The sequence below is a fragment of the Magnolia sinica genome, chromosome 18 (genome assembly GCF_029962835.1).
Source record: "Magnolia sinica isolate HGM2019 chromosome 18, MsV1, whole genome shotgun sequence".
Taxonomy (NCBI): Eukaryota; Viridiplantae; Streptophyta; class Magnoliopsida; order Magnoliales; family Magnoliaceae; genus Magnolia; species Magnolia sinica.
In genome coordinates, this window is record NC_080590.1 from 55,110,443 (window position 1) to 55,254,621 (window position 144,179).

The following is a 144,179-nucleotide window of genomic DNA, read 5'->3' on the forward strand; positions in this document are numbered from 1 at the left end:
ACCAACACCAAATCACCAACAAAGACCAAGACACCAACAAAAGATCAACCAACAAACAAAAGCCACACTAAGAGAAGGAGAGTGAGAGAGAGAGAAAGAAAGTAAGCAAGTGAGAGTGAGGAGTGCTTGAACCTTCAAGCTCTTATCCTTCTAGCTTCTTCACCCATCCCTTAGCTTCATACACCCACTCGAGCTAAACCTAGTCATAGTGCCCCAAAACATCCAAGTCTTTTCAAGCGCAAGCCAAAGATCATACAATCATCACTAGCATTCATATTTCATCAATCACATCACTATTTCCCTTCTTAACCCCCCTGCTCCTTTGGATCACCATTGAATGTATGCTCTGTGACTTACCAGGACCGTGGATCCTGTCACATCAGAAATTCATGTTAGTTTAGTCCATATTCTAGCATCATAATCTGTTTAAAACTCCTCTAGACATTTTCGAACGTATGCTCTATGACTTGCCAGATTTTCAGACCCTGTCATATCAGAAATCCGAGTTTGCCTAGCCACATCTAATCTTGTCATTTGATCCCTTAAGAATATTTTACCACACGAAGGAGAGACCGTACATTCGTATGAACAGAGAGGGTGCTTAACACCTTCCTCTTTGTAATCGAGGTCCCTTACTTAGAATCTCAAACAACATATCAGGAGTTAATTTAAAGCAAGATGATCTTTGGATTCTTCATCTTTGCATATTCTGTAAGTTCTAGCCAACCATAAGATTTTGAGTTAAGCGGATAGTGGCGACTCCAAGTCTATTGCATCATCAATCCAAATTAGCCTAATCACCCTTATCATAAAACCACAAATCAGCATAGGCGCCGATTTTTCATCGTTCACAGCTCCCAATTTCTGGCAACGCTCACAATCTTTGCAAAACTCATTAGTGTCCTTGAACATGGTGGGCCAGTAAAAGCCACACTGTAAAATTTTGGCAGTGGTCTTTTTAGCGAAAAAGTGACCACCATAGGCCTAAGAGTGACAGAAGGAGATGACACTTTGGTGTTCATTTTCTGGCATACATCTCCTTAGAATTTGGTCCGAGCAATACCTAAATAAATATGGATCATCCCAGAAAAACTTGCATACCTCGACGAAGAATATCTTTTTATCTTACACAATCTAATGTGTTGGTGTGAAACCTGTGGCAAGATAATTAGTAATGTCAGCAAACCAAGGTAAGTGGGAAACTTTAAACAATTGTTCATTAGGGAACATGCCATTTATAAGTGTCATCTCAAGGGAATCAGGAAGATCAAGTCGTGAAAGATGGTCAGCCACTATGTTCTCTACTCCCTTTTTATCTTTTATTTCTAAATCAAATTCTCGGAGTAGGAGGGTCCATGTTTTCAAGTGGGGCTTAGCATCATCCTTAAAAAGAAGGTACTTGAGTGCCGCATGATCAGTGTAGATGATGATCTTAGATTTAATCAAGTAGGATCTAAATTTGTCCAAAGCAAATACTATGGCTAAGTGTTTTTTCTCCATAGTAGAATAATTCACTTGGGCAAGATTTAGAGTTCTAGTTGTATAATAAATAACATAGGGCTTCTTTTCTTTTCCCTGACCTAACATAGCCCCAATAGCATGGTCAAACGCACTACACATAATTTCAAAAGGAAAGTTCTAGTCAGGTGGCTGCATGATAGGTATGGTGGTTAACATGCCCTTGAGCTTAGAAAAAGCTTCTTGGCATTGCTTAGTCCACTCATATGGAACATCCTTTTGAAGTAGATTGTATAAAGGATGAGAAAGGTGATTAAAGTCCTTTATAAATCATCTGTAAAATCTAGCGTGTCCTAAAAAGGATTGCATGTCTTGTATGCTCTTGGGTGGAGGTAGGTTAGAGATAAGATCAATTTTTATTTTATCTACCTCGATTCCCTTGGACAAGATGATATGTTTAAGGACAATTCCATTATGAACTATGAAGTGGCACTTCTCCCAATTTAGTACCAAATTCTTTTCTTCACATTGCTTCAGTACATTTTTCAGATTTTCAAAATACTCACTGAAGGATGGACCAAAGACAGAGAAATCGTCCACGAAGACCTCTAAATATTGCCCCACCATGTGAAAAAAAATACTTAACATACATCACTGAAAAGTGGCGGGAGCATTACATAGCCCAAATGGCATCCTTTGGTAAGCAAAGGTGCCTAAGGGGCATGTAAATGTGGTCTTTTCTTGATCTTCAAGGGCTATCTCTATCTGATTGTAGTCCGAATATCCATTAAGGAAGCAATAGTAAGAGTGACTAGCTAGCCTTTCCAAGATTTGATCAATGAAAGGCAAAGGAAAGTGGTCCTTCCTTGTGACGGTATTCAACTTCCTGTAGTCAATGCACATTCTCCAATTGGTAGTGACTCTAGTTGGCACGAGTTCATTATTGGCATTGGCTACGATGGTAATTTCAGACTTTTTAGGAACCACCTGAGTTGGACTCACCCATTAGCTATCGGATATGGGGTATATAATACCCACATCGAACAATTTAAGTACATCAGCCTTAACCACTTCCTTCATCTCTGGATTTAATCTACGTTGTAGTTGTCGGGAGGTCTTCGCATTATCCTTAAGATGAATGCAGTGAGTACAAATCAAAGGGTCAATTCCCTCGAGGTCCATAATCAACCATCTAAGGGCTCCTTTGTGATAAATGAGAGTAGAGATAAGTATACTCTCATGTTCTTGCTCAAGGTGGAAAGAAATCACCACCGGGTATGTCTCATCTTGACCTAAATAAACATATTTTAAATCAAAGGGTAAAGGTTTTAAGTCAAGCTTCGGCGCTTCGAGGTTAGACGGCAGAGGCACTACATTAGTTTCGGATAATTCTTTAAATTGTGACCTCCACCAATTAACTTCAAGTACCGGCGTGGCATCAAGCATGTCATCCATCTCCCTAATCGTGTCATCATCCAAATCAGGGGAGTGGCCCAAGCATGTCTCTAAGGGGTCAGAGGATAAGGTCATTAGAGCTCTATCTTCCACGAAAGAGTACCATATTAATGTCGTGGGCCTCGTCATCATCCTCTACCTATTTGCTCATGTTAAAAAAGATATTGAGCTCCAATGTCATATTTCTAAAAGACAAATTCATAACCTCATTCCTACAATTGATGATAGCATTGGATGTAGCAAGGAACGGGCGACTAAGTATGACAGGAATTTGAATGCTCATATCTACAATGGGCTGAGTGTCCAAGACAATAAAGTCTACTGTATAGTAGAATTTATTGACTTAGACCAATACATCCTCAATCATCCCTCTCAGTACACGAATTGAGCGATCGGCAAGTTGTAATATGGTCCAAGTGGGTTTTAACTCACCTAGACCCAATTGTTCATATACCGAATAAGGGATCGGATTAACACTCACCCCCGAGTCAAGGAGCACATTCTCAATTTGGTGATTCCCAATTATATAAGTGATAGTTGGGCTACCGGAGTTTTTATACTTTTGTGGCACATCTTGCTTGAGGATAGCACTCACTTTTTCTATCAGAAAAATTTTCTGTTTAATACTTTTCCGCCTCTTTGTTGTGCATAGGTCTTTCAAAAATTTGGCATATGAAGGATTTTATTTCACAGCATCCAGAAGAAGGATGTTGACCTTCACTTGTTTCAATACCTCTAGAATATCCTAAGAGTTAACTAGAGATTTTAGTGCAACCAACCGTTGGGAAAATGACGCAACTGGTTTGCTTTGAAGTTCTAGTTTTAACTCATATGGAGTATTACTAGGTCTATCAGTTTCATCTACTTCTGGGTCCTTAGACTTTTCAAACCTTACCGGAATAGATTTGTCAATTGTTTTCCCACTCCTAAGAGTGATGATAGACTTGGCTTGCTCCATTTGATTTGAAGAGCTTGGGATACTAATCTCATATTGTGGTTGTGGATTGGGGAGAGGTTGGGTTGGAAGCACCCCTTTCTCCCCAATTGCTAAGTGTGACTCCATCTTTTGAATGGACGATGCAAGCATTCCCAATGAAGATTTGATATCCTGGAATGCTTGTACCATATTCTGATTGAGTAGCTCTTGGTCTTGAATATGTTTTAGAACTGAGTCCTCTTGAGGTTTCCTTTAATCCAAAAATTGGTTAAGGATCCCTTAAGGTGTAGCAGATTGTCCATTCCTCTAACTAAAATTTGGATGATTTCTCCAAGTGGAGTTGTACGTATTTGAAGTGGTTCCTTTGAAAGGCCTCTGATAGTTTTTTACGGCATTTGATTGCTTATTCAGTATTTCTTGAAAGGCAGGTATTGTTGGACAATTTTCAGTTGTATGAAGATTACAAGCACAAATACCGCAAACAACTTCCTTATCCTTATCCTTCTTAAGTTCCATGGCCTCGAGCTTCCTTGTGAGACTGCCACTTTAGCATTTATATTGTCTTCCTCTTTCAAAAGATATATTCCCCCCTTCTCCTTTGATTGAGTAAGCTTAGACGTGGTGCTAGGTCTTGGGGAGATGTCCCATGATTGTGCGATTTTAGCGAGTTTGTCAAAGTAATCTCACACATCATTAACATCTTTGTTCAAGAATTCCCCATTACACATCGTCTCGATGAATTGGCACATGGAAGATGTCAGTCCTTCATAGAAGAAATTTGTTATGCGCCATATTTCAAAACCGTGTTGTGGGCATGAATTGACAGGATCCTTGAACCACTCCCAACATTAGAAGAATGTTTCATCTTCCCTTTGGGCGAAGTTCATGATCGACTTTCGGATGGTATTCGTCTTATGATATGGGAAGAATTTCTTTATAAAGTCTCTTGTCATGTCATTTTATCTACCAATAGATCGTGGACATAGTGAATGCAACCACGTCTTAGCTTTTTCTTTTAAGGAGAAATGAAAGAGTTTCAGCTTGATCGTGTCCTTAGACACATTAGGAAAATATAAAGTAGCTATTATCTTGTCAAACTCTTTCAAGTGTAGGTATGGACTTTTAGATTCAAGTCTAAGGAACTTTGGAAGGAGTTGGATCACTCCGGGCTTGATGCCTATATTTCCTGTATTTTCTGAAAAGACCATACAGGAAGGTGTGCTCACCCCCGCCAGTTGTAAAAAGTCTCATAAAGTACGAGGCGGGGGTGCATGATGCACCTCATTATCATCCTGGGCTTCCTCAACTGGAGGTTGAGGTTGATTTGCAAATTGATTATAAGTCATCACTTCTATTGACTCAGAGGATCTTAAGTGGTGTATAGTCATGTGATGGATAGGCAACCCTTCGAACAATCTTCCTTTACTCAGGAGACGTAGAGTGTTATCTCGAACCCACTTGGGCATGAAACACTCTCAACCTTCAAGTTCGGAATCTAACCCTAAATCTAAGAATTGAAAACTACAGCAAATAAGGAGTAAGGGAGAGAGGGAGTTAGAACGAAGTTACCAGATAGGAGATGCTAGGTCAGGATCATACAAAACAGAAAACAAAGTTAGTTTCTAAAAATAAGTTCAGAAAAATTTCTAACCTAAAAACATGATATAAAGTTAATCATAATCTTAACCTAATTCTAAAGCTAATTAAATTTAGAAAAATGCAACCATTAGTCCCCAGCAATGGCGCTAAAAACTTGTTCACAACCCCAAGTGTAGGGTCGCGATGTAGTAATAATCTCAGTAAGACTGAGGTCGAATCCACAGGGACTAAACTTGTAAGTTTCTGAAAATAACTAGAACTAGAATTAGAAGAAGATCTAAATTAAAAATCTAGAATAAATGAGTAATTGTGAATATTATTTAAATTATCAATTAAAGGTGAGATCTAGGGTGTCAAGGATCCACTTGTAGCAATTGAGATGCTACCTTGCTTGATTCAGGAATCCCAACTGGATTTAGAGTCCTATCTAATCCAGTTGGAGAGAGATAATCAAATCTTTGAATCTCTCATTGATCTAGCTTCAATGAAGGAAAATTGTGAAGATATGGAAGGGATTCCATCACCCAACCATGCCCAAGAGACAATAACAAACAATAGGATTTACTAATCCTACAATCTCAATTAGGAAAAGAAGATACTCAAAGCTATTGCAGATCTACTGTAATTTGAGTCACAATAAACCATTAAAAACTGAAAGTATTCCTTACAATCAACTAGAAATCAAAGAGGTTCAACATGAACAAGAATAAAAATAAGAAAAACATCTCAAAAATGCTACAAGCTTCACCTCTTAGCCCTAGCCAAGAGGTTTAACCAACCATAGACATGATTGGATCTACAATCATCGAAGAAAGCATTAAAAACTAGGAAAGAAAGGAAGAAAAACTCTTGGGAGACGGCTCCACCCTTTTTCTCTACTTTTTAAAACCCTAAATATCTCTAAAAGTGTTTAGGAAACCCATATTTATAGCCTTGTTTGTATAAAATTGGAAAATCGCATCAAATTTACGCAGTTCGTGTAACTCTGCGTAACGCCTTCGATGACATCGAAGCGGTTTGAATCCAGAAGTCACACCTTTTCGCCTTTCGCACTACGTAACTCTTCTTATTATCAAACATACCTTCAATGTCATCGAACGATCTTCGATGCCATTAAGAATCTATCTAGAGAGTTCCAGGGAGTAGCTCCAAAAATCCACAAAAAGATCGATGTCATCGAGAAATGTCTCCAATTTGTCCAGCGAGTTGCTCTGAAAATCCACAAAAAGATCGATGTCATCGAATTGTCTTTGATGTCATCAAGCAGATCTTCAAGTCATCGAACAGGTCCTCGAGCCATCGAGAAATGTCTTCAATTTATCCAGCGACCAACTTGATTTTCATGTAATTATTCGATGTCATCGACCTGTGTTCGATGTCATCGAACATTGGCTTCGATCTCATCGAACTGTGGTCGATGACACAAACAATGAAGTGAATTTCAGCACTTTTTTCTTTCGACTTCCTTCCTTCTCCAGTTGGTTTTCTTGAATCTTGGGGTCTTGAAATCTTCAATCTTTGTCTCCTAACATCCATTCTTTGCCTTGGTGATTCTTAAGCATCAAATCCATGCTTTTAACATTCTTTTCAATTCAAGCTCTTAAATTCACCTTGTAACACAAACATGTATAAAACAGAACATTAAGCATTATCATGTTCATAAAACCAAGATATAAATAGAGGAGAATATGAAATATTTGACACTTAACACAGGATCAGGTTAAGTAAGTGTAAAAAAAAAGAGAGAAAATGTCCTACCGCAGGCCGTAAAATAAGAAAAAATAATTTTTATTGCAGGAAGAGAGCTTTGATACATTGGCCATTTAATTACATGTACAAAAAAAAAAAGAAGAATGAAACAAAAAGAAAGGGGGGGGGGGGGGGGGTATAGTTGGCCGATTGGCTAGTTTATTCATAAGCAGCTTTGAGCTCTTTGAATTCTTTGAGAGTCGACTCCTTTGCCTTTCGAGCCTGCGCCTTCTTACTTCTACATGATGGACGCTTAACTATGGTCTGGTGAAGAAAGCCTATCACCACGTCAAGGCGGTGGCCGACTGTATCGACCCCGTGTTTGGCCTTATACTCTCTAGACTTACTTATTTCGACACGAGCCTGATAGAGTTCTATCTAGGAATCGATTAAAGCTAGTGCTCTTAGGAGTTTGGTTGATCCTGTTCGGGATACAGACGCATAGTTTCCAAGCGATCGACGGCCAGATCATTGCACTGGGCTTTCAACGAGTACAACATCGCATTGTTGAAGCAGTGCCAATGAGCCTGGTGTAGTTGACTCTTCCATGTGGCGGTATAGCGGGTCGAGAGAGTCTTAAACTCAGCTCGGATAGCTGCTTGCTTTCTCAGTGGCCCAACACAACATTGTAGTTTCAAGTTAGCCTTGGAATAGGTGTCCCGAAGACACTATAATGTGGAAAGACTCTCCAGGATTTCCCATAGAGGTTCATTTATTTTGGCCACTTCAACAACATCCCTAATAAAGGGATAGATGTTGTGAAAGAGAGGAGAATAAGAGAAGTATTGGATCCCTTTATCAAAGATCTCCTTCAGAATGGTCAGGGACTGTGAGTAAAAAATTTTGGAAGGCATGGAGTTTGAAGTTTATGGTTGGACAAAAACCGAAGGGGTAATGCAAATCCAGGGAGAGGTGATGTTTTGTAAGCATCTCTATGAGTAATCAATGATCGCATTGGGTAAGGTGCGATGGTTGGGATACCCGATTCAAGCGGTGCCTCATTGGTTCAGTTCCTAGAAGGTTGGGATGCACAATTGAAATAACAAGAATTTCTCAGAAAGTGGTGCACCAACCCCTATTCAAATCGGTCCAGTCAGTAAACAATTATATAAAAAAAAAACTAAGTATTGGGTGATCGAGCTCTGAAGAAGAAGGCTTATCGATAAGGATCATCAATAGTTTGGTCGACATCACTGCTTTATATTATATCAGCCATGGAGGTAATCACCTAATGAGTCCTTTAGTCTAGTTCAGTCGATGAAAGGCTAGTGGAAATTTTTAGTCAGTGGATCATCCTGAATATCTTAAGCAATGACCAATTGAAGTGGTAAGGTTGTTACTTGATATTTTGGAATAATTATGTTTTAATGGGGAATAAACCATTTTACATTAAGGAAGAAAATATACCTTTGCAGATATCCGAAAAACATGATAATAGATAAAAGAAAAGTTTATTCATAAGTAAGCTTGCCATCGGCCACATTATAAGAGTGGACAAAAGCAAAAAAAAAAAAAGTAAAAGGAAAAACTAAAACGGCCGAACTCCTCGAGGAGTTGTTGTTTCTCAACCTCAATATGCTCCTATTGTAGTTTTCAATTAGCTCCTTCTATGAAGAGAGGTAGGAAACGCAGGAGTTGATCGATGCGGTTGCCATGCAAGGAGACTCGATCATCAGCCTCCCTCTTCCTAGGTAGGCTGACCTTCAACCAAGGCTGGTAATAGATGATTTGCGGATCGATGAAGGAGAGGAGATCCTCTGGGATGAAGGGGTCCTTAGGGGCATAAGAACATTCCTTCTCCATGATGTCCTTTAGCAGTTTGGTGCGCTGTGATTGCAGCATACTGAGTAATGTACGGTTGAACTGGTGAATCCGGTTCCACTGTAATTGGTCATTATATGCCAGTTCGTAAGCTTCGTTTACTGGCAAGAAATCCTCTCAAGTCATGGTTTGCTGCCTCAAGTGTTCAGCAAGTCGCTCAAACTCAAAGATGAGCTGGAAGTAGAGATTTTCGAGGAAATACAAGTGCTTCAGTACTTTTAGGAGCTCTCCCAGTGCGACATCTGATTTGGTGGCCTCTGAGGCCTCCCTTATGAAGCAATTAGCATAAAAAAGCAATGGGGATTGGCTGAAGTCGATTAGACCCCAGTCAAGGATCTCCTTCAGATAACTCTTTGTGCCAGTAAGGAAAGTGGGGAGCTTGGGTTAGAAGTCATGACTATAAAAGTTAGGGAGTTGAAGAGTTTACTTGGATTTCAGTGTGAGTTCAGAACGGGGTCCAATGTGGTTTAAATAGATGATTACGGAACCCACGTTAGATGCATTTATGGCGATCAAAGATGCCTCATGTTCTAGGAAACTATGGACATGCATTTGTCATGGCTATAATTTTAGAGGAGCATGCACGACTCATCGTATTCTAAACACCATGTCATTAGTTAGTTATTTAAAAAATAGAAAAAGAAGGAGAATGCTAAGTAGCGCGATTAATGATGAATGGCGGCTTGATGGCTGATTTTATTGATAAACTTTTACAGTATGAAGGAAGGAAAAGTTAGAATTCAAAAGAAGAAAGTTACTGAATTGTTACTTCAACTTTCTCCAGATGACCTCTCGCCTTGCACAAAATGACTTCATGTTTGACGACTGATTGATAAACCTGGCCGATACCTCTGGTTGAACTTTAATAGACGCGGCCAAGTCGTTGACCGTTTTCCTGTTTCGACCCCGTCCAATGCTCCTCTCTTCAAAATCTCTCTTCAATGTCATTAACTCTACCTCTAGAGAAACAATTTGCATACTCATTGTTGAGTCATAAAAAAGAGAAGAAAGAATTGAAGATTAGGAAAATAAACATTAAAAAGAAAGAAAGAAACAAAAGATGAAAAAGAAAGAATATCTTTAAGGGGTTTGTGCGAGTTCGCATAAACCATAATGGTTGCACGGGTTCGCGCAAACAGTGACACCAGTGTGTGGGTTCGCGCAACATATTTCAGGACATATTGTCCATCAATGGTCAAGATTGATGAAAGGTGGGTTCCATGGCACGAAGATCGAGGGTTCGCACGTGTGGAGGTCTATAAATACCCTACTCCCCCTCTCATTAGGGAGGATTGAAGATTTTAGAAGGAGTGCAGAGCTGTAAAGAAGACTGAAGGTAGGACCAAAGAGAAGTTTAGGGTTTGCGTGGACCTGCGCAAACCATATCAGTTGCACGGGTCCGCGCAACCAGACTGCCTTGTAGTCAATAATGATGGAAGCTGAAATGCTGTCTAAATGACCAAGCTCCAGTTCTCCTTTTGTACAAGCTTCAAAAAGAGAAATCAGACGATCTAATCTACACAATATTCTGCTTAAAGATATGATCAAATCAGAAGTTGAAGTGCTGCCGGATTTGATATTCAGATTCACTATTCAAACTCTGTCAATTTATTGTATTTCAAACAATCTATCTCAGAATCAAGGGATATTCGAGATGTAAATGAACTCAATATTAATAATACGATGATTGTTCTTGATGTACTCTCTCTGTTATATTTGAACAAGATAATCTCCCAAATTGAATGCATTTGTTTCTTATTCGAAACAAAATAGCGACTTTGCTAGGGAATTATCTTCTTTCATGATTAACATTGAGAAAGTTATAAGGACTTTTATTGTAGTTTGGCATCTTTCTAACGCCAAAATGGCGACTCTCGGTGGGAACAGCCTCCCCTTCATCTCTCAGATAGAATTGCTATTTAAATAATAATTATAATTTCATGTTTTATTTTGAAGGTAAAGAGATAGAATTGTGAACTAAGATCAAATGGCAAACTTGATGAGAAAGGTGAACTTTTATTTCACTACGACTGGATTCGCAGTGGAATATGCACAGGATCAGCCTCCAAGGTGTGAAACCCAGTCTCCCATAAGCAAAAATGACTTAACCCGAACAACGGTTGGAGTCGTGTCTGCTTCACCTCGAGCACTGGAAGGTGATGAGAACTGGACTGTCGTGACATCTCGAAGGACGAGAGCTCGAAATGCAAGGAGCTTCATAACAAGTCTACCTTCCCCAAGAGCCAGGGGCCCAATAACACGGAACACTGCTAAAAAGAATCCCGAATTAGTCCCTCCTACAATATATCCTGGACAAACAGTTCCGCAATCAGCATCACGTGACTTCCCGGCTTTGATTGCTCCAAGAGTCCGATGGACAAAAGAGAAAAAAGGAAAGGCGTTAATCATAGGATCACCTACTTCTGTATCACCTCGATCAATCAGTTGCAGTGGAGGTACATGAAAATTGAACGGGACTCCCCTCTTTGTATGCCCTATCACATCAACATATTCTTATCCTACTCCGACTATAGCTTCATCAGGAAGTGGGGAAGCTATAATATACATGGCCAGAACAAATTAGGGAACTATGTCGACCACGGAGGACCGTATGAATGAAATGGCACAAGCATAGAGAATATTGATGGAAGAATATAGAAATCTCAGGGAGGCTCTGGCAACTCTCGCACACAACGTGGCCCAGATAGCAGCTCCTCTAATGATGGGCACAATGAATGGATAAGAACATCAACCTAAAGATTTTCAGCCACCGGGGGCAGGATCACTCAGATCTGCTCCGGTAGTGAGAACCATAACTCAAGAGGAAGTACGACAAGTTGTTGAGGAAGTCATTAGAATAGAAAGGGAGCGTGAGAATGTCGGTCGATTCAGATATAGAACACTGTATCTAAGGGAAGTAGAAGATGTTCCTTTTCCAGTTAACTTCAAGCATCTAGACTTTCAGAAGTTTAATGGGAATGGATCACCAGAAGAACATTTGATGCACTTCATCACCAGCATGGGAAATTTCTCCACAATACCACAATATTGCCTACGATTGTTCAGATCTTCTCTGACAAGTAAGGCATTTCAATGGTATTCTAGTCTGGCTCCAGGATCAATACACACTTGGGAACAAATGCAAGATGCTTTTATGTCGAACTTCTCATCAAAACGTGACATTAGCATTACGGAGTTAGCTTCTATATGATAGAGAGAAGGGGAACTTGCAGTGGAGAAATTCATAGACAGATGGAAGACATTAGGAGCCTCTTGCAGACAGTTACTGGAAGAAAAAAAGCAAGTCAAGATGTGCTTAAACTCTATGGAGAAGGGAATCGCATTTGGGCTTACCAGTGCTTATATTAAGACTTTCCGTGATCTGGCCACCAAAACCCGTGCCTTAGAACTGATGACCCGAAAAATGCCAGCATTTCACTATGAAATAGCTAGAAGAGAACCCAGTAGGTTAATCACAAATACTGTGGACCATGAGAAAAGAAGTCAAGAAACAAGAGATTTAGGAGAAAAAAGGATAGAGTGAAAGGAAGAATCAAGCCGTCCTAGAAGCAGGTTCAGTGGAAAAAGACCCAGATCGCTTAATTCTCATGAAGGGTTTGCATTCAATAAAGAAGATATTGTTCCTATGATGAACCAGTTGTTGAAAGCTGGTATGATAGAATTACCTGCATATAAGAGCCCTGAAAATGCAAGAAGAGCAAGAGAAAGAGATTTCTACTGCTCTCATTGTCTGGTAGGGCATCCGACAGAAAATTGCTACATGTTAAAATGCATAATACAAATAATGATAAACAGAGGCGAAATAGTGATTGGAAAAGAAAAAGAAAGGGACGCAAAGGTGACGGTGAATGTACTGACGGTTCGGGAAAGTGCTCATGAAGGAGCAAAGAAAGATCGTAAGATGACAGGGAAGGCCGGGATAATTACACTACGGTCAGGGAAAAGAATGGCAAGTCCCCCAAGGTAGAAAGTCGGAACTACAAGAACGGAGATCATCAGGGATCAGCGCGACAGTGATAAGAGAGAAGAAAAGAATGAAACAGCAAAGGTGACTTATGACGTCGTAAGTCACTTGAAAGGTATACCGGCTCGGTTAAGCGTTTATGACACGTTAAAGTTATATGAGGATTTTAGGCAGAGAATGTCAAAAAAATGTTGCTAGTGGAGATGAAAAATGAAGAACGCAAAGAACGAGAGGACTGTATGATAGTAGTTTCCTTCTCTGATGATGATCTAGCTTGTGATATAGGGCATAATAGGCCACTGATGATAGTAGGTCACATTTGCGGTAAGGAAGTAAAAAGGATTATGCTCGACAACGGATCTACTGTAAACCTATTACCACTAACGATGTTGAATAAATTGGGTTACCGTCGTTCTGATCTGCGCCCTAGTGGAATGATGATACAGGGCTTTAATTAAGATGAGCAGCGTGCGCTCGGCAAAATTAAGATGACATTGAAAATATGAGAATTAACTAGTAATGCTATTTGTCATGTGATTAATGTAGTCATGACGTATAATCTTCTCTTAGGAAGACCATGGATACATCAGTACGGTATTATACCTTCTACACTTCATCAATGTTTCAAGTACTACAAGGATGGAATATAGTATAAAGTGATGGCCGAAGCAAGGCCATACACAGTAGCCGAAGCCTTCTTTGCAGACGCTAGTTATTATGACGGATTTGCCAGAGGAGAAGGGAAAAAGAATGATGAAAACAAAGCCCTGAAAAATGCTCGTGTGAAAGTGATAAAAGGGAATCCGAAAAGACAGGGTCGTTTGGAATTTCAGAAGCAAAGAAGAAATTCTATTTTATGCCAAAACATCTAAGACAGCCAGGACTGCCGCCATTGATGTTACTATTGCCTGAACAGTTGAAAATCCTGTAGTTAAATTATATAGTACCATTGCCATATGGTGAAAGAAACAAGCCATTCCCGGCTGTTCCAGAAAAGTTTCATGTTGAAGACAATGCGAAATATCTGGAGCCGATTGAATTTTACGCCTCTTCGAAAGTAAAGATAGAAGCAGAGGCTAAGAATAATGTGTATCACGGAAAGCTAACATCTCGCGATCTCAAGAAATACAGTCCGGTAAGCAGAAGAATGATGAAAAGGATGAGTTTTGATGATGAAGAACCGACTGGTTTAAATCATGGAAAAGGAATTCAAGTCCCCATCAGGGTCAGTCAGAAGAGACAAGAAAAATTTCAAGGATTGGGGGCAGAATCCTCTGTGAATATGGTCACAGTCGATCAGCTATTAGAGACAAATGCTAAAATAGTCAAACATCTTAAGACAGCTACGAATCAGATGGAAGACGGGGGGCAGCCGACAATCAATAGTTTGCGAGAAGTAAATTTGGGCACAGAAGAAGAGCCGAGAAATACATTCATAAGTGCTGGTCTTCTTGAGTAAGAAGCCGAAGAATATGTCCAACTGTTGAAAGAAAATAAAGATATTTTTGCCTAGACATATGCAAAAATACCAGGTTTAAAACCCTTAGTGGCAGTGCATCAATTAAATATTTCCAAGGACAAAAGACCGATTAAACAAGTGTAAAGGCGATTTCATCCAGATTTGGTCCCTCTAATAGAAGAAGAAGTGAACAAGCTTATCAAAGTCAGATTTATCAGAGAGGTCAAATATCCCAAGTGGATATTGAATATTGTCCCAGTAAAGAAGAAAAATGGACAAATCAGGGTGTGCGTAGATTTTAGGGACCTGAATGAGGCTTACCCAAAGGATGACTTTCCCCTTCCGATAACGGAACTGTTGATTGACAGTACGACACAATATGTTCTCATGTCTTTCATGGATGGTTATGCTAGTTACAATCAAATTAGGATGGCTCTTGAAGATGAAGAAGCAACAACGTTCAAAACCTCGTTAGGAATTTACTGCTACAAGGTTATGTCGTTCGGTCTCAAGAATGCTGGGGCAACATACCAAAGGGCGATGCAAAGTTTCTTTCAAGATATGATGCACAAATATGTTGAATGTTATGTAGATGACCTGGTGGTTAGGTTGGGTAATCATCAGGAACATCGCGAGCATTTAGCATCGGTCTTCCATCGACTCAGAAAGAAGCAGCTAAAACTGAACCCAGCTAAATGTGCTTTTAGAGTATCGTCAGGAAAATTTCTTGGCTTTGTTATCAGACATAGGGGTATCGAAATTGATCCAAGGAAAGTCAAGGCCATCCAAGATATGCCACCTCCGAAAACATTGAAGGAATTAAAGAGCTTGCAAGGAAAAATGGAGTATATTCGTCGTTTTATTTCAAATCCGGCAGGGAGATGTCATCCGTTTTCTCATTTGATGAAAAAAGGAACAGAGTTCGTATGGGATAAAGCCTATTAGAATGCATTCGATTCAATAAAAGAACTGATGAGACAGCCTCCGGTATGGACAGCTCCTATAAAGAGTAAACCAGTTATTTTGTACATATCTGCAGCCGAGAATTCGTTAGGAGCCTTGTTAGCACAAGTAAATGGAGATGGATAAGAAACAACTCTTTATTATCTGAGTCAAAATCTAATGGGTGCAAAATGCAATTACTCCCCGATCTAGAAAGAATGTTTGGCGCTGATATTTACAGTATAGAAATTGAGACATTATTGCCTCTCTCATGATATAATTTTAATTTCAAGGGCAGATCCAATAAAAAATTTAATGACGAGGCCGATGTTAACAGGAAGATTGGCCAAATGGATGCTGTTGCTTTCAGAATATACAATAATTTATGAGTCGGCAAAAGCAGTAAAGGGACCAGCAGTGGCAGATTTTTTAGCAGCACATCCCGTAGTAGAAAGTGAGACCATTAGCGATGATTTTCTTGATGAGCAGGTTATGATGGCTGAATTGCAAAACCCATGGAAGATGTATTTTGATTGTGCTTCTTAAGCATCAGGAGCGGGGGCAGGAGTAATATTCGTCACTCCTCAGGGTGATCTATTCCCCTACTCTTTCACATTGGGTAACGGTGCATGAACAATGAAGCCGAATATCGAGCTCTCATCATCGGAATGGAAATCGCCCAAGAAATGAAGATAAAGACACTGCAGATTTTCAGAGATTTCAAGTTGATTATAAATCAACTAATGACCGAGTTTGAAATAAGAAAGAAATAACTCTTACCGTATTGTCGAAAAGCACAGCAGTTACTGGAGCAATTCTGTCATGTCGAAATCAAGCACATACCTCGATCTGAAAATGTAAAGGCAGACGCTTTGGCTAGTCTAGCAACAGCCCTGTCCTGCCCGAACCATAGTCCACTCCAAGTAACTATAGAGGAAAGAATATTCTTGCCTTCTTCCAAAGTTATCAATGAAGTCATCGAGGCGTTCCCTATATCATGTTTAGAAGTGACAGCAGATGATTGGCGATAGCCGTTCATAGATTACCTCAAATATGATATCTTGTCGAAAGATCCAGCACAAAGGCAACAAATCTGGCAGAGATCGAGCAGGTTCATCATTTGTAGTGAAGTGCTCTACAGAAAATCTTACAATGGGATGTTATTACATTGTCTTGATGAACAAAAAGTAGGTTAGATGTTACAAGAAGCTCATTCTGGGGAATTGGAGCACATCAGGCTGGCTGAAATTTATTTCATCGGATACATTGAATGGGGTATTACTGGCCTACAATCTTCAAAGATGCAATTAATAACACGAAAAGGTGCCATGAGTGTCAGATCCACGAAGATGTCATGCATATTCCCCCTGAAGATCTCCATCAGATGGTTGCTTCTTGGCCTTTTGCCACTTGGGGACTCAAGTTATTGGGCCCATAAATCTGCCTTCATTCAAAAGAAAACAATATATTCTGGCAGCAACGGACTACTTCTCCAAGTAGATAGAAGCGATCGCGTTGTGCAATGTAAAAAAGAAAGATGTAGTCAATTTAATTTGATACGCGATAATATATCGCCACGGCATCCTAAAGAAAATTGTTACTAATAATGGTACCCCTTTTAAAAATAGAGGCATAGAAAAACTGTGTCAAAAGTTCGGTATCCACCATTCGTTTTCAACACCTTACTATCCATTGGTAAATGGATTAGCAGAGGCATTTAACAAATTGATTGTGAAAATACTGAAGAAGACGGTGACTGGAAACAAGCGTGACTGGGACAAAAGGTTGTAAGAAGCATTATGGGCATACAGGACTACCCACCGAACAGTAAAAAGCACAACACCGTATTTATTGGTTTACAGCTTAGAGGCAATCGCTCCGATTGAAACACATGTCACGTCGCTCAGAATAGCAGTGCATCAGTCAATTATAAATGATGAAAATGCAAAGATAAGGTTGAAAGAACTGGACTTACTCGACGAGAAGCGCCTGGTAGCCCAGCAGCGATTACAGTTATATCAGGCAAGAATATCGGCCGCCTTTGATAAACGAGTTAAATATCGCTCTTTCAAGAAAGGGGACATGGTATTAATGTTGAAAAGACCAATAGTGGTGACCCGCAGAATAGGGGGCAAATTTGAACCTAAATGGGATGGACCATACATCATAAAAGAAGTATATTCTAATGGAGCATACAGAGTGGTCGATCAAGATGGATAGGGTATCAGTATACCAATCAACGCACGCTTCATCAACAAGTATCGTCCCTGAAGATAGTTACAATTTTGATCTAAAAGATTATCGGCATAATGCTTCTATATCAAAAGGGGGCAAGGACAAGTGAAGTCATGTTCATATATTCTTTTTTAGATAATTGAATAAAGGAGGAATTCCAAGTATATCGTTAAAGTTACATATCAGGGATTTCTTAAAAGAGAGTAACCATCGTTGTTGTCATCAAACAAGCTTTGCTGAAATTCATCAAAATTGGTATCATCACCAAGTCAATATATTATCATGAGCATAATGCGAATATTGTCAAAGACATAATCAGCAATGGTGATATATCAATCAAGACGCCTATCACTACCATGACAACGATGACAACTTATCATCATTTAAGGCTGCCTAGCGAAGCCTATATGGCCAACTACGCATAAGGCCTATCACCATCGCCATTCGGGCAGCAGTGAGAAGCCAGTGGCCGTAAAAAGCCCGTGTAGGCCAACATAGGCATACCCATGCAGGCAGTGGATGGAGGCAATGACTGAAAGCCCTAAAAGGCAAAAAGTCCTCAAAAGCCAGTCACGCATAACACCCATGCCGTCTATATGGCTTTCCAACAGCGTCATGGGGAATGGATGAAATTGCCCTCCCGTGAATGGGTTCGACCTTGCAGACGAAGAAAACACGGGCTGCAGTGTGTGCTCTTTGGCCATTGTCCATAGATAGGCCAACCATGCATAAGACCCCCTATATTCTTAGCCTGATTTCAGTAGTAACTCATGAGAAAGGGCGTAAACCTACTCATTGATAGACTGACGGCCCTGGATTTGGTACCCCAAAGGTCACCTTGTGCGCCCCGTGAATTCTAGAGAGTTATGGCAGCCAACCTTGTGCATAAATCCAACCGAGTTCACGGCCCTGGCAGCTTCACTGGGCCCCTCTAATGGATCGCAGTTTGTGAACTCACCAGGCTATGAGAAGTTCAGTGAACTCATAAGAGTTGTAGAGACTATCACATGAGACCCGACTCCACTACTCAAAAGTCTAAAAAACTGCGTTGCTTCACTACTCAAGAGCTTAAATTGTGTGTGATCATCTAATTAAATTGAAATCTAGTGCCACTTATCAAAACAAAAATCATATAGGAAATCCCATACTGACAATCATAATATGTTGATATCTTTAGCTCAATTGTTCATTAAAATATCGTGTCGAGACTATTACATAAATGAATATGCTTGAAATGATCCATGATTTAGAAATTTATGAAGGAGAAAAATATCTCAAAGATATCATTATGTCTTCATTGATATATGCTGAAAATTAAAAGAAATTGCATGTTCTAAAAAAATTTAAAAAAAAATAATTAAAAAAAAGAGCATACATGAATGAAACAAATTCTTTATAGCTCATCGTAATTCTGAATATTCCCATATACTTTTGCAAATCTTCCTTTAACTGAATTTAAGCTATGACATGCTTTGACTTTTCTTCGAGAATGATCTTTGCCTGATCAGGAATTCCAGCTAGCTTGTTCTCCAAGGATGCAATTATCTCTTCATTTCTGAATAATTCAGATTTCTCAGCATTAGCAAATTGAATACTAATTCACATCTTCTCTTTGATCTCCTTCATAGTTGATTCCTTTGTATGGTCTTTCAACTCCAGCTACAAGATTTCCTCTTAGGATAGTTATGCGGTTCTGAATGATCGTCCTGTCGTGAGCATAAACCTTCAACTGTTCCTGAAGAGCTGATTGTTCTTTATTAAACTTAGAAATAGTAGAAGTGATTAGAGAAGCCTTCTCCTTGGAAAGAGCTAGTTGTTTCCCATATTCCAATATCTCAGGAGCAATGGTGACATTTTCTGCTGATGCTAGAGAGATTATTGAATCACGAAATCTGAAAAGAGAGTCACATGGGGTGGAAATATTAATCTTCGCTATCCTTGCAGTACTTTCCAAGATTTCGATAGCGATGTCCAAATCCGACCACTGCTCCGGATCCTTGAAAATATGAACTATCGCTGACATAGAATTCCTCATCAAAAGCATTTTATGTGTACGAATCTTCTCAAAAGACAATAATTCAGGCACAGTGGCTACAGATTCAAAGCTTACCGCACTGCTACAAGGAAGAGTTCCTGTAATATAAAGAAGAAAAGAAGTTAGGATAATGATAACAAGGCTAGAGGATATGGAAATTTTGATATAAAGTAACCAATATATATATATACCTGCTGTAGAAGTGCGGCTGACAGGAGGTTGAACTTCCTGAATAGAAGAAGGACCAGCTACTAACATATCAGCAAAAGAAGATGCTCGGGCCTCCATGCTTGAATCTCTGGTAGTCGAAGTTGGTAGATCAGTGGTCTCCACTTGAAAAACAATTTCACGAGTTACCACTTTTGGTGCCACCAAAGGAACAAGAGGAACCCTCGGTGAAATCATTGGTGCAGTCGAAGGAAGATCCGCGGGAGGAGTATCACCCGTCCTAGCATTGACGATATGAACATCTAAAATAAAATATAATAATAATGAGATAACTATCGCAAGATATATATATATAATTGTAAAGAGAGAGAGAGAGAGAGAGAGAGAGAGAGAGAGAAAATTCCTTACTTGGTGAATATCCATATTCTCCGTAATCTAGAGGCTCATCTTCTTCCTCCTCTATTACTGCAAGGGTCTTTATAGGAATATTGGTACTAGGAAGAGTCTTAGAGGTCGGTGGGAGATTTTCTTTGTCAGTATCCTCTGCAATGACATCTTCCTCGCCATCAATGTCAACTTCTCCTTCTTCGAAATCATCATCATCATTTTCATCGTCTTCATCATCTTCATATTTAGCAAAAGTAGTACCTTCAGATGAGGAGGCTGAATTTTCATCCCCTAAGTCTGCTTTGTTGACTTCTTCAATCATAACATGTTTCCCTTTAGAGTGAGAAGCTCGACTACCTCCTAGTTGAGAGTCTTTATTAACTGGAATCGAAGAAGATGGAGAAGCCTGGCTACCCCCTTCTTGACGAATGGACGGTGAAGCTTGCAAGTGCGTCTAAGACCTAGTCATAGGAGAAGATGAGCTAGGAGGAGTAGGCTGTGAAGAAGGAGCCGGTTCATCTCGAGCTGCAGTAGTGTCTTCCAGAATGGGAGATGTTCCTTCAACATCATTTGCAACCCGGTTAGTGAAGTTGCGAGGGACTTGTTCAAATTCCACAAAAACCTCATGTGCAATCTATCCTTCCAAGGTATTGATAGCCTTCTTTTCACGAATTAGATCTTCTAAAGATATTCATCTATAAATCTGGCTGTGAAAAGGTGCACAACTCTTCTCCGATATATAATCAATTCTGTCTTCGAGCTTCCTACCTCTTAGCCTAGGTGGCGGACGCCAGATGGGTTCGTCTACTGGCAAATGATTGTTGACCAAATATGATTGGTGATCCCACCATCGCATCTAGCTATAAGAAGCATGGACTATACGATCACAGCCTGGGATTACGAAAGTGGAATCGACACGACCGCCTAGTAGTTGTTTCCATACCATAGCCCAATTATAAGGACCAGTTCCATAACAACACATTCTCCTGGTAACTAATCCACTGTCCTCTGGAATAGCCTGGTCAAAACCGAATTAACGAGCAAAATGATTGGGATTGTCCAGCTCTCTCCAAAACTCTGTTCTTTCCCGCAGTGGCAAACTAAAAGAGCATATTGAGAGGAAGAATGCCCTTTCCCCGGCAGTGAGTGCCACGGTATCTACCATATCAGTATCCTCGATATAGCGATAAAGGCGAAATTGAAAGAAATCAATCTGATCAGTGTCCCGAATCTTGTTGGTTACCAAGTTGTATGATCTTTTTGTCATAGCCCTTTGTTGAAAGAACCAGAGTGGAAGATGCAAAGGATGAACCTATGCCTTCTCTGGGGCTTCAAAAGTCCAAGGAAAGTAGACCCCCATCCAGCCAGTAATATAATGTCATGGAGCATACGTCGAAGAAGCTCCAATGGTAGGGTTCTTGACATGTGTGGCTATAAATAGATTATAAAACTAGAGGTGCAGGTGAATCTTTGTGGCCTTCTAACAAGGCGCCAGCAACGATAAAGACCGTGGGGCGAATAACATCTACCCATTTCGAACTGGGAAGTACCACGATGCTTAGGCAATAAGCCAAGAAGGTCACAAGCTCCCCATATTGACTGTACTCCGCCCTCTCTTTGATGTTGGCATGAAGCTCCGTTAATTTTGGAGAATGACAATCGCGGAATCTGCAAAAGAAGTAAAAAGTAAGTGAGAAAAGGTGCAATTAAAGAAAACAATCGATTTAAGGACTTAAAATTACATAAGGGCCCTGGAAAAGTATGCAAGCCATTGCAAAGGAGAGATCTTGTGAATATTCAAAAATTTTGACATTTTCTTGAAAAGTTTGATAGTGGTTTCTAAGATGGAAGGCTTCCGGTTAGGTGAAGAAACGAATGCTAACACCTTATTAGTTGGGACAAACTCATCATAGAATTTCCCTGTTAATGGGAGGCCCACAATTCGGTGGAGATCCTAGAGCGTGATGCTCATCTCACCCGCAGGCAAATGAAATGAATTGGTGGTAGGAGACTAGTAGTCGAGAAAACCTTTTATCACGGTTGACTTTCTGTAGAAGTGCTGGGACATAACTTCTATGGCATTATACAAACCTATTTTGATCAACATCTTTGAGTGTTTGGTCAAGATAGCTTCCGCCCAATCTGAGTAATAACGGCGCGAAGTTAAGAGACCCCTTGTTCAAAATTCTTTCGGCCCCCAAAGTGGCTCACGGTCTCAGAAATGTTATTGGACCATCTCATAAAAGTATGTGGGGAATAGGCTGTGGGGATTATGAGAAGGGATGAGAAAATTCATTAGGTAAAACATCGCTGATTCGTTGTCACGGTTTGTGCGCTAATAAGATCCCCTCAAGGATGCACGGTTCTTTCAGCATCCAGGAAGAAGTATACATTAGTCTTTCGCCATCCATATGATTTGTTGGCTTGCAGTCAAGCATAGATTGATGACAATGAAGACTGAGAGGATTCACGGTCATACCCTATGAATGCAGGTTGTTAAATTTCATGATGCCTTCAATCACTCTGATCATTTCCCACGAGTTATGGAGCTTCTTTTTATTATATTCTTTTATCTTCTCTTGAACTTCTTCAGCCTTATTACAGTGAGTTTTCTTCGAACGAGATGCGGGAGGCGTATCTTCTCGGGCAGGAGGTCTTTGGCTGTCAGTATGTATATGGGCAGTTGATTTTAGCTATTCATCTCAGTCGTACTCGCAACCGTGTTTTGGAGGTCGTTCTACATCTCCCATTGAAATCGCCCGATGAATGGGAGACGATAATGAGGAGATACGATCAGAAAAATCAAAGGTCAGGAGCACAAGCTCCTTGAAATAAGTGGGATGTCAAGTGGTGGTCTTCGTGCGCTTTTATTATGACTGGTCAAGGGATGGAGAAGGATTGGAAGTATGAAAAGAAGACAGATTTGGCAGATCTTAGTGAGAAGGTTGTGCAGTAAGAGGGTCAACAGCATGAAATGTTTGCTTAATGCGGGCCATGGTGAAAAAGGTTTAAGTCTTGAGGATATTTGAAAAAGAAAAAGTTAAAGTCTAAAAAAATTTCTCTAAGTGTTGGTTGCGCGGACTCGCGCAATCAAAGTTCTTTGTGCGGAGCAGCGCAACGGTTAGAAGCCTTGCGCGAATAGGAAACCTGTTGCGCAGATTCACGCAAACGAAGTTGATCAAGGGGGAATCTGTTGAGGCGTAAAAAAGAGAAGAAAGAATTGAGATTAGGAAAGTAAACATTAAAAAGAAAGAAAGAAACAGAAGATGAAAAAGAAAGAATATCTTTTAAGGGGTTTGCGTGGGTCCGCGCAAACCATATTGGTTGCGAGGGTTCACGCAAACAGTGACACCAGTTGCGTGGGTTGGTGCAACTAATTTTAGGACATATTATCCATCAATAGTCAAGATTGATGAAAAGTGGGTCCCATGGCACGAAGATCGAGGGTTCGCACGTGTGGAGGTTTATAAATACCTCACTCCTCCTCTCATTAGGGAGGATTGAAGATTTTGGAAGGAGTGCAGAGCTGCAGAGAAGACTGAAGGTAGGATCGAAGAGAAGTTCCGCACAAACCATATCAGTTGCGCGGGTCTGCGCAGCCAGACTACCCTGCAATCAATAATGATGGAAGCTGAAATATTGTCGAAATAACTAAGCTCCAGTTCTCCTTTTGTATAAGCTTCAAAAAAAGAAATCATATGATCTAATCGGCATAATATTCCTCTTAAAGAGATGATCAAATTAAAAGTCGAAGCGCTGCCGGATTTGATATTCAGATTCACTATTCAAACTCTGTCAATTTATTGTATTTTAAACAATCAATCTCAGAATCAAGGGATATTCGAGGATGTAAATGAACCCAATATTAATAATATAATGATTGTTCTTGATGTACTCTCTCTCTGTTATATTTGAATAAGATAATCTCCTAAATCGAATGCATTTGTTTCTTGTTCGAAACACTCATTTCCTCTAACTCGGCATCTAATGTCTTCAGTTATGTGTTGCGGGTTGATAGCTTATCAACAATATCATTGGCCATAGCCACTTGGGATTCTATTGTTACACGCTCACCCTCGAAACGTCTAATTATGGTAGAGAGCTTGTATTTTTCTATAATGTATTCCAACAAATCCCTAAGGGTTGGTAGTTTGGGTGAGAGATTCTCATCTCAACAAGAAAGGATCCGATAATGATTGATTAGCTTGGTAAGCCTATCGATCATATTGACCAATACAGTTCCCTACAAGCCTGAATGCACAAGGGTTTGAAGCTCTTGCTTGAGACACTATAATTGGGGGAAAAGAGCAAGGGACTCGGCCACGTTACATCGTTGATAAGAGCTTGTCGGAGGGAGGAGATGAGTCTTCAACCGAAAGTGAACATTCGATCGTTGTAGTAAAGGCTGAGGCATCATCGGTTATCATTAGCGTCGATGTTAGAATTGGGGCCGAGTAAGGCAGAGAGATATTGGTCGTGGGGACTCCTCCATTACATGATCAAAGATGATTGCCTCATGTACTATACTCAGTTAAAGAGGCTCTTAATCTCTGAAGGAAGAGATTCTACTGTTGAAGGAAGTTGGTGAATGGATGAAGGAATGGATCAAGGAGATGATCCTCTTTTAGAGCTTTAAGGCGTGACGCTCAGGGGACGCTCATCTTCTCGGTCGACAATAATGGTCGGTGTCTGAAGGAAATTGACCATGTATTTAGACTCTGTGATGACGGTTGTAGCTTCATGAGAAGTATGACAAGGAAGATCTTCATTGCTGATGGTTCCTTCAGAGTCAATAGTTTGTACTCAGCTATCTCAGGGACATCAGTCGTTGGATGATGCCGTTGTATTGGTTGCGCCATGACTATTTGCTTTTCTACGGCCAACATTTCTTAAGTAACTATAAAAAAGATATAATTAGAAAAAAGATAATGTAAAATACCTAGAGCAATTATACAAGTGAAAATAGTCTCGACCTACATCAGAACATACAACAAGGGTGAAGAATCGTCTATACACATGTTGAGGGTTTTTGTTATAATCATCATTGCTCGAGTAGAAGTGGAGAATGGTGGCAAATTAGGGTGATAGGGAGTAAGATATTCCTCATCAAACGGAAGATCATGGTTATTTAATCTTTCCCTATTATGCCATCATTTATTCCAGTATTTATTATAAAGAGCCTCTTGGTGATGTTACAGACATTCCTTAATTTCTTTGGAATAGTATTCAATGGAGAGCCTTGGCCAATATTTGGTTTTGAAGTATTTTTCAAACGAAAACACAACTTTGGCCGAGGAAGTACCTAATTGTCATCGTCCTTTAGTTGAGGTCAGCAGCGGCTGATTTCCTATGGTTAGCTGAGGAGGTGGATCGGTGCACGTGAAGACTAAAGTAGGAGGTTGTAGGGTTGGGCCGAGAGGAGCTCCTAAATTAAGGATCCTCTTTGGGGTTGATGGAGATGGTCGAGTCGGTGGAGATTTCGGAGGGACATGTGCCTTCACCATAGCTTTTTGACGCTTTGATTGAGGAACTATCTTGGTTGGTGATGCACGCGGAATGAGAGCAGCGGCCGATTTGATCTTTAACTTCTTCGATTTTCGACTAGGAGTTGTGGCTGATTGAGGTGATGCTCTTTTCTTCCCTCGAAGCTCTATAGAAGAGAAGCGTTGAGCTATGATAACTTGAGGAGACTTATTAATCAACATTTTGTAGTGACTATCCCACCAATAAAAAAAGGTATCCATCATCTGAGGCTGATTCAGATAGATGGGAAGATTAAGGGTCCAACTGATCAACCGAAAAGTAGAATTAAGAGAATGGTAGAGATCAATTCGATTGATGATTGGCCAAGTAAAGGGAGGTTGGTTGTAGGATTTCTGAATGAATGGATAAGGAATGCACTGGACGAGGCCGAACTGACGGGCAAGCAGATTTGGACAGTATTGCTTAATTCCAACCTTGACATTCTTGCCAGTGTCTATTGTGTTGCCATAGGGGAGATCCCTGCAAATGAGATAGCTCTCCTAAGCAAGATATATCTAGTATGGTTCATGCCTATCTTTATTCTTGTATTAGCTAGTAAACCAAGCGGGACAAAACTCTCTATCATGAAAAGGGGCGAACGACTAACTCCACTTACTTTTTTTCAGATAAAAGAATAAGGAGTCCATATAAACAGAAAATGTATGGATCTCCTGGGGAAAATGGATGATGTGTTGAGCATATGAAGAATAAACAATATTAAAATGAATGAGGGGCATGTACAAGGGAAGGATGGAAATATTCATAGATCCACATCTGAAGAAGCCACAACGGTCATCTTTCAAGATATAGACCTTTGGTGGTGATTTCAAAAATACCTATGTACAGGTGGTCAAGTACAAAAGGTATTAGAGCAAGTTTTTGATCATGTGTAAACACCTCGACTAGTTGAACATACTCATTCGTGATCTAAAGAGCATTCACATTTGCCGTACACTTGCATGAAGTGTGAATAGGCCTTGCCGACCTTAATTGCAAAGCATCTTGTTTCCTTATGAGCGGAGCTTGGGAAGACTGCCATGCCAAAAGGAAGAAGTTGAGTTAGAGCTGTAATGTCCAAAATTGTTGGACCCATAGGGCTGCATCTGAAGAAGAAGGTGTTGGTGGATGGGCTCTAAAATGTCAACACTGCTAGAAGAAAGGTAGGGTCCGATGGATAATCATATATGAAGAGTTTGACGCACTCGTAAATGCTAGAGTTTCTCCAAGTTATCTCATATTGAGAAGGAACGCTAGTGAAACAACATTCAATTTTGGTAGTGGTTTCAGCCAGGATCGATGATTCTTTAAGGTTGGTTCTGGGATGAATTTGGATTAAATCAGTGAAGTTTCACCCAGGCAAATAGGAAACAAAAGATCCATCATACTAAATTCATCAACATCAATCCTAGGAAAGAATACTAGTCCCATACAATAATAGTCTCCAATCGGTGATTTAAAGACTATTTCATTGGAGCATTTCTCGAAAAGGGCATCCATCACAATGACTAAGTTGTCTTGATGGAAAGATGGAGGAAAGAACGATGGGGCAACAGTTGTTAAGGTTTTTGGGGAAGAATGATGAAGAAAGAAGCATGGAGTGTAAAGAATATGGAGATGATGTTTATATCGACTAAGTAGATGGAGCATTTATTAGGGCATCATTAAAAATTTTCTTGGTATATTATGAGTACATGCGTCGCAATGGGATTAGCCCTTATTTCGAAAAAGGTGGTTAGAGCTGACGTGTAGGGATGTATCGATCAGAGACAGTTACTATGATGTTACCACAAGTACTAAAAGACTGATGTGTTAATGAGGGGTCACACGTCGCTTTCACCCTTTTCCAAAGGCAAAGCAACATGAGGGGCAATGTTTATTCCCATTGTTGCATATTCCTGTGAAAGCTAATCAGAGTGAGTTACGTGTGATCAGATGGATTTGCGTGGTGTATATGGAGATATGTGGGGATATGTGAAGATGATTCTACAATAGTACAGTTGGACCGTGTTGAGCAATGACACATCATCCATTAAGTGGTTGATTGAAGAATGATCGTATAAAAACAGTTACATGACAGATGATAGGATTATAGGTAAGAAGAGTCGAAACGTGTGATATAGTTATAGCAACTGTTAGGACGTGGGAAGCTTTCGGATGACATGGTTAAGGCTATAAATAACAAATGAATTCAGCAAGAAGGTTTGTCTCATACCAACTCAATTAAACTTAATATAATTTTCAATTATCCTTTCAATTACCATCATTTATATTCCTTAATGTAATCACTCTATATTTATGCAAGTTAATTACATTTCTTACTTTGTGTAATCCTTTACTTTTTGCCCGATGTTTACATTTCATAGTGTAATTCATTGTATTAATCTTAGCAGTAATCTTTTATCTGTACTAAAAAGTCATTTTGTATAAGGTATAATCTATCATGAAAGGACGAACCCTACTATGATTCGATTAACATCCGAGAGATTGATTGGATATGCACGGCGCCAATCATATCCTTAGGGCTGTACATTAAGCCGACTCAAGTCAAAGTGGGCCAAGCCTGACTCACTCGTCCATTTTATACTTGAGTTTGAGCTCGAGCTCGCCCTCGAGCTCAACATTGAAGCTTGGCTTGTTTGCCAAAGTTGTCGAGTCGAGCTAGTGGTTCGAGTCTAGTCAAGTTTACCTTGAGTCGAGCTTGAGCTTGTTCATATGTTAACTTATTATATTTTTGGCTAAAAAATACAAATTAAATGTCAATCATGTTAAGTCTAAAATGTCTCATATGCCACATTACTAAGACAAAAAAAAAAAGAGTGTCACATAAACCTCTAAATACTATCATACCACAAAACCACATTTTGTCCTCAACAATCAACATCAATTCCAAAGAGTTAAAATATATAAAAAATTATAAAACGCTAATGAAAATTTTTAAAGCTTTTCTTCCTTCAAGCATTCTAGTCCATGACTTCAATTCCACTCTCCTCTTCATACTCTTCAACATTAAAACTGCTATAACCCTAAACTAGATGCAACCAATCTTACGTACATGTCAATGCTTCAACTGTATTCGAGGCGAGTGAGCTTCAATACTTGCTAACTACCCTGTTCCCGGTGCTAAAACTGATTCTGATGCCACGGTTGAAATTGGAATTGATAAAATGTCCCGTGCCATCACCGAAAGTCTAGGGTATTCATGAGCTCGAGACTTCCACCACTGCAAAACATCGAAATCATCTTCTTGTAGCCTTATGACCGGCTCCTTTCAATACTTCTCTACTTCGGATTCAATTTTTTGCGTCTCCGTTTCTTCTTCATCTAAAAAAGACATAAAGTCACGAAGTCGCTTGCCCATAGTAGAAGAACTACCCGCAGTTTGAGAAGTACCTATTCCATTTGATGTTTCGGTCAAATTATCGATATATGAAGTGAACAGCTCTTCAATTGCAACATTAATAATGGCGGTCTCCGCTGAAACTCTTTCCAAACTAGAATAAAGCGATCTAAAAATAAATCTAAACATTGTCATCTTGTATCGTGCATCCAGGACAACTACATTGGCATTAACAAGTGGCATTCAGCACAATACTTATCAAATTTCAACTGCATTCCTACAGCCATCGCTTTTAAAAATTTCAGACTATCAGTGTCACACTTTTTTAGCGCGTCCATAATGAAAATAATTTCAGGAAGAAATTAATTTGCCGTGGGACACTTATTTCCTGAAAAAATATTCGTGCAGTCATAAAAAACTTTAAAAAACTGATGAACATCTTCAACTTTCTGCCAATCTTCATCACTTGGCACGTATGTGTATATTTTATCGCGCGTCGCAAGTTCTGGGAATGCAACTTTAAATTCTAAAGCCGTATCCAATATTTCATAAGTGAAATTCCACCGAGTGTAGACATCCAAATTCAACTGCTATTTAAATTTCAAATCCAAATGTTGGATTATATCATTCCACGTACTCAGTCTTAAAGGTGACCCCCTTATATATTTAATGTTATCTTGTATATTAGCAATCGTTGAATTAATTGCTTTCAGCCCTTCTTACACAATCAAGTTGAGTATGTGAGCACAACATCTAACTTGAAATATTTTATCTTCGAAGAATAAATTTCTGACAGCCTTGAACTGAGTATGTAAGAAAGAAACCAAAGTATCGTTGGACGATACATTATTTAAAGTAATTGAAGAAATTTTCTTTTCAATGCCCCACTCAATAAGACAGTTGTAAATGCAGTTGGACAGTACTACACCAGTATGAGGAGGAGGAATGTGGTGGAAGTTTAAAATCTTCTTTTGTAGTTTTCAATTCGGATCAACGAAGTGTGCGGTCAATGACATATATCTCTCTTTGATTCGAGGTCGTCTACATATCCGAAGTCAAATTTATTCTGGATACGGATGCCAGGAGAGCTTTCAAGTTAGCTTTCTCAACAGTATACATCTTCATGTACTCTCTTTTCACAATAATACGAGAGGCCTTCTCATATCTGAAATTTAGAAATTTACAAAATCCTATGAAAACCTTGTCTTCTACCATGCTAAATAGCTTCTTATTGACTATCACCAACCTCGCAAACCACTCTTTCAGTTTATTCGGATCATACTTATACGTTGAGAGTGCAGCTTGAGTGTCGTCGTCTCCAGAAATGGTAAATGAAAGCAGTTGCTAGACTCCACCCTTCAATGTTCTTGGTCTCTTCACACATTTATCAAGATGCCTCTGATAGTGAGTTATAGAAGAACCAGCATGCTTGCTATAAAAAGTTTTACAAAACTTACATCTAATCTTGACTTAACCATCTAGTTGTGTGATCTTATCAAAAGATTCACATATCACCAATCTTTTTTTCCCTTTCACCGAACCTGAAGCTGTTTTAACCTTATTTTCTAATTTTTCTTTATCCACGATAAAAGGAGATGTGATTGACCCACCAGGGCCAAGAGTACTTAGGTTTTCTTCAGTAGTCATCTAAAAATCAAAAGATAACAATGGTAGGTTAAGATCAGGGCTTTTATAGGTTGAAGTAATCAGTCAATTACATTTATACGTATATATAAATATATAATACAAATAATATCGAGCCCCTCCGTAAACTGCAAGACACAATTGTCTCAAATAGTCCCCTAATAAATAAATCCACCAGGATACATACATATACATAACTATAAATTGTCTATAATTATTTTAAATTTTGTTTACTAATTGTCTCTAAATATCTTATTCCTACTTGTCTCCATTTAGAGGTACTAATTGTTTCTATCCTATTCGGTAACATACCATGTATGTCCCCATACAATTTACATGCGAACCAAAATTTTGGCAGCACCTCCTTATATTCTCCAGATACGTGTAAAATTTAATACTAATTAGTTGTCACACCCACATATAATCCATTACACATGTAATGAAAACCAACTAGTAAAGAACCACATATCTGGAGAAAATATAGAGAAACACTACCGAAATTCCAACTACATGTAAATTGAATGATGACAACCCAAGTATATGATATGGTACCGAACTGTCCAAAATGGGATAATTTAGGAATCCATAAAGAACAAGTATTTTCAGTAGAATGATTGTACTTGTTTAATATAAATTCCCAAATGGGAGGTATATTGCTAAACCACTAGGTGACCTAAATATTAATTAACAACACCAGATGACAAATAATCATAAGCATCAATATTTAAAGAACAATTACCAAAATATATAAGAAACAGTTTATCCATACACTTACAAGTCTATAAGAAATTTTTTTAAAAAACAAATAAGAAGATAATGTATATTATGGTAGGTAAGTTAAGTTACAACATTTTAATAGGAAAGTTAAGTCCATACAAGTACAACTACAACTACAAGTCTACAAGATTACAACTAAAAAACTTAATACACCAAAGTTAATTTTTAATATTCTCCTTATCCTACTCTAGATCAGAACCATAATTTTCGTCATCCAAGCTCGGGCTGGTGGTAGTATCCTCTCCAATATAATCATTAACCTCCCCTGAATCAGAAGGTGGGGAGACTGTTTCACTATGCTCTTATATAGATTTAGCTAATTTTTTAAAACTATTTTTATGAGCTGATGTAGACGGAATACCTAAGTTCTTGTAGAATGAGGCGAGTTTGGAAATAAACTTCGATGGCTTCTTACTTATCGAGCTTGATCCTACTTCTGTGTCATGTTGTCGAGGAGCACATCATTGATATCTTGATGCATCTGCCTCTTCCTTGTTTAACTTGAAGGCTAATTGTAATTGCTCTTCTTCTAGTCTTCTTAATTTAGCTTCATTCTCCTCTTCCTCTTCCCTACTTATTCTCTTCACCCTCTCTATTTCAGAATCTTTGTTAATTAGATCGGGTCTTTTATTGTATATCCTATGACTAGTTGTATTTGTTCTGGGGGTGGGGGTAAAAAAGGCTTCTTGTTAGAGTCTACATGAGCCTGGTATAAAAATTGTATCTCCTCTGATGCTTTGAGACATGATTTTGCATCTCTCCCCTGACCTGATAAGTGTAGTTTAAGCCAATTTGTTTTGTTAACAAATCTGGCCCCACACAACTTACATTGGATTTTCATTCTTCTAGAGTTTGGGGAGTACACTTGGGATCCATAATCCCAAATATCGGTGGATGGATCATCTGAAGACATTACTGCACACCATTTAGAAATAAAGTATATTTAGCTTCCAATTCTGTAAGGCCCGTATCCTAGACCGTACCATTCCGTTGGCTTCCGTGGTCCTTTTGGTCGAATTCCGGCAATCCTCGACCCGTATCCGACTTTTGCGCACGATCCTAAGCCAGGTCCCGCATACCGAGGTCAGCTCGAACCATAACTAGTATCATAGCGACCACGCCGTCACCGCAGTTCCAACGACACGACTTGCACACCGAACCGATACTCAGGCCAGAAGATGAGGGTCCATGTTCATTTCGAGAAAAACGTTGCGCATTGCAAAGTTTGAGGGAATTTCTACAATGTGTCCCATCAACCAATCAATCACCCAAGTCAAGTACACACCTTACCCCAAGTACAATCAACCTATCCCTCCTTTTCCCTTAAGTCAACCCTCTCTCCCCTCACCATCTCTCTTTTACAAAAAAATCAAACAAACCCATACCTCTTCATTACAACCACCACATCACCCATCCCTTTAGTATTTTTTTCTCCCTTTCCCTCATTCTATCTCTACTCTCCCAAGCTCCATACGTCCAAGCCTTCCCAAGCAATTCCAAGAGCAACAAGTGTGACCCATTTTCTCACCTCTCATCCTTCATCCCCACCATCAAAATCCCATCATCCACCGTCAAAGGTTAAGCATAGGAGCTAAGGAGGCTAGGGGAGCAAGAAGGAGGCCTAGAGGTGGGTGATCCACAGTTAAATTCTTATTTTTAGGGCCCACTTGTTAGTGGGACCCATTTTGATGTATGAGTTGTATCATGGGGGCCCATAGTGGCGGGGCCCCTCCATCATCGTATCTCTCTCTCTCTCTCTCTCTCTCTCTCTCTCTCTCTCTCTCTCTTTTCTTTTTCCCTAGAATGTTGTGGGCCCCATCGAATTGTGTTAGATCTACTCCATCCATCAGACGGAGCGGCCCACCACATATCAGGGAAATCTCACCCACTAGATCTAAATATATGTAATATATTTATATTATATATTTTATATATATAATATATATATATATACATCCATGGTGGGCCACGTCCATGTGGGACCCACCATGAAGCTTGTGTCATTCCACACCATCCAGCATCCAGAGATGTTGGACGTAGCTCAACAGAGAAGTGTGAACTGGCTAGGGACGTGGTTAGCAGTGAAGTGTAATTGACGTTAGGGTATACTAGGCTTGGGGTGGGCCACGCATGCAGGCCCCACCTTGATGTATGTATATAATCCAAGCCGTCCATTCCGTTCCCTAGCTCATTTTAGGTGTTGAGCCGAAAAATGAAGCTGATCCCATTTTTTTGGCGGGCCATACCATAGGAAATAGTGGTGTTCACCGTTGAAAACCACCTGGATCTTTTTACTCACCAAAAACAGGCCACATATTGGACTCATTTGGTCGGTCTTGGACCGTGGAATCCAATGGCTGGAGTGGATTCATCTGATGCGGGCCCCACATGGGAAAAACCGTAGAATTTCTAATTTTTTTAAAAAAAAAACATTAGGCAGCAGCACCTGCTGCGGCCGCTGACACACCTGAGACGGGCAGGCAGCGCCTCCGGGGTTTAGGTGGACAAACAGCAGGGACCATTGGGTCCCCGCCATGGGCCCCACCATGATGTGTACCTGTAACGCCCTGAAAATCAGGGGTCGAGTAAAAGTCCAACTCCCGAGTTTCAACGCATCACTTATGCAACATATTTAATGATGATTAAATGTTGTCTGTATTAGTGCATAAACATGAATAAGATTAAGCCAAATCAGCGCAGCATAATCCAGGGACAGTTATAATGCGCAAGTGGAAGACTGAAACGAATTTGTATCATTATGCAATCAGTATATGTCACCAAAATATGAGTGCTCTACCGGGTCAATAATTACATGTATTATTTCAAAATACAAAATGTCAAAAGTGTAATGGTCCACTACAAATATAACCCTGAAGCCCCGACGATTCAGAACAGTCTACGAGAACCCGCCTGAATACTCCATGTATGAGAATGCTTCCTCATCATCCTCAAAGTCCGGCTCCGCCTCGCAGGCTACGCGATCATCTAAACCTACAATAGGGTCTGGTTGGTGTTCAAGACACCATCCTGTAACGTGGGAGTGAGTGATCAACTCAGTGGAACAATAAAGTAAAGGTTAACATGTTATCAATTCAGTCAAGCAGTAATGATAAATCAATACAATTGAACATCCTTAAGTACTCTGATTAATGCAGGAATGGTATGAATAAATGATGCATGCCCTCGCCTGCACTCCCTCAGCGATCTTCATCTAACGGTCGCGCATGTCAGTCACTTCCTCGTGCTCTCTACACATCGCCAAACGGCACATGCAATGTGGTGCATGAATATGATTACCAAGTTCTTATTAGTCCTTTTCATATAGTAGGATTGGGAAGCTAAGGTACCTCCCTTATATCAATTCCCAAACAATGATCCATTCTAGGGTCGTCAGTCCTAGCAATTCTCATACGATATTGCGGTTTTAGGTCGCTGCAAAGGGCTCGTCACCTTATCAGTCCAGGCCTAGTGTACTCTTGTTGCTACGTAAGGGCTCGTCGCCTCTACGCGGTCTTAGAGTACGCTCGAGGTCACTACAAAGGGCTCGTCACCTTATCAGTGTAGGCCGACAGCTCGAATACAGTATCCTATACCACCGTATTCGGCTCATGAGGCCGTGTTGCTCACTGGTCACTACGGGGAGGCTCGTCACCCCAGCATAGGCCGACAGCTTGACCACGGTGTCCCATACCACCATGCCCGGCTCATGAGTCTTAGCGGATCGAGGTACCAAGGTTAAAAGGGTTTCACTGGTGAGTTTGGTACCTTAAATTCAAGCAGTAGCGTCCATACATGGTGAACATACATCGGGTTAATCGGGTTACTTGACGAGCTCGACTAGTACGAGCGCACGTGGAGTTGATCAACATGAAGTGCGTAAGCACTCCGTGTGACCTAACCACTGCCGACATCCCAAGTATGGCTCGGATTCATCGATCACGTCCCATGTGGCGAAACAACCTCAGCCACCTATTCAGTGCCTGCTACCGATTGCCTGGACTATTCCGTAGTCCCAAACATATCCAATTCCAACAAGTATTCATATGAGGCAGTCAAAGCAGTAACAAACCAGTAATTCAAATCCTACAACCATTTGAGCAATTTATGAAATACACATAACATGAATTCACACATGCATTTCGTAAGTAAAACAGACAATGTAGTGTAAGTGCATGGAGGGATATATACACATAACTAAGGTAGTTGAGAATCTTATCTCAACACCCATATAAATTACATTTCACCAAATACTAACTCATACAGACATTTTATCAAACACTTATACTACACATATCATATACATAACATGAGTTGATTATAACATATATTTGGATAGATCCTTCTAGAGAGGAGTTGTCACATACACAACCATCATGTAATAGCATTCCCTAGACATAGCAGGCATAAACCATAGTCCCATATTCATTCAGCCATCTCTACAAACACTTAGGCTACACGTTACAACATACATGACGTATGTTGGCGTAACATGTATTAAGGTAAATCCTTTTGCCAAGGAGTTGCCATAATTACATCAATCCTATATCCTCGACAGATAACCATGTCAAGCACGAATCCCAATTCCAAACTCATTCAAACATTTCAACAAACACATGGAATACACTAAACTCAACATAGTTCATATATATGTGTAAAGTGCGGGAAATAATATGCCTAAGCATGTGATAGCAATTCAAGTCAGGCATAAATCATTAACTTACATTGAAAGCCTTAAAAACCATAACCTAGAAAATTTATAGTCCGCACCTTTCACCGGTAGACTCGTAGCAAACTCAGTTTTAAAAGTTGAGTCTTGTCTACGGCACCACAATAACCTATACCAGGGAATAGGTCAGCTATTTCATCTATTACAATAGTTGGAAACCCTAAGATAAGTTAAGGTTAGGTTTTCTTACCTAAGTACGGAGTCGAAATTGCCTATATAACGATACAGGAATAGCGGTTGAGTGCGTGGAGTAGCGGGATCAAATCCTAGGAAGAATTCCAACTCTCACTCTCACTTTCTCTCTTTTCCTTTCTCTTTTCTCTCTCCTACAGTTTCTCAAATTCATATGGGGTGAGAGAGAGAGAGGGTTTAAGGTCCTTATATAGGCCCAGGTTTGATGGGAATGGCCCCAGGGCAAAGGTATACTTAGGTTATATCCAAATACGAACTTTTCCGGTCCAACGGAGCACTTCTGGTGGCCCCTTTTCCACTTGCGGTCGGACTTAAGCTCCCTGACTATGGATCTAGGTCAGGCTGAGTTTTTGTTCCGATCGGATTTACAGATAGACCGTGGCGGACCAGTTTTAGTTCAACGGTCACGGTCACTCGATCAGGGTCACAAGTACACCGACATGTGTGGGACATTTCTCCTGATCCGAGGGTGTATTTGGGTCAGATTCTTACGGTCTGAATCCTTATATTTGACCCGCAAGTGACACGACTCAGATTACTTAAATTCGGATTTTATTTCTAAATATTTTCATGTTTCTCATACACTTTGCTCCAGGCTCAAGTTGTGCATTTCTGGACACAATTAGGACTTGATTTCCGAGGGGGTTGTCAAGTCCAGTAATGTGGTCATAACTGTATAGTTTTGCGGTTATCGGACTTTCGACATGCGGTCCAGGTCCGATACAAAGTTTCAAGATGCTCCCGAGAGCAACTGGGTTTTGAGATGGATTCTATATTTCAGGGTAATGTAGCGTCAATGATACTTCACGGTTTGGGTCTTGCAGATCATATTTAAAATGATTAGTGCTAATTTCATAAGCACTCTAGTTTAGCACTTGCTAACATTAACCTAATTTCTAAAGGTTTTGGTCCTGGGTGATTTCTGCCTGAGGTGGTACTCAGGTCCTTATATGAATTTTTTCGAGACGTTACAATCTACCCCCCTTAAAGAAAAATTTCATCCTCAAAATTAGTACATTTTCGTACTCCTCGAGAATCTGAGGGTAGTTCTTTCGAACCTCGGCTTCTGTCTCCCAAGTAGCCTCTTCTTCCGTGTGATGTGTCCACGGCACTTTCACAAGTGAAATAACTTTGCTACGCAGCACTTGCTTCTTCTTGTCTAGGATACCCGTTGGTCGCAGTATATAAGTAACGTCCTTGCTCAACTGTACCTGCTCCCATTTGATAATGTGGGAAGGATCGGGAACGTATTTCTTCAGCATAGATACATGAAATATGTTATGCACACCCGCAAGTGGTGTGGGCAACGCAAGGCGGTATGCCACCGCCCCCACTCGATTAAGTATCTGGAATGGGTGAATGAATCGAAGCGTAAGCTTTCCCTTCTTGCCAAACCAAAGGACTCCCTTCATAGGGAAAACTCTAAGGAACACATGGTCTCCAACCTCAAACTCTAGCGGTCGCCGCCTCGTATCGGTGTAGCTCTTCTGTCTACTCTGGGCTGTCAGAAGTCGGCGCCTGATGATGTCGACTTTCTCTGAAGTCGCCTGAACTAACTCCGGACCAATCAAGCTCTTTTCACCAACCTCTGCCCAGCAATGTTGTGCTCTACACGGGCGCCCATGCAGTGCCTTGTAAGGAGTCATGCCAATACTCACCTGGAAGCTGTTGTTATAGGCGAACTCTGCATAAGGAAGACAGTCATCCCAACTGTCCTTGAAATCCAGAACACAGGCCCGCAACATATCTTCCAGAATCTGATTCACCCGTTCCATCTGCCCGTCAGTCTGTGGGTGGAACGCGGTACTGAACTTCAACTTCACACCCATTGCTTCCTAGATGTGAGTCCAGAAAATGGATGTAAATCGTGTGTCTCGGTCCGACACGATCTCCAAGGGAACTCTATGCAGATGTACAATCTCCTTGATGTACAACCTAGCCAACTCATCTACAGAGTTCGAAACTCTGATAGGGAGGAAATGAGCCGATTTCGTTAACCGGTCCATGATCACCCAAATAAAGTCATAACCCTTCCTCGTCTTCGGTAGCCCGGAGATGAAATCCATAGAGATGAAGTCTCACTTCCATTCAGCTATGGGCATGGGCTGAAGTAAACCAGGAGGTCGGCAATGCTCTGCCTTGACCTGCTGGCACGTGAGACAACGGGATGCGTAATCTGCTATGTGAGCCTTCATATTGTCCCACCAGTACGACCTCTTCATGTCACAATACATCTTCGTACTGCCTGGATGCATAGTCATCCGAGAATCGTGAGCGACCTCAAGAACTTCTTTCCTCAAGTCAGGGAGGTTCAGGACGCATAGGCGGCCACGGTAACATAAGCCCCCATCTATACCAACGCTCCACTCTGAATCCTCATCTGCACTAACCTGCCCTCTCATCTTTGCCAATAGCTCATCGTCTGCCTGAGCCGCGATGATCCTGTCATCAATGAGGGGCTGTACTCGAATATGTGTGATGCCCTCATATGGCTCCTCCACCGTGAGTTTCTGCTCAAAGTCTCGCACAAATTCTACCATGTCCCACTCTGCTACCATTAACGGAGCCGCAAATGCCAATGCCTTCTTGCGGCTCACTGCGTCTGCCACAAGGTTGGCCTTGCCAGGATGGTAAGAGACTTCGAACTTGAAGTCCAAGGTTTCCATCCATCGACGCTGCCTCATATTTAGGTCCCGCTGAGTGAATATGTATTTGAGGCTCTTGTGGTCGCAAAAGAGCTCGAACTCCTCTCCGTAGAGGTAATGCCTCCAGATCTTCAAGGTAAAAATGACGGCAGCCAACTCCAAGTCATGCGTAAGGTAGTTTTCCTCGTGTTTCCTCAGCTGTCGCGATAGGTAGGAAATAACCCTGTCCTTCTACATCAAAACACCGCCTAAACCGACGCAAGACGCGTCCGTGTATATCGTATACTTGACCCCTTGCTCTGGCAATACTAGCACAGGGGCGGACGTCAACTTGTCCTTCAGCTCCTGAAAAGCTGTTTCCGCCTTTTCATTCCAGGTGAACTTCAGATCCTTCCGTGTCAACTGAGACAAAGGTCTACCTATCTTCGAGAAATCCCGAATAAATCGTCAATAGTAACCTGCTAAACCAGGAAAACTCCTCACCTCAGTAACCGAACCGGGCTGCTTCCAGTCCTGAACTGCGGCTACCTTGGCAAGGTCCATAGCTATCCCTTCTCTGAACACCACGTGTCCCAGAAACTTGACTTCCTCTTTCCAGAAGTCGCACTTCTTGTACTGGGCGAACAACTGGTTCTTCCTCAGAGTATCCAGGACTGCTCGCAGGTGTTCCTCGTGCTCTTCTCGACTTTTAGAGTATATCAGGATATCATCAATAAACATGATGACAAATCGGAATAGAAATGGCCGAAATGCCCTGTTCATCAGGTCCATGAACACGGCTGGTGCGTTCATAAGGCCGAACGACATTATGAGAAACTCATAGTGTCCAAAATTGGTCCTGAAGGCCGTCTTCTGCACATCCTCATCCCTGACATACAACTGGTGATACCCCGACTACAAGTCGATCTTCGAGAAATACCTTGCCCCCTTCAACTGATCAAACAGGTCATCTATCCTGGGCAAAGGATACTTGTTCTTTACCGTCACTTGGTTTAATCTCCGATAATCAATACATAATCGCAGAGATCCATCCTTCTTTTTTACAAACAACACGGGCGCTCCCCATGGAGACACGCTGGGTCTTATAAAGCCCGCATCCAACAGATCATCGATCTGTTTCCTCAGCTCCTCCATCTCGCACGGAGCCATGCGATAGGTCAGAAGAGATACATGTGTCGTATCAGGCACTAGGTCGATCGTAAAATCAATTTCGCACTGAGGGGGTAGTCCAGGTATCTTCCTGAACACGTCTGGGAACTCTTGGACCACAGGAGTACCCTCAAGCGCTGGACCATGAGCGTCCTCCAGCATGGAAGCATAACAATCAATGAGATAGGGCCAATTGACCTGCACCGGGAAAGTAAAGGTCGTGCCCTCTGGTTCGTAAGCTGTCACCACCCTACAATCGTAGTCAATCTCTGCCTTCATCTCTGTGAGCCAATTCATACCGAGAATGACATCGTAATGATGTAATGGGGTGACAATTAAGTCGAGGAGCGTTGTCCCGCTCCCTACATCTATCGAACACCCCTACAGATCTTGGTAGCGTCCGAGAAAGTTCCTGTGGCGGTAAGGATTCTCACCCCAACCATAGGACTAGTTTTCAACCCTAGCCGCTTAACTGCTGCACATGATATGATAGAGACAGTGGACCCGGTGTCCACTAATAAGAAGACTAGAGTACCTTGGATATGTGTCATAACATCAAAAGCCATAGGTGGCGTAGGTGCTGCCTCTGATGCTTCAGCTGTAAGTGAGTGCACTCGAGCCTGCTGAAAACGGTTAGGTTGAGGTACCATAGGCCATTGAGGCAGCCTAGATCGAGGTACAGGTGGCCAAAAGGATGGATGAGCTGGTGCCGAGCGTAGAGGTGGGGGTGATATAGTCTGGGGAAGCTGGCGGTTGATCCTCTAGGGCGGTGAGAAGCCGCTATCCCTCATCTTGGTGAAGCAAGTCACCTCCGTGTGGCCTGGTCTCTTGCAGTAGGCACACCACACATCAGGTCACCTCACAGGGGCAGGTGGAGCCATCAGCCTCGGTGGTAAATCTGCCCGTGGCCTCTTCCCAAGGAATGGTCTGCTCTGAATCTCTGGTCGCAGCCTAGGAGCTAGTGGTGCTCACATTCGGGACTGCCTGTCCCCGTCCTGCTCAGCCCTCATGGACATGCTCACTAGCTCAGAATAGCCATCTTCGAGCAGATATCTGGTCGCAAGCCCTCAGAAAAACGCCGCATACGCATCGGCTCATCTGCCAGAATCAACGGGGTGTACCTGCCCAACTCTGTAAACCTGTTCTCATACTCTGTCACTGACATCCCTCCCTGTCGAAGGCGAAGGAACTCACTCTCCTTCTCGTGGCGATAGGTGATGGGATAGTATTTCTCGTGGAAGTGGGTCTCAAAATCTGCTCACGTCCATACGTGTCCGACTGCAACAATACGGAGGACACTATCCCACCATAAGCTGGCCTCCTTCTCGAACATGAAGGTGACCAACTCCACCTGCTCGGGCTCTGTGCAGTGCAGCGGCTTTAGCATCTTAGAGATGAGGTCAAGCCAATACTCGGCCTCCTCGGGTCTGTGAGTACCCGCAAAGGTAGGGGGCCATAAGCGTTGGAATCGCTCAAAGTGGCCGCTGGCACCTGTATTCCCAGCAAGGGGTGTAAATGGAGCAGGCGAAGCCACACCCATGCTCTGGGCGAAAATCCCCACCATGGTGGCCAAAAACTGCTGCTGCTGTTGTGTCTGCTGCTGCTGCATCAACAACATCATCTGCTCCAACCTATCAGTAGGGGGAGCCGACTGAGGCACAGATGGCGTCGAGGAAGATACGCGGTTCTACTCTGGAACCGGTGGTACGACAGGTGTAGGCCCATTTGTAGGGCCATTGCCGGCTGAGAGTCCGGCATGGTGTCAGTGGAAGACGGGCCCGAACTGGGGTCCGTATGGCTATCGCTTAGGGGAGGTGCCCCTTCAAACGAATCACCAAGAGTGAGACGTGTCGTACTCCGTGTGGCCTTAGGCGACATTCCCTATATACAACATAGGGTGCAACCCAGGTCAGATTCAGCATGCCCACAACCTTAACCACATAGTATTTACACACAGTTTAAAGAAACTTCATGCATTTCACTTACCAAAATTGTCACAATTACATGAGATACTACATTACATGAATCATGACAGGAAACACATATGAGCTATTACAAGTAAAGCTGCAAACATTAAGACAACTAACAAACACAACACACTATTTACCTATGATACTACTAAGCTCTTAAACATTGAAACACAGACATCTAAGACAGTAACAAAACAAACTACTAGGCAACGGCATGGATGACTAGACATCTGAGTCTGGCGACGGAGGAGGGGCGCTCTTATCCTGCAGGCAACACAGGATAACTTTCAAGGTACGAGTCACCTTCTTAAATTTGTGCTTCACGAGGGCCCGGGTATCAATGATCTCCTGTCGCAGGGCAGCCTGGCCCTCCTCAAGTCGAACTAAACGGGCTTCTCTAGCAGCCCAATCAGGGTCATGCCCCGCTGCCGTCAGAGGGGAGCTCTCATCTGTGTCCTGAGCCTCCACTTCTTCCTCCTGTTCTTCTTCTATCTCCTCTCTACTTTCCTCCTCGCTTTCATACTCTTCACTAGCCATCTCGTCCTCACTCTCATTGAGTCGGTATTGCCGCTGTCGTGGCCCAATTTTCATCTGATTGAGAGTAGTCTCATTGATGTAATGGGTCGGCACCGACACTTTCGCCCCAAGTCTATAGCCAAACTCACGTGCAATCTTGCATATGAGTCGGCCGAATGGGAGCGAATCAGACACTCTGGTGGAGCGTGCGGCAAGGACTATCTGCCACAGAACGTGCGTAGGCACGCACAACTTCTCTCCCTGCCCTACTTGGTATAGGAAATCCACCATCAGACGGGTGCACTCGCTGCAGTTGCTCCACCTAGGGTACACGTTATACATGAAGATGTGGTGGAGCAGGCAGAAGTCATCAGTCATATTAGTTGCTAAGAGACTATTGTTTGAATTCCAGCGAGCTAGTTGTCCACAAAGGAATTGCATGCGGTGATCCCTTTCACGTACACTCTTCAAATTCTTCTCACTTACATGCACTTCGCCAAGCAGCATCTTCATAAGCCAAGCTATCAACCCAACATCAATTGTGGCCTCCCGGTCTCTACCAACGGGGATCTTAAACTGCAAGGGCTCCAACGTAGGCTCTCGAATGTGGGCGTAGAAGGCTCGGACTGTGCCCACATTTGCGCGATACTCACCCTCGAACACAGGACCCCACCCGGCTTCGACCAGGCGGTCCATCACTAGATATTGCCCGAAGAGCTTCTCATCCACATGAGCTTCAAAGAGGACCCTGCGACCCTGAAATCTCCTATGAGAAATATCCGTCAAGAGGATCCTTTCGAGGGGAGCCTGAGGATCAAGCTCCCGCTTGGTCCATATCTCCCGATCAACATTAGCACTTGTAGCGGCGCCTCTAGGCCTCCTTGAACGAGTAGGTCGACTAGGCCCGGCCTCATCCGTAGGAGTCCTCTTCTTCCCCATGAGAGAAAGAAGCGCAGAAATCAAGAAGATGGCCGTAACAAGCTCGAATAAGGCCATGGAAAAGGGAAGATAGGTGGAAAAGGGAGGGTTATTGAACTTGAAGGTACGTGGGAAATAAATGAGAGATTTGTGCTCTCAAATCAAATGAAAAGAGAGAGATAGGAGAGGGTTTTGATGGGAAATGGTGGGAGGATGTATGTGTTGAAGAAAAATGATGAAATGGGTGAATGGAGGAGAGATTTGAGAGAGATACAAAGGTTTTTGAAGAAAAAGGAAAGCTTGGAGGGGTAAATTATGAAGGGAAGGTATGTTTGGAGGGTTTAAAACCAACCCTACATGCATTAGTGGGCCACACAACACCTAAGGGGCGTCGGCCCGAACCGGCCCGAACCGGCCAGGTACGCTAGCCGGCGAGGCCTCGCGGAACCAGCGAGGCCCTCGTCGACCTCTGGACAGTCCGGTGATGGCTCGCCGATGGGGTGAGGTCCTCCTGCCCCTGGACTTTAAAAATATGTGGGGCTCACCCTGGGTCCCCCTGGAAGTGTTTCATTTGGCCCCTGACTCCGTTTTGAGTCGTTTCGGGTCATTTCAAGTAATTTCTGATATAATCACGTATTTCCTCGAGTGTTGAAGGCTGGGATTGGGTAAATTATGGTCTAAACCCATTGATTGATGGTCTAGAAGTGGTCCAGGGTCGTCTCAAGCGATCACAGATGTGTACGAACCCGATCTCGGCAATCGTTTTCGGTAACTTTCGCTAATCAGCGAAACTGAAAATCCTAAGCTTGTCTCTACATTTTCCTTGCACCCACCTAGGTATAAATGCGTCAGCACATGTCGTGTGACCATAACCCAGGTCTGGTTTAAGCCAAATCACGCTCTGATACCAACTTGTAACGCCCTGAAAATCGGGGGTCGAGTAAAAGTCTGCAACATATTTAATGATGATTAAATGTTGTCTGTATTAGTGCATAAACATGAATAAGATTAAGCCAAATCAGTGCAGCATAATCCAGGGACAGTTGTAATGCGCAAGCAGAAGACTGAAACGAATATGTATCATTATACAATCAGTATATGTCCCCAAAATATAAGTGCTCTACCAGGTCAATAATTACATGTATTGTTTCAAAATACAAAAGTGTAATAGTCCACTACAAATATAACCCTGAAGCCCTGGCGATTTAGAACGGTCTACGAGAACCCGCCTGAATACTGCATGTATGAGAATGCCTCCTCATCATCTTCAAAGTCCAGCTCCGCCTCGCAGTATACACCATCATTTGAACATACAACAGGGTCTGGTTGGTGTTCAAGACACCGTCCCGTAACGTGGGAGTGAGTGATCAACTCAGTGGAACAATAAAGCAAAGTTTGACATGTTATCAATTCAGTCAAGAAGTAATGATAAAACAATACAATTGAACATCCCTAGATACTCTGATTAATGCAGGAATGGTATGAATAAATGATGTATGCCCTCGCCTGCACTCCCTCAGCGATCTTCATCTAACGGTCGCGCATGTCAGTCACTTCCATGTGCTCTCTACACATCGCCAAACGGCACATGCAATATGGTGCATGAATATGATTACCAGGTTCTTATTAGTCCTTTTCATACAGCAGGATTGGGAAGCTAAGGTACCTCCCTTATATCAATTCCCAAACAATGATCCATTCTAGGGTCGTCAGTCCAAGCAATTCTCATACGATATTGTAGTTCTAGGTCGCTGCAAAGGGCTCGTCACCTTATTAGTGCAGGCCAAGTGTACTCTTGTTGCTACGTAAGGGCTCGTCGCCTCTACGCGGTCTTAGAGTACGCTCGAGGTCACTATAAAGGGCTCGTCACCTTATCAGTGTAGGCCGACAGCTCGAATACAGTATCCTATACCACCGTATTCGACTCACGAGGCTGTGTTGCTCACTGGTCACTACGGGGAGGCTCGTCACTCCAGCATAGGCCGACAGCTCGACCACGGTGTCCCATACCACTATGCCCGGCTCATGAGTCTTAGCGGATCGAGGTACCAAAGTTAAAAGGGTTTCACTGGTGAGTTTGGTACCTTAGATTCAAGCAGTAACGTCCATACATGGTGAACATATATCGGGTCAATCGGGTTACTTAACGAGCTCGACTAGTACGAGCGCACATGGAGTTGATCGACATGAAGTGCGTAAGCACTCCGTGTGGCCTAACCACTGCCGACATCCCAAGTATGGCTCAGATTCATCGATCACATCCCATGTGGCGAAACAACCTTAGCCACCTATTTAGTGCCTGTTACCGATTGCCTGGACTATTCCGTAGTCCCAAACATATCCAATTCTAACAAGTATTCATATGAGGTAGTCAAAGCAGTAACGAACAAGTAATTCAAATCCTACAACCATTTGAGCAATTTATGAAATACACATAATATGAATTCACACATGCATTTCGTAAGTAAAACAGACAACGTAGTGTAGGTGTATGGAGGGATATATACACATAACTAAGGTAGTTGAGAATCTTATCTCAACACCCATATAAATTACATTTCACCAAATACTAACTCATACAGACATTTTATCAAACACTTATACTACACATATCACATACATAACATGAGTTGATTATAACATATATTTGGACAGATCCTTCTAGCGAGGAGTTGTCACATACACAACCATCATGTAATAGCATTCCCTAAACATAGCAGGCATAAACCATAGTCCCATATTCATTCAGCCATTTCTACAAACACTTAGGCTACACGTTACAACATACATGACATATGTTGGTGTAACATGTATTAAGGTAAATCCTTTCGCTAAGGAGTTGCCATAATTACATCAATCCTATATCCTCGACGGATAACCATGTCAAGCACGAATCCCAATTCCAACATTCAAACATTTCAACAAACACATGGAATACACTAAACTCAACATAGTTCATATATATGTATAAAGTGCGGGAAACAACGTGCCTAAGCATGTGATAGCAATTCAAGTCAGGCATAAATCATTAACTGACATTGAAAGCCTTGAAAACCATAACCTAAACATTTATAGTCCGCACCTTTCACCGGTAGACTCGTAGCGAACTCAGTTTTAAAAGTTGAGTCTTGTCTACGGCACCACAATAACCTATACCAGGGAATAGGGCAGCTATTTCATCTATTACAATAGTTGAAAACCCTAAGACAAGTTAGGGTTAGGTTTTCTTACCTAAGTAAGGAGTCGGAATCGCCTGTATAGCGATACAGGAATGGCGGTTGAGTGCGTGGAGTAGCGGGATCGAATCCTAGGAAGAATCTCCAACTCTCACTCTCACTTTCTCTCTTTTCCTTTCTCTTTTCTCTTCTCTCTCTCCTGGGGTTTCTCAAATTCGTATGGGGTGAGAGAGAGAGGGTTTAAGGTCCTTATATAGGCCCAGGTTTGATGAGAATGGCCCCAGGGCCAAGGTATACTTAAGTTATATCCAAATATGGACTGTTTTGGTCCAACGGAGCACTTCTGGTGGCCCCTTTTCCATGTGCGGTCGGACTTAAGCTCCCTGACCATGGATCTAGGTCAGGCTGAGTTTTCGTTCCGATCGGATTTACAGATCGACCGTGGCAGACCAGTTTCAGTTCAACGGTCACGGTCACTCGATCAGGGTCCCAAGTACACCGACATGTGTGGGACATTTCTCCTGATCCGAGGGTATATTTAGGTCAGACTTTGACAGTCTGAATCCTTATATTTGACCCGCAAGCGACACGACTCAGATTACTTAAATTCGGATTTTATTTCTAAATATTTTCACGTTTCTCACACACTTTGCTCCAGGCTCAAGTTGTGCATTTCTGGACACAATTAGGACTTGATTTTCGAGGGGGTTGTCAAGTCCAGTAATGTGGTCATAACTGTATAGTTTTACGGTTATTGGACTTTCGACGTGCGGTCCAGGTCCGATACGAAGTTTCAAGATGCTCCCGAGAGCAACTGGGTTTTGAGATGGATTCTATATTTCAGGGTAATGTAGCGTCAATGATACTTCACGGTTTGGGTCTTGCAGATCATATTTAAAGTGATTAGTGCTAATTTCATAAGCACTCTAGTTTAACACTTGCTAACATTAACCTAATTTCTAAAAGTTTTGGTCCTGGGTGATTTCTGCCTGAGGTGGTACTCGGGTCCTTGTACGGATTTTTTCGAGACGTTACAGTACCACACATCCACACCGTGCATTTTGATGGGGCCCCTTAGGGCTGTGATCCCTCCAAAAATCACCCGTATACCACGCTCAGGTGGCCCACATCACAGGAAATAGTAGATTGAACATCTGCCATTGAAACCCTTCTGGGTGTCACAGAAGTTTTGGATTATTTTGAAATTTGTTTTCCCACTTCATCTAGTCCGTGTGACCTCGTCAACGGTTTGGATGACATATAAACATTATGGTGGGCCCCACATGGGACCCACTGCTGTATGCATTATACTCCCACACCGTCCCAGGGTGGGACGGCTGTTGTACTTCACTCCAGCTACTGGAGTAGCGTTACCAAGTTCTGTGGGTCTCACCAGTGACATCCACGCCATTCATCTATGGGACCCACCGTGATGCATGTATTGCATCCAAACCGTCCAACCATTTTGAAATAAAATTGTAAGGCTTGAGACAAATATAAGATAGATTTATTTATCAAGTGGACCACACTGCACGGTGAGGACTGAACGGCTACCATTGATATCCTTTGAGACCTTATGATCAAATTAGATGGGAAATAAATGTTATGGCGGGCCTTGGGAATTTTAATAGTGGTGATTATTATCACCACTTACGTTTGGGGTGTGGCCCATTTGTTATACACGGGCCCATTGACGTAGCCCATTAATATACACATGGCCCATGTGGTGTGGCCCACTTACCATACTTATGGCCCATTGTTGAGGCCCACCTTGATTTGTATAAAGGCCTGTTGTTGGGGCCCACCTTAATAAATATGGGGCCCATGTTATGAGGCCCATTGTGATGTATGCGAGGCCTATGTGATTAGGCCCACTTTGATATATATGAGACCCATGGTATGAGGCCCATTTAACGTATTGGAGGCCCATGGGTCGAGGCCCAATGGGATGTACATAAGGCCCATCATAATGTGTTTTCACCGTGGTTTATGTGATGATCTCGATGGCGGGCTATGCCTTGGGAGCAATGATGGTTTGACGTCCACATTGTATGGATGACGTTGGTTAAATGTCCGCATTGTCATTCTCCCTAAGGCCCATTGATAGGCCCATACTTGTAGTGTGTAGGTAGTCTAGGTCCATCTTCGTTATGATCAGAGCCCATCACCATATAACATGTTTAGTATAAGTCCATGATTCATGATCATACGCATCATATGTATGCTTGATATGAGGAGTGAATGATCATAGCATATGCCTTCGGGCAGATTGTTTATGGGCTCCCTGATAGGCGGAGTTACCCTTCACGAGCGCGCAGTACGCGCAAGATTGGTGCATGACTGGTAATGTGATTCATGCACTTTGCATTTGTATGGCATGATTTCTATACGCCCTAGCGACATCAGGGTTATGACCTCCACGGACACATCGTGAATGGCAGGATCGGATACCGAAAATATTGTTACTAAGCATCAGGCTGCCATAGATGTCCCTGGGTGAAAATTCTTAAACCCGATGGTACCAAAGGATGACTCCAACGTCAAGACCGAGTGAATATATGAGCACACGAGGGCCGAATACCAGGAAGCCACGTCTCCCACTGTGTTGTGGTCTGTTGGAAAGGGGTGTAGCTTTACTCGCCCGAGGGTAGGGGGCAATACTAGGCTGAGTTTGACCAGCTCGTGAATGGGTCCGCTATCAATGTGCCAGATAGGTATTGGCAGACTATTGGCCAGGCGGATAGTGAGGTTTCTTACGCTCACTTAGACTGTGCGGCTGAGAGAGCGGCAGTGCCATTTGGAGTGTACTAAACCCCGGTGATTATCCAAAATGAGAATTGTACTGTTATATGATGAGGATTGACATGGTTGAGTTGCATCTCGCATCGCATGGCCGTGTTATGGCCGATAGCATTCATATCTTGCACCGCATAGCCTTGGTACGACTAATTGCATTCATGTATTCATCACCATGATTCAGCATTACTCTGACCTTGCATTCTGAGCACGCTTATATTGCGCGCACACTTACACCATCCTCTAAGATTTCTATAAACTTATGCATGATTGATGCATGCAGGTGACGCCAGGACGCAGTCGTAGCATAGTAGCAGCAGGAGCGTGCAGTCGAGCTTTTGGAGTTTCTGTTATTTGCACTACCTTGTATTTCCCTTTCATATGCCTTGTACTTAAAGTTTTGATCATAGTGGATTTTGTGATGGTGTTTTTGTGGTTATTGTTCATGGGTTATGCTTATGGTTATGCTCATTACAAATCAAATTGATGATTAGAAACCCTCCTTGTAGCATCCCAGGATCGGAATCTGGCGTATGGTTGCCGGAAGTCGAGAATGGGGTACTACGGAGGTTGTCGGCGCCGGATTCAGCGATCAAGAATTTTGTGAGCCCGGTTTCCGAGTTCGGGGCGTGACAAATTCTCTAAGGCTTCTTTTAGTTAAGGAAATGACTAGAATTCCCAGAGCACTATAAGTTAGAGTGCTCCCTAGTTTCTTAAACATAAATGGATAGTGCAATTAATCAAAATGTGGACTATCCATTACTCTACAACACACCCTACGGGCCACCTTAACAAAATATACGAACATGATGATTCCATCCATTCAAAATCATAAGTTACCCATGATGTGGCCCCAACAAAAAGATGGTTCAAATTGTTGCATGAAGCTTTATTCCATAATCAATCTTTATATGGCATTTCAAAGGCTATTGATTGGTTGACTAGAACGGCCAACCTTTGCTAGTTTTTTCATCATGATCAATGAAGTGTGAGCTAGACATAAAGGACAGTTCAGATAAATTGATTGGGCTATCCACACGACCCAACCTGACCCAACCCAGCCAACCCAACCCGACCCAACCCAGCCCCCCCAACCCGTCCTAAACCCTAACCCGACCTAACCCAACCCCCCAACCCGACCTAACACCCAACTCGACCCCAACCCAGCCACCCCAACCTGTCCCAAACCCCAACCCGACCCAACCTAGCCCCCCCAACCGATCCCAACCCAACCCCCAATCTACAATAAATCTGTAATTATATAAATCTAAAATAAATCTATAAGTTAAATAAATAAAAAATAAGTTAAACACCTACCTTGAAGAGATTGGGAGAGAGAGAGAGAGAGAGAGAGAGAGAGAGAGAGATCGGGCTGAGTCGGGATTAGGCGCAGGTTTGCTTGGAGAGATCAGGAGAGTGTGAGAGAGAGATAAAGACTGGTGGTCCGGTGGAGTGCTGAAAGCCTAGAGGCCTAGATTGGAGGTCCGGTGGAGTGCTGGCCGGCGGGCGTGTGGGTAGCGACTAAGTGGGTTAGTAGAGAGAAAGAGAAGAAAGGGAAAGGTAGGGCCGGTCGGGTAGCTAGGGTTTATTTTAATTTTTTTTAAAGCTTAAACTTTAGTATATATATTATATATAATATATTTATTATAAATATAATATATATAATATTAAAATTTTTATATTCATTAATAGAGTCGAGTCAAGCTCAAGTTCAAGCTTCAAGTCGAGTCGAGTCGAGTTGAGTTGAAATGCCTCATGCTTGAACTCAACTCGATCCCAACTCGAGCTTCACAAAAATAGCTTGACTAAACCCGAATCGGTCATTCAAACTGAGTCAATCGGAGTTGACTCGAGCTAAGTCAAGCGAGTTTTTCGAGCTAGCTTGACCCAGTGAAAAGCCCTACATATCCTAGGTATATATGCCTATATGGCGCTTGGGTAAAAGTTGCTTGGTAGCGGCAAATTCAATTTCTAGCATGCGCACTTATTACGTTACTGAATTTAAAAAGCAACAGCACTACTTTACTTTCGTGGCCATACGTATGCCTAAAAAGTGGTCACTAATTTTATTATGTTTCCTTACGCGGGGGATGATTTTTGATCTAATGTACTGGGAGTGATATACGAAAAAACAGCTGGATGGGGTGGATTTTTCAGAAACACCGCGGTGCCCCCATGTAGCATCCCAGTGCAGTAACTTTGCCAGAGTCTTTGGCAGGAATCCGCGTCCATTTTTACCATCCAGTTCCATTGGTGTTGCAAAATTGGAATTCGGATTGCATAACGAGTTACTCATGTACGTTTTTATCGCACTGAGTAAACTCAACTGGGCTCATCGGGAATGTATGTAGTGTATCCATGCCAGGTTGAGCCCAAAATTGGAGCATATCCAGAGATCAAGCGGATCATACCACATGAAACAGTGAGAATAATGATTTCCATAGTTGAACCTTTGTAAGCCCCACAGCGATGTTTATTTGTCATCCAACCTGTTCATAAGATCATATAGATATGGATTAAGGGAAAACATAAAAATAAGCTTGATCCAAGACTTCTGTGCCCCCGAGAGTTTTTCAACTGTGGATGTTCAATTCACACTGTTTCCAGTAGTGTGGTCCATTTGAGCGTTTGGATATACTTCAATTCTAATGTGAAGAACTAAAATTATCCAATAAAATGGATGGACGGAGTGGATAAAATACATAAATCATGGTCAACATCACATAGTTTACTCAGTACGGTTACCGTACTGAGTTACTCAGTACCCATCCGCTTCCTGCAAAACTGATGGACGGAGTGTATTTATCGCGGGCATCTCTATGGCCCGACACAGCTCTCGACAACAGGGGCACAGGAATATCACCCGCTTCCCAACCCATCGTATTCCCATCGGCTTCGTAGCTCTCTCTCTCCCGCAGCCCTCTGAAAAAAAAAAAAGCAGGAAAAGAAATCCGTTACGCATACCTGAAGCGGGAGCTTGCCGGAAGGGACAACGATCACCGGAAAGGGGGGCCGGAACTGACAGATCGCTGGACGCTCGCCGGAGAGAGAGAGAGAGAGAGAGAGAGAGAGAGAGAGAGAGAGAGAGAGAGAGAGAGAGAGAGAGATGACCTCTCACTCATCCGGAGTAGTTACCAACAAGGATTTGGATTCTCCTTACAAAAGCGCCGTTGGATCAGATGAGATTCAAGCAAAATCGACGGTGGATGATGAGTCTGATGGGAACTATAAGAAGGAGAAGAAGATGAAGAAGAAGAAGAAGAAGATAGATGGGAAGAAATGCGTCAGAGGCAGCGACCGTGAAAATGAAAAGGATGATCTGAAAATGGAACACGTGAATGAAGTTGAATTCCAACCTACAGAAGATGACAGTAAAAAGAGAAAGGAAAAGAAGAAGAAGAAGAAGAAGACGGCAGTCGACGAGGAAAGGAATACGGGCTCATGCTCTGCAGAAATCCCCATTAGAGGATTGGAAAAAACGGATATAACTGATGATGTATCCAATCACAGAAAGAAAAAGATTGAGAAAGATGGACAAGTGAAGGAACAAAAGAAAGTGAAAAAGATGGGTGGGGATGGCAAGGGAAATAGGAAGTCCAAAGGCATGGAATCAGTTCATGAAGAAAGTCCGGACAACGGATTGGATAGTGGTGGAAAATCAATTGGAGAATATAGAGTGGCTGCAAATGATAATGCTGGTGATGGAGCGCCGGGTAAGAAAAAGAAGAAGGGAATTGCGAAACATGATGCTGATGATGGAGCTGCGAGTAAGAAAAAGAGGAAGAGAGATGTGGAAGATAATGTTGGTGATGGAGTGTCGAGCAAGAAAAAAAGGAAGAGAGATGCGGAAGCTAATGCTGATCATGGAGTTTCGAGTAAGAAAAAGAGGAAGAAAAATGCTGATGATTCCACAAAATCTCGAACAGGTAAACAATCAAGGAGAGTAAGCTTTTCGGATAAAGTGGAGGTATTTCCACTGCCCAAGGACGCGAGACGTGGGGAGGAAACTAGTGAAGAAGGTTTGGTGCAAGGTAAACGGTTCACACCAGAGGAAGATGAAATGGTCAGAGAAGCTGTTTTGAACTACGTAAAGGTCAGTTCTGTGAAAGCTTGTTTGGCTTTCAAAGTTGTTTGTCTTCACTTAAGCTCTAGCATTTGGATGGATATCCTTGTGAGTATCGTAATTTCTAACAACCAATTTCTAGTTTCTTGGTAAGGATTGTGCTGCAGATGTTGGTTCTGCAAGAACTGTAGAAATAAGCAAAGGTTCCTTGCAGTGTTCGAAATATCGGTATCGCATTACGTATCGCACCTTTGGGATACAAATACGTATCGGTTATCGCATGGGATATATCGGTTGTATTGCGTAATGTATCGTTGTTGTTGGAAACATGGGGAAATTGGTTGATTTTTTCAATGAAACTTCAGTGATTGTTAAAAAACACATCAACACATGGTTATAAATCAAAACATTACAAAAAAAAGAAAAAGAAAAGTGCATATGGTAGGTTTTCTTTGTATGGGGTCTTAATCTATGCGTTGTCTAACTGAATTGATGCAAGTATATTCAAAGTTCATTCATATAATTTATAAATATAAGAAGACGTGTGGAAACACAAGCAATACATTCAAAAGCAAAAGAAGAATCACTAGATTAGGTTACATGTTTGATTTTATGTTTGGACACAAGGATTGCAACCGATTTGCGAGCAAGTGGGAAGTTTAGATTTTTCAACTTTCCACAACTCGGCCCATCTCCTCAAAATCTCAAAATTGAAGCTCCAAATCCATGATTTTTCATGCAAAACATGAAAAACCATGTATTTGTAACAATTTGACGCTGATTTAACATGATTTACAGAAAAAAAGAGGATCGAAAATCGAAAATGCTCTCCGAATCGAACATGTGAGATATATCGCACTACTTGCGAGTGATGCAGGACATGAAATTAAATATGACATGTAAGATTTCAAGCTTTAGATCATACCAATTTTAAACAATCACAAAATTTCACGTCCCATATACGATCAAACATTCAACAAGGGGAATCTACGAGGGTCCAAGCCTACACAAGTTTAGGGCTGGATCAAATAAAATTATAAACCAAACAATACCCAAAAGAGTGTAAGATTCATCCATTCTTGCAAATGATTGTTCCCCAATTCAAGAGATTCACCATGTTTCAATTCGGGGGAAAATCTAGGGTTTGCAAATTTGGGAATACTTGGGATTTAGGATTATCTGGGTTAAGGCCTTGGATTTAAGGCGAGAGAGGAGAGAAATTGAGGAAAGATGAGACCTGAGGTGATCCACGCGTGTGGACAGCAACCAGGCCTGGGCGCACGTGCATGATTCCTTGTCCGCATGTGTGTGGGGCCCACGAAATCGGAAAACGATTCCTAGGGTAGGATTGGCTAGGGGAGGCCCACTTCCATACCAAATTTTGTGTCGATCCACTGCCTGGTTTGTGCGTGGTGCTCCGCCGAAGTTTCAGCCCCTCTGATGGGCCAGAATATGAAAATCTGCTGTGGAGGAGAACTTGGGTATAAGAAAAGGTGAATTTGAAGATGGGAGGGTTGTGGAAGATGATGGATGTGGGGTATAGGAAGTGAGGTTGATTTGGGATGGTTGTGGCTTCACACCATGGTAGTTAGCCCTTCGAGGAAGGGAGGGTTTCACACCCAATTCGATTCTTCAACTCAGAGAGATAGAGAAGGAAAAAAAAAACGCAGAATTTTTATTCATAAAACTTCATTGAAAAATACCTACATGGGATTGCCTATTTATAAGAAAACCTTAAACTTCAAAAGCCAATTTTATCTTTGCGCCATGTGCGCATACTAATAATACTTAGAGATGAAGTAACTAAAATAATAACTAATCTGTGCAATCAAAACCGTTCATAATGTTTCTAATAACGATAATAGCCAAAACTCAAAATCCTAGATAATCTAGGGTAGTGGGCCACGATCATGAGATCCAATGGTAGAATCCATATGATGATCGGGTCCATTCTAATGTTCCATAGCACAACTCCCTAACTAAGAGGTCTTCTATAGATGTCGTCGTCGATCCAGATCGATAGTGGGGCCCTCCTTCTTGAGTACGTGCGTAGGGTGGGGGGCGTTCGCGTGTGCATGATGTTCCCATCAACTCTCCCTGGCTGCGAAGGTTTCGCCACTGACGAAGCAAAACTCCAGAACCGTTCCAAGATGTCAGGATCAAGTCTCTGAAGTTCCTCCACAGTGAGCCACATACTGTCTGAAACTGGGCGTGACTTCCACTTGACCAGGAACTTTTGAAAGCCGCCGTCTGACGTCGATACTATCTGATGGTCCATAATATCCTCTATCTTCTCTCTGGGTGTGGGAATGGTAGGTATGAGAGGTAGAGGCTGGGAAGATGGGTCGGGAAGAGGCCATGGATTAAGGGAAAAGTCTCGGGAATCAGGATAGTTCGGTGAAAGGCTGGACAATGTATCAGTGGTCCCCTGAAATGCAACTAGATCCTCCACATTGAATGTGAAACTAATTCCCATGGAAGGTGGATCTACCACATACGAATTGAGACTGTTTTGTTTTATAATTTTGAATGGTCCAATGCTATGCGCGTATAATTTATGAATGGATCCCTGAGGGTACCGCTCTGGCCTGATGCGGACCAGCACAGAGTCCCTTACATTGAATTCCTTGAATCTTTTATGTTGGTCTGCAGAAATTTTGTAATGTTCATTACTAGTATTGATCTTTCGCTTGATTTCTTGATGCAATGAATGAATGTGATGTGTAAAGGACTCTGCAGACTCTGATGGCCTATGGGACAGGGACATAGGGACATGATCAATAGGCTTCCTAAGTTTATAACCAGTAACGACTTCTAAAGGACTTAAACTTTTGGATCTATTGACAGAACTATTAAATGCAAACTTGGCGATAGGTAGTGTAGTGTCCCACGTCCTAGTGTGCTCCCCCACTAAACACCTGAGCAAATTTCCTAGGCTCTTATTGACCACCTCAGTCTGACCATCGGTTTGAGAGTGGTAGGCAGAAGAAAATTGAAGCCTAGTACTCATCATATGCCACAGTGTCTTCTAAAAATAACTCATGAATTGCATGTCACGGTCAGACACTATGGTTTTGGGTAACCTATGAAGTTTGACAACCTCACTAAAGAACAACTTGACAACATGAGATGCGTCAGAGGTCTTCGAACAAGGAATGAAGTGGACCATTTTAGAAAAACGATCCACGACAACAAATATAGAATCGTGTTTTCGAATAGTCTTGGGGAGCTCAAGCACGAAGTCCATACTGATGTCTTGCCAATGGGTGAATGAAACTGGCAAAGGTATGTATGGCCCTGTATTCTGTTTTTTCTGCTTTGCCAATTGATAAGTATGACGTTGCCTTATAATTTCGGCCACGACTCGCTTGAGGTCTGGCCAATAGAATCTATCCTCCACTAGGGCAATGGTCTTGTCTCGACCAAAATGACCCGCGACCCCTCCTGAATGTAACTCCCAGACAAGAAAATCGCGGAGGGAGGTATGAGGTATTTACAAGCGGTCACTCCTAAACAAATATCCGTCTAATATCAAATAATCACTGCTAGCCCTTGACGGACTCTCTAACAACGATGCGTACACAATTTCAAAATCTGGGCACTCAGAATAATCCTCTCTAACACGCTCTAGCCCTATGACTTCGACACTCATGGAATTAAGTAACACGACTCGATGACTTAACGCGTCGGCAGGCTTATTCTCTACACCGATCTTGTGCTTAAGCACAAAAGTATACTCTTGAAGGAACCGGATCCACTTGGCCTGCCTAGGGTTTAATTTCTTCTGAGAGTTCAGATATCTTAAGGCCTCGTGATCTGAGAACAAGATGAATTTTTGTGGTAATAGATAATGACGCTAGTGGCGCAACGATTGCACTACCGCATAAAGCTCTTTGTCATAAGTGGAGTATTTCTGTTTCGTGTCATTCAGTTTCTCACTAAAGAAGGCGATGGGGTGCCCTTCCTGACTAAGTACTCCTATGCTGACTCTTGACTCCTCGCAAGCGACTTCAAAAACTTTCTAAAAATTCGAGAGTCGCGTGACTGGAGCTTCGGACATCTTGACCTTTATCTCTTTAAAGGCCTTCGAGGCTACCTTCGTCCATTGAAACTCTCATTTTTTTTATGCAATCCGTGATGGGAGCCATAATGGAATCGAAACCTCGAATGAACGGTCTATAGAAGGTGACCAAGCCGTGAAAGCTGCGCACCTTGTAAATACTGTGTGGTTCAGGCCAATTGATGATGGCCTTGACCTTTTCGGGATCCGCCGATATACCCTCAGCTGACACAACAAAACCTAAGAAGATAACACTGCTAGACATAAACGCACACTTCTTTAGGTTGGCGTATAATTTTTAGGCTTTAAGGATCCCACAAACCTGCCTTAAATGGTTGAGGTGTTGTTCCTTTGTCATGCTATAAATCAGGACATCATCAAAGTAGACGACCAGGAACTTCCCCATCAACACTTGGGTCATCACACACATGAAGGTACTTGGGGCATTAGTCAACCCAAAAGGCATGACTAGCCACTCGTATAGCCCATCCTTCGTCTTGAAGGCCATCTTTCACTCATCACTAGGGTGTATTCGGATTTGGTGATAACCACTTTTGAGGTCAATTTTCGAGAATATAGTAACGTTGGCCATCATATCAAACATGTCATCAAGACGCGGTATGGGAAACCGATACTTGACTATGATTTTGTTGATGACCTTAATATCAACACATATCCTCCATGTGCCATCCTTCTTAGGTGTAAGAAGGGCGGGCACGACACACAGGCTCATGCTCTCTTGAATGAAACCCTTTTCTGGGAGCTCATCAATCTGTCTCTTCAACTTTGCATGCTCCTTTGGGTTTATTCTATAATGAGAGAGGTTTGGTAAAGTCGCCCTAGGGACTAAATCAATGGCGTGCTGTATATCCCTCATCGGGGGAAGTTCATCTGGTAGATCATCAGGAAAGACATCGCGAAACTCATCCACTACCGGAATGGCCTCAGTAAGTAACTCTACACTAGCCTTTGGTGTACTCTCCTTAACTATAAGGGCGTACACCATCGAGTCCGACTCAATCTCTTGCTCTAAGTCTTTGACATTTATAATATGGAGATGCTTAGACTTGGACTTCGATTCCTTCAATTCTTTTGAGCCGCTCACACCACTCTTTGTGGTGGACTCCTTTCTAGTCGTGTTCTTGGGTGGAAGTGGATTTAACTTGACTTCTTGCCCTCAAACTAGAATGAACACACATTCGAACGACCAAATATGGTGACATCCCTGTCATAGAGTCAGGGCTTACCCAAAATGATATGGCCAACATCCGTGGAAACAACATCACACCAAAGTGTGTCTTTATATGATCCAAACTGAATAGGAACAAGACAACGGTGCGAGACTGGAATAGAAGTTTCATCAACCCAAGACACTATAGGGTTAAGGATGGGCTTTAAGCCCAAACGGCTCACAGTGCCAGTTGATACCACGTTGGCACAACTACCACTATCAATGATCATCTTGTAGCTTTTATTACCACATTTTGCGTAAGTATAAAAGATCGTGTTGCGGCGCCAATCGTCGGTATTCTTTGCTTGTGCAAAGGTGCAACTGCAAGGGTCGCAGACTCTTGCCCTCCCTCTTCCTCATCACTAGGGGTTTCTGCTGGCTCATATTCTTCCTCCTCACCGTTACTTTCTGGGGGCACTATTTCTACTTGCCCATCAATAAGGAATACCTTGGTGCCCTCTTTCGTGCCACATTGGTAGGTAAAGTGACCAAACCCCTGACATCTAAAACACCTAGTTGCATCATTTTTTGCGCGAGCTAGACCCAACAACTCCTTTACTCTTATCATCCTTGGGCCTAGACTGAGAATTACCGAAAGGCTTGTATTGATATCCAGTGTCAGGCTTAGCCCCAGAAAGGTTGGCCTTAGCGCCAGAATCATGAAACTCAAACTGTCTTCCCACAGATGCTTTGAGATATTGCTCGACCTCCAACACTATTTGATACATCTATTCAAGAGTGTCCATGTCCTTGGCGAGCAACTCTCTCCTAATGTCAGAATGGAGGCCCATCTTAAATCGAGCAAGAGTGAGTACGGGATCCTCTTCAACTTCACACCGGGTCAAGTACTCTTCGAACTTCTCAATGTATTCAGCCACACTCATGGAACTTTGTCGAAGAGACTGCTAATATTCAACCAATCTCAAGTGATAAGAGAAAGGGAGGTACTTCTCCTTTAGAGTTTCTTTCATTTCTCCCCAATGGACTATTGGGGGCTCCCTCAACCTTTCTTTCTTTCGCTCCACAGTAGCCCAAAACCTCTTTGCTTGGCCCCACAAGTTTCATCTTGGCAAATCGGACTCGACGAGCATTCGACATGTCGTACCACTCAAAATAGTGGTTCATATCCGCCAACCAATGTAGAAAAGCTCTAGGGTCCAAGTGGCCATCAAACGTAGGGGCCTCTACTCTAACTCCCTTGAGGAGTTGTGCATCTGGGTCATAATGATCATGATGCCCCTTGCGAGGTGGGTGCACGGGTACACGCCCATGACCATTCCTCTGGTCACCCCATTCCCTTGTCTATCCTCCTGACCACCTGCCTGAGATTGAGCATCTTCCCCAATGGCGGGGTTTGCCCGGGTGGAGGTCTCTAGTTGGGTGACGCGCACATTAAGCTGATCCAAGCGTTGATCAATACGTTGTTCCAAGTGCCTACCTAAAGACTCAAACTGCGGGGTTATGTTGTTCATTGACTCTTGCAATTGCTCCATGTTTAGTATAGGGTGCAAACCAAAACCACGACCAGTACGTGTGGGCATACAACCACTTACTCAACTCAAAGACCTTCTAATACAACTATATGCGTCTAAATGAAACTAAATGATCCTATAGGACTCTATATGAGGGAAACTACATAACGTTACTAAAATTCCAGCAATATAACTGCTCAAATAATTTGTTAATAGAAAATTTAGCAATGAAATTTGGGGATTTTCTGACAACAAAAAATTCAGCAGCCCATATTGTGAATTATGGGTCCTAGACAGCCCTATATGAGGAGACTTGATGCATAATGGACATAATTAAACTGAACCCTACACATGCAATGCATTCTCCTAAAAAAAACCCTAAGCTCTAATACCAAATTTGATGCAGGACATAAAATTAAATATGACATGTAAGTTTCAAGCTTTAGATCATACCAATTTTAAACAATCACAAAATTCCACGTCCTACATACGATCAAACATTCAACAAGGGGAATCTATGGGGGTCCAAGCCTACACAAGTTTAGGATTGAATCAAATAAAATTATAAACCAAATAATGCCTAAAGGAGTGTAAGATTCATCCATTCTTGCAAGGGATTGTTCCCCAATTCAAGAGATTCACCATGTTTCAATTCGGGAGAAAATCTAGGGTTTGCAAATTTGGGAATACTTGAGATTTGGGATTAGCTAGGGTTAAGGCCTTAGATTTAAGGTGAGAGAGGAGAGAAGTTGAGGAAAGATGGGACCTGAGGTGATCCACGCCTGTGGACAGCAACCAGGCCTGGATGCATGTGCGTGATTCCTTGTCCACACGTGTGTGGGGCTCGCGAAATCGGAAAATGATTCCTAGGGTAGGATTGGCCAGGGGAGGCCCACTTCGATACCAAATTTTGTGTCGATCTGCTGCCAGTTTGTGCGTGGTGCTCCGCCGAAGTTTCAGCCCCTCTGATGGGCCAAAATCTGAAAATCTGCTGTGGAAGAGAACTTGTACAAGAAAGGGTGAATCTGAAGATGGGAGGGTTGTGGAAGATGATGGATGTGGGGTGTAGGAAGTGAGGATGTTTTGGGATGGTTGTGGCTTCGCACCACGGTTGTTAGCCCTTCGAGGAAGGGAGAGTTTCGCACCCAATTTGATTCTTCAACTCAGAGAGAGAGAGAGAAGAAGAAAAAAAAAACGCAGAATTTTTATTCATAAAACTTCATTGAAAAATACCTACATGGGGTTGCCTATTTATAAGAAAACCCTAAACCTCAAAAGCCAATTTTATCCTTGCGCTATGTGCGCACACTAATACTTAGAGATGAAGTAACTAAAATAATAACTAATCTACGCAATCAAAACCGTTCATGATGTTTCTAATAATGATAATAGCCAAAACTCAAAATCCTAGATCATCTAGGGTAGTGGGCCAAGATCATGAGATCCAATGGTAGAATTCATATGATGATCGGGTCCACTCCAATGCTCCATAGCACAATCCCCTAACTAAGAGGTCCTTCATAGATGCCGTCGTCGATCCAGATCGATAGTGAGGCCCTCCTCCTTCTTGAGTATGTGCGTTGGGTGGGGGGCGTGTGCATGACGTCCCCATCAACGAGTTTCGTATTGCATAGGTGGGATACAAGATATATCGTGGGATATATCAGCCAATATCATCGATATTTAAAACACTGGTTCCTTGTCACTGTTATTTATAGTGTTTCCAATTATTCATTGGCATTTTCAAATTCTCTCACTCGAACTTGCATTTCCTGCTTAAGAGTGTTGATCTTGTCTGTTATACATGCATGCTTTACGTGTCGCAACCTAAAAATCATCATCTGCGTGATGACATCTTGAGGTTTTTTCCCTACAAAATATCGATGAAATGTCCTATTCGATGGTGGCTTTGGATAACCAGAACACTGTATCTTCGTGAATCATACTTTTTGCGAGTGGCTTTGGTGGTCACAAATTGTGGAAGAATTAACGAATGGTCAACACTTTGACCATCTCAGTTGTTTGTTGAAAAGTAGAGTTCATAAAAAAAGCAAAGAAGAGTACAAAGATGAAGGGAATCTCCTACCTAAAGGCTCTGGATATTAGAACCCTTCTTTACCAATTATCTGCTACATCTTACATAATGAAGGATACCATTGTACCTATTCTAATTTGTTCATAATCATAGAGATGAAGTGGGGAGGAATGCTACATGAAGAAGAAGTGTAGAACAAATTTGAAATATATACTTCTTTAGAAAATAGACCCATGTTAGGTTCGAGCACAAGAAATGGAGCTAAGAAGCAAACCAACAAGTACAAATGTCTGATCTGGGATTCGAAAACCTCTTTTACTCATGATCATCATCTGATGAGAGATTGCAGATTATGAGATATTGAGAAAAAAAAATGGTAACAAGTAAACAACCACAAAATAAATGCAAAAAGGTGTTTTGGTGCTATGCTATTTCAAGCAAACCACTCACCCATGTCAAATCATTAATTGCGTACATTGATATGTCTGTTTGGATTTGAGATTTCCACGATAATGCAATTGAAAAGGGCAATGATTACAAATTCCTTTTCTTGCCTCTTGAAACATCTATATTTGACCGACGATTGCCATGTTTGGTTTTGCAGGGGTAAAATTGTAATGATGTCACTTTTCTATTACATTACCATTGTAATTCCCAATGCAAACAGGCCCGTATGGTAATGTTACAGGTTGGTGCATTTCAGTTGAAAGACCTGAAGTGGCAAAGCCTTGGGTAAAAAATAGCGTGGCATGGTTATTGCGCTTAAATCATTTTTATGGATCCATCTTTTAGGAACCATATGAATAACGAAGAAACTTCATGAGAGGAACATGAATGTTTCGTATAAATCACTTAATGGGAGATGTCTCAAATAAATCCAACGAGTAACTAATAATCTTGTCATATAGACAAAAATAGTTATCATGCATTTTTTTTAATGTTGAATCACATATACCTACGATATCACGGACTGATGAAGTCATCAAATGAATCGTAATGACAATCGGAATCGAAAAAAGAGATGTGACTTTATGTTTTAAAGTCGCAAATAGCATAAAAAATCATTAAAAAAAAGAGGGGTCCCTTAATTACAGAAGGGAAATTCTGAATTGAATTCTTATAGGATCTGTTGTTTCCTTTTTAGAGGATGCTGTCTGTTGATAGATGTCTTAAATCTGTAATTCAACAGTCTGTCGGTGACATTGAGCAGGCTTCGATGCCATCAAAGTCGGCTGTCCCCCAACATTGCTGCTCGGACTTGAACTATGATGCTTGATCACTACTTCCTAAGAGCAACATGTCTACCGATTTCACCATAGCTGCTTGATGGAAATAATAATAGCTCATACGATATTCAATTGTCGAGATTGAAGGATTCAATGCGCTGGATTGAATCCTTCCTTCCCCCTGTCCGGAGCAATATCCACTTGTTCTTTTCCTTTGACAGTAGGGAAGGCTGGCCATTAGCTTCAATTAGTTCAGTTTGAGTATTTCTCAGGAGTAGTTGCATTGCTAGTGTGCAGAAAATCAGTAGTGCGTTAGCTTATCAATTCATTTTCAAACAGCCCTTGTGCTCCTTTATCTTTATATGCCACTCTCGCTAGTAGGGAATCTAGTTCAGCAAGGACAACTCTATAGGGGGAGTTCGCGTGAAGCTGGGTCTGCTTGGTATGGTCTTGGACTGAAGTAGGCATTCTTACAATACCCTTATAGAGAGCTATAGTACTAGGATAGGATAGGTCTTCGCCTGACTCATTCGCATGTACCTATTTCTAGCTTGTGTGTACAATGTTTGTGTGTGTGTGTGTGTGTGTGTGTGTGTGTGTGTGTGTATATATATATATATATATATATTTGAAAGATGAATTTTATTAGGCCTCAGCCAAAAAAGAGAAAGACAACAACGGACACAAAAAGAAAACCAAAAAAACAGAAAAAGAAGAGAAAACCTGGGAAAAGACTAAGAAGAAAGATAAGAGTACAAACAACAGGCAGCTCCACAGCTGCACAAACCCCACAAAAACCCATGAAAATAACTCTCAAGGAGCCCAATCCTGAAACAGAATGAGAGCCCTGTTGAAAACCCCAGCCGCTGGTAAACTTCTATTGCGGAAGCAGTGATTGTTCCTCTCACCCCAAACAGCCCAAAAGACTGCAAGAAGAATCAACCTCAACTTCTTTCTACCAAGATTTCCTCTATCCGCCGCATGTCATACTGAAAGAAGACTGTCAATAGAAGAGGGCATGGCCCAACAGACTTTGGCTAAGTCGAAGACCCCATACCAGATTTCAGCTGAGATGGAGCAATGCAGGAATAGGTGATCTACAGATTCAGCATCTTGATTTCCCCCCCCACTTTTTTTTTCCTGAAGGTTATCTATAGCAAGCATACGGTTCTTTCTGACCAACCACACAAAAAACTATAATCTTTGGAGGGGCCCTGTAGGATCAGACCACACTCCAGACTCATCAAGCTTGCTGTATCAGTTAGGGATCCGTAGGGAGAACGAATGCAGAAAGCTCCCGAATCACTCCTCTTCCAAACCAAGGGCCCTGTAGGATCAGACCACACTCCAGACTCATCAAGCTTGCTGTATCAGTTAGGGATCCGTAGGGAGAACGAATGCAGAAAGCTCCCGAATCACTCCTCTTCCAAACCAACGAGTCTTCGGCTTCTGGGGAGATCGAAATTCCCTGCAGGCTGGACAATAGATCAGCAAAGCTGTTAATCTCGCTGTCCTGTAGGTTCCTCCTAAACAGAGGCAGCCACAATCCTTGAGTGCCACTGATAGAACAGCACAAGGCTACAAACACATGGATATCAATTGAAAAGGCAAGAATTGGAATGGATCGGTATCTTTCCCAAAACTTTAGTCAAACTCATCGAAAGCTGGAAGCTTGTTTTAATCAATATTAGACTGTCCAAGGTTATTGACAAACAATATTTGTCTAAATCACTTCCCTTTTTGTCCAAATCCTTTTCTTTTTTCTGAGTATTGGGAATATCCCCATTCATGTCTGAGATCCATGCCTTCTAGGAGCTTAAGCTCTTAGGAATCAGCCCCAACTGTGCATATTTGGAGGTATCCTGGTCTGCCTAGGGTCATTGCATTTGGGTGGCTCATTCGGAGGGACAAGGTCCTTACCATTAACCATTTGAGCAGAAACATGATTGCACAACACACTTGTATCATCTGGGAACTCAGTCTCTGGGTGTGGTTGACCACAGAAATGGTGGATCAACCAGGAGGATCAAGAAATGATGTTTGTTATTTTATTATATAACCTGTAGAAGTACTAGAAATTAAAGAAAAACAAAAAAAAAAAGACGCATCTTCATATCTCCTTCTTTTTCTTTAGACTAGTAGCATTCTTGAAGGATTTGATAATATCTTTAAGTGCGTTCTGATTCAGTCCCCTAAGTTTGCCACCTCCGTGTTCATCCACTTTAGCAATTCTTGGATGATCAGGTGGTACATGTTCAATTACTCTTTAAGGATTGACCATCTAGAAGTACAAGAGGCAATTGAGGTTGACCATCTAGTTTGCACAGCGCGTCCCTTTTTTTTTTTCCACACACGCACACACACCCCACACACTCACGCTAGTGGAATTTCACCACCTATGGATACTCGAACCCTTGACCGGGTGTTGAAACTCCCAAGAGTCTACCACCCGAGCAAGAGTAAGGATCCAACACAGTGCGTCGTCCTTTTGAGTTCTTTGTATCTTCTTGTCTTAATAAAATTCTCAGGCACAAATTCATTAAGAGAATTTGCACTTTGCTTCATTTTAGGGTAGATAATAATAATAATAATAATAATCCACACCTAGCCTGCTGATAACCCTATTCATTTTGCGCTCTTTATATCTTGTTTACCTTAATAAATTCTCAGCTATTCATAGAAAAATGAATTGGAATATGTGATTTGGACCAACTTGATGTGTCCTATGTGGTGGCCTGGACCAAACCCTGCATTGCCGAAGATTGCTGGCCTACTTGCAACCCAAAATCTTGCGAACTGAAGGGTCCATTTGTGGGTGGAAGTACTTTTCCAACCACCAGTGGACCTTCACTGGCTGGTGAGAAAAGTTTTTCCGCCCACTAGAGATCTCGATTGTGTGTTTGGTTGGGTCCCTTGGCTGGTTGGAATGGATTCTCACCAGCCAACCGACATTCCCTGCTCTGCGATTTTGAATCAGTTTTGGGTTTTGGGCATAAAACGATTATGTTTTTGGTATATATATATATATATTTTTAAAAAACCAAACGGTTATGGTTTTATCATTTTGTTTTGGGCTGCTAGTTAGTTGTATCAGTGTAGTTAAGAAGGATTAGTGGTCTTAACCTCCTTAATTAGTTGGAGTTGGGTTTTGTTGTAAGAGCTCTATAAAATTCTATTGCTGTAAATTGTAATAAGTTCTTTGAAACAATTGAAATAGCGGGAGAATTGAGAAAGAGGGTGATGCGGACATTAGTAGTGCACCCTTTAGAGTGTACTAGAGGAGGAGGCATCGCCGACAGAGTACTGAAGCGGAGGAGTTGATGTGGATGGACGTTGGGTCCATCGGACCCATTTTCTGACGTGCGCTACGAGTTCAGGAGCGGCATGACCGTGCCCTGTTCACAACCTCAAGTGTAGGGTCGCAATGTAGTAATAACTCGGTGAGACCGAGGTCGAATCCACATGGACTAAACTTGTACGTATTCTGAAAATAACTAGAAGCAGAACTAGAAGAAGATCTAAAATAGAAATCTGGAATAAAAGAAGTAATTGTGAATGAATATTAATCAATCAAAAGGAAACTAGAGCGCCAAGGATCCACTTGTAGCTATCAAGATGCTACCTTGCTTGATTCGGTAAATACAATTGAATTGGAGGCCTATCCTATCTAATTGGAAGATAAGAGAATTGAAGCATAATCTAAACTTTGCATTGAATTAGTTCACACAAGTAGTATTGTGATGATTGGAAGGGATTCCATCACCCTACCATGCCCAGGAGACGATGGTGAACAATAGGATTTACCGATCCCACAATCTTAAAATGGAAAAGAAGATATTCAAAGTTATCACAGCGTCTATTGTAATTTGAGGCACAACAAACCATAGAAAATTGAAAATATTCCTTAAATTCAAACTAGAAATCAATGAAGTTCATCATAAACAAGAATCAAAGAAAAATAAACATCCCAACACGCTACAAGCTTCACCTCTTAGCCCTAGCTAAGAAGTTTATCCAACTAAAGACATGATTGAACTAAAAACTCTTAAATAAAGCATAAAAACTAACTAGAAGAAGAAAATTGAGGAAGAAGGAAGGATTCCTTGAAGTTCTTCAACACTTTGCTCTACTCTTCTAACCCTAATTCGTGCTTAAAAACAATTAAGAAACTCATATTTATAGTATTTGCTTGGACCGACTTTGAAACCGCCTCAAATTTATGCAAAAAGTTACGCTTCGGTCGGACCGAATTGGCTGAAAATCGCACTTTCTCGCTGGACAATTCTGCGCGATTTCGGTTGGACCGAATTAAGGTTGAAAAATTCTGTGCAGAAAATCCGTCAAATTTAGGTCGGACCAAGTCGAGCCGAAGGTTAAGCAGAAGTTGGCTTTGGTCGGACTGAGTCGAGCCGAAGGTCGAGCCGAATTAATTCTAAAAATCACAATTTCTTACTGGACTATTTTGTGCGATTTTGGTCGGACCGAAGTTGGCTTAGGTCGGACAGAACTAGCCTGTTTTTCTGCTGCAGGCTTTGTAATCTTCTCCAGTCTTTCTTCATCCATTGTACTTTGCTTTCTTGGATCTTGAGATCTTGAAATCTTCAATCTTGGTCTCCTAAAATCCACTCCTTGCTTTGGTGCTTCTTGAGCATTAAATCCATACTTTTGACATTCTTTTCAATCCAAGCTCTCAGATTCACCTCGCAATACAAACATGTATAAAATATACCAATTAAGCATTATTATTTTCATAAAACCAAGATATAAATAGAGGGAAATATGCAATATTTGACACCCAACATACCTTGACCATAGATCCATGGGTCGGATTTCACACCCTACCACATGGGTGTTTTAGTTTTATGCGTTTTTTGTTCTTTTTTCTTGTTTCAGGGGCTTTATTGCACTTTCCTTATTTTTTGTCTTTTTGTTATTTTTCTTATTTTCAGGGGCTTTAGTGCACATTTACTTTTTCCATAGCTTATATATACATTGTGAGAAATCCTATTTTGATTATTATTAAATGAAAAGAAATTCATATTTTTTTTCTTCCTCTTTATTCAAGAGATTAGAGTTTTAGGATTGGCCCTTGGGTGTTGAGGATTCCACTCCGATTTCAGGTTTCCTTCTTTCTAGATCTTCGAGGTGCAGGAATAGGTGAGAATTATCCTCATTTTCTTTTGACAACAAAAGGACCTGTACTTTCTTCATCTCGAACCCTTCATTCTTCACCCCTTTCGTTCCTCTCTGGATATCCCCTTTCTAGTTTGAACGGAAAAGAGGGATATTTAGTCAGTAGAATCAGATCCAAACTTAACCGTGGACTGACTTATGCCAGATCTGGGATATCCTCATATCCCTTGGTCCTTCATTTTTACTGTTTACGTGATTTTATGCTAAGGGGCATGATCTTAACAGAATGACCTCATCTTTGTGTTGAAATTTACCTAATCCCTTTGATTGGAAACAGTTAGTTGATTTGTGTATTTATTTGAACATTCTTTAACCTGATTATACATGCATCTAGGATTAGGTCATCACATGTCCCTGCATCAGAGAGTTTGGGAGTTGTTTCCATCTTGCACTTGGGCAGTGTTTGGTTTGTTGAACCACAATCCAAAACACTGAGCATCCTAATGCTGCTAGAAGCCTATGCATCAAGATGGGCATGAATAGTTGATGATCAAGGGGGGTGGAAGCGAAGGTGATTGTGTTTGAATGTAGAGCCTATGCATCAAGATGGGCATGAATAGTTGATGATCTGGGGGGAGCAGAAACGAAAGTGATTAGGCCTGAATGTTGATCTGTTGTGCAACCAATTTGACAATGATTAAGAGGACAAGATTGTTTATTATGATGACGGTGAAGCATCATTACTTGGCAAGATTCCCACCATGCAACAATAACCTAATCCGGAAGATTGGAGGTGACCGAGTATCTTCCATGTGAAGTTCACTATCGGACCCAAGGTTTGCAAGCTGATTATTGATGGCGGTAATTGTGAAAGTCTAATATTACAAGACGCCGTTAAGAAGCTGAGATGCGACCAAGGATCATCCAATTCCATATAAACTTTTGTGAATTAGCGTTGAAAATCAGGAAACCGTATCAGAACATTGCCTAAGTTCTTTCTTAATTGGGAAGAGATATGATGACAAGGTGTGGTGTGATGTGGTCACTATGGAATTTTGTATTCTATTGGGCTGACTATGGTAATATGTTCTATGCATGATGGTGTTGTAACACCTATACCGTCCAACACAACAACAAGAGGGTTGTCGTGTGCTCAATGCAGGAGTTTGGGAAACTACGTTTCAGCCATCTCTGGAACACCAGCACCTCAAACCTTCCAATATCTCTTCAACGCGGTTACTAATGTGCATGTTGAATCTTGGACCTCAACAAGGCTCCATTTTTCGAGGAGCTTGACATGTATACAAACATTACGGGGGCACCCATATTCAATCAAGTGTTTGTCAGATGCAATGACATTGCAAGAGACCTAGTCTTTTATGAGAAGCCACCAAAAGTGGGTGACACATTTGGCGATTAGTGCCTTCTAGATGTGATTACTTCGATGCTTGATGATTTTTGTGAGACTGTAATGGTTGTTGCGTCCTAGCCCGAAGTACCAATGTTTGCCAATCTTCATCTGAGTTTTGTTGAGGGAAATATCTTATGTGTGCCATTTGTAGATGATGTGTGGGAAGTGCTCATTTGGTTATCTCAGAGGTGTGGATCCGTACACTTGAGCCACATTGCAATCCACTTGGATCATGTGTTATTCGCCATTGTTTGTCATTGGGGGACGCCTGAGGTAGCCATGCATGAGGGGAACACTTGCCACACTCATCATCTGTTAGCAAGTCACTTTTATGATCTACAGGGAGGTTAAGTTGAATGACTTGGTATGCACGCCATTGCATTTGACCCGGTAGGGCACTAACTAGCCTCGCTGATGGGTCCTATGGACTCCATGTTTGAGATTCTACAAGTGAAGATGAGCATATTAACTTGAAGGCAAGTTCTCGAACTTGAGGAGACTGATGTCGACAGCCCTGAGGTTTCCTATGTGGAGGACTGAGACCAAATCTCGCATGGCCCATGATTGCGGGCCCACTTGTAACCCAAAATCCACCCGAATTGAAGGGTTCCACTGGCTGGTGGAAATGCTCTTCCAGCGCACCAGTGAACCCTTCCCTGGCTGGCAGGAAAAGTCTGTCCTGCTGCTAGGTACCTGAATTGTTGGTTTGGTTGGGTCTCTTGCTGGTGGGAAACTGATCCCTGATAGCCAGTGTACCTCCCCTATTTTACATGTTTTAAATATTTTGGGTTTTAGGCGGGAAAATGATTCTATTTGTTGTGATCCTGTTCTTGGTTGTTACATGGTTGTATTAGTGTAGTTAGGAAGGTTCAGTGGTCTAATCACCTTGATTAATTGGAGGAGTTGAGATTAGGTGGGGATTTGTTGTAAGAGCCTTTTAAATATTCTATTGCTGGAAATTGTAATTAGTTCTATTGCTTGAGAGCCTATTTCCTCTTGCTATTGGAAGGTGTTTGGCTTGCCAGATTGCAATCTAAACACTGAGAGCCCCTGATTTCCCTTCTTCCTCTCTTCTGTTTGTTTGGAATTTATTTGTGTTTTTGTTGAAATTGTGAGGTCTGGGTTAAATCAATACGTCTACCCTGAGTTGTCTACTTTCACATGCAATTGCCTGATGCATCACTTTCTTTTTCCTAGGTACATGACCTGGGCGAAAATGGTTTGGATATGGTTCTGAACATTCGTCGTCATCCAAAACTTAAAGGTTGTTTTAAGGAAATTGGTAAGTACCATTGCTGGTACACAATTTAAGATGATCCTTATTCAAGTTTGAGGCACAGTTTCTTTCCTGTTTTCTTAGCAGAGAGCTGATTACCTACAACTGGCTGTAGGTTAATTTCACCCACGACCCCTTTTCACAAGCACTTTTTTTGGTGGGTAAAAGTGGAAAAAAAAAATTGAAGGCATAAAAAAATGTTGTTGTACCATACTTCTGGTTATAGGTGACCGCGTATCTTTTTCATATGGAGTTTAGCGATAAAAACTTTTCCTCAACTCCACTACATGAAAATTTCGAGCTTTACATGTTATGCTCTTTTTGTTTTTGTTTTTATTTATAATCCTGATATGTGCTCAGCAAGATACTTGTTGAGGCAGCTGCTGCTTGTTTATTTCCTTACTATATTGGATGGGACAATGCAGTCCGTAACTATTCTTGGAATGGAGTTCTTTGGGATTTGGCCCTTTGCCTTTTGCGGGGCAGTTACTCATGCCAACTCTATGTGGAGTCATATCTCTCTCTCTCTCTCTCTCTCTCTCTCTCTCTCTCTCTCTCTCTCTCCAACTATTATCTGAATAGTGGACTAGGAAATTTGTAGGAAATTTGCTCCCCTAATTGTATAATGGAGTTGGCTCTTGTAGCATGATCCAATCAATTTCATTGTGCTTCTGAGATTTTCTTTCTTTCTTTTTATTTTATTTTTTTCTTTTTGAGAAAAACTGTCAAAGGACTCATAGGTCTATTTTACATAAGTAACCTTATAGGTGAGTTCATATGGCATTTGCCTTAAAATTCTTAAGGATTTTATTAAATTGAACTTTTATTATAAATTAAGGTCTTTCAGTAGGAAATGACAAAAGTGCCCCTAAAGGTGTATGTTCTCATGAATGCCAATTTCCTTCAATAAGTGTTATAGGGAGCCCCTGCACAAAGAGCTCTGTGGGGCCCATCATGATGTTTGTGTGACATCCACCTTGTCCATCAGTTGAGACATCTTATGTCAGGACATAAGCCAAAAATTAGGCAGATTCAAAACTCAAGTGGGCCACGCCATAGGAAAAGTGGGATGGGGGCAACCACTGTTGAAATCTTCTTGGGCTCACTGTGATACGTATATGCTATCTAACTCGTTCATAAGGTGAGTCCCACTAAGTGAAGGGAAAACTTAAATACCATCATGATCCAAAATTCGATGGGCCCCAAAAAGATTTGAACAGTAGGCATCCCTATTCCCACTGTTTCCTGTGGTATGACCCACTTGAGTTCTGGATCTGACTGATTTTTGGGTTCATGTCTTCACATGAGCTGGTGCATGATTGGATGTCATAGAGACACCACAGTGGATCCCACAAAGCTCCTTGTTGAACGTGATCACCTTTTTATCTATCCCATTTATCATCTAGTTTGTAGCAGGAATTCAAATGGATACTATTCCCTTCATAGAGTACGAGCATGCATGCCGAGATAATTGATCACCTACAGGCAATAATACCACAACTGTAGTATGGTAACATCTTTCTTGCCAAGGTGGCAGTTCTCGAGGAAATCTGTACCATGAAAATGATACGCCCCACCATGAAGGACACCCTTTTCGAAAATCAGGCTGATCCATGTACTAGGCAGGCCATCCATTTATGTTGAGTCAATCACTGGTTTTCCGTTGTTTGCAATGGTGTGGCCTAGAAACGAAAACACTCGAAGTGATCTCTGTGGTGGGCCTACGGCTTTAATGCTTATGATGTCCTATACGAGTGCATTTTAATGGGAATGATGGTACAGTTCCACAAGTGTGTTATTGTTGTCTGTAGGTGTCCCTTTTATTTTACGAGCCCATCTGATGAGCGCAAAAGCACAAACACCATTTGCCACCTGTGGGGTCAATATAGAGTGATGATACAATGATCAGAACCATCTAAAATGTGGGCCCTAACTTGACAATTGTCTATGTAGAATATCATGCCCATCCAATCACAAGGTGCAACGTAATCAACAACGCAAACTTAGAATGTAAAGCAACAGTTAAAAACAATAATGTCTAGTGGTACCTTTTCTTGTATGGTGTGGCCCACCTGTGACGTGAAATGGTTTATTTTTTAGAGAATATCATCCCATTTGATGGAGAGCTTAGATCTCACACATGTGCTCTATAGCAGCACATGTACTGTGTGCAGATAGCTCGGCTGGGTTTCATGCTAGATCTTATTAAAGCTTGTTTCCTACGGGTTATTTAAATTCTCAAAAAAGGAAAAAGAAAAAAGAAAAAGAAGTTATTTGAATCCTTGCAATACATGAGGGATGCTTCTGACATTTCCATGAAAAAGACCATTTGACTTCTTGTTAAAGTTCACCTTCATAAACACCCAATAAATCATAAATGGCATTACTTGACTTAAAAAAACCCTAGTAGGGTTTTTTACAAGCTCCCCTCCCCGCCGCCCAACACACACACACACACACACACTTTTGTTTTATTCCCACCATTTTGCTGTCTTGCTGCCACTAAATTTGCCGACTATCTTCTCTTTTCTGTTCTTCTTTATGATTTTTGCAATTCTGTGTTTTAAGTTGACTGTGGATGACATATCATTATTTACAGTTGGGATGCAGCTCTTGTGCACTTGTTGATGTATTATAGCCATCAAATCATTTCGACTTTTACGGTTATTCCACATGCTTCCAGCATTAAATGAACTGAGATAAATGGTTCCTTAATTTTCCATTATAAGCCTTTTAGCTATTGGGAATCTCTAAGTTCACCCTCTCCTGTTCATTTATTGTGATCATTGGCAAGTGACACTGATAATACAAGGATCAAGGGTCAGTTGTTTGTTAGGTGGGCAATTTCAGTACTCCTTTTAACCATCCGTTGTTGTTGATTGCAGGTTGTGCCTTACCTTGGAGACCTTATATGAGTGTATATCACCGAGCACATATCTTGTTTGAGGGGGATGGGAATCATAAATGGAGTCCTAAAGAATACGATATTCTCCGAAAGTACTTTGAATCCTTAATTGGTTGCTTGTATTATAATTGTTGAGTTTGGTCTTTCCATCTGCACCCTATAAAAAGGTTGATGTATTTTCATTTAACATGGAAAGTGTTGGTTCTCCTTTACTGATTTCTGGTGGATGACAATTCAAATCATAGGCACCATGAAAAACATGGAGCAGACTGGAAACCACTGGCGGTTGCACTTGGCAAACATAGGTTTCACATAAAGGATGCTTGGCGCAGGATAAAATTGACCGGCACTAAAAGAGGTATATCACACTGATTTAATTTTGAAGTATTTGAGTTTGGTTACCGTAGGTGATCCTTTTGTTTTTTTCTGGTTATTGATTAATGCATATTTGTTCTTTTCTACTGGTCATGAGATAGGACCTTGGTCTCAAGAGGAATACCAAACCTTGTTTGATCTAGTAAACATGGATTTGTGCATGAAAGCCTTTGAGGAAAAGAAAACTAAGCATGGAATGGTTCGTGAGTTCTTTGGGCTATGCTTTGAATCTCCATTATTTACTACAAGTGGACTATGATTCTGGAAATACATTTCTCATATTTACAATAAATATCCATTTCTCATATTTACAAGATGTGTATTTATGGTCATCTACAACTTTGATTACTCTTGCAGTTGGCTGTATTTACTGAATGAACAGTTTTCTTTTTGGGCAGTTGCGAGATAACATTGCTTGGGAAGCCATTAGCGAAAAGCTGTCCACTCGGAATAATGTAATTTGCTGCCTGAAGTGGTATGTCTTTAATTTCATTAACATGTTGTTATTAGACTTCGTGTTCTGTTATTTGAAAATTTCTATTATGCAGGCTTTGACACATTTGTGTGATGATGTGCCATGTTTCCTGTTCACTGATACGTTAATCTATACGAAGTAGAGTACTTGCGGAAAAAAGAATAAATTTGTAATTCACCAGAAAAAAAAGAGTCCTTGAGTTTGGATCAACTCGCATGAGAAACATATATTTTGGTAGAATGGATAGCCTTTCATTCTGCTATCTATTGGGCAGCGTAGAAAATTGTAACTACATCACATTGGATATAGTTTCTTTGCTTCTTTTTTTTTCCCTAAACCCAAATCAATATCCTTGCATTCAAGTCCTGCCTGAATCACAACTGTTATTGATTTTCATGGAAAAGCATCCCTCTGGACCACCTGTTTATGAGGACACCCAAATATCCTCAATGTATATGGGAATTAGATCTTCGTAGTAGGAATTTTGATTTGAATTTGGGGTGGAGAATTTGCTTTGTGTGCATGCTTGCATGCAGGGTGTTCATATGCATGGGATGGAAATTAGGGATGATGGAGGGATATTCCGTTTTTTTGTGTGTGTGTGTGTGTGTGTGTGTGTGTGTGTGTGTGTGTATGTTGTTGGGGGGTTATTCAGTATTCTTTGGAATACTGAATAGCCCTAAAGCTCCCATAGAATGTAGGCCATTGATTATATGTAATCTCAGCCAATTCTAATTTCCTAATCGAAGGCACTAGCTCTCATTTCCTTATCTTAAGGTGTTTTCTAGATGCTGCTATAAGCAATTACCTACTAAGGATGGCAATGGGCTAGCTGGCCAGGTGCCTCAGTCTGGCCCTGTGGGGACAGGGTTTGGGACCCTAAACTTGGCCCAAGGGCTGGCCCAGGCTTGAAATCTCGGTCCAATGTTTGGGCCAGGCTGGGCCAAGGCCAATGATGAACGGCCCGGCCTGGTTACCTGGTTCAATCATCAAGTGAGTCGCCTTTATAACAAGGTATGATTTAAAGACACTTGTGATTGATTCCCATTCAATGTACACGTGTAGTTAAAACGGATCCTAGGTCATGTTCTTACGATCAATACTATTTATATGATGGGACTCACTGTGCATGGAAGCGATATCCTAAAAAAATTCTTAAATTTGGACTATTTCAAACCTTTTATCGTTCATTCTTTTCCTTAAGGGGCCGGCCTTGTCCCTGCCTGTCCCCATAGGGCTAGGGCCAGGGCCAAGGCCTTTTTAGCTCGATTAGGGACCTGGGTTGGGCTAGGGCTGGGCTTGGGCCAACCCCAGTCCGGCCCTAGTCTGACCCATTGCAACCCTTATCAACTTCCCTAAGCACCAACAATATCCCTCAGATACAATGGCTCTTCCCAACTTTCAAACTTGGCGGAGTTATTCTCATTTCTTGAAATAAATAGTTGGAAACTAGTACACAATGACTGTCTCTATATTTTTCGTAGGTTTCTGCTTTGAGACTGAGCACTTTTTGGATGCTTATTGCTGCAAACTCATCAAGACGGTGAACCTGCTCAGTGTCTTGTTGAATAGGCAACCATGGAGCAAACTTGTTCCTAGAAGTCGCAGTCATTTCCAAACTAAGAGATATTATCCAAGTCGAACTACAAACCCTTCTTCGTTTAGATATGCAGCAATTGTAGGAGTAGACCATTTCTTCTTCATCCGCCAATCATCTACTTTGAAGTTGCCAATTGTTATGTCAAGGTTTGGGACATTTTCCTGGAGCAAGCAACTCTAGTTGCATGAATTTGCCCAATCTAAGGGAAACAAAGGTTCATATTCCAATGGATCAACTAGCTATACCTCACTCTTTTTACTCTAGCTCTTTTACTTTCTTTTGATATGTGCTTTTTGGTGCCTCCAAGCTTGTTGTGAGGTGGTGGCACAGACTGTGGCGTTGTGCTAAGTTTAGAAGGTTTGGACTTTCTTTTCATGACCTCCTTTTCATCATCAAGCAGATCGGATGGACCCATATGACTGATTTGTATGGTAGATGACAACGGACCAACCCTCGCACATAATCACCTTCAAATTCAAAGAAGAATTCAACATGGTGCTCCTTTGCTTGCGTGATTTCAACTAGGATGGGTTCAAACCCACCAAATTGTATCAAGACAGTATTTGTAGTGGACTTTCTTCTCATCTTTCTCAAGGACAATGGCCCCTACCTTGATGAGCTCTTGAACCTTGTTCTTAAAGACAACCATCGTTGATGTTGTGCCCTAAGATGTGATGTTAGACACAGTACTAAGGGTAGCAATGGGCCCTGTAGGGCCACAACTTGGACTCTTAATCCTGGCTTGAGGGCTGGGTCGGGGCCTGAAAACTAGGCCCTATGATGGGTTAGCACAGGCCAACTATGAATGCCTTGGCTTGACCCGTTGGCCCAATCCAATCATTAAGTGGGCCACCGTTGCAATGGTTTAAAGAAGCTTGTTAATGGTTCCCATTCGATGTACATGTATAGTTTAAAGACAACATTTGGATCCTGAATCATATTCAATGTCCAAACTGTTTATACGTAGGATGTATTATGGATTCGGGGATATCACAAGAAAAATAATAATCTTAAATTGGGCATATTTCAAACCTAATGCAGGAAAATTAACCACTTGCTCTAAAAGCTCGAACTGGTTGAGCATGGTGAATTAATCCCTTTATCTCATAGCCCAAGCCCCACATCGCATGAGTTAGGACCTCCTCCTCATGGGCCCCACATCACATGGGTACCGCCTCACACGAGCCACCCGCCTCTCACGGGCCGCCCACCTCGAGTGTGCCCCTGCGTCCCACAGGCAACCCCACTCGAGCCTGGTGTGAAAATGCTCCTGCATGAATCACCCCCGGTGAGGAGTCTCGAACATGAGACCTCCCGCTTTGATACCAATTTAATGTAAGACAATTAACCACTTGCTCTAAAAGCTCGAACTGTTAGAGCATGGCGAATTAATCCATTTATCTCATAGCCCAAGCCCCACATCGCATGGGTTAGGACCTTGTCTGAACCCCCCTCGTGGGCCCCACATCACATGGGGCCCACCTCACACAAGCCACCCGCCTCTCATGTGCCGCCCATTCCGAGTGTGCCCTTGCATCCCAAGCAACCCCACTCGAGCCCGGTGTGAAAATGCCCTTGCATTAAAACATTTGATCACTAGGGCTCGGGTCAGGACCTTTTAGGCTTGATTAAAGCCAAAGTCAGGCTAGGGCCAGTGCGTAAGAGATTAGGGACAGGCTAGGGCCAGTGCATAAGGGATTAGGGACGGTCTAGGGCCAATATGGCCTAGCCCTAGCATTGTCCATTGCCACCCCTACCAGTACTTTGGGAAGAGTTTGTGTCAGTTTGTGGAAGTCTGGAGCCTGAGTTGGAGCCATGTATCAATACCAGGGGACAAATGGTGATCCGAAGCCTTGTTTGGAAGATGCGTGGCCAGCTATGTTGGCTCGGTTGGGGGGTGAGAGTGATGTTCGCTGGGTCTTGCCTCCACGTGTGTCTAGGGAGGAGATCGTAGCAAGTCTCTCACCCTTGTGTTGAGGTCGACACATATGGATCTACTTGTGCTAGTGCCACGTGTGAGGTTTCCATTCGATCTCGGTTTGCGGATCTGCCTGTGAAAGTTGGTGCTGAGTATGGGGAGCGGCTGGAGCAAGCTAAAGGTAGTGGTTTGTGTACGTAAGGGGCAATGCTCGGATTCTCTAGTACAGGGTGAAGCTCGTGAGCCTCTGTGGACAGCGTTTCTCATGACGGATGCTCTCTTAGCTGCTACTCTTTTGACTCCAAGAAGGATGAGTGGGCTCTAATGGTGATTCTTTTTCTTTGGAGGTTGAAGAGGAAGGAAGTTGGGGCTTGTGAATGGTGGGGGAACCAGTTAAAAGGCATTAGTCAGGTGGAAGCTGTGGATGTTGGCAGCCTTTGAGAGTTCTAGTTGAGTAATCTGATGATAGGCTTTTTCTTTTTGCTCCTGTGCTGATTATCACAACAGGTAAGGAGGGCTTGGATGCCCTTTCGAAAAAAGACAAGGAATGGTATTGCTTTGGGGAGAGTGGGAATTCTGGCGGGGGTTACTTTTTGGGTAAAGCAATGATGATGTTCTCGAAATATTTAGATTTGTTAAGGGCTAATTAGAGGCTTCAGGTGGTTCACTAGCTGAAAGCAAGGATTCCAAATTGGTGGAGGGAACTTTAGAACTTTGAGTGTTGTATCAATTATGAGCTGGGTGCTAAAGCCAGTGGAGCAAAACCATTTGGGGGTGCAGTCAGGGGTATTGTAGTGGCTTGGAATACAAGGATTTGGGTGTAAGAAACTTGCTGGAGAGGTACCCTTTAATCCAACAACGCAGTCTTCCGAGGCTAATATTCAATCATCAGTCAATTTTGCTCGAGGTAGATGAGGAAGATTGGGGCCCTAAACCTTTCCACTTTCGGCTTTTTGGTTCGAAGTGAAAGGATTTTCAGATTTGATTAAAGTTTGGTGGTAATCTTTTGGGGTGGAAGGCTTTGGGGTATGGGTTGAGTCAAAAGTTGAGATTATTGAAAGGTAAGATCAACTCTTGGAAGGAGGAGGTCTTGGGGAAAAGGGATGCACAGATTGACACTATTCTTAAGGAAATCCACACTCTTGATGAGAAAGAAGAAGAAGCAGTCTATTGTAGGAAGAAAGAGAGAAGTGTGCCAAGTTTTCTACTGACTACAAGGGTCGGGTCAAAGAGGAAGAGATAAAAGTGGAGATAGAGATCTCATATGGTGTGGCTAAGAGAAGGAGATAACAACAAATGATTTTTCTACAATATTGCTAGTGCCAGGGCTAGGCTTGATAGAATTGGGTCCATTTAGGTGGATGGGGTTTGATTTGAAAACGAATCCAAATTTGTGAAGCCATACTGCAATTTTACAGGAAACTTCTTCTTGGTACTAGATGGTAGTGGCTTCATTTGGAAAATCTTGCTTTCTGTCACTTGTCGGAAAGCGAAGCCGAATCCCTTGGAAGACCGGTGTCTAAAGCAAGGTGTTCCAAAACGGTAACGGTGGCCGTAACGGCCACCACCATTCCCATTATGATATGGGCCGTAACGACCCTTGTGTCGGCCATTACAGCCCTTGTTTATTTCTTGAAAAACCTGTTACAGGACCGTTATGGGGTCGTTACGGGACCGTTACGGCCTATTTTGCAAACTACACCATATAGGAAGGTTTGTATGGCGTAGTTTGCGAACTGGATATTGAGAAGGCCTATGACTATGTTCCTTCTATTATCTTGTACTACATGCTTGGGCATTTGGGGTGTGGCCATAAATGGAGGGATTGGATCCAAGAATGCATTTGATTGGCCGTGTTCGGATCTCCCAAAGACTTTTTTAAGGTGTCCTGAGGTCTTAGGTAGGATGACCAACTGTCCTTGTTCCTATTCACTGTGCTTGTACATGCTATCTAAAGGGCAAGAGCTCAATTTATTCCTAGGATTTAAGGTGTCTAAGGAAGGCATCCCAATTTTCCATCTCCAATTTGTGATGACACATTTCTATTCTATGAGGCAAACAAGTTTATGGTGGATAACTTGCGAAAGATTTGAAATGCTTTGAGTTAGTGTTGGATTTGAATGTTACTTATCTAAGAGCGAGCTGTTGGGTATCTATGTCATCTGAGGTGACCTCAAAGATGACTAGTGTCTTTGGGTTCATACCTTGGCCTTTTCCTATGCATTGGGAAACCTGTTGAGCATCTTTAAGATAGGGTGATTGAGAGAGTCAAAAGGGAGCTTGTGATTTGGAAGAGTTGGAATCTTTCCTTGGGAGGGCGTCTGACGTTGATCAAGGTTGCTTTCTCTAATCTTGTCTACTTCATGTGTATATTTAAATGTCACCAATTGGTGTTAGATAAGTTGGATAGGCTAAGATTGGATTTTTTGTGGGGTGGGTCCAAGAAAATGAGAGAAATATCATTTGCTAAATTGGGAGGAGGTGTGCAAGCCATTTCCCGAGGAGAGAGAGATGAATAGGGAAAGAGGGAATTTGTTGAGGGTGGTTATAGCTTGTAATATGGAATTGAGTTTGGTGGGAGGTGGGTTAAGTCCTCTACTCTTTTTAAGGCCTCTCATATGTGGAGAGTATTTTCAAGTGTGATGCCCAATTTTAAGGGATCTCCTTCTCAATGGGCGATGGTGGTTGTGTTTGCTTTTGGGAGGATCCTTGATATGGGGTTTTGTGCTCAAAAGGGACTTTCCTAGGTTGGCTAATCTCTCGTTGGAATTGAATATCTCAGCGGCTTATTGCTTTGAGATGCATGGAGTAGTGATTTAGGCTCCTCCATGTTGGAGGAATCTTCGGGATAAGGAGATGGGGGAGTTTATAAGTCTATTGGATCGACTCCAAGGTGTCTATGTAAGTAGTTTGGATTGAATGTCCTCATTGTGAGGTTCCTCTGTTTCTATGAGAACTCTAGTCTAATTACAAGGCTGAATTGCAGCCATTAACATTAATCTAGGCTAACAAACAAGGAAATAATAACTGTACAAGATATATACAATCAGTAATTGTACAAGATTGACACAATCATGTCATAATTAGAGGACCTAATTATAGCTAAATATATATGCTAACGCTGTCCTGATTATGCTGTTCCTGCTAAATATATGTTGTCCCTGCTGTCCCTGCTAAATATATGCTGTTCCTGCTGTCCCTGCTAAATATATGTTGTCCTGATTATGTTGTCCCTGCTGTTTATGCTGTCCCCATTGTCCCTGCTAAATATATGCTGTCCTGATTGACATCCCCCCTCAAATTGATGCTGGTCGATCAAGAAGCATCAATTTGCCCACGAGGAACTGATGGCGCGGTCGTGTCATGGCCTTGGTAAACACGTCAGCTATTTGAAGGTCAGTGGAAACATGAGGAAGAGAAATGATACGAGTGTCTAATGCTTCCCGAATAGAGTGACAGTCCACCTCAATGTGCTTCGTTCGTTCATGGAAAACGGGATTAGCAACAATCTGAATGGCACTAGTATTATCAGCATGGAGAGGTGTAGGATCAGATTGGGAAAAACCAAGCTCAGCCAGAAGCCCACGAAGGCAGACAATCTCAGAACAAGCAACAGACATGGCACGGTATTCGGATTCAGTAGAAGATTTAGAAACACGAGGTTGTTTCTTACTCTTCCAAGAGATTAAGGAATCACCAAGAAACATGCACCAACCTGTGATAGACCATCGAGTATTAGGACATCCGGCCCAATCCGCATCACTATATGTAACAAGACGAAGAGGAGAGCAGGTTGGGAAGAACAACCTATGGTTAGGGGATCCTCGAAGGTATCGGATGATACGACGAATAGCAGCCAAATGTAGATGGCGTGGAGTCTGCATGAACTGGCTAACCTACTGGACAACGAAGGAAATATCAGGCCGAGTAATAGTCAAATAGTTCAAACTGCCTACCAACTGTCGAAACAGAGTAGGATCAGACAGGAGATCACCCTCCTCACGACGATACTTCGTGTTTACTTCTAGAGGAGTATCCACAGAAGAAGTATCCTAAAGACTAGATAAAGCAATCAAATCTTGTGTGTACTTATGTTGATTTAGAATGATACCAGGAGGATCCACAGAAGAAGTATCCTAAAGACTAGCTAAAGCAATCAAATCTTGTGTGTACTTATGTTGATTTAGAATGATACTAGGAGGATCCGTGTGAACTTCCAACCCCAAGAGGAGTATCCACAGAAGAAGTATCCTAAAAACTAGCTAAAACAATCAAATCTTGTGTGTACTTATGTTGATTTAGAATGATACCAGGAGGATCTGTGTGAACTTCCAACCCCAAGAAGTATGTAAGAGGACCAAGATCCTTCATATGAAACGAGGCCTGAAGATGCTGCTGTAGACAAGTGATCAAGTCTGAATCCGTCCCGGTGATAACAATATCATCAACGTAAACAAGAAGAAGAACAATACTAACAAAGGTCTTACGAAGAAACAAAGAGGAGTCGTATTGACTTTCCTCAAAGGAAAACTGAAGTAAGGTAGACCGGAACTAATCAAACCATGCCTGGGGAGCCTGTTTTAACCCATATAGAGATCGCTTCAATTTACATACATCAGAAGAAGAGGAGGAGGTCAAGCCAGGTGGCAAGGACATGTAAATTTCCTCTTTGAGATCACTATGAAGAAATGCGTTTTTAACGTCCATTTGATGAAGTGGCCAACCTTGGGACACTGCAATAGAAATAACCATCCACACTGTAGTCATCGTGGCGACTGGAGCAAAGGTCTCCTCATAGTCCACCCCATATTCCTGTCTGTTACCAAGTGCAACCAACCGGGCCTTATAGCAATCCAGAGTTCCATCAGAACGCAGCTTAATCGAGTAAACCCATTTACAACCAATGGCTTTAACATTCGCCGGACAAGGAATAACATCCCATGTGTGATTGTCCTAAAGAGCCCGAAGTTCTTTGGCCATCGCCTCACGCCAACATTCATGCTTAACAGCCTCGGAATAACATGATGGAATTGAAATAGAGGACAAAGTAGCATGAAGAGATGTATGAGAAAAGCCATACCGATCAGGAGGACGAGAGACTCTAGTAGACCGGCGAGGAACAATGTTAGAACCCGGATCAGTCGCAGAAGGAACAGGCTGAATAGGCTCAGATGTCGGGTCAAGCTCAGGAAGGGGCAAAGTCGATCGTCGGTGTTCATACATAAATCTAGGTTTGAATCGCTTAGGAATAGGAGGCAAGTCATCAAAATGAGGAAGAACATTGATCTCAGGCAAGGATGCAACATGAGTAGAAAAGAAAGACTGATTTTTAAAGAAAATAATATGACGAGAAATACGAAATCTGTTAGAGCATGGATCATAGCAAACATAACCTTTGTGTGAATTGCTATAACCCATAAAAGCGCATTTAACAGATTGGGCAGAAAGTTTGTGTTGTTCATGTGATGGCAAATGAACAAAACAAACGCAACCAAAGGTATGCATATCAAGATAGTTGGGATGCTGATGATGAAAACGATAATAGGGAGTTTCAAAATGCAAGACACTTGAAGGCAATCTATTAATTAAATAAACTGTCGTGGTTAAGGCTTTCACCCAAAATTTAGAAGGAACTGAAGATTCAAGCAATAACGTTCGAACAACCTCCAACAGGTGGCGATTCTTACGTTCAGTAATACCATTCTGCTGAGGTGTATAAGGACAAGAACGCTCAGAAACAATTCCTTTCAGCTTGAGAAAGGCATGAAATTCATGAGACATATTCACCACCCAAATCAGACCTTAACACTTTAATGTCTGAAGAGAATTGAGTTTCAATATAAGCCACAAATTGTTGAAACACAGAAAATACCTCAGATTTAGAACGAAGAAAATAATTTCAGGTATACCTACTATAATCACCAATGAACGTGACAAAATATTTATAATTTGCATGAGATATAACAGGACTAATACCCCACACATCACTATGGATCAAATCAAAACAGCTTTCAGCACGACTACCATGAGCAGGAAAGGAAAGAGATTTACACTTACCTAATTTACATGTTGAGCAATCAAAAGAGAGATGAGAGGAAAATTGATCTTTATTACCCAACAAACCAGAGTTTACTAAATGAGATAGAACAATAGAGTTAGGATGACCCAAACATTTGTGTCATACTTCACCCTTATTGTTTACAGTAGTACAAGCCAAAGAAATGCAAGAAGGAATACAAAAATGTAGAGGAAACAATCGTCCAACTTTAGGCCCCTTCATGAGTATCTTCCCCGATACCTGATCCTGCATAATACAACCATCATGAGAAAACCCAACATTACAGTTGTTATCAACCAATTGTCTGACGGAAATGAGACTAGTAGAAAACTCAGGAGATACAAAAACTTCTTTAACTAATGAATTAAAATCCCCAACAGCATGAATAGGTAACTAACCACTATCAACAATTTGAATGTACGATGAGCCATGATAATGCCGAACATTGGTAAGAGTGTTGGAGGAACTAGTCATATGATTAGACGCAACAGAATCAACAAGCCAAGGTAAAGATGGTAGTATACTACTACCTTAAAGCCGTAAGGCTGAAAAGGCTGAAATAATCATCTGTTGAACTGTTTCAGGAGTAAGAACAAAGGTATCACCAGCTGTAGAGGAATTAGCGGAAGCAAAAGTACCCACCGCAGCTTGATAGGCATTAGTTTGGCGATTCTAGGTACGAGTCGGACAGTCTTTGATAATATGTCCCGGCTTCTTGCAATAATTGTAAGATTTCTTGGCACAGTGAGCAGCAATATGCCCATATTCCTTGCAGCTGAAGCATTGGACCTTCCGCATATCCCAACCCTTGCCTTTCCTGTGAGCTGCATAAGTGATGTCATTAGAGGTCATGCGGTTCTGTTGAAAAGTAGCTTGTGTTGCAAGACGCTGCTCTTCACGAAGTAATTTCCCAAAGCACGCATCCAAAGAGGGAGGAGGATCACGATTCATCAAATTGGAGCGAGTTGCCTCAAATTCCACCCGTAACTTCATTAGAAACTGATCTCTCTTGCTCTGTTCATGAACCTCCTGAACGGTAGCGAGAGATGCAGCTGGTATCTTAGCATAAATAATGTTAGCAAATTCACCCCACAAGTTCTGAAACCTAAAAAAATAATCTTGTATGGAGAGATCGCCCTGAGTGTAATTGGCGATCTCATATTCCAACTAAAAGCGTCTGGCTATGTGGTCCTGATTGTAAACCTTCTTTAAATACTCCCACATATCTCGTGCAGTCTTGTACGGCCTCAGATTTAGGACAATCAGGGGATCGACAGATCCTAAAATCTATGTCATGACTCTAGCATCTTTCACTTTCCACTGACCCAATTTAGACAGTTCAGTAAGAGCTGGATCACTTCCATCTATGTGACCCCATAACTCTTTCCCCAGGACAAATAGGCAAAATTGAAATTCCCAGGCAGAATAATTCTTGCCCGTGAAGCGCACACCAAAAGAATCCAAGTTGCTAGTAGACATGGTGCTCGGAACATAGTAATAAAGACTGATAATACTAAATCCACCTCACCCCTAGTCCAAAAACAAGCCTACAACCAGCAAGTCCAAAATAAAAGGAGACCAAAATGAGAGTTTCCAACAAGAATTGAACACTCCTACCGCCACTAATCACCACAAATGAAAATTTCCAGCAAGAAAGAAACTTCCTACCCTTAACAGAAACTGCTGAACAGTAGTTTATAACCCACCAGAATTATCTACACCTTCCTTTGAAGGTATCAACAGCCAAGGAGACCAACAGATTAGTCCCAACCCAACCCAGAAATCTCAGAACAGGTAATAGAAGGCTCTGATACCATGTAAGTAGTTTGGATTGAATGTCCTCATTGTGAGGTTCCTCTGTTTATAAAGAAACTCTAGTCTAATTACAAGGCTGAATTGCAACCATTAACATCAATCTAGGCTAACAAACAAGGAAATAATAACTGTACAAGATATATACAATCAGTAACTGTACAAGATTGACACAATCATGCCATAATTAGAGGACCTAATTATAGCTAAATATATATGCTAATGTTGTCCTGATTATGCTGTCCCCGCTAAATATATGCTGTCCCCGCTGTCCCTGCTAAATATATGCTGCTGTCCTGATTATGGCTAAATATATACTGTCCCTGCTGTTCCTGCTAAATATATGTTGTCCTGATTATGCTGTCCCTGCTAAATATATGCTGTCCTGATTGACAGTCTACCCATCATTCGGGAAGAGGGACCAAATGGTCTGGTAGGGTCTCAAATTGGGTCGTTTCTCGGTCCGCTCTTTCTATAGTTTTCTTTTGTTGTCCCAAGTTAGGGAGCAGAAAGTGATGCTTTCCACTCTTGGCACTATGGAACCCATCCTAGGGTTAGTGGCTTTTGTGTGGTTCGTGGGAAGGAATAGGGTCCTCACAATTGATAGTCTCCAAAGAAGAGTCATGATCCTGCTGAATGTGTGTGTGATGTGCATTAGTTGACCACCCTTTCATCCATTGCCTAGTGGTCCTCAAGGTGTGGGAGACCTTGTTTGCTCTTTTCAATGTTTGTTGGGTGGTGCCAAAGTTGACATGGATTTCCTCTTGGTACAATTGGGGGGAGCAATTTGGCTAGAAGGATCAAGCTGATTGTGGTGGGCTAGGCTTCCATCTCGAAAGCCAGGAAAGTTTGTGATTTGATTTTCCTCTTTGCTTTGTAATTTTGCTCTTTTGTTTGTTTCATTTCCTTGCCTTAGTCTTTGGCTAGGCGGATCTTTAACAAAATCACGTTACTTCTAAAAAAATATCAAATTGGCGAAGTCTTGCTAGATTTGTGTTCAATTTGGCCATGCTTGTATTAGGTGGTCCATATAGCTGTACGACCCACATTCTCATGTGTTAACAGTCCGGGTCTAAAAATGAGCCCTTGATCCGATTTTGGACAAGTTAGAAAATGGACCCATACCCTTTTAAATCAGGCTGGGTCCTTCCAGTACTTGTTAATCCTTGTATCCTTCGTCGACTTGCCTACATTTCTGTCAAGTGGTACATTTGTTGATGAGAAGGAAACTATAATTACTCATTGGTGAATTATCATAACCTGCCAATTCTTACCCAATTGCCCAAGTTGGAAAGTGAACCCGATAGGGTATTAAATGGGACAAGTTTCATGTCAACTAGGTTATTTACACCAAGATGTGGAGTGACATGAGTCTGTTTGCTCCAATCCCTCCTCATGCATGTGGCTATGTGGATTCCATAGGAGTAGGCCATAGGACCGGGGACTGCAAGGATAGGCCGCAGACCGATTGTTTGAGTTTTTCACATGATATTGAATATCATTCGATATGACTTGTTTTTGGCCAGCTAGTATCACTTTCTGTACCAGTACAAGTTGCACCCATACAATAATTACCTCTGGATTGCACCAACTAAAGGGTGAGTTGATCAAGATTTGGACTACTTAATGTTGATGGATCGGGCTGATTTACTTGTTGAGGAGTTTTAGGATGGATGAAAGTGTGGAAAGTGCCCCAAACATCTTCTATAATCGGCCAAATCCCTAGACTCATCAGTGGACCACGGATTGTGGCACCCATGGTACACTTTTGGGTCCACAAAAGGTCTTTTGGTGGCACTTCCCTTAAGTTACGAATTTTGGTTTATTTTTGGACGAATTTCTATTTATTTATTTTTACTTATGTCTCACTTAAGTAAATATGGGTATTTTAGTAATTTTCCCTTAAATAAAAATTGTAGAGCTGAGATTATAACATCTAGCCCTTAGTTTATGCTTGATGGAAGGCCCAGATTAGTGCTGCGACTTTTCTTTTGTTTCCATTCATATGTCTAGTAGCTTTTAGGACATTTTTAAAATCTTTTCTATAAGCTTTGGGCCAGGTTTTTTGCAATTGCATATTTTCACACGTGGGGTGTATGATCTAGGCCATCAAAATTGGTGAGTGCTTCGATTATTTGCTGGTTATTGCATTTTTCCTTTTCTTTTCAAGTGGAAGAATCTCTATTCTTGGATTAGGTGTGTTTGGGCATGATTTGGTCCCAAGTTTCGATACAATTGTGTATGGTTGACGATTCTCATTCGTTAGCTACACTAGATTTGGTATTAGAGCCTCCACTTCCACCATTATTTCATTATTGCATGAGCTTCTGATCCTACAATGATGCCACGTAGACGTAGAGGCTGTGGTGCACGAAGAATGGATGAGGAAGACATAGATCCATATTTTCTATGTTAGAGAGATAAATGTAAATCATCTCCTAACAACTCGCTATGCTACTAGCAAGAAATGAACCACCGAGTCAGGAAGATGATGACCATGAGTCGAGTGGGTGTGGCATTAACCCGTTCCATCGTGAATGTCCGTTGTTGAGCAGCGACGAGCAGGAAAGAGGGATTATTATAACCAAATTAGGGCGTTGGAAGTGAAGGTGGAATTCCTTGAATATCATGGTAATATGTGCGGGGACAATTTTCTGGATTGGATTGATGCTATGGAGGGGATCTACAAAGATGTGGATGAAGTAAAAAATGTGAAAATAATCGCCATGAAGTTGAAAGGTGGAGCTTTAGCATGGTAGGAACAGGTTAATACCACCCAAGAAAGGCGCAAAAAGTTCAAGGTGAAAACATGGGAGAAGATGAAGTCTCTCATGAAGGGGCCTTTCTACCCATGTCCAGTCTCTTTTCCAACAATTATGACATATCCGACAAGGGGACAAGACTATAAAAGAGTAAGTGGAAGAGTTCCATCATCTAGTGGCCCAGAATGATTTATTCGGGACCGAAGAGCAGCTGTTTACTTGTTTCATGGATAGTTTGCGGCCCACTATTGCAACTCAGTTGGGGATTCAGCCGTGTTTACTGTCGCAGAAGCATGCAACAAGCTGCCTTGATTGAAAAGAGGAGCAAAGCCAGGTATGGTTCCATGGAAGCTTCTTATTGATCTACTAGTTTTTGGGGTAGTAGTGGGAAGCTTGCAGGGGATTTGAGTCAGGCAAAAATTGTCGCTCTAGTAATTGGGTCATGAGTTTTGAATGACGGAATAACGTGACTAACAAGTCAGGAAAATATCCGGTGCTACAAATGCAACGGAGTTGGGTATATTTACTCTTAATGTAGGCAGTGACAAGTCAATTCGGTTGGTAGCTCGAAAGCAGTTGTGGAGGAACAGTCAATTGACGATGAGGGTGAGACCAATGTAATCAAAATCGTACGATTTACGATCCAAATCATACTGTTTGGATCATATTGTACACGTACAATTCTAATCGTACATGCAAATTGCAAATGGGTATGAATTGTACAATTTGTACTTGAATCGTACAATTCGACAATGTAAAAAAAGATTCTTTAGAAAAATGGTATTTGCGGTAAAAAAATGTGTTTTTGCATTTTTTTTGTGAAAATTTCTTGGAACTTTTGTCTTTAAAAGCTATTTAGGGCCCACATATATTAGAATATCACTTGTTTTGCTTCTTTTGAGAGGGTTTGGAGATTTTTGAAGATTGTGGGTCATAGAAAACCTAGAGAAAGAAGTTGACATATCTTTTTCGTCAATCAACAGAATTGAATGCCACTTGTTGCATTCGATATCTACATTAAAATAGGTAAAAATATATATAAAGTTAGCCCTTTAATCTTTTCCATTTCATTTCTTTCATGTTTAGGTTTAAATATGCATTTTTCAGGAAAAAAAAAAATCGTGTTCTAGCAATTTTTTTTTTTTTTGCTGATTTTTGTGAAAATTTTTAGGGCTTTTGTTTTTAAACTCATTTAAGGTCCACCCACATTAGAATATCACATTTTTTACTTCTTTTGAGAGAGATTAGTGAGATTTGGAATTTATGGCCCACAAAAAAACTTCTCTTTTTGTCATGTCTTTTTTGTCGATTAACGGATTTTAACGCCTCTTGTTTCTCTTGATTTTTACATCAAAATAGGTATGAAAAATATAAAATAGTTATTTAATCTTTTCTTTTTTCCTTTCTTCCATTTTTAAGGACTTTTCCATTTGTTCTTCATTTATTTTAAGAGTTTTGTCATATTTTAATTATTTATAATCTTTTATGTTTGTGTTAGCCTAAATAGTTCTTTTTTCTTAATATGTAGGATTGTGTGTTGATTATTGTTGAAGCCTTAGAGATGAGAAATAAATCGAAGACCAAGGATAATGACCTTATGTGATAATATTGTTTGAAGCTGGATGAGAACAATAATATCCATTTAAGATGTAATTTTTGTGGAAAAGCATATTGAAGAGGTGTGTTTCGAATGAAACATCACCTAGCTCGAACGAAGAAAAATGTAGGAGCATGTCCCCAAGTGGGTGATGATGTCGCGGAAAAATTCAAGAAGTTGTTGGATAGTAATGTGAATTAGAAGAAGCAATAGGAAGAAATGGCGTACGATGTTAGAAGAGTTTCTATTATTGATGATGTGGAGGAAAAGAAAAAGAACTATGGATGAATTTGTGGGAAGAAAGAGTGGGCTGAAAGAAAAGCAACAAGCCACTCTAAACAAAATCTAAAAGAAGGGAAATAGTGCGTGCCTTTCCATTTCTCGTTTCCTCTATGCGAATGTTTTACTGTTTAACCTTGTAAAGAGCCCTCTCTTCGCACATATGATGGAAGTGGTTGTTGCATTTGAGCCAGGGTTGAAGCTTCCGTCATATCATGAAGGAATAATTTTTTTTTATGACAGTGGTTGAGTTGATAGAGAAATACATTGAGGTTTATAAGAAGGAATGGGCAAAGACTAGATGCACAATAGTATCAGATGGGTGGACCGATGGAGCGAATCGATCTATTACAATTTAATGGTTCGAGCGGTATTGTCTTTTTGAGATCTGTTGATACATCTGATATTTCAAAGAATGTGGACAATTTGTTGGGTTTACTTGAGTCAATTATTGATGAGGTGGGTGAAGAGAATGTAGTGTAGGTCGTTACGGATAGCGCATCTACTTTTGGTCTTCATGTGCAGCATATTGTATAGACATAACGCTTGCAGATATTGGAAAGTTGCAAGTTCATTAGGAGATCGTGGCAAAAGAAAGGGCTATAACTGTCTACATTTACAAACACCATTGGGTCTTAGATTTAATGAGGAAGCACACAAATGGGTAGTTGACAAGACCGGCCATAACACGATTTGCCACGTGTTACTTGACTTTGAAAAGCATCCACAAAAAATAGAATTGGCATGAGGTTGATGTTTACCTTAAAAGAATGGGAAGGTAACAGTTTCTCCAAAACCGCAAATGAGAAGCATGTTCAAGATATAGTTTTGGCCGATGTAGATTTTTGGCCATCCATCACGTTTTGCTTGAAGACCACTCTCCCATTGGTTAAGGTGCTACGACTAGTTGATTCAAATGGGAGGCCGGTCATGGGATAAATTTATGAAGCGATGGATTAGGCAAAAGAGGCGATCGCAAAGAACTTGGGAGGTGAAGAAGCGGTATTTGGCCATACGGGAAATCATTGACCAAGGGTGGAATCTCAGTTGTATAGGCCCTTACACGCGGCAATTTATTTTTTAAATCCTAGATTTCAGAATGATGATAGTTTCCATCAGGATTTAAAGATCAAAACATGCCTATATGACTGTATTGAAAGAAGGATCCTAGATTCAAGGCAAAGAGTCTTCATTAATGAACAAATGGAGGGCCTATAGTTTAGTTGGAAGAGAGATTGCAAAATTAACCAGAACAACAAAGCAACTAGGTAATTTTGTAATTGTGATCATGTATGTTTTTACTTTTTTGAGTATTTAGTTTATTTCTATAATTATACATGATTGGTTTATAGTTTTATGGTGGGAGAGTTTTGGAGATGAGTGTCTAGAATTGTAAAAGCTATCTATATTTTGAGTTTGACATGTAAGGCTACTGGTTGTGAGTGCAACTGGAGCACTTTTGAGCAGGTGAGACATTATTGAATTCATTACTTATGTATTTACCATGTAGTGACCAATAGCCTTATGCAATATTACGTTCATTGTATATACATGCAAAGAAGAGGAATAGATTCGAGCAAAAGAGATTGAATGCGCTCGTCTTCGTAAAATAAAGTCTCCATCTCAAAGTCTGACATGCAAAGAGAGAGAATGACCAAGGGCTTGATCCTATATGCTTATTAGATATGTAATCCGGCGATAAATGGATCCTATATGCTTATTAGATATGGAATCTGACGATGAATGGATCATAGAGGAAGAGGATGATCCCGCACTTCTTACAGATAATACCTAGATGGACATAGGTGAATGCTTTGCCGATGGATTGAAGGATGTGCAAGTTGTAGGCAGATCCACCTCACGGCCGGATGGACGACGTGGCATGATTGCATGTTGTATTCTTATTTTTTAGTCTTGTAGTTTTATAATTATTAATTAATAGTCTTATACAATGTCGTTAAATGCGACCGCATATGCGTGTACTCATATGCATTTCGCACATACTCATATGTATTTCGCATATGCCATCAAAATTTCGCACCGCTATATGTATACTCGTATGCATTTTGCATATGCCAAAAAAACGATAATATGCAATGTATGCGATCGCATACAACATATGCGATCACATAATGGCCAACGGTAAAGGTTTGACCGTTGACACATTATTATTATTATTATTATTATTATTGCCAAAAAAATGACTTTTTGCCTATAAAAAGGCATCCAAATCTCCTCCATTTGCATCATTCTCACCCCAAAACTCTCCTATTCTCTTCTTCTCTTACATTCTTACTTCCAAGTGCATTTAACTCTCTCTCTCTCTCTCTCTCTCTCTCTCTCTCTCTCTCTCTCTCACATAAGTTCCTACTTCTAAGTTCCAACACAACATCCAAGTTCCTAGTTCCTACTTCTCTACAAGTTTAAAGCAAGAAGTTCATTCAAGAAGAGAAGTTTCCCTCTCTTGTGGAAGATCAAGATTCAATCTTCAAGCACTTTCAAGGAAGATTCAACATTCAAGCAGTCTCATTCTACAATCTATATTTCTCTCGTACATAGTTACATACATTCTAATATTCTGCATTTCTATTTCATCTTCATTCATTTTCTAATTTCAAATTTACATTCTACATTCTATTTATCTTCGCATTCAATTCAAGCTAGTATCCGTGTTTTCTCTTTCATTTTATTTCAAGTGTAGGCTATAAGCTATAAGCCTACAAGTACAAGTGTACATACCTACAACTTACAACTACATACAAGACTCAAGACTAGAGTGAAGAAAGTCTCAAGACTCTCAAGTCTCTACTACAAGACTTAAACTTGTGTTGTGTTTGTGTACTTGTGTAATTTGTTTAATTGATTTGTGTAACTCTCTCTTTCTTTCTCTCTATCTCTCTCTCCCCTAAGTGCAACTCCCTCTCTTTTTTCCTTCTTTTTATTTCTCCTATAAGTGTGCAAGTCTCTCTCTCTCTCTCTCTCTCTCTCTCTCTCTCTCTCTCTTTTAATCCCCCTCTCGTTCTATTTTTCTTTTCTCCCTTTCGTCTCTTCTATGAGAGTCCAAGACTACAACAAGTCTACGAGTACTAGTGGAAGTGTGTAAGTGCAACTCTCTCTCTCTCTCTCTCTCTCTCTCTCTCTCTCTCTCTCTCTCTCATTTATTCTCTAATCTTTAGTCTTTACTCTTTAGTTTTTAGTTTTTACAAGTTATAACAAGAAGAATCAATATACCATGTCTTCTTCTCAATCTTCTTCTTTGAAACCCAGGTCGAATGACCCGAGTAGGAAGTACGGGCACTATCATAGTGCTACGGAAAAGACTCATATAGTATGTGACTTATGTGGGTATGTGAGTTCAGGTGGGCATTGTGCGACACAAGCAACACCTTATACGTACACTGGGGTCAAATGCAAGAGCATGTGACAAAATTACTCCAAAACTCTGAAGGAAAATTATGGGGTATATGGATAAACAATCGAGAAAGAAATGCGATAGTGCCCTACATCAAGAGTGGGGGCATATTCTCAAGGGTATGGTCATCAGGCATATGACAATGAAATTGCCCAGTAAGTATGAATGTCTTAGTCTCTTAGACTCCTAGTCGTTTACAAATAGTTTTTTTTACAATCCGATCTATAAAGTCTAACCATCTTAAACTGTTTTTCTCAACTGACTGGTGGGTTGTCTATGAATTGGACCCGAGTAGGAAGGATCCGGTTCTAAAGAAGTTGGTCACAAGGATTTTTGGACTTATGTGTTTTGCTAGCGGTTGCAAGTGCAACTAGAGTTATGTTCGAGGCAATAAGTTTAGAGAAATGGAAATGTTATAGTTTGGGATAATTTGCAAATAAGTCCAAGTCTAAGTAAGCTAATGCCTAATGCACTTTCTTTCATTTAGATTCGCACTAAGAAAAGGACTTGAACAAAAGAAGCTCAACGACTGGATCTTTGTCCAATACAGTTAGAAGTTGTGAGAACGATTCCAGGCGAGAAAAGCCTAGTTTTTGTGACCCTATTTGCTTAGATGAGTTGGATGTAGATAATAAGTGGCTCGTAAAGAAAGAGGACCCAGTCTTTGTTGGCGAGGAGTTGACATAGGCTAAAGTTAAAGATACCACATACGGATCGGCACCTGGAGAAGGTACTTCCGGGGGGGGGGAGGTGTGACCAGTACCAGTCGGCTGGTGAAAGAGATTCATAAGATTGAAGGAGGAGATGATGATGAAGCTGAAAATCAAACATTGGATGTTTATGAAGTATTAGTACGTATAAATGATGAAGAAAAAGAAGACTCCGATGATGATGATTGTGGTGATCAAATGCCACAATGGCAAATAGATATATATATATATATATATATATATATATATATATATATATATATATATATATATATATCATTTAGTATTATTTTGTTAGTGTATTACTTGGAAATTATATTTCTATTTTCTAAAATAATAAATAAATAGCTTGTTGATTGTGTTGTTACTTATTACTTATTAACTATATTGTTGAATGTTGATGAATTGATGTTTAATTATTGTTTAACTGATTTTATTTCTCTTAAATGTATTTTAAATATGTAAAATTAGTTATCTATGAACTTAGGAAAGTTCCCCCTAATTTATAAATTATTTTTTTAAAAAAAACATTTTTTCTCATATTTTTCGATTTTTTTTTAAAATTTTTTGAAAAAAATAATATGCAGCTGCATATGCAATCGCACATGATTACATATGCGATTTAACAACATTGGTCTAATAATGCATTATGCGTAAACTATTATGTAGGTCTTATAAAACTTGTAATTCAAAGTAAAGCGAAGGGGAAAACGAAAGTGGTAGAAGAGGAGAAAGAGGAGTTTATTTCAACATTAAATTCTGAAGATGAAGATGATGTTGATAATGTTGACCTCATTGATGATGATGATGGCGCTGCGATTGATGAAGAATAGATTTGTTTAGGCTTTTTGTTTCCTTTTTTATATATAAAAACAAGTGAATAATGAATATATTATACATGGGATGGTGAATGGTGAATAGTAAATGGAGATGGGGAAAATGTTATTTTTTGAATCATATAAAAAACTTAGGAAAAGGGTTATTTTTTAATTTAATTATGACATGATACAACACATTCAGAATGATACATTTAGTATACAGTCGATCACACTTTTGGATTAATAGCATCATGGTTAAATTGCTTTTTTTTTTTCTTTTTTTTTTTTTTGTGCATATTCGTGACAAAATGGATGATTGATGTGTTTTTTTAATTATTTGTATTTATTTACAACTTTTATGTTTTTTTAATGATATTTTTATGAAAATTTGAAAAAATCTTACGATTTACAATATGATTCATGATACAATCAAGGTATTCCGCATCGGTAACGGTGGCCGTAACGGTCACCACCATTACCGATACAGGTATCGGCTGTAACAGCCGATATAGGGGCGTAAAAACTGTTACGACCATCGTAATGGTTGAAAATTTTCTTTTGCCCAAAAAATTCTGAAAAAATATTTAGAAAATCAAGAATAATGTAAATATTCCAAATATGTATTCATTTTTATTTTTTTTGAACATGTTTATGGTAGTGTAACGGTCCACTCTTTGGTGAGAGTGTTGTATCAGACTGTCTAGTGAATTTGTGAACATGATTATATGTATTTAATGTTTACACATCACAATCAAGCATTAAAACTAGAAAAAAGAAAAATTGCATAAATACCACTTTTTCATTTTTTTGAAAAAAAGGCCATCGGAGCTTCTATTCGCTTAAATCACTTCAATGTACAATTTTAATATTAAAAACTATAGTAAGAGTGGTCGAACTCTATTATAAAATGATTCAGGAGAATTTTTGGAATGAGAAAATGATGCAGGGACATATGATGACCTAACCCTAAATGCATGTATAATCAGGTTAAAGAGTATTCAAATAAATACGCCAATTAACTAACCTTTTACAATAAAAGGGATTAGGTAAATCTCAACACAAAGATGAGGTTATTCCGTCAGGATCATGCCCCTTAGCATAAGATCACGTAAACAGTAAAAAGGGAGGACCTAGGGAGATGATGATATCCCAGATCTAGCATAAGTCAGTCCACGGTCAAGTTTGGATTTGATTCTACTGACTAACCATCCCTCTTTTCTGTTCAAACGAGAAATGGGATATCCAGAGAGGAACGAAAGGGGTGACGAACGAAGGGTTCGAGATGAAGAAAGTACGGGTCTTTTTGTCGTCAAAAGAAAAGAAGGATGATGATTCTTACCTTCTCCTGCACCTCGAAAATCTAGAAAGAAGGAAAGCTGAAATCAGGGTGGAATCCTCAACACCCAAGGGCCAATCCTGAAACCCTAATCTCTTGAATAAAGAGGAAGAAAAGAGACGAATTTTATTCATTCAATAATAATGAAAATAGGGTTTCTCACAACGTATATATAAGCTACGAAAAAAGTAAAAGTGCACTAAAGCGCCTGAAAATAAGAAAAATAACAAAAAAGACGAAAAGTAAAGAAAGTGCAATAAAGCCCCTGACATAAGGAAAATAGCAAAAATGACTAAAACTAAAATACTCGTGTGGTAGGGTGTGAAATCCGACCCATGGATCTATGATCAGGGTGCGGTCATACCGCTCCTGCACTTGTAGCACGTCAGAAAATGGGTCCAATGGACCCAACATCCATCCACATCAACTCCTCCGCTCCGGTACTCTGTCGGTGACGCCTCCACCTTTGGTACACTCTAAAGGGTGCACCACTAATGTCCGCATCAATTCTCCCCAGGTAGGAAGACTTTGCCACTGGCGAAAGTGAACTCCTGTATCTCTCGAACAAATCAGGGTCGATGCGCTGCAGCTCTGCTTCTATGATCCAAGAGTTATCTTTAATGGCCCTGTTCCTCCATTTGACTTGGAGTTTCTGGAAATCCCTGGAGCGAGTGGAAACCGCCTTGGAGTCCAAAATTTCCTCTATCTCGTCTCTTCTCGGTGCAGGTGGAAGAGAAGTAAGATGGGGACAGGAAGATCAGGCTGTAGCCAAGGTCCATATATATGGAGGTTCTGGGAAGAAACAGGGGGACCAATAGATAGAGGTAATGGCTTGTGAAAGGGAACAAGATCTTCCACATTAAATGTGGAACTGATGCCCATGGTAGTAGGGATATCAACACCATAAGAATTAGACCCCAACCTTTTCACAATTTTATGTGCGCCTATGCTACAGGCATGGAGCTTCTTCACGGATCCAGGTGGAAACCAATTAGACCTAATACAAATTATGATATCATCTCCAGGTTGAAATTCCCTAAATCTCCTGTGAGTGTCAGCAAAAAGTTTATAATGTTCATTACTTGAATTAATCTTCCTCCTGATCTCATTATGCAATGCATGTATATGCTAGATGAAGGACTCTCCTAACTCAAATCTATGGGGGCTCGGGGTTTAAGACCTAAAATAATTTCAAATGGGCTCATTTCTATGGACCTGTTCACTGAAGAATTATACGCAAACTCTGATGTGGGAAGAATAGTGTCCTAGGTCCTGTGGTGGTCTCCAACCAGACATCTTAACAAATTCTCTAGGCTACGGTTCACTACCTCTGTTTGACCATCTGATTGGGGATGATATACTGAAGAAAAATGGAGCCTCGTAGCCAAAAGATGCCAGAGAGTCTTCCAAAAATAACTAGTGAACCTAGTATCTCTGTCAGACATGATGGATCTAGGTACTCCATGGAGTCGCACAACCTCCTGAAAGAATAACTTAGCAACACGGGAGGCATCTGAGGTCTTATAACAGGGTAGGAAATGGGCTATCTTAAAAAATCGATCAACAACAAGGAGTATGGAGTCGTGCTTACGAATAGTCTTGGGAAGCCCAAGTACGAAGTCCATACTGACATCTTGCCACGTGGCATGTGGAACTGGCAGAGGAGTATATAAACCTGTATTTTGCTTCCTCTGCTTCGCCAGTTGACATGTCCGATACTGCCCTACAATCTTAGCCACATGTCATTGGAGATTAGGCCAATAGAAACGACCAGACACAAGGGCAACTATTTTATCTCGACCAAAGTGACCTGCCATCCCTCCAGCATGCAACTCCCAAACTAGAAAATCGCGGAGGGATGTTCGTGGGATACAAAGCTTGTCCCCTCTAAAAAGATATCCATCTGTAAGGACGAACAACATACTCCTCGAGGGTGGGTCACTAGACAATGACGCATAAATGATCCCAAAATCAGGACATTTTGAGTACTCACCATTGAGTTGCTCAAAGCCTGTAACTTCAATACTCATGGACCGCAACGTCATGATACGATGGCTAAGCGCGTCAGCAACCTTATTCTCTTTTCCGGCCTTGTGCTTAAGCACAAATGTATACTCTTGAAGAAATTGTGCCTACTTGGCATGCCTAGGGCTCAACTTCTTTTAAGGGCTCAAATATTTCAAGGCCTCATGATCAGAGAACAGGACGAATTCTTGCGGTAATAAATAATGCCGTTAATGGCGCAATGATTGCACAACCACATAGAACTCCTTGTCATAAGTGGAGTAGCGTTGTTTAGCCTCATTCAGCTTCTCACTGAAAAAGGCCACAAGATGTCTCTCTTGGCTTAACACTCCACCTATGGCAATTCCTGACGCGTCACACGCTACCTCAAAGGCTTTGGTAAAGTCAGGTAAACGCATCACTAGCGCTTCCGTCATCTTCTTTTTAATTTCCGAGAAAGCCTGTGCTGTGGCTTTAGTCCATTGAAACTCCCCTTTTCGAATGCAATTTGTGATGGGAGCCATAATCGAGCCAAATCCACAGATGAACTGCCGATAGAACGTAGCTAGGCCATGAAAGCTTCGTACATCGTGTATGGTACGCGGCTCAGGCCAATTGACAATGGCCTTGACTTTCTCAGGGTCTGCAGACATACCCTCTGACGATACAACAAACCCCAGGAAGATAACACGGGAGGTCAAGAAGGAACACTTCTTGAGGTTCGCATAGAGCTTTTCTGTGCACAAGGCATTGCAAATCCGCCTCAAGTGCTCAATGTGCTGGCTAGGGGACGTACTATAAATGAGGATATCATCAAAGTACACAACTAAAAACTTGCCCATAAAGGGTCGCAACGCCTGGGTTATCACCCTCATAAACGTACTTGGGGCATTAGTTAACCTGAAGGGCATAACCAACCACTCGTATAGCCCATCCTTCGTCTTGAAGGCAATTTTCCATTCATCTTCTGGGTGAACACAAATTTGGTGATAACCACTCTTGAGGTCAATTTTCGAAAAGATAGTAGAGGTGGTCATCATGTCAAGCATGTCATCAAGTCTCGGGATGGGAAACCGATACTTGACAGTGATCTTGTTTATGGCTCTACTATTAACACATGCGCCACGTGCCGTCTTTCTTGGGCGTAAGAAGCATGGGCACGGCACACAGGCTCAGACTCTCACGAATGAATCTCTTTTTAAGCAATTCATCCACCTGCCTCTTTAACTCAACATGCTCGATGGGGTTCATTCTGTAGTAAGGGAGGTTTGGTAGGGTCGCCCTTGGGAGGAGATCTATCGCATGCTGAATGTCTCGCATCGGTGGAAGCTCGTCTAGAAGGTCCTCAGGGAAGACATCCCGAAACTTCTCTAGGACCAGATGAGCCTCCTGGGGTATCCCTATAGCAACCTCAGGTGTACTCTCCCTAGCTAGTAGGTCGTACACCGTAGTCCCCGCTTTAGTCTCTCTCAAACTCCTTAGCATCTATGATGTGGAGAGACTGCGACTGAGGTGCCCTTTAACTCTTAGGACTGCCTGGGGACGCAATATCTTTCGCTCCTGTTAACGATTTGGGAAGGAGCAGGCTCAAGACAAGCTTCTTTCCTTCGTGCTTAAATACACAATTATTCGTACGCCCGAATATTGTCACATCTTTGTCATAGAGCCATGACCTTCCCATGATGATATGCCCAACGTCCATCGTGACCACATCACACCACAACTTGTCCTTGTATGGTCCAAACTCAATTGAAACAAGGTATCGTTGGGTCACAGGGAGGGATGTCTTATCTACCCAAGAAACTCTATATGGGTTGGGGTGAGGGACTGACTTCAACCCCAGGCGACTCAAAGTAATTGGAGAAACTACATTCTCATAGCTCCCGCTGTCTATGATCACTTTGCAACTCTTTTCTCCGCACTTGGCGTAAGTGTGGAAAATGGTGGTTCTATGCCAATCTTCGCTTTCCTTCATCTGGGTTAAGGCGCACCTCACCACTGCAAGTAGGATAGTCTCCACAGTATCATCATCAGCATCACTAGTCGGGTCAAGGGAGGGGATAATGATCTCCTCATCACCTAGGTCACCATCAACTTTATCTGCCACTTCTTCTGTGGGTTGTTCAGAAACAAAGGCAATCCGCCCACCCTTATTTGAACACTCGACAGCAATGTGACCCATGCCGCCACACTGATAGCACTGCCCTGACATCGCGGGCCTAGTACTTGGTCTAGTCATATTATTAATTCGATTTCTGTTGACTGGATGGGTACCAGGTTGAGCTCCGGGTTGGATTCTGACCTGCGTTCTTGCTCCCTATGGAGCTACTATAGGCATAGTAGGTCGAAAATCAATCACCCTCACATTGGACTGGCGCACACAGTGCTCTAGTTCCTGCACCACCTATTAAGCATGTTTCAGACTGGGGACCATGTGAAGCGTAAGCTCCCGCTGAAGCTCAGGCCTGAGGCCCATACAGAAACAGGAGAGAACCACAGCAGGGTCCTCATCCACATCGCACCTCATCATATATTCATCAAACTTGGCGATGTATTCCGTCACCGTCATGAATCCTTGGAGCAAAATGTGCCATTGATCCAACATCTCTGCCTGTAAGAAAGGGGAACATACTTCTCTCGCAACAATTCTTTCATCTCAATCCAAAAAAAAACTGGCCCCTCTCTAGATCGCTCACCGCGACGCTCCACATTCCCCCAATATAGTTTTGCTTGGCTCACCAATTTCATCTTGGCGAACCCGACTCGTCGTGGGTCTGGCAAACCGTGCCACTCAAAGAAGTGGTCCATGTCTGCTAACTAGTCAAAAAAAACTTGGGGTCTAATTTCTCATCAAAACTGGGGGCATCAACCTTGATGCCCTTCATGACCCTAGAAACAGGGTCCTCGTGCTCATGATATCTCTGGGGGTGCTGACGACGCACCCCATCATGGCCCTCCCATTGGGTGGGAAGAACAGGATCACGATTGTGTGTGGGTGATAATGGATACACCCCATCGTGTTTGTTGTCAGGCCCACGGGCCTGATTTGCACCCAAACCATCCTTAGGCGGATCAGGGCCCACAACTTGGGATTGATCGACAACCCCAGTGTCGGGGGTCGCTGGGCTCCGCCTACAATGGCAGTTGGAATACCAGCCTCTAGACGCACAACTCTTTCCTCTAAACGCGTGAACCTACCATCCTGATACGCAAACTACTGCGCGATATTATCTCTCAAGGTTCGAAACTGTTGATCCATTCTCTTAGTTAGGCCCTCTATAGCCCTGGTAAATTGATCGGAGTCCATGGTGTAATGGAGACCGAACCCACCACCAGTGCGCATGGGCATACACCAGGAATGGCGAGTGAATGGTCCTAGATCTATGTGCGAGAAAGGGTAAAAACAATGATACCAATGCAATACTACCCTATATGGCCTAGATTTATATGGGGACTCAACAAAACCGAGAAAAAGGGGTTGACTAAACTTAACAAAATATTCCCCCTACGCAGAGTGGTCACGCGGAACTGACCTACGCTAGAACTGATGTCTGATACCAAATTTGATGCAGAGACATGCGATGACCTAACCCTAGATGCATGTATAATCAGGTTAAAGAATATTCAAATAAATACACCAATTAACTAACTGTTTCCAATCAAAGGGATTAGGTAAATCTCAACACAAAGATGAGGTTATTCCGTTAGGATCATGCCCCCTTAGCATAAGATCACATAAACAGTAAAAAAGGAGGACCTAGGGATATGAAGATATCCCAGATCTAGCATAAGTCAGTCCACGGTCAAGTTTGGATCTGATTTTACTGACTAACCATCCCTCTTTTCTGTTCAAACTAGAAAGGGAGTATCCAGAGAGGAATGAAAGGGGTGAAGAACGAAGAGTTCAAGATGAAAAAAGTATGGGTCCTTTTATTATCAAAAGAAAAGAAGGAAGATGATTCTTACCCTTTCCTGCACCTCGAAGATCTAGAAAGGAGGAAACCTAAAATCAGGGTGGAATCCTCAACACCCAAGGGCCAATCCTGAAACCCTAATCTTTTGAATAAAGAGGAAGAAAAGAGACGAATTTTATTCATTCAATAATAATGAAAATAGGGTTTCTCACAACGTATATATAAGCTACGAAAAAAGTAAAAGTGCACTAAAGCGCCTGAAAACAAGAAAAATAATAAAAAAGACGAAAAGTAAAGAAAGTGTAATAAAGCCCCTGAAATAAGGAAAAGAGCAAAAACACCTAAAACTAAAACACCCTTGTGGTAGGGTGTAAAATCCGACCCATGGATCTATGATCAGGGTGCAGTCATGCTGCTCTTACACTCGTAGCACGTAAGAAAATGGGTCCGATGGACCCAACGTCCATCCACATCAACTCCTCCTCTCCAGTATTTTGTCGGCGATGTCTCCTCCTCTGGTACACTCTAAAAGGTGCACCATTGATGTTCGCACCAGAAAAGAAAAAAAGAAGAGAGAAAATAGATTTTAATAGAAAAAAAAAAAAAGTGGTCGTTTTTCGATCGTTACGGGGGTAACGGTCGTTATGCCCCGTAACGGCCTTTATGGCTACCGTAACGGTTGATATTGTCTCAAAAAATCAACTGCCCCGTTTCACCCCTGTATCGCGTAACAGTCATGGTCATTAACTATACATATCGGCCTTTACGGGCGTATCATAACGGATACGAAACACCTTAGATACAATACGATTCAGACCCGTTTATGATTTACAATACGATAATGATAGTGACAACATTAGGTGAGACAACAGAGGGAACACAAGATGTGGACTATAATACTGATAGTGGAAATGATGGAATGGTCCCGTGATGTTGGTGATTGGGAAGGCTCTTTTTGCACCCTAATTGCTTAAGGAAGATGATTGGTTGTGTACTAATATCTTCTATGCGAGCTGCATGGTGAATGGCAAACTCTGTGGGGTGATCGTCGACGGTGGCAATTGTGAAAATGTCACCTCTGAAGATATAGTAGAAAAGCTTCAGTTGAGGACTGAGAGGCATCTAGTTCCATGTAAACTTTCTTGGTTTAAGCAAGATAGTAAGGTAAAGATTTTTCATTGTTGTTTAGTCTCTTTCACGATTGGTAAAACCTATCATGGCAATGTGTAGTGCGACGTAGTTCGAGGGATGGACATATGCCACATATTATTGGGTCAACCATGGCGGAACAATACGATTGTTAGAAAAATACATACATCTTCATTAAAGATAATTTGAAAATAATATTGGGACCCCATGAGAGGGGTTCGGGCGAAACCCACAATCATGGGAGACATCAACCTTCTGTCCCATGCAAGGTTTGCGGCAAATAGGCATCGTCGGAAGATGGTTTTTGAAGAGAGAGAGAGAGAGAGAGAGAGAGAGAGAGAGAGAGAGAGGGTCTATGTATGGAGAGGTTTTCGGCGGGCACTTGCAAGTTAAAGCAAAAAAAGATTAGCCTGTGCAAGATCTTGAAACGGATTAAGGATAACGTCCATCTCATTGAGCTACCACTTGGAGTGAACACTTCTAATGTATTCAATGTTCTTGATCTTACACCATACAAGGCAATGGACAGTGGATTAGACTTGAGGTCAAGTCCTTCCCAACTCGGGGAGGATGATGAGGATGTGGACTACCTAATGTTGATGGATCGAGCCGATTTACTTGCTGAGGTGCTTTGAGATGGATTAGAGCGTGGAAAGTGGCCTGAATATCTTTTAAGATGGGCCAAATCCGTAGACCCATTAATGGACCACACATTGTGGCACTTGTGGTACACATTTGGGGTCCAAAAAATGGTCTTTTTGTGGCACTTCCCTTAAATTAAGATTGTTGGTTTACTTTTGAATGAATTTCAATTTATTTATTTCTACTTGCTTATGTCTCACTTAAGTAAATGGGGGTATTTTAGTCATTTTCCTTTACATAAAAATTGTAAGGATGAGATGATAACATCCATCCTATAGTTTACGACTTCTGGTTTATTTTTGAACAAATTTCTATTTATTTATTTCTACCTGCTTATGTCTCACTTAAATGGGGGTATTTTAGTCATTTTCCTTCACATAAAAATTGTAAGGCCGAGATTATAACATCCATCCTATAGTTTATGCTTGATGGAAGGCCTAAATCAGTGCTAGGGCTTCTCTTTTGCTTCCCTTCATATAAAAACTCAATAAATAGAAAATGTCCAGTAACTTTTGGGACTTTTTTTTTTAAAATCTTCTCTACAAGCCTTGGGCTAAGGTTTGTGCAATTGCATATTTTCACACGTGGGGCGTATGATCCAGATCCATCAAAATTGGTGAGAGCTTCAATTATTCTATGGTTATTGCACGTTTTTTTCCCCTTTCTTTTCATGTGGAAGAATCTCTATTCTTGGATTGGGTGTGTTTGGGGATGATTTGGTCTTAGGGTTTGATACGATTGCGTGGGGTTGATGATTCTCATTTGTTAGTTACACAACGAGTCAAGCATTTTATGTTATTTATCAACCAACCAGTTAGTGTCCGAGATGGGTCAGACCAAGTCGTGATGAGTCAGGTGACTCAAGTACATCTTTGTTATTTGCAATCGTCTAGTTAACGTGTGTGTATGCAACCATGCGTGCGTGAGCACATACACCATGGTGTTCCATAACGGCAATGGTGAGTTTAACGGCTACCACTGTTACCTTATGATATGGGCCGTAACGGCCATTACAAGGGCCCTCATAACGACTGGCTTTTTCTTTTTTCTTTTTTGAAAAAAAATCTTGTATCGTCCTTGTAATGGCCCGTAATGAGGCTGTAATGGGGCGTTATCGGGCTGTAACGGGCCATTATGGGTTTTTTTTTCTTTCTATAATGACCATAACGCACAACGATGACCACTGTTAGTTTTACGTAACGGCCATAATGTAACAGTTTTTGTACACCTTGGCATACACATGTTTCAGTTAGATGGAATGAGGGGAAGTTTCTTTCAGTTGGTTCCATATCTAATAAACTGTGAAATCTTTTAGTAAGTCAAATCTGTTACTTGAAATGTATCTCAATTTGTTTGGAAAGTTCCTAGTAAAACCCCCTTTTATATCATTTTCACTTGGGACACTTGGTTCACCTTTTCAGGTATAATCAGCTTGCATCATCCATGGTAGGTGAAGGGAAATGGAGTAATTCAGATGATTATCGGATGCTGCAAGCGTAAGGCTCCTCTCTCCCTCTCTCCCTCTCTAAAAATTTATTTAGCTTGTTCTGTATCAGTTGTCAACCATGTAACAAGCACACTCCCTTTTTCCTAATGAAATGGCTTATGTAGACTCATTTTGGTACATGACCTGCCTGTTCCTGGGTTATGGCTCTCTCTCTCTCTCTCTCTCTCTCTCTCTCTCTCTCTCTCCACTCCATTCGTCGTTTCAGCCCATTTTAGGGAGTGATCTTAAAATCAAGTGGACCACACCACAAAAAATAATGGGGATTTAACGCGCACAATTTAAACCTTCTTGGGGGCCAGCAGAAGTTTTGGATCAGGCTGATATTTGTGTTTTCCCTTTATCCTGGTGGGAATCACTTGAACAGGAGGCCCTAGGATGGTTTCAACAGTGAGACTTTCCATCTCCATGTTTCCTGTGGCGTGGCCCACTTGACTTTTGGGTCTGCCTCATTTTTCGGCTCATGTCTTTAAAATGTGCTGGTAAAATGGATGGACGGTGTGGATATAACATAGACATCATGTTCGGCTCCACAGGCTTGCGGTCAAGGTTATGGGGGAAGTTGGGTCCCTCATTTTGGATATGTCAGAGGTCAACATGGCTTTTAATTTTTACAAATCATCTAATTTATCTTGCTTCCGTACTGGAAATGGGCAAAGCTGCTTCTCTCTATCTCTTGTTTTTGTCATTGTTTATTTACCATTTATTCATTTTTTTAAAAAAAAATTAATAGATCTACACTTCTCTACACGTGCTTTTTTCTGTTTCTTATATTTTCTAAATTGCTTATAAAAATCTATGTCAATATTACCATATAACTGGATGGACATGTCCCAAGTTGTCACTTGGTGTTGTGTGCAATGCCGATGCATGTCTATGTCGTAATCTCATATTTGATACCCTCCTGAATCCTGATGTTAGGAAGCTGGACGGAAAAAGTCTCCTTGTTGATAATAGTGATAGAACTCTTTATTGCACCCTTGAGTCCTTGGGTTCAATCCCAACTTTCCTACTGGAAGAAAAGGTAATAGTAATAAAATAGGTAATGGAAATAAAATAGAGTAGAAGTTTGGTTCAGATAGATTAAGAAAATAATTTTGCTGACATAGAGAAACCAGATGTTGTAAGTTGTTGCAAAAGAGTGTTACTAGACATCAATGGTTCTATTTTAGGAGCCATTTGGGGAGAGCTTGAAGTTATCTGCTTCATCTGATGCTTGTCTTACTGGAGAACATCTGCTCCTTGTAATCTCTTTCGTCCTCCCCCCACCCACCACCACCCCTTTTTTTCTGCTTTCAATAAATTTTTTGATGTTAGCCATGAAAAATATCAATGAATCATAAAAGTTGAATGAAGTTTGGCTTGCTGATACCATATTCAAAGTCAGACTGTTATCCTTGAAGCACTGAGCCTAAATAAATGTAATAGTTCTATGCATAGATCCCATGCATATGGGGCCCATTGTTAGGTGATCTAGACTATTGATCTGATGCCCCACCATGGATGGTGGACGACCAAAAAATCGCCAGATTGGTGATGGTCTACATCGAGCAGCTTAGCAATAATCAAAGGCAGGGAGGGTATTTGTTTCTCCACCCTGGAGTTGATGATCGCTCCGCTCTGCTTCACTCCCATTCGCTCCGAGTGATCCACAAACGACGAAAATCTCTCTTTCGCCTGCCTCCATCCCAAGAAGGGGGGAAAAAACCTGGATTGAAGGGTTAGGATCTTCCAAACATATATATATATATATATATATATATATATATATATATATATATATATATATATACCAACAGAGCAATTTGGGTCATCAAAACATGGCCCCACATGCACAGAATCAAGCACCTCATCAAATTTTATGTGTGCAGGTAATGTCTGCATACATGTATGCACATGTCATATCCCAAGCAACATAATAATGAACTGTGTTATCTGAAATGAGATGACTCTATTTCCTATAGAGGGGTTGTATGATACTCAGGCTGTCATCTTCAGGGGAGAAAAAAAAAATTGATACTCAAGCTGCTTATGGCGCTTGACGCGCACGCAATCAGAAGTTGTACGAGGGGCATATGTTGACTCAAATAAACTGACTAGATTGTGCATCCCACTGTCACCAAGTTGCAATCCCAAGATCAGATTAGTTGAACAATCCTAAACTCAGATTCGTGGACGCTTGTGGAACCTTTGGATATTTTCATTTTTAATCATCCAACTAATGTCCACCAATCTTATAGTAAGATAATCAAATAAGCTTAGTGTTTGGTTCACAATACATCTACATTGGATATTACAACCTAGATGGTTTTAATTTGACTAGTATGCTATGTGTGAAATTTCTAAGTGCCTGAATCATCTATCACCCTCTGCCAGAATATCCAAAATTTCTCATTTCATAAATCGTGTATTTTTTATTCTATTGCTTAGCAAAGGAATTTTCAAAATGTTCTTACTTTAGTCTTTAGAAAAATGAAATCTGACTCTATTATTGCAGGCTTATAGAATTGGATGCTTGCTGTGTGGAGGATGTTGATTGGGACAATCTTCTTGACCACAGGTAACTGATTTATGTTATCAACATTTTGCAGATATTTATGTATTGCTTTCTTGTTCTTTAGGTTAGTTTGGTTACAGATTTCATTTTTAAGCAGAAATTGTGGTAAACTAAGATCGCACATCCCAAATTTGGCATTAATGCTCCGCATCACTAGCCATTTTGTATTTAATACTATTTCTTTTCTCAATGTCTGAGAGAAGTCAACCAGCACAGCCTCCTTGGTAGCAGGCAGTAATCCACAATGGAGATTGCTTAGGGTGCATTTGGTTGTACCTTATATTATGAACTTGTATTTTATTTCATGATTTATCAGTCTGGTGCAACCAAATACACCCTTAGGACCTGTTGGGCTACACCAGAAAACGGTTGTTCATAGGGGAAGCCATTTCGAATTGAAACAAGGGTTTTGTGGCCCGTTTAGAAACTAATTGGAAATCATACTTTTCAAATATAGCTGACGAAATAGACGCTACAAAGCCCACTCAATGAAAACCTAACCGGTTTTTGGTGGGAGTCAACAAAAATGTTGCTTCTGTGCATAGCAAAGGCCTTTCATGGAAGTTGCATCGAAAAATCTCTTTTCTGTGACATTATTCGCCTCCTAAAACTCCAATTTCCCAGATTATTTGTTGAAAATGCACCCTTCTATACATTAAATTCTATGGATTGAAATTGTCTGCTAGACTTTGCCTTTACTTTACAAACCCTCCATCGGAATTGCATTGATTCTTAACAATGACTTGTTTCTGTTACCATACAGGGATGGAGACCTTTGCCTAAAACGTTGGAACCAAATGACAAAACACATAGGTGGGTATAAGGATAAGCCATTTGCAGAACAAGTAGAACTCCTTTCAAAACGGTATTGCCCAAATCTATTAGAATTCATGGAGCACCGTTGGGGGTAAGAAATTATAGGAAACATGAGAATGTTTTTTGGTGGGTCATGTTTGCTTTTTCTTTGGAGGCCACTATATATCTGAAATACTAAGATTAAGAAGATTGATGGAACTCGAGCTGTTGCATGAATTGAAGTTCTTTAACCAGAGGGTTCTTGCTTCATCAGGCAAAATGATGGGAAGAAACCCTAGGTTTAGAAATAGGTTGTACTATGAGACAAAAACAAACTTCCTTGGTGAAATGTGAGTGTGTGTGAGATCTTCTTCATGGACTGGTGGCTGTAAAATTTAATTGATGGTTGAGATTGGGGGTTGACACCAAAACTAATATAAGTTGAGATTGGGGGTTGACCACCAAAACTAATATAAATCGCTTCTTGGCAAAATGATGGGAAGAAACCCTAAGTTCAGAAATAGGTTGTACAATGAGACAAAAAGAAACTTCCTTGGTGAAATGTGAGTGTGTGTGAGATCTTCTTCACGGACTGGTGGCTGTAAAATTTAATTGATGGTTGAGATTGGGGGTTGACCACCAAAACTAATATAAATCGCTCAAGTTTTTCTTTTTTTTACTCATTTATTTTTGAATGATTTGAGAGCAGGTGGTTTTGTGGGGCCTGCTCCAGTGGAACTGGTACCCCTATAAGCGGTAGGGCATCCGTGATGTATGAAGTCTGTCCAATCCGTCCATCAGAAGTGTCATCTCATATTACCCGACGCGCAAGTTGTATTTTAAAAATAATTCGTGTTTCAAAATTTTCAGTCAGGCATGGTCGTGGCCGTAGTCATGCATGCGTGCGCTGTTGTCTTTTAATGCAAGTTGGTAGCGGTGCACCCCTTCACCTTTTGTTTTGAAAAGTTGTTTCTTTTATGACCCAAGGGTCACACCAATTGAGTTTAACCCCAACAGTCACGGCCTTTTTTTGTAAGGGTGTCTCTACACCCTTGAGGGTGTCCTCTCAAAGTCTATAAATAGACTTATCTTAATTTGTTTTAAAATAAAGAATATAAGAAGAGTCTGATTTTGATTTTTAAAGTATGGTTTAGGCATTTTTTTTGTTATTCGGGTTGAGGTTGCAAGTAGTTTGAGGCTCGTGTACAGTGAGTGCACCGCTAAGATCAGATGATAGTTGTTGTATCCTGGAGGTCGATTGCTCAGGAAATCCTCTTGCACACTTGGGACGCGGTATAAGGAGGGCAAATTTGCTTTCAAGGCGAGTAATTCCAAATCATGTCTCAACTCCTGCAAATCGATTAGTTTTCAAATTTTCTTAAGTTAATTTGATTTATAGTTCATATAGTTTTCCAAACTCCGAATTCCAACAATCTTGAAATCGAACATATATATATATATATATATATATAGAGAGAGAGAGAGAGAGAGAGAGAGAGAGAGTCTCCGGCGCACCGTACCGCAAGAGAACTTTTGTGCACCAAATTACTACCGATCATGCCAACTTAAATAAGTGTGTGAGCCTCACCATTATGTTTTCTTGTGATCCATTCTGACAATTCAGTCCGTGATATCAACTGAACTGTAGGGTGCAAAAAATATGGCTTATTTGTGATTTACTAGGCCACAAAATAGAAAACAGTGGGAGAGGAGAAGCCTACCTTTGAATTTTTACAGGGCCAAACATGATGTTTATGTGAAATCCATTCCATCTGTTAATTGCCTCGTAGATGTTAATGCATGGAGACCAAACATTAGACCCACACCTGATGTATGTGGATCACCAAGTGAAGTGATTTTGATAGTGGGTGTTCCCTACACGATTTCCACTCATGTGGCCCATTAGAATTATAGATGTGGCTTATGTTGGAGCAATACTCCTAAATTATCATCTTAACCCTTATGGTTGGAGTGGATTTTACATACATTTTAAGGTGGGCCCACCTCCAGTTGACCTAGTATTCGTTGGGACTAGAGGTGGGCATCAAGTCGAGTTGGACACTTGATTTGGTTTTAACAAGTACTTGACCGGAACTTGATCCGATTCGGGACCGAGTCCAGCAGGGCTGGCTCGATCCGAACCAATTCCTTGCTAGCCTGACCCGAACTGAGTCCAACTCGGTTAAGGAAATCAAGTCGGATCGAATTAAGTATGCTCGGTCGATTCGGACTGGGCTGAGTCAAACCGAGCCAGAGACTAGTGCTAGGAAGGAAACATGAGGGAAATTAGGAGAGAAAGGAGGAGAGAAAGAAGGAGAGGAGGGAAATCGGGAGAGAAAGAGGGAGAGAAAGGATTTGAGAAAGGAGGGAAGGAGAGGAAGTCGGCTTAGGCTGCAGTGCCGCACTATGCCAGACCATCCGTCGAACCTGAGTCAACAACCTAAACTCTCCTCTCACACCAGGTTGGACATCAAAACCAGGTCAGACCCTGTTCGCCGGTCGTACTTCAACCAGCAGGACGAGAAGGCTAGTATGGTTGCAGCTGTTACACGCTATAAAGGTTCATCTGGCGGCGCTGACTCGGTTAGGGTTGGGGTTCGGGTAGAAGAAGGGTAAAGGTTTTTTTTTTTTTTTAAAGTAAAATCTGACTTTATACTACTCGATTCCTGTCCGGATCGGATCGAGTTGCTACATAACCCGAACTCAACTCGGCTTGGCATCGGATCCGAGTGGATTTACTCGACCCCAGCTTTCGGTTTAAGTTGGATCGGATCCAACGAGTCGGGTCGGATCCTGCCCACCTCTAATTGGGACGTTGTCCTTGGCTGTGGATTACATGCTCTGACGGCCATCAGCTACCTAAGAACTGGTTGGTGCTAGTTGGCCCAACAATGATGCATGTGTTTAATCCAAACCGTCTATCTATTTTTCCATTTGAATGTATGGCACGTTCCAAAAAATGAGTCAGATCCAAGTATCAAGTGGACCATGCCACAAGAAAGATTGCAGGAAAGCCCACCATTAAAAAATTCTTTGGGCCAACGTAAGCTTTGGATCAAGCTGATATTTGTGTTTTTTAATGATGGGCTTTTAATCCGTTTAATCACCACTATTTTCATGTGGTGTGGTCCACTTTAAATTTGGATCTTATGCATTTTTGGGACCATGCCATAAATTGAGCTAGAAAAATGGATGGACAACTTGGATTAAATATATACATCATTGTTTGGCCCACTAGCACCAATCAATAGCAAGGTTGTTAGTTACTTACAGGGTCGGCATGCAATCCACGTCTTTAATGCATCCCAGCCACTACTGAGTCGGCCACAGGTTGGCCAACCTTGATGTTTATTTGAATCCGCTCCATTCACAAAGGTGTGTGACAATAATTTAGTCGTAGGGATAAAAGATCGGCCATATTTATAATGTTGGTGGGCTACATGAGCAAAAATAGTTTAGGAGATGGCAACTATCTAAACGGTTTTACTTGGTGTGACGGATATGAATCATGAATCTACCCACTTTTGAAAACATACTACTAAATTTCTATCCGACCTAATGATCGGGGTGGATTTCATGAATGTATCATGGTGGGGCCTAATCCCAGCCCACCCTTTTTTACTTGTGTTGTTTGGTACGATAGATATCTTATGTTGAACTGTGTGCAGGAGACCACTCTCCGTGGGCCACACCACATACAACAGTTGAGAGGGGTTACCCTCCCATTAAAACATTCATAATCATTTATTGAGCCCATCGAGATGTGGTTCATAAATCCAGCATATCCATTGCGTGTCCCACTTGGATGAGAGGTCAGACCAAGTTTCAGCTGCATCCAAAACTTAGGTGGGCCCCACTAATTTCTTTTATATGTTTTAGGCATGTCTTCACATGGTTTTAGATGGTATGGCCCACCCGGGTTCTGTAAATGGCTGATTTTTGGGATATCCCAACCTAAACGAGGCCCATCAAATGCATGGTGTTGATCTTTGACACACATCACGGTTGGGGCCACACAGCTCGACCTCATGGGAAGTTCCCGTGAGGTCGACCTCATTGTCCATTTCCCATACACACACACACGCAGTCAATCATCACCTTTAACAAGCAATCTACGTCAAGAACTGTGCTGGTCCACTTGCTGAGTAGCCATCTGAGTGCCATGTCGCAGGAAGCGGATTGCGTACTGAGTAAACTCTGTGGGGTCCATCTTGATTTATATATTTTATCCACTCCTTCCATCCATTTTACCAGATAATTTTATGGCTTTATCCCAAAACTGAAGCATATTAAAAGCTCAAATGGACCACACCACTGGAAACAGTGTGAATTGAACATTTTGGATCAAGCTTATATTTGTGTTTTCCCTTCATCTATGTTTTTTTTTTTTTTTTAAATAAAATAAAATAAATAAAATAAAATAAAATCCTATGAACAGGTTGGATTACAAATAGACATCGCTTTGGGGCCTAGAAAGGTTTCAATGGTGGAAATCATTATTCCCATTGTTTACCACGGTATGATCCACTTGAGCTTTGTATATGCTTCAATTTTGGTGTCAACCCCTTAAATGATCTGAAAAAACGGATGGACAGCGTGGATAAACCACATACATTTGCGGTGGGCCCAAGAGAGTTTACTCAGTACGCAATCCGATTTCCATGCCGCCTGCATGTGGCAATGTGGCACATGTACATGAGATATGGGCCGTTCATCTGGTACCACTCTTTATTAGCCATGGCCCAGGTCAAAGGCTGGTGCACTGATAGTAGGGTCCTAACATGAGCGGAAAATGGTAACCTATGCTTCTTGTTACGGAAAAATACATGATGAGGCACATATATATGTGATAAACATTTGCTTTTTCTTTATTCTTGACCATCCATTTATTAACAGACCCACCTTGCATTGGCCACAGCTTGAGTGGAGTGGCCTTGGAACCGATGGTGGAAAACAACCAAGGGCTTTACTGGATTCGGAAGAAACAGATATTAGTTTAGGAAACTCATAACTTCCCGTATAAATCCATGCTCTATTTCCTCTTGAGGACTGGTGCTGATTCCCAACTTCTCCTCCTTTTTTCTCTTGGTCTTGGCAGTGGTAGTATATAATAGAGAAGCGGGTGAAGGGTGAGGACCATGTGATGAATGTTATAGATACATACACGTGTTGCGTTGGCACATGTGAAATGTTTGTGTATAGATATTGTAGAAAAAGGTGTTTGGAAATATCAATCCTATGAGATGGCGACACTGATGGATCAAGCTGATCACCTATTTTTTTAATGGTCTAACCGGTGGCTATCAAATAAATGGTTAAAAAGAAAATGCTCAACAGGTGATTGTTCGATCAATGGGATTCTAATGCTACGATCTTTTCTAAATGGAGGCCAGATTTGGACTCTTGGAATTGGTGTTTATGTGTGCAACGATAAGTTCATTTGATGAATTATTATGAACTATGATGCCTTGCTTAACAACAAATGTATAGTTTTCTGATGCGAAAACTTCCGCACTTTGTTCAATGAACAAACCATCAGTCAAGATGCTTGATCATAGACTGAGAATACCCCAAAAACTTCTTCGATTAAGAGGTCTTTTTTTTTTTTTTTTCACACACACACTCACACCCTCACACTCATGCACTCACACCCCCACAAGGGATGCTCGAACCGGTGACCTCTTGTTGAAACTCCAAAGAGTTTACTATTGAGGCATATGACAATATGTGCAGATTAAGAGGTCCTAACCCTTCTAGATTTGGACCTTTCTCCTCCAAATTGAATTAATAAAATTCCATTAACTGTATTGAATTCTAATCACTAGTCAATTAATCAGTCAACCAATCACTAGTTGATTAATCAGTCAACCAATCATGTGTCAGGGAATATGTAATACGTGATGACATTAAATTGTGGTGCATACAATTACATAAAGATCATGCTCCATTTTAGTTTTCATGTGTGTATGCATGATGAATTGTTTCAGCCTTTGTATTATAAATACAATAGTGCAGCCTGATTTTGCACTTACTTGGTTGAATAATGTTATTGAAAAAATGGATCAACCAATAAGATAAGGTCAAGTTGGAACCTTGTGCACTTCGTCAGGTCGGACAATGACAAATATGACTAAAGATTCAACCTTTGGCCCCATATCGAGTAGGAAATGAGGTCGAACTCGACCTCTCGTCAATCCTCAAGAGCAAGTTGGAAAACCCACTGATCTGCCTAATGCCAAAAGGAACTCAACTGCTACTCGCCAAATGAGTCAAGTCGGTATGACCCCAGGTCGGCATAACCCCAGGTCGGCACAACCCTTCTTCTAGTTCCGACCTAATCCCGCGGTGTCTACCCAAGATCCCAGCCTAAGATCTAGGAAGGCGGCCGCAACATGGATATGCCCGAGATCTTAGCTAAAGATTACGGAAGATCCTCTCGACATGTACGAGATCTGAATCCCTCCACAATAGCTCCTACTAAGTAGGAAGATCTCCCTTCACGCCACCGCCTACACTTGACTATAAATAAGAACACCTCTAATGGTGTGAGGTACGCACAACCTTAAGCCTAAGGACCCTATCCCATGATCAAATCCAGATTCCCTACCTGACTTAGGCATTGGAGGGTCCCCTGCACTAGCTAGGGTCTCCTTTGTCTGTTCTTTGTGCAGGTATTCGAAGGTCCAGGGAAGGCTAACCAGATTTCTTTATCAATAGTTTGGCGTCGTCTGTGGGAATGACATCGAAAATCGTTCTCATCACCTACAAGGGTTCGACAATGGCGAAAAGGAGAAAGAAAGCTCAGACTACTACCACTGTGCCCAACCTTGCGCCACCGGAACAGTCTGTAGATAACTGGGACTCATCTTCCCAACTTTAGGCCAATTCTGTGCCCGTAGACCAGACATAGAGGTCCCAGAATCAGGGTGGTTGGCATGTTTCTCTTGAACATCGAGTCGAAGCCTTAACTAGAAATCTCGATCAAATAAGTCAGTTGCTGGAATGGAAAATCTCTCCCTAATCTAAGGGGCTGAGGAAGTTGTCGCTCGAGCATCCACATAAATCTCTGCACCATCTCGAGCACCTGTCGGCTCCCGAGGGAACAGACAGGTCGATGAGACACCGAGGCCAGCGCCCTCTTGATTGTAGGGAATGTAACCATCCACCATGCCCAAGAGACAATGGTAAATCATGAATTTTACAGATCTTACAATTACAAAATAAGATAAGAAGATATCAAAAGCTTTCCAATCATCTATTGTAATTGAAGTCACAATAAACCATAGAAAGCTGAAAATATTCCTTCATTCAAACTATAAATCAGTTCAATATAAACATGAATCAAAGTAAGATAATCATCTAAATAAACTACAAGCTTCACCTCTTAGATCTAGCTAAGAGGTTTAGCCAACCAAAGACATGATTGAAACTAACTAAAAGAAGAAGATCGGGGAAGAAGGAAGGACTCCTTGAAGTTCTCCAACACCTTGCTCCACTCTTCCAACCCTAATTCATGCTTAGAATAGCTAAAAGACCCATATTTATAAGCTTTGCTTGGACCAACTTTGAAACCACCTTAATCTTATGCAAAAAGTAATGCTTTGGTTGAACTGAAGTTGGCTTCGGTCAGACCGAATTAAGGCTGAAATTCCCACTTTCTCGCTGGACTGTTCTGTGAGATTTGGGTGGGACTGAAGTCTGGTTTTGGAATTATTTCAGGACTTTCTTTTTTAGACTCGGAATTTCATAATATGATTTTTCTAGCCAATTTTCAGGATTACTTTCTTCACTTCAAATCTTCGATTTTCTTCATTCCTTAGTTTCCTTAGATCTTAAGTATGCAAATTTTTCATTAGTGACTTCCAAATCTCAAAATCTTCATTTAGTAATCTTTTGAGCATAAATATTTTCTTTAAGCATTCTTATAACGCTCTGAAAATTGAGAGTTGAGCAGAAGCCCAACTCCTGAGTTCCAACATATCACTTATGCAACATAGATAATGATGATTAAATGTTGTCCATATTAGTGCATTAAATATGAGTAGGATTATACCAAAACAGCATATCATACTTCAGAGACAATTGAATTGCGCAAGCGGAAGACTGTGATAAGTATACAGAGCATATAAGTGATTGTAAGTCTCCTGAGTATGATCATGTTACCTGGTCAATTAATTACATGTAAAATTCCAAAATATACAAAATGTGAAATATCATCTAGTCAGCATCCCAGTAATCCCCATCGATCAGAACATGGTTTACATAAACCTGCCTGATAGCTGCATATAGGAGAACTCGTCATCATAGAAATCAGGCTCCGTCACGAAGGCCTCAGCATCATCTGCAACTACAACAGGGTCTGGATGGTGGTTTTAAAACACCGTCCTAGAACGTGGGTGTGAGTGATCAACTCAGTGGAGTTATAAGGCAAAGGTTAACATGTTTTCAATTCAGTCAAGCAGTAATGATAAAGCAATAGAGCAAGCATTCATATGTACTCTGGTTAATACAAGGATGATATGTTATAATGATACATGCCCTCGCCTACACTCCCTCTACGACATCATCTCACGATCACGGCATGCACCCCTTCCTCTGTCTTAACTCCAACGCCAAAGGCACATGCAAATGCGATGTATGTACGTGATTAACCAAGTTCTTAATTAAGCATATTCATACAGCAGGTTTGGGAAGCTAAGGTACCTCTCTTTATATCATTGATCCAGACATTGATCCATCTAGGGTCGTCAATCCTAGTTAATCACATACAAGGAACTGTTCCAGGTAGTTACGGAGCGGCTCGTCACCTCAGTGCAGGCCTGGTTTATACTCGAGGTCACTATGGAAAGGCTCGTCACCTTAGCGTAGTCCTAGTGTATACTTGTGGTCACTACGGGCTCATCACCTAATCGTAGGTCGACAGCTCGAATATAGTATCCCATACACCACCATATTTAGCTCATGAGCTTGGGTTGCTCACTGGTCACTACGGGGAGGCTCATCACCCCAGCGTCGTCCGATAACTTGACCATGGTGTCCCATACACCACCATGTCCGGCTCATGAGTCTTAGCAGATTGAGGTACCAAGGTTAAACGGTATTTTCACTAGTAAGTTGGTACCTTAGATTTAAGCAATAGCGTCCATACATGATGAGCATACTTTGGCCAATCGGGTTGCTTGACAAGCTCGACTGGTAAAAGCATATGTCAAGCTGATCGACATGATGCACGTAAGCACTTCGCGTAGCCTAACCACTGTCGACAAGCAGCGTACGACTCGGATTCACCAGGCATATCCGTCGTGGGTAAACAGTTCAGCCATCAATCGTAAACCATTACCGATTGCCTGGACTACGTCATAGCCCCAACCACACTCCAAACAATAGCATTCGCATGTAATAGCCAAAGACAGCATGTGACAACTAAATTTAAATATACATCTTATTTAAGCATTTCAACAAAACACACACTACACATGTTACCGCACTTAGGCATTTTATCCATAAACCACATCATAGTAAGATAAGTTATATAGAGGAAACTGTAACCATAGATAAGGGATTTGAGAATCATATCTCAACACCCTCATTACATACATTTAAACAAGCATTTTCTCGTTCAGGTATTTTATCAAACACTTAGACTACACATATTACACATGTACTTAATTAGTTTAAAACGCATATTATAGCAAATCCTTCTACATAGGAGTTGCCATATCTACAACAATCATGTATTCCCTAACGACAATCATAACAAACATAAATCATAATTCCATATTCATTCGGACATTTCAAAAAACACATAGAATGCATTTTATTCAACATAGATTATATATATATATATATATATATGGAATATATGGAAAACGTCGTATCTAAGCATATGTATTAGCAATCAAGTCAGTCATAAATTATTAACTAACATTGAAAGCCTTGAAAACCATAACCTAAACATTTATAGTCCGCACCTTTTGCTGGTAGACTCATAACGAACTCAGTTTAAATACTAAGTCTTTGTCTACGGTACCACAACAACCTAAAGTATGAAATAGGTTAGCTATTCCACCATATGCTCTATTTGAATCCCTAAAACAGGTTAGAGTTAGGATTTCTTACTCAAGAACGGAGTCGAAATCGCCAGAATAGCGATACAAACAGGCTGATTGAGCACATAGAGCGGCGGGATCGTATCCCCGGAAGTCTCTCCTACTTTCTCTCTTTTTACTCTCTTCTCTCTCCTAGGGTTTGCAAATTCGTATGTGAAGGGAGAGAGAGGTTTTAAGGCCCTTATATAGGCTCAGAACTGATGGGAATGGCCCCAAGGCCATGGTATACTTAGGTTATAGCCAAAAGTTGGTTGTTTCGGTCCAACGGAGCACATCTGGTGACCTTTTTCCTACGTACGGTCTGGAGTAAGTTCCCTAACATTGGATCTAGGTCAAGTTAAGTTTTCAGTCCGATCGGATTTACAGATCGACCGTAGAGGATCAGGTTTAGTTCAACGGTCACCGTTACTCGATTAGGGCCACAAGTACACTAACATGTGTTGAAAATTTTCTCTAATCCGAGGGTTTAGTTGGGTCAGAACCTGACGGTCTGAATCCTTAGGTTTGGCCTGCAAGTGAACAGCTCAATTCACTTAAGTTTCAGTTCATTTCCTAAAGATGTTCGCGTTTCTCACACACTTCGCTCCGGGCTCAAGTTGTGCGTTTCGGGATATCATTTGGACTTAATTTCTGAGATGGTTGTCAAGTCCAGCAAGGTGGTCATAACCATATATTTTCGCGGTAATCGGACTTTCGATACGCAGTCCAGGTCCGATACAGAGTTTCGTGATGCTCCCGAGAGCAACTGGGTTTTGAGACGGATCCTAAGTTTTTAGGTAATGTAGCGTTAACGATCCTACTCGTTTTGGATCTTACAGATTGTATTTGAAGTGTTTAGTGCTAATTTCACAGGAAATCTAGTTTAGCACTTAATTAATTCTCGTCTAATTTCTAAAGGATTTGGTCCTTAGTGATTTCTGCCTGAGGTGGTCCTCGGGTCTTTGTACGGATTTTTTTTGAGACGTTACAATCTACCCCCCTTAAAGAAAAATTTCATCCTCGACATTAGTACTTTTTCATACTCCTCAAGAATCTGAGGATAGTTCTTTCGGACCTCGGCTTCTGTTTCCCAAGTAGCCTGTTCCTCAATATAGTGTGTCCATAGTACCTTCATAAGTGAAATAACTTTAATGCGCAACACTTGCTCCTTCTTATATAGAATACGTGTCGGTCGCAGTACATAAGTAGCATCTTCACTCAATTGTACCTGCTCCCATCTGATAATGTGGGAAGGGTCAGGAACATATTTCTTCAACATCGACATGTGAAATACATTGTGCACACCTACGAGTGGTGTGGGCAAAGCAAGGCAATAGGCTACCACACCCACTCGGTCTAGTATCTGAAATGAGCCAATGAATCTTGGCGTGAGCTTCCCTTTCTTTCCAAACTAGAGGGCTCCCTTCATTGGAGAAACCTTCAAGAATATATGGTCCCCAACCTCGAACTCTAGCTGTCGCCGCCTTGTATCGGCGTAGCTCTTCTGTCTGCTCTGTGCTGCCAGAAGTCGATGCCTGATAATGTTGATCTTCTCTAAAGTCGCCTATACTAACTCCAGGTCAATCAAGCTCTTCTCGCCAACCTCTGCCCAGTAATGCGGTGCTCGACAGGGACGCCCATACAAGACCTTATAGGGAGCCATGCTAATACTCGCCTGAAAACTGTTGTTGTAAGCGAACTCTGCATAAGGAAGGTAGTCATCCCAACTGTCCTTGAAATCAAGTACACAAGCTCGCAGCATATCTTCCAACACTTGATTTACCCGTTCCGTCTGCTCGTCAGTCTGTGGGTGGAATACGGTACTGAACTTCAGTTTCACATGCATTGATTCTTGGATATGAGTCCAGAAGATAGATGTGAATTGCATGTCTCGGTCCGACACGATCTCCATAGGAACTCCATGCAGATGTACTATCTCCTTGATGTATAGTCTAGCCAAATTGTCTGCTAAGTTCGAAACTTTGATAAAGAGAAAATGAGCCAATTTCATCAACCGGTCCACGATCACCCAAATGAAGTCATGCCCCTTCCTGGTCTTCAGTAGCCCTGAGATAAAATCCATGGAAATGAAATCCCATTTCTATTCAACCATAGGCATGGGCTGAAGCAGTCCACGAGGTCTGCGATGTTCAGCCTTGACCTACTGGCATGTGAGACAACGTGATATATGCTCTGCTATGTGGGCCTTCATGTTGTCTCACCGGTACGAATGCTTCATGTCTTGGTACATCTTCGTACTCTCAGGATTCATCGCCATCCTTGAATTGTGAACGGCTTCGAGAACTTCCCTCCTCAAGTCATGAAGACTCGGAACGCATAGGCAACCTCGATAACGCAAACCCCCATCCGAACCAACTCTCCATTCGGAGTCTTCCTCATCTCTAGCTCGCTTCCTCATCTTCACTAACCATTTATCCTCCCCCTGAGCCACTATGATTTGGTCATCGATAAGTGGCTGCACACGAACATGAGCGACACTCTCGAACGGCTCATTTACAGTAAGCTTATGCTCGAAGTCTCGCACAAATTCCACCATATTTCACTTGTCTATCATCAGCGGAGCCTCAAATGTTATAGCCTTCTTGCAGCTTAATGCATCTGCCACAAGGTTAACATTTTTAGGATGGTAGGAGACCTCGAACTTAAAGTCCTTCATGGTTTCCATCTATTGTCGCTGTCTCATATTCAGGTCCCTCTGCGTGAATATGTATCTGAGGCTCTTATGGTCGCAAAAGAGCTCGAACTCCTCTCCATAGAGGTAATGTCTCCAGAGCTTCAATGCAAAGATGACGACCGCTAGCTCCAAGTTGTGCGTAGGGCAGTTTTCCTTGTGTTTCCTCAACTGTCACGACGCATAGGCAATAATCCTTTCCTTCTGCATCAGAACACAACCCAAAGCAACATGAGACGTGTCGGTATATATCGTATACTTGACCCCTTGCTCTGACAATACTAGCACAGGGGAAGATGTCAATTTGTCTTTTAGCTCCTGAAAAGCTACTTCTGCCTTCTCATTCTAGGCAAACTTAAGGTCTTTCCGAGTGAGCTGAGACAACAGTCTAGCTATCTTGGAAAAGTTCCTAATGAATCGATGATAGTAACCTACTAGGCCAAGAAAGCTCCTCACTTCAATAACCGAACCGGGCTGTTCCCAATCCTGAACTGTGGCTACCTTAGCAAGGTCCACAGCTATCCCTTCCTTGGACACCACATGTCCCAGGAACTTGACTTCTTCTTTCCAGAAGTCGCACTTTTTGTACTGTGCAAACAACTGGTTCTTCCAGAAAGTATCAAATACTGCTCGCAGGTGTTCCTTGTGCTCTTCTCAACTCTTGGAGTATATCAGAATGTCATCTATAAACACGATGATGAATCAGAATAGATACAGCCGAAACACCCGGTTCATCAAGTCTATGAATACGGCTGGTACATTTGTGAGTCCAAACGACATCACATGAAACTCGTAATGCCCAAAGCTAGTCCTGAAAGCTGTCTTCTACACGTCCTCATCTCTGACGCGCAACTGGTGATACCCTGACTGTAAGTCGATTTTCAAAAAATATTGTGCTCCCTTCAACTAATCAAATAGATCATCTATCCTGGGCAAAGGGTACTTATTCTTCACCATCACTTGGTTCAATTTGCGGTAATCAATACACAATCGCAGAGATCCATCTTTCTTCTTCACAAACAACACGGGTGCTCCCCAAGAGATACACTTAGCCGTATGAAGCCTGCATCCAATAGATCATCGATCTGTTTCCTCAGTTCCTCCATCTCATATGGAGGCATGCGATAAGTCGGTAGTGAAATAGGAGTCGCACTAGGCACAAGGTCAATGGTAAAATCGATCTCGCACTGAGGAGGTAATCCAGGAATCGTCCTAAACATGTCCGAGAAATCTTGAACTACTGGCGTGTTTCCCAATGTCGGACCATCAACATGCTCTAACAAGGTAGCATAACAACTCTCCCGGCAGGGCCAACTGACCTGAACTAAGAAAGAAAAGGTCGTGCCCTCAGGTGTATGGGTTGTCACCACTTTGGTGTCGCAATCGATCTCAGCCTTCATCTCGGTGAGCCAATCCATACCGAGGATAACATCGTAATGGTATAGTGGGGCAACGATCAGATCAACAAGTACCGTCCTGCTTCCTAAGTCTATCAAGCAACCCTCACATACCTTGGAAATGTCTAAAAAGGTCCCTATGGCGGTAAGGATTCTCACCCCCTTCGTAGGAGCTGTACCTAACCCTAGTCCCTTAATTGTTGCTCATGATATGATGGAGATAGTGGACTCGATGTCCACCAATAAAAAGACGGAAATACCTTGGATATGGGCTGTGACTTCAAAAGCCATTGGTACTGTAACTGCTATCTTGGATGCCTCAGCTATAAGTGAGTGCACACGAGCCTGCTGAGAACGGTTCGGCTGCGGTACCACAGGCCGTTGTGGCGGCCTGAATCGAGGTGTAGGCGGCTGAAAGGATGGATGTGCTGGTGCTGACCATAAAGATGGGGCTAAGATGGCTGGTGGCATTTGACGGTTGATCCTCTAAGGCGGCGAGAAGCCGTTGTCCCTCATCCTGGTGAAGCAGTAGGTGTCAAAATGGCCCAACCTCTAGCAGTAAGTGCACTATATCTCAGGTCGACTCAGCTATGTCGGTGGAGCCGTAAGCCTGGGAGGCGAGTCTGTACAGGGCCTCTTGTCAAAGAATGGCCTGCTCGGCAACTCTGATCACGGCCTAAGAACCATAGGAATGCGAGTGTGGGATAATCTGTCCCCATCTTGTTCCGCTCGCAAAGACATGCCCACTAGTTTAACATAGGTGGATATGCTAGCGCAACACATTTTCGAGTGTATCTCGGATCGCAGACCCTCAGAAAATCGCTGCATCCGCATCGGCTGGTTAGTTAATTTCAGGGGAGCATATATGGCCAGCTCTGTAAACATGTTCTCATACTCCGCCACTGACATCCCTCCCTGATAAAGGTGAAGAAATTCACTCTCCTTCTCATTACGGTAAGTGATGGGGAAATACTTCTCGTGGAAGCGCGTCTCAAAGGCTTCCCATGTCCACACATACCTTATGGGAACCATCCGGAGGATGCTATCCCACCATAAGTTGGTCTCCTTCTCAAACATGTTGGTAAGCAACTCCACCTGCTCTGCCTCAGTGTAGTGTAGCGGCTTTAGCATCTTAGAGATGTGGTCAAGCCAATACTCGGCCTCCTCATGTCTGTGAGTACCCGCAAATGTAAGAGGTCGAAAGTGCTGGAATCGTTCAAATAGGCCGCTAACACTCATATATCCAGCAGGCTGCACAAGTGGTACAGGTGGAACCACACCTATACTCTGGGTGAGGGCCCCTGCGATGGTGGCCAAAAACTGCTGCTGCTGCTGTTGCTGCTGCTGTAACAAGAGCATCATCTGCTCCAACCTATCAGAAGAAGGAGCCGACTGAGGTACGTGTGGCGTTGAAGTAGACACACGTTCTGCTCAGGAACTGATGGTGCAACAGGTGTCGGCCCATTAGTGGGGCCAGTGGTCGACTGAGAATCCAGCATAGTCTCGTGATCAGGGCTCGAATTGGGGTTCGTATGGCTCTCGCTTAGGGGAGGAGCCCTGTCAATCAAATCGTCAAGGGTGAGACGTGCCATACTCCGTGTGGCCTTAGGTGACATTTCCTATATACAACATAGGGCGCAACCCGTGAGATTTAGCATAAGATCATACACGCATCTATACATCATTCGCATTTCAAATCCAAAAGGGCCCCATGCATTTCATTTACCAAAATTGTCATAATACATGAGATGCAGTATTACATGGATCATGACAGAAGATGCATGTGAGCTAATCCAAGCAAGGTTTCTCATACTAAAACCTACAAACCACTTTACCACATTACTAAGCCTATCAAGGTTATACATAGAAACAAGAAAACAAGCAACAAAGCAAACCAAAAGACGACTATATGTACGACTAGTCGTCCGAATCTGGCGATGGTGGAGGTGCACCCTTATCCTATAGACAACATAGGATAGCCCTTAGGGTGCGAGATACTTTACTGAATTTTCGCTTCATGAAGGCTTTGTTCTCGTCAAGCTTAGCTTGGGTCGCTGTGATCTCCTGACGCAGGGCAGCCTGGCCCTCCTCAAGTTGAGCCAAACGGGCTTCTACAACAGCTTGATCACTGACACACTCCTGTGTAGCTGGAGGAGAGCCCTCATCAGTGTTCTGGGCCTCCTCTTCCTCTTCCTGCTCTCCTTCTCCCTCCATCTCATTTTCTTCCTCTTCCTCTTCTTCTTCACCCTCCTCAGCCCCGTTGCTACTTTCCTCGTCCTCGGACCCAACACGTTGTTGTAGGGGCCCAATCTTCATGTTAACGAGTGTGGTGTCATTTATAAAGCGAATCAGCACCACCACATCAAGGCAAAGTCTGTAGCCTAACTCATGAGCAAGCTTGCATATGAGTCGACCAAATGGAAGTGAATTGGCTGTTCTAGTAGAACGGGCGGCCAGGACTATCTCTCGTAGGACAAAGGTAGGCAGGCATAGCCCTGCCCAGCACGATACAACAAGTCCACCATCAAGTGCGTACACTCACTGTGATTGGTCCACCTGGGATACATGTTGTACGTGAAGATGTGGTGGAGCAGGCGGAAGTCGTCAGCCATCTTGGATGTTAAGAGGGTACTGTTTGGATTCCAGTGGGCCAGTTGGCCACAAAGGAATCACATGCGGTGGTCTCTTTCACGTTCACTCCTGAAATAATCCTCGTTGGCGTGTACCTCACCACACGGTATTCCCAAGAGCGGCGATATCAGACGGACGTCTACAACCGCTTCCCACCTTGCCATGGGGATCTTGAATTATAGAGGCTCCAGTGATGAGTCTCATATATGGGCATAAAAGGCTCGGACAGTGTTCGCAGTCTCCCGTGACTTGCCTTCAAATATGGGCCCCCATCCAGCATCAGACAGGCGGTCTATCAACGGATAAAGCCCGAACAGCCTCTCATCTACATGTGCTTCAAAGAGAACCCTACGGCCTTGAAATCTTCCATGTGACAGGTTCGTTAGTAGAGTTCTTTCGAGAGGAGCCTGGGGATCAAGGTCCTGCTTTGTCCTTATCTCCCAATCAACCCTTGTACTAGCCTCGGCGCCTTTCTGCCTCCTTGAATGGGTAGGGCGGCTAGGCCCAGCTTCATCCGTAGGAGCCCCCTTCTTCCCCATGAGAGAAAGAAGAGTAGAAATGGAGAAAATTGCCGCCACGAGCTCAAAAAGAGCCATTTGAGTGAAACAAAATGGTGGGGTAGGATGGGTTATTGGATTTGGAGATGTATGAGACACAAATATGGTCTTGTGTGCTCAAAAAGGGAAAAATGAAAGAGATAGAAGATGGGTTTTGATGAAGGTGGTGGAGGTGTGTATGGAATGAAGGAAATGAAGGAGATATGAGAATGAAGGATTGGAGAGAGGGAAAATGAATTTTTTTTTAAATTGGAAAGCTTGGAGGGGTGAGAATGAGAGAAAGGAAGCCAAAAGGGGAAAATACAGGGGGTTCCACACCCTTTCATGGGCCCCACACGTGTTGGCAGGTCGGCCCAAAGCCGGCCCGCTACAGCCCGACAGGCCCAGACCAACCGGGCGGCGAGGGCTCGTCGATCCAGCGATGGCATCACCGGATCACCAGACAGATTGGTGAGGCCTCGCTGATCCGGCGATGGCGTCGCTGGTCTCTGGTCTTTCCAGCGATGGCATCCCCCAGGTGTCGGAAAGGCGCGGGGTCCACTTTGGGTCCCGCCGATTTGCACCGTTTAGGCCCTGAAGTCCGTTTGAGTGGTTTCGGGTTCCATCTCGCGTATATTCACGCCTTTCGGTTTGTTTGAGTGTGGAATACGTCTAATCTTACCTAAACTTGTTAATCGATGGTTTAGAAAGGGGTTTGGATCATTTTTACACGATCGTATACGCATACGGGGTGAAATTCAACGGTCAGTTTCAATCCATCTCGTCAACGGGCGAAACTTGAAATCCTAGGACTGTTTCTACATTTTATCGCCCCCACCTAAGTCAAAATACATCAACGTGCATCGTGTGACCATAACCCAGGTCCAGTTTAATCCAAATCATGCTCTAATACCAACTTGTAACGGCCTGAAAATCGAGGGTCGAGCAGGAGCCCAACTCCCGAGTTCCAACACATCACTTATGCAACATAGATAATGATGATTGAATGTTGTTTGTATTAGTGCATTAAACATGAGTAGGATTATACCAAACAGCATATCAAACTCCAGAGACAATTGAATTGCATAAGCGGAAGACTATGATAAGTATATAAAGTATATAAGTAATTATAAGTCTCCTGAGTATGATCATGTTACCAGGTCAATTAATTACATGTAAAATTCTAAAATATACACAATGTGAAATATCATCTAGTCAGTATCCTAATAATCCCCATCGATCAGAACATGGTCTACATAGACCCGCCTAATAGCTGCATATAAGAGAACTCCTTCTCGTCATCATAGAAATCATGCTCCGTCACGAAGGCCTCAGCATCATCTACAACTACAACAGGGTCTGGTTTGTGGTTGTAAAATACCGTCCCAAAACGTGAGAGTGAGTGATCAACTCAGTGGAGTTATAAGGCAAAGGTTAACATGTTATCAATTCAGTCAAGCAGTAATGATAAAGCAATAGAGCAAGCATTCCTAGGTACTCTGGTTAATGCAAGGATGATATGTTATAATGATGCATGCCCTCGCCTACACTCCCTCTACGATATCATCTCACGATTGCGGCATGCACCCCTTCCTCTGTGCTCAACTCCAACGCCAAAGGCACATGCAAATGCGGTGCATGTACGTGATTAGCCAAGTTCTTAATTAAGCATATTCATTCAGCAGGTTTGGGAAGCTAAGGTACCTCCCTTTATATCATTAACCCAAACATTGATCCATTTAGAGTCATCAATCCTAGTTAATCGCATACGAAGAACAGTTCCAGGTCGCTACGGAACGGCTCATCACCTCGGCGCAAGCCTGGTTTATACTCGAGGTCACTACGGAAAGGCTCATCACCTTAGCGTAGTCCTAGTGTATACTCATGATCATTACGAGCTCGTCACCTGATCGTAGGCCGACAGCTTGAATACAGTGTCTCATACACCACCATATTTAGCTCATGAGTTTGGGTTACTCACTGGTCACTACAGGGAGGCTCGTCGCCCTAGCGTAGGCCGACATCTCAACCACGGTGTCTCATACACCACCATGTCCGGCTCATGAGTCTTAGCGGATCAAGGTACCAAGGTTAAACGGGATTTTCACTAGTAAGTTGGTACCTTAGATTCAAGCAGTAGCGTCCATACATGGTAAATATATTAGGCCAACCAGGTTGCTTGACAAGCTCGACTGGTATAAGCGTATGTCAAGCTGATCGACATGGAGCACGTAAGTACTCCGGGTGGCCTAACCACTATCAGCAAGCAGCGTATGACTTGGATTCACCGGGCGTATCCGTTGTGGCTAAACAGTTCGGCCACCGATCGTAAACCATTACCGATTGCCTAGACTATATTGTAGCCCCAACCACACCCCAAACAATAGCATTCGCATGTAATAACCAAAGACAGCATGTGACAACTAAATCTAAATATACATCTTATTTAAGCATTTCAACCAAACACACATTATACCTGTTACTGCACTTAGGCATTTCATCCATAAACCACATAATAGTAAGATAGGTTACATAGAGGAAACTGTAACGATAGATAAAGGATTTGAGAATCTTATCTCAACACCATCATTACATACATTTAAACAAGCATTTTCTCATTCAGGTATTTTATCAAACGCTTAGACTACACATATTACACATATGTACTTAATTAGTTTAAAACGCATATTATAGCAAATCCTTCTACATAGGAGTTGCTATATCTACAACAATCATGTATTCCCTAACGACAATCATAACAAACACGAATCATAATTCCATATTCATTCGGACATTTCAACAAACACATAGAATGCATTTTATTTAACATAGATTATATATATATATGTAATATATGGAAAACGTCATATCTAAGCATATGTGGTAGCAATCAAGTCAGTCATAAATCATTAACTGACATTGAAAGCCTTGAAAACCATAACCTAAACATTTATAGTCCGCACCTTTTGCTGGTAGACTCGTAACGAACTCAGTTTAAATACTAAGTCTTTGTTTACGGTACCACAACAACCTAAAGCATGAAATAGGTTAGCTATTCCACCATATGCTCTATTTGAATCCCTAAAACAGGTTAGGGTTAGGATTTCTTACCCAAGAATGGAGTCAAAATCGCCGGAATAGCGATACGAACAGGCTGATTCAGCACGTAGAGCGGCAAGATCGAATCCCCGGAACTCTCTCCCACTTTCTCTCTCACTTTCTCTCTCTTTTTGCTCTCTTCTCTCTCTTAGGGTTTGCAAATTCGTATGTGAAGGGAGAGAGAGGGTTTAAGGCCCTTATATAGGCCCAGAACTGATGGGAATGGCCCCAGGGCTATGGTATACTTAGGTTATAGCCAAAAGTTGGCTGTTTCGGTCCAACGGAGCACATATGGAGGCTCCTTTTCTGCGTACGGTCTAGAGTAAGCCCCCAACATTGGATCTAGGTCAAGTTAAGTTTTTGATCCGATCGAATTTCCAGATTGACCGCGAAGGATCAGTTTTAGTTCAACGGTCACCGTTACTCGATCAGGGCCACAAGTACACTAACATGTGCTGAAAATTTTCCCTGATCTGAGGGTGTAGTTGGGTCAGAACCTGACGGTCTGAATCCTTAGGTTTGGCCTGCAAGTGAACGACTCAATTCACTTAAGTTTCAGTTCATTTCCTAAAGATATTTGCGTTTCTCACACACTTCGCTCCAGGCTCAAGTTATGCATTTCAGGACATCATTTAGACTTGATTTTCAAGATAGTTGTCAAGTCCAACAAGGCAGTCATAACTATATAGTTTCACGGTAATCGGACTTTCGATGTGCGGTCCAGGTCCGATACAGAGTTTCGTGATGCTCACGAGAGCAACTGGGTTTTGAGATGGATCCTAGGTTTTTAGGTAATGTAGCGTTAACGGTCCTACTCGTTTTGGGTCTTATAGATCATATTTAAAGTGATTAGTACTAATTTCACAGAAAATCTAGTTTAGCACTTAGTTAATTCTCGTCTAATTTCTAAAGGATTTGGTCCTTAGTTATTTCTGCCTAAAGTGGTCCTCGAGTCTTTCTACGAATTTTTTTGAGACATTACAATTCTTTTCTCCTTAGCTGTCAAAATCACATTGCAAAAGAAAACATGTAAAAATATATCAATTAAGAGTATTTATGTTCCCAAAACCAATGAATAACAAGGGAGAAATATGCAATATTTGACACTCAACACCTCTCACGCTTCAGGCATTGCTGCTCTAGCTGCCTCCGACTTAGCCACGAATTGGAGAAAAAGAGACGTGCCAAAGCTCTCGAGGTGGAGACGATAGCAAAAAAATGAAGACCCTTAGGAGGCCAAACTTAATTAACTTCAGGGCTAGATCAGTGACATACGACAGGCTTATTGCACACACGCCTCGACCTCAGTAGAAGCAACGCTGGAAGAAACCGAGCCCCCGTTTACCGCTGACATCATGCATGCCCAGCTCCCCCGCAGATCGTTCCTTATTCCGAAACCACCGATCCGGCCGAACACCTAGAATCTTTTAGGGCTTGGATGGAACTTCATAGCGCATCAACTGTGGTTATGTGCTAGGCATTTTCCTTAACCTTAATAGAAGCATCTCAGAAGTGGTTCCGACAATTGAATCCACAATCCATCAGCTCGTTCACATAGCTCAGCAAAGTGTTCATCACTAACTTCATCGGAGGAAAGGAAAGGCTCAAACCGACTACTCATCTCCTCACCATCATCTACAAAGAAGACAAGCTGCTGAAGGACTACATCAAACACTTCAACCTGGAGGCGATACAAGTGGAGGGGCACTCAAAGGAGATTGCTTTAGCCGCCATGATGGGATGGCTAAGGGAGGGGAGGTTCCTCTTCTCATTTGGCAAGAACCCACCAACAATATTGGCCGATCTCCTCAATCAAGCTTAGAAATACTCCAACACCAAGGAGCTTTTAGCTCACGAAAAGATGCTTGGAACAAGGGCAGCTCGACCAAGGAAAAACAAGCCTCGACCAACAACAACAAACAGAGAAAGGATGACAACTCAACGAGAGAACAACGTCCGAGCAGAGGCCTGAGAGCAGGTTTAGCTCCTACACTCCCCTCAATGCTAGGACAGAGCAGGTCCTTATGGAAGACCGAGATAAACGACTCTTCAAATGGCCAAACAGGATGAAGACTTATGCCGATAAACGAGACAAATGAAAGTACTGCCACTTCCACTGTGACCACAATCACTCCACCAGCGACTGCTTTGATCTGAAAGAGGAGATCAAAGCCCTCATCCGTAACGGACATTTGTGAGAATATGTTAATAAGTGAGAAGAACGGGCAGATCAGAAGAACAAACAACCCATTAACAATGAAGCCACTGGGGAAATCTGCACCATCTTCAGTGAGCCTGTGGGAGGAGGAGATTCGAACCGAGCACAAAGAGCTAACACCCGAAGCATCAATCACAACAGCTCGGAGCATTAAGTCTATCTCACCAGCAGACCTCCGAAGGAACAGAAAGTAGCATCCTGTGAGCTAACCTTCACCAAAGAAGACCCCCGAGGTGTCCACCACCCTCACAATGATGCGTTAGTGGTGACCATGACTATATCCAACTACAAGGAGTTCCAAAACTTGGTGGACACCGGCAGCTCGACCGATATCCTATTCGCCAACGATTTTCGACAAGATGGGGGTCGAAAGGTCCCAACTCTGGCCTATCAAAACCCCCTATAAGGATTCGTAGGTGACGGGGTCACCTCCGAGGGATCCATACTACTTCTTGTCATGGCAGGGGAAGGGTAGAATCAAACAATGACAATGGTCAACTTCCTTGTGGTCGATTTTCCCTCTGTCTATAATGTCATCCTCGGACGACTGTTCCTCAACACCCTATGCGCTGTGGAATTTACATACCACGTTACAATGAAATTCCCAACCAAGCACAGTGTCGGGATGGTCAGATGAGATCAACAAGAAGTATGCCTATGCTATTCTACCGCCTTAAGGATGCAGCATCAAACGATGGCCATCACCTCACTCGATCCTCGGGAACAATCGATCGAAAGAGGGTCCCCAGTCAAGGATCTCATAGCCATCCCCCTCACTGATTCGGACTCAACCCATACGGTTTAGGTCGGCTCGTCACTAGCTCCAGCTTTGTGGGATGAGCTTGTGGACCTCCTTTGATGACACACTGATGTGTTTGCCTGGTCCCATCAGGATATGCCTGGCATCAACCCAAAAGTCATGGTCCACAAACTAAACGTGGACCTTGACACCGACCAGTGAGGCAAAAGCGACGAGCCTTCGAACCAGAACGATACGCCATTATTAGAGAGGAGGTCGGCAAGCTCCTTGAAGCAGGCTTTATTGAAAAGATATACTACCCTGATTGGATCACAAATGTCGTCTTTGTGAAAAATTCCAATGGGAAGTGGCGGGTCTGTATTCATTACATCAACCTAAACAAAACCTGCCTCAAGGATAGTTTTTCCCTTACATGGATCGACCAGCTCATTGATAGAATGACTGGGCACGAGCTTTTGAGTTTCATAGATGCCCACTCTGGCTATAACCAAATCCCCGACAATCAGAAAACGACCTTTATCACTGACAAAGGGCTCTACTGCTACAAGGTCATACCCTTCGAGCTGAAGAATGCTTGAGCCACATAACAACGACTCATCAATAAGATGTTCGCCAAACAGATCGGGCGATCCATGGAAGTCTATGTCAACAACATGCTTGTCAAAAGCACCAAGGCCGCCAAACACATTGCCGACCTCGAGGAGATGTTCACAATCCTGCAAAAATACTAGATGCAATTAAATCCAAGCAAGTGCACCTTCAGCGTCAGCTCGGGAAAGTTCATCGGCTTTCTAGTTAGTCAGAGTGGGATAGAGGCAAATCCCAACAAAATTCGAGCTCTGTTGGACATTAGCTCACCCAGGATGATGAAGGAAATTTAATGCCTCACCGGCAAGATCGCTGCCTTAACAAATTCATCTCCATAGCCACGGACATGTGCCTGCCATTTTTCAAACAATTGAAAGAAAAGCAGAAGGTAGAATGGACCGAGGACTGTAAGTTAGCCTTCCAACAGCTCAAACAGTACATAAGTTCACCCCCACTACTATCCAAACCCGAGCAAGGAGAGCCAGTATTGCTATACTTGGCTATCTCAACTATAGCAATCAGCTTGACCTTCATCCGAGAAGATAAAGGAAAACAACTACCAGTGTACTATATCATCAAGGCCCCGGTACTGGCTGAAACAAAATAACCAAACATCGAAAGGCTCACCCTGGCTCTAGTTATTTTGTCCCATCACCTCCGACCCTACTTCCAAGCCCATAACATCATTAGCAATTGAGCTAAGCGAATTCGACATCCGATATCAACCTTAGACCGTCATTAAGGGCCAAGCAGTGTCCAACTTCATTTTCTAGTTCGCCTATAGCCAGAGCCCTGAAGTTAGTCCAAGCACAAAAACCAACCAGTTTGTAGAACAGGTGGGCACACAAGATTTTTCGACTTGGACATTATATGTCGATGGCTCATCCAATTCTAAAGGCAGGGGCCGGGGTGGTCTTGGAGGCTCCCGATCAGACCTGTTTACAATACGCCTTGAGATTTGGATTTCAAACATCGAACAATTAGCTCATCATCAATCAGAAAGCCAATGAATACCAGGCCAAAGAAGAAGAACGAAAGTCTACTTGCAAAAAGCTCGAATAAATGTGAGATCAACCTAATCCCCAGGTCAATTTCAAAGCAGATATGTTAGCAAAGCTGGCCACAACGATCAAAGATGACATCCCAAAATCAATCCCAATCGAGTTTTTGGCCGAGACAAGCATAAAAAAATCTGACTTGAGTGCGGTCCTTCTGATAGATTCGAAGCTGAGCTGGATGGACCCAATAATCAACTACCTTAAGGAAAATTGCCCGAAGATTGACTTGAGGCTCGCAGACTCCGATCCAGGTTGGCCCAATACACCATGATCGGGGACACTTTATACAAGAAAGGACTTTCCATGCCATACATCTGGTGTCTTCAACCTAAAGAGGCCGAATATGTTCTTAGATAGATACATGAAGAGATTTGCGGCAACCATTCTAGCAGTCGCACCCTAGCCCACAATGTTGTCCGATAGGGGTACTTATGGCCAACCATTTAGAAGGATGCCAAGCAGTACACCCAGAGGTGCAATAAATGCTAGAGGTTCACGAGAATACTCCATCAGCCGCCTGAACGGCTAACTCCCATGATCGGACCATGGCCTTTAGCCCAATGAGGAATTGACATCATCGCCCCCCTACCAACGAGTAAAGGGCAGACCAAGTTTGCAGTCATCGCGGTCGACTACTTCACTAAATGGGCTGAGGCCGAGCCCCTGGTCAAGATCAACGAGTAGAAAATTACTGACTTCGTCTATAAGACCATCATATGTCGGTACAGGATCCCCCATATGATCATCTTGGACAACAGGAAGCAGTTCAATAATGACAAATTCTGAGGTATGTGTGAGAACCTCGGAATTCGGAACGACTACTCGTCACCCCGGCACTATCAGACTAATGAACAGGTCGAAGCGGTTAATAAAATCATTAAGAACCATCTCCGAACCAAGCTCGAGAAGGCTAAATGAGCATAGGCAGAGGAGCTTCCCCATGTTCTCTGGGCATACCAGACCACCACGGGAGAAACCCTATTTTCCGTGGCCTTCGGGGTTGAGGTCGTTGTCCTAGTCGAGATCGGACTCCCAACTGATCGGACTCACTCCTACGACAAACATCAAAACGAACATCAAAATGACACTAGACCTTAACCTGATCGAAGAAAAAAGGGAGCAAGCCCAACTCAAAGTTGGGCTCGACAACAACAGGTCGCCCGCTTCTACAACTTTAGGGTGAAAACGAGAAGGTTCCAAGCTGGAGACCTGGTCTTACGCAGAACATTCCAAAACACTAAAGGACCTGGCTGGGGCCAAACTGGAAAGGGCCCTACAAAATAACAAGCACAAGCCGACCAGGGACGTATCGGGTATCGGATCGAAGACATGAAAGGACGACTTCTGTCACATCCATGTAACGCCGAGCACCTAAAAATCTACTACGAGCACCTAAAAATATACTACGCGTGAAAAACTGACCAATTATAGGGACAAGATTTACATACCTACTGTTTAGAATATCGAGATGGGGAAATTTTACTCTCTACTCTTTATCTACAAACGTTAGGCCTACGTAAGTCTACTAGGGACCTTGGACATGATACTCTAAGAGATTACGACACTTGATACACAGGCACTCAGATGCTGTGGAACCCACTATCATTCATGAAACGCACTGTTGCTGATTCAAGGTCCAAAAATTAGGTTGATAGACCAATCCTAGATCACGATGAATTAGGCCCATGAGCTGACAAACATCATTTAACAGAGAATGGTTTGACTCTTCATGGGTGTGGTCCACAAACTAAAAGAGGTCATAATCAACCAAAAAAAAAACCAATTACAAGGGTGCTGAAATTAATAAATTGCATACCATTAAATTAATACCCACAGACCTTAAACCCTAAATTAATAACTCTTAAAGAAAATTGCATACCATTAAATTAGTTAAATTATGGAATAAAAATAATCCCTAAATTCTCCTCAAATTCCATTGAATAAAAAAGAGACTAGAAATGCATGTAAGCCTATACATATAATTTTAAAAAAAAAACAAAAAAAACGAAAAAACACTAGTTAGAAATTTGATTTCTCTAATTTTGAGAAGTAGGCTCTGTCGTGAGCCCGAATCCGAATGGGTAGAGTGGATCATAATGCGAGTCGCCAACGTTCATGGGGAGCTGATCGACGGATTTGAACCATGTCCGAGAGAGCTTGCCGGAGAACCCGTAGTCGCCGTAGAGGACGTCGGTGATGCCTTGGCCTTCGGTGCCTGGAAGCCATGCAGCCACTATGGCATCCATGATAGGAACATATGGTTCGATCACAAGTGGCCGGCCGGAGATGATAACGACGACACACTTGACTGTGCCGCACACATTCTTGATTGTACTGGGTCCGGGCTCCGGTATCGTTAGGTTGAGGTTATCGCCGGCGGTTTCTGCATAAGGAGGCTCTCCAACGACAACGATCGCATAAGAGAAATCATTGGATTTGAGTAAGTCGGCGTCGGGATTCTCGCTGTAGACAATTTCAGTGGCTGGATCGACAGTTGATGAGATAGCATTGAGAATGGTAGTTCCTGTTGATGAGGAAGAGTATTTTGGTCAGATAACATGAAACCACCCCAGTTTGGATTGTGCATAATCTGTAAATCATGCTGATAGTATCATTTCCAAATTTGACAAATCCAAACTGATGGCCTGTTTGGCATCTTTTATCTAATCTAATAAGAGCTAGAGAATTAAGATTTTTGTTCCAACTCAAGTGAAACATACCAGTAGTAAGATTATTCCCATCAACTCCTTGCCACAAGATGGTCCACCCACCACATTGGTTTCCCAAGTTGTTGGCGTGGGTCCCAGCTACAAGGATCTTCGGCGCCTTCTTCGGGAGCGGCAGCAGCGGCTCATCATTGCATTTTCCATTTTTCAACAGCACCAATGACTTCCTGACCGCTTCCCTGGCCAAATCCCTGTGTGCCTGTTCAATTCAATCAATTACAACATTGGACCTCAAAATCCTATTTCTTAAACTCACTGTTTCAACTCAGTGAGTTAACTCTGTGTTCGTTGGATGTAATTAACCTGGCTTCCGAGCTGGTCGACGAGGCTGTAGTCGGCCAAGGGATTCTCGAAGAGACCCATGACGAATTTGACACGCAAGATCCTTCTGACGGCATCGTCGATTCGGCTCATGGGGATGACTTTGTTTTTCACTTGGGCTGTCAGATCATCGATGAACTCGGTGTGGTTGTATGGGACCATGACCTGCAATCCCCCAATCAAAACATGAGTATAGTATCTTTCATCATAATCCATCACTAGCTTAGAAGAAATGGACAAACCATGTCAATGCCAGCGTGAATTCCAGCTTGGATGGAATATGAGTAATTTGCTTTGGGTGGCGACGTGATCCTATCGATTCCCTGCCAGTCGGAGATGACAAATCCCTGAAAAAACGTGACGGTTTTCAGTAGTTTTCTAGTTAATCTGTGTAGAAGTCAATGTGGGTGACCATGGAATCAGAACTCGATGAAACCGTGCCGACTCAACCATGTTCTCAAACTGTCAACCGAGTCATAGTGATTTGGGCTAGTTTGAACTGAGTCTTCATTCATTGCATGGGACACGAAGACCACCTACTAACCCTGAAATGGAGCTTGTTCTTAAGGAAGTCAGTAACGAGATTGCGATTAGCATGCATCTTCTTCCCATTCCAGCTAGAATAAGAGACCATGATGGTCGAGACACCTTTGATGATCGCATTGTAGTATCCGGGCATGTGAATGCTGAGCAGACCATGGAAGTCGATGATGGTGTTGTTCTCATTAATTCCCTTATTTGTGCCACCATCACCAACAAAGTGCTTGGCACAGGCTGCTACTTTGTACCTGTACAAAAGAAAAAAAATATCAATGAAAATAAAACAATGATAGCGTAGTTCTAAAACTCGGTCTCGATTCAGAACTCGGCCTCGAGTCGATGAGTTGATTTTACGACACTTAGTATCGAGTTGAGTTTTTGTGTTTTTGAAGTATGATTGATAGAAAAAGGTTGCATAATCTAATGTGTGGCTTGAGGATGTGGTGATCATCCAAGCAATTCATCAATTTGGACACTCTACAGAACAAACTTTGCAAGTTTTCATCGACCGTCGATTTGTTTCATAGAGAATAGGCCACCTGATGATGTAGCCAGGATCTACACATGCTTGTGAAACTACAGAAGATCTATCTTTAATCATGGTTTGGATTTAGAGAGGAACTTACTTTCCGGAGACGTAAGGGACACCCTTCCGAGATGTCGCCGGAATTTCTCCTTGTAGACCAGGGATGATCTCTGTCATTGCCTGTACTATCTTGTGATCTTCGCTGTAGCTTTCATAGCATCGACCCCATCTCGGATCTCTACAAACCTATTGCAATTCAAGACGAGATAAATTCAATGTAGTAGGCATGATCAAATTGCATTTTGGGAGAATATAATAAGAATGGTAATCATGATTTGGTCATTTCCATGTAGTGTTTGGATGCACGAAGTAAACTGAATTGCAAAAAATCCAATCCAATCCATTGATCTGGACTGTTCATTAGCTCTACATTTCATGAATTACCATATAAACATCACGCTGAACTAAGAAAGAAATGTTAGCCATTTGATCAAGATTTAGAAAGGAAAAGCAAATGGCATTTCTCTGAGGAGAAGGGTAGGAAGGAAAAATGGTTCTTTACCGCGATACATGGAGCAAAGACATACGGAATTCCCGTCGCTCGAACTTCTAGAGCGGTTGCAGCACCAATCCTCTTCACAAGTTCTGGATCCCTAATAAAGAAAGAATAACAAGATTATAGAAAATGTTTTAAAAAACCACAAGCATTACAACATAACCATGGTTCCTGATCGAGTTGGGAGTGTCAACATAGCACAGATGCAGTTTCTAAGCCATCCATCAGGTGGGCCACACCATTTTAGATGGCAGCAGTTTGTAAAATCAGGCCAATTAACTAATGAGATGGGCTACATTGTGTGAAACAAATGGATAGCAATTGAATTAGTTATTGATAAACAAACATGATACAATGATTCAATTGAAGTAAATGAACTCAGGAAGATCATCAAAGCAGCAGGCGTTTTGAAAATCATAGCTCAGAGCCTGAATCAATGAGTTTTTAACTCAGCCAAGCTTCAAATTAATCGAGTGCTTGAACATTAAATAATCCCAATTGGATGATTAAAACCATTGGATTATGGTCTGAAAATTCATTGTGGGCCGTCTTATTCGGTGGTCTTCAAAGGAATTCACGCTGCAACGAATCAAGAACATCAGTAATCTACATTATACGCATCGAAATTCAAATATAATACACTTACCTGGTGGCTCCAAGCCCAATATTGTGGGGGAATACGGTCGCTCTATAGACATTGTTGTGGCCATGGACGGCGTCGATGCCGTAGATCATTGGGATCCCCAGACGGGTTGAAAGAGCGCCCTTTTGGAAGCCATTCACCATATCGACCCAAGTCTCCGGCGAGGCTTTCGGAGATGGAACACTCCCTCCACCACTCAATAAGCTCCCTGCCAATTCAATAATTGAATTCAGTGACCAAGATTACGAATGCCATTTATCAGGTTTGAGCCACTCGATTATGGGTGGGCCACAGATTTACATTGAATATGGACCATCCATTTTTCTTATTCGGGTGCGGCCTAATCGGTGATTTCAATCACCTGATGAATGGACCACATTGAAATCAAGTGACAAGTGCATTATATATATATATATATATATATATATATATATTTACCGATGAAGTAATCTTTCACGATTTCAGGTGTGGCAGCTGTTCGGTCGAGCTGTGTCATCTGACCAATCTTCTCAGCAAGAGTCATCCGGTCCATTAGATCTTTAATCCGGACGGGCAACGGTTGATTGGGGTCTTTGTACTTCACGTATCCTTCTTCTCCCAGTGCTGTGGCACACCAACATAGGAGAAAAAGGCACAAAAAATGCATTTTAAAGCTAGCCATTTTTCCCTGCAAATCAAAATTTCAAAATCAGAAGAGTTTCTATTGGAGAAGTGATCTTGCAAAAATATAGAATCTATGATCACAAACAAATGTAAAAACCCTACTGGATACATGTGCAGAATGTGGATGGCTAACCTGGCAGATAACATTGTGGATGGGCCATAGACCAAAAATCATGCTAGTTAAACGATCCTAACCGTTGGATCAAAATAGTTTTCTTCATGGAATCTCAAAAGTAAAAAGGTGGGTATCCCCAGACATTGCGTATGTACAAAGTTGGCCTAGAGCTTTTATGATGCTTGGCCCCATCTATGGATATGCCAAGACTCAGATATTAATAGGATTTGAGGACATCATTTCAAAAAGGCAAAACAAGTATCCCATGTGTGCTAAAAAGTGAGGTGTGGCATGATCCAAGCCACACACTAGTCAGGGCCCACAAACAATATGACTGGACCATGTTTATCCGCAAGATGAATGGCCCAGATCAACATATTAAGAACCAAATAGGGAAAGACAAGACTCTGTTTTAAACTCTGCTGTGGATAGTGGGTCGAAATTATAAAACATGTGGGATCCAATGGCAAAGCTAGATGTGTGTAAGATCCCAGCTATACATCAAAGCGATTGGTCCACTATTCAGGGAACAAGACATTTGACAGACAACCCAATTGAAGAATAGATGTCATCCACCTAATGGTCGGCCTGATTTTCAGAGAGGTGAACATTCGCCATTGGGCCCACCTGATAGATGACCCTTATCTCTCCCATATGTGTGACCTCATGATGTGATATGTAGGATCTATATACCCATATTCCATGTGGAGCTTTTTCAAAGGTGAAATTATATTATTGCCATCATTTTTTCTTTTTCTTAATAGGATCCAAAATTGTTGAGCAACATTTAAATTCAACTGTAGCTCATTTGATGATTTGATTGGCCTGATTTTTGGTTTATACAATCACTATGGTGGGGTGCACATCTTAGATGGATTGGATGTGATACAAAAATCATGTAGGCAACTTTCACTATTTTTTTAAAGAAAAACATGAGTGAGGGCATTTTTGTAATTTCATCCTAAAGAGCAAATATTTAAATTTTTTAAGAATTTTTATTGTAAAGTAAAATTTCTTAAGAATCTACATTTTACCAAATAAAGCCTGGACTATTAGAAGTTACATGGAAGTATTTTTTGAGGGGAGAAATTGTAAAAATGCCATCATTTAATTTTCGAAACTTATAAGGCCCAAGTAGTATATGTATAACATCCAACCAATCTAATTAGCCTAACGTTTGCATTCCACTGTGATGATAGGATGAGGAATCCATTGGGCTGATTAGATTACCAAATCAATCATACTTAAATTTGTATATTTTAAATGGTGTATATTATTTTTTATGAATTGGCCTACCTTATGATTAGATCCATGATATTTTTGTTTGTCTAATAATGATGTTGGATGTTCTGTTGGGCAGATTGAATGTGAGACACGTAGCATATGACTCTTATAATTCTCACTTGTTAGTTTTATTAAAAAGAAAACATAAAAAGGGCCATAATGTAATTTCTATCCTGAAAAGGCAGGATAAGCATATTGATTTCTCAAAGCATTATTTGGTAAAATTCAAATCCTTAAAGAAATTTGTCATAAAATTCCTGTAATTTAATTCTATTTTAAATTACTAAATATTTTTAAAAAAAAATTAACATTAAATATAATTGAATTGTTTTAATTTTTTTTTAAAAAAAATTAACATTAAATATAATTGAATTGTTTTAACTTGTAAATAATTTTACATTAAAATCACAATAAATAAATAAAAAAAATACGATATTTAAAATCTCACATTATTATCAAGCTAATGTAGTTTAATGAAAATTTCATGATAATATTGTGGACAATGCTTTTATTTATTTATTATTTTTACACACGATTACACCCACACACCCCAATGAGTACTCGAACCCATGACTCCTCCATTGAAACTCCTATGAGTATACCACTCAGCCAACATGGAATGGACTTCCCCGATAAAAACATTTAAAATCTTTGATCAAGGGCCTCAAAATAGACTGTCATGATTAAAATATGGAAAAGTTCCAAAGACTGGATGGCTAAAATCTATCTATATAGGACATTTTGGGGTACTCCACCATCCATGTTGGGGTCCACGAGGTCAATGGTCTAGACCATAGAAATATGGGACCCTCAATGAAACCCAGGGATTAAGAAGATAGTGCATTTCCATAGCTCGAGGATCAATTGAAATTTTATTTATTTATTTATTTTTTAAAAGTCATTTCAATCCAGCCAAGTTGCTAGATACACCCTCTCCAATTCTATCACCGAAAGTAGGGAAGACGCCAGTATCTGTTAATCAAGAGGTATTACTTGAATACATGCTGATACATTACAATACAATATGCTCCAATGATCCAAACCGTTTACATGACAGGTCTCACTTCTGGAAGGACAAAAAATAAAAGATCTTAATTGGATTATTTCAACCATTTCATTGAAGGGTCACCATAACCATTATAAACCAAATGGGTTGAAATACTTACTCTGAGGCTCTCTATTTTTTTGGAAATATCCGATCCCAAGGAGAGCCTTATCAAATAAACGGTTTGGATCATTCGGATATGACCCAGGTTCTAAAGATAAATTCTCGAGGTAGCGTATTGTAATAGGTCGGGATGTATCCGAGCAAACCACGTTAATCAAATGGACGCATATTGCGTCCTACCCCCCTGTCTCCAACTGGGAATGGGCAGGAGCTTTGAGTGTCCACTGTCATGTATGGGTCTTATCCATACAGTTTATCCATTTTTTTGTATCATTTTAGGACATAAGCCCAAAAATGAGATAGATCCAAGGCTCAAGTGGACTACAAAATGGGGATTAAACTCTTACCGTTGAAAACTTCCTAGGGGCCATGGAAGTTTCCGATGGAGTTGATATTCTTTTTTTCTCTTCATAAAAGTCTATGTAACTTTATAAATAGGTTG

General features: G+C 41.7%; 2 protein-coding genes across 3 annotated transcripts; one reads left to right on the forward strand and one right to left on the reverse strand.

Moving 5' to 3' along the window:
- The first annotated feature begins 52,466 nt into the window (after window positions 1-52,466).
- On the forward strand, window positions 52,467-110,503 carry LOC131233870 (uncharacterized). 2 transcript variants are annotated; one of them, XM_058230699.1, is made up of 9 exons: window positions 52,467-53,692; window positions 71,428-71,512; window positions 74,392-74,503; window positions 74,657-74,769; window positions 74,888-74,985; window positions 75,185-75,261; window positions 106,694-106,768; window positions 109,274-109,336; window positions 110,097-110,503. In XM_058230699.1, exons 1-9 carry the CDS (start codon window positions 52,706-52,708, stop codon window positions 110,242-110,244), a joined length of 1,758 nt encoding a protein of 585 aa, XP_058086682.1. In that variant the 5' UTR covers window positions 52,467-52,705; the 3' UTR covers window positions 110,245-110,503. The 2 variants fall into 2 exon arrangements, with proteins under 2 accessions (XP_058086682.1, XP_058086683.1); XM_058230700.1 differs by lacking the exon at window positions 106,694-106,768.
- Window positions 110,504-137,199: 26,696 nt separating this feature from the next.
- On the reverse strand, window positions 137,200-141,168 carry LOC131232769 (uncharacterized). The gene is made up of 9 exons (XM_058229244.1): window positions 140,946-141,168; window positions 140,511-140,715; window positions 139,871-139,961; window positions 139,409-139,554; window positions 138,787-139,030; window positions 138,485-138,589; window positions 138,225-138,407; window positions 137,916-138,120; window positions 137,200-137,719 (listed from the first exon to the last, which is right to left on the reverse strand). The coding sequence occupies exons 1-9, from the start codon at window positions 141,166-141,168 to the stop codon at window positions 137,232-137,234; spliced, it is 1,890 nt and encodes a 629-aa protein (XP_058085227.1). The 3' UTR covers window positions 137,200-137,231.
- Between the last annotated feature and the right edge of the window lie 3,011 nt (window positions 141,169-144,179).

Excerpts from the sequence above, each read along its gene's own strand:
- LOC131233870 (XM_058230699.1), top strand. The coding sequence starts at position 52,706 with ATGACCTCTCACTCATCCGGAGTAGTTACCAACAAGGATTTGGATTCT. Across the intron at positions 75,262-106,693 it reads GTAATTTGCTGCCTGAAGTG|GTATAATCAGCTTGCATCAT; the intron begins GTATGTCTTTAA and ends TCACCTTTTCAG. Across the intron at positions 109,337-110,096 it reads GACAATCTTCTTGACCACAG|GGATGGAGACCTTTGCCTAA; the intron begins GTAACTGATTTA and ends GTTACCATACAG.
- LOC131232769 (XM_058229244.1), bottom strand. The coding sequence starts at position 141,168 with ATGGCTAGCTTTAAAATGCATTTTTTGTGCCTTTTTCTCCTATGTTGG. Across the intron at positions 139,555-139,870 it reads TCTTTGCTCCATGTATCGCG|GTTTGTAGAGATCCGAGATG; the intron begins GTAAAGAACCAT and ends GAATTGCAATAG. Across the intron at positions 137,720-137,915 it reads TGGGAATAATCTTACTACTG|GAACTACCATTCTCAATGCT; the intron begins GTATGTTTCACT and ends CCTCATCAACAG.